We start from the raw sequence: 144,179 nt of genomic DNA, 5'->3' as shown, positions 1-144,179 counted from the left end.
CACTCGGCCCCACTCCCCGAACACACTCAGCCCCGCTCCCCGAACACACTCCCTGAACACACTCGGCCCTGCTCCCCGAACACACTCGGCCCCGCTCCCCAAACTCTGTTATTGTTAACGAGCTCCGTTAGCCTACACTGTCTGGGCTACAGTGTCGGGGCCTAACACGGGACTTTTGGAGAGTGTGTGATGAAGGGGTTTAGTTTAGAGATACAGCGCGAAAACAGGCCCTTTGGACACTAGGGACAATTTTATACATACACCATGCCAATTAACCTACAAACCTGTACGTTTTTGGAGTGTGGGAGGAAACCAAAGATCTCAGAGAAAACCCACGCAGTCATGGGGAGAACGTACAAACTCCGTACGGACGGCACCCATGGTTGGGATCGAACCCGGGTCTCCGGTGCTACAAGTGCTGTAAGGCAGCAACTCTACTGTTGCGACACCATAGGGAGAATGACAGATGATTGTGAGAAGAGGGCCGGAGGAGTGGGAGCCGAGGGTGCCAGAGAAGTAGAGACAGGGAGGGCTGGAGGAGTGAATAAAGGTGGGACTGGAGGTATAGGGGTGAGAGGGGTGGAGTAGGGGTAGGGAGTGCTGGAGCAGTGGATGCTGAGAGGCATGCAAGGTGTGGGTAGAGGAGGTGGTAGAAGAGTGGAGGAGGAGACTAGGGCCCGGGAAGTGAGGAGAGAAGGCCAGGGGATTGGTGAGAAAGAGGGCCCGAGCTTTTGGGATGGGTGAGAGGGAGTCGCAGGATTTTGGGAGGTTGGGCCAGAAGAGTAGAGAAAGAGGTACGACGGATGTGTAGGAGCTGAGAAAGGCCGAAAGTGTGAGGGAAAGTGCCTATAGAAATGGAAAGAAAAGGCTGGAGGAGAGAGGGGGCATGGAGGGAGGTGTGGGGGAAAGAGGTTCGGAGGAAATGGGGAGAGCGTAATGGAGATACGCAGAGGGAGAGTGGGATGGAGAAGAGGAGGGAGAGTGAGACAGAAGACTGGGAATAAAGGGGGGAGGTAGATTGGCGGATGAGAGGACTGGAACTGTAGCTATTTGGAGTGACAAAAGTCTGGGAGGCGAGAGGGATTGGGGAGAGAGACGCCCAGTGGAGTGGGGAGACGGAGAGAGCCGGTGGAGTGGGGAGAGAGAGAAGATCGCAGGAGTGGAGAGAGAGAAGGCCCTAACAAGGAGAGGGAGATGTGTAAGGGTAGGGAAAGAACAGACGGGAGGTATGCGGAAGAGTGAGCAGTGGAGGATTCGGGGGGAGCAAGTGCCAGAGGAGTGGGGAAAGAGCGCTGGAGGAGTGGTAGAGATAAGGTGGGGGGGGGGGGGGGGTGAGAGGTGAGGAGGTGGTGAAAGTGGCCCGGGGACTTGAGAGAAAAGAACCGATGAGCGAGGAGTGAGCGGGCCGGGATGTGTGGGGAGACAAGGCCAATATTCGAGCAGAGGGGTCCGGGGGAGTGAGGTGTTTGGGTGAGGCCGGAGGTGTGTGGAGTAAGAGGGCCGGAGGTGTGTGGAGTAAGAGGGCCGGAGGTGTGTGGAGTAAGAGGGCCGGAGGTGTGTGGAGTAAGAGGGCCGGAGGTGTGTGGAGTAAGAGGGCCGGAGACTGGGCGGTTGGGCAGTGACGCGCCGGCTGCCCATTGGTCCGCGCAGCCCCGCCAACACATTCAAACAGTGGCGGTTGGGGAGCGGCGCGCGCAACACAGCGCCCCCCCAGTGGGATTCCAATTTCAAGCATTTAGTTTGCAAGCATTTAGTGCGGGGCCCGTAGCAAATGCTACTTTTGCTACTGTGTTAATCCGGCACTGGAGGGAGTCGCTGGCTGAAGTTGATTGGAAAGGGACCCAAGCAGGAATGATAGGGGGTTCAGCAATGGCAGGAGTTTCTGGGAACAATTCGGAAGACGCAGGATCTTTTAATCGCAAAGAGGTAGAAAGATTAAGATGAGAATGAGGTGACCGTGGCTGACAAGGGAAGTCAAAGACAGCATAAAGGTAAAAGGGAAGGCATATAACATTGCAAAGATTAGTGGAAAGCTAGAGGATTGGGATGCAATACAAACTATTGTACCCGGGTATAGTATGATTTTCATTGAATAGCATGCAGACATGCAGACAAGACTTTCCCGGTATCTCTGTACACATGACAATATAGAAACCATTCAACTATTCAACAATACAGGGTCTGTTCTTTAGGATCTAAATGAGGACAAACATTTTCTCTAAAAGGTTTGTGAGTCTTTGGAATTCTGTAACCTGGTTGCAGATGCCCAGTTTTTACACAGATTGAAGATAGAAATGGATACTCTTTGGATAGTAAGTGAATTAAAGAATCTGTGGATTGCGTGAAAACATAAATTTAAGGAAGTCAGTTTGGATCTTATTGCATCTTGCTCGGAGCTAAATAGTCTCCTATTGCTCCTCCTCCTGTGCTCTTATCATCTCATGGAAGGTCAAGAAGCAAAATTTAAAAGAAAAATCTTTGCTTCCTCGCCTATGTTTTATTCATTAATGCAGTGATCCAAATGGGCCTATTTAACCATTTTAAACAAAGAATCAATCTTGCGCTTCCAAGCATCTATGAGTCCATAAAGTCCTATGTTAATGTTATGTGACTAAAACAAAATTGCATGACCAGTTATTAACAGTGATCTAAGACTGACCTCGATCATGGTCTCGCTGTACACTTTATATCACGATCTAAGGATGAATAAATAAGATATTTGTATTCAGCTGCCATACGTATATCTTATATGGATGGCAGATGAGAACAAGTACCATAAAACGGGTTTTCAAAGCAGTCTTGTATCCAGCTCCTCGTGTCAAATCAGTCTCATGTGAAAAAAAGCAGGTCAGAGTGACATTGAAGATATGGTATTTTACTGAAATGTTAAGATTAACATTAAATTGAACACTAGCAACCGTTGAAAGCCAAAGGAGAAATCACCAATGTGTGAAAGATGCAGAGCTGCCTTGTATCGAGTACAGGCATATATTTAAAAGTTAACTGCAACTGCAAACTGCTACAAATGCATTGCAGGAAAAATACATTTCTGTGGCATTGAAACATCACATTGCAACATTTCAATGTTTTAATGTAGGCAATGACGATGGCTTCTGTAATCAAGCGATACTGCAATATTTCCCTCATCATTTGATTAGGAAAGCGGCGAACCACCACAAGAATTCACAAGGGAAAATAGACGGATCGAGAACATCAACCTTGCCTTTGATGTCCTTATCTGACAAACAAATAAAGAGGATTCTCAAGCAGTACAGTTATCCACTTATTTTTAGAGATGCAGCACAGAAACGGGCCCTTCAGCCCACCAACTCCACACTGACCGTCAATCACCCATGTTCTGTGTTATCCCACTTTCACAGGGAGAACGTGCAAGGCAGCATCTCCGGAGAACATGGGTAGGTGACTTTTTCAGGTCGGGACAGAGGAAGGAAGTAGAGATTGCGGGAGCCTTGACAAAGATCCTTATATCTTCCTTAGCCACAGGTGTGGTCCTGGAGGACGGAAGAGTCGTTAATGTGGTTCCTTTACTTAAGGGAAGTAGAGAGAATGCAGGAAATTATAGGCAGATGAGCCTCACATCTGTGGTAGGGAAACTATTGGAGAGGATTAAATTAACCTTTTGGGAATTCTGCACCATTTGCACCTCATATTTCTGAATTTGCTCCCCATTTAGAAAATAGTCTCTGCCTTTATTCCTACTATCAAAATACATGACTCCACACCTTTCTACACTGTATTCCATCTGCCACTTCTCAGCCCTCTCTCCCAACCTGTCCTTCTGCAGAGACCCTGCTTTCTCAACACTACCCGCTCCTCCACCTAACATCATATCATCTATTGTACAAATCAGGCAAGATCTCCCTATCACAAAACCATTTATGTACAGTCGCTCCATTATAGGAAGGATGTGGAGGTTTACCAGAATGATGCCTAGATTATAGGGTATTAGCTACAGAGCGTGGTTGGACAGACTTGAATTGTTTTCGCTGGATTGACAGAAATTGCGGGGAGACCTGATAGATGGATATATAATTGTAAGAGGAATAGGTAGATAGCCAGTCAGAATCTTTTTCCCATGATGGAAAAATGAAATACTTGAGGGCACAGGGTTAAGGTGAGAGGGGAAAATTTTAAAGGAGATATGTGGGACACGTTTTTTATACAGACCAGAGTGAGTGCCTGGAACGCCTGCAGATATGTTAGTGGCATTTAATAGGCTTTTGGATTGGCAAATGCCTGTGCAGGGAATGGAGGGGTATGGGTTATGTGTAGGTAGATAAGTGATGGTCTTGGCATCATGTTCGGCACAGACATTGTGGGCTGAAGGTCCTGTTCATGTGCGGTACTGTTCTATGTTCTATGTTCTATGTATGAAAAGGGTCCCGATCTGAAACATGGCCTATCCATGTTCTCCAGAGATGCTGTCTGACCTGTTGAGTTACTCCAGCACTGTGTATTTTTCTGCATCAAATATACAGAGAAAGAAGTTTTCTATTAATAACTGAATCTCGTCAATCTTAGTCAAACAAAACATTATACGTTATTCTTGCTTCCAATGGGCAAGTAAAATGAAATAATGAGAATGTAAATTCTTTATTTATGTCTGTTGCTTGCTGTGGTAATGATTTGTGTGGTTGTTTAACTGCGCCATCAGCAAGGTCTCTGCCAAAGCAATGAGCTGTGAGTGGCTGTGTGTTATCTTTTGCAGCATTCAAAACCAATCCTTCTACAAAATAAGTAATCACCCATGTTTATTTAATGTAAGATGTGTCAAAAGCTAATGAACTTTCTGATTAAGAAAGATAATGGGAGTCTTGGAATCATGTTTTAGTTGATTTCCATCACTGGACTATCTTGACTGCATCTGTTTCTGCAAACTTGACTGGAGAATTAATAATCAAGGTAAATGTTCCGTGATGTCTGTTGGAGACGTGTCCTCCCATACCAAACTCGTCGATCTGAAGCCTCCAGACTTTTTGCCATTAAAATGAGAATGTTGCTGACCAGGATGCTACTGTGTTTTGAGTCTGAATAAAGGTCCCAAGCCGAAATGTCACCTGTCCATTCATCAGCAAAGATGCTGCCTGACCTGCTAAGTTACTCCAGCACTTTATGTTTTGAGTATGAAAAGGGTCCCGACCTGAAACGTTACCTGTCCACCCCCCCCCCCTCCCCCCACAGATACTGCCTCACTCACTGTAACGTCGGGACTTTTGTTTTTTATTCAAACTAATGTGCCAATAGTACAAAAAGATGAATGTACTCTTACCTCTGTTTTTTCTAACCTGATTACAAAATTATGCCGAATAAATCCCTTCATACCAAAATAATGTAAGTTAAGCCTATTTTAATCACCTATCAATTGCAGCAAATGTGTTCAAATCAGAATTGCACTGCTCCAAACCTGTAAGCACAAAATAACGCAATACATTATTTTCTCCAATTTAGACAATTTAGTCAGTCTAAAGAAGGGTCTCGACCCGAAACATCACCCATTCCTTCTCCAGAAATGGTTACTCCAGCATTTTGTGTCTATCTTTGGTTTACACCAGCATCTGCAGTTCCTTCCTACACATTTTCTTCAATTCCTTATGGATAGAGGTCCAGTCTTCTAATGCCTGACTTAAGTGTTGGAGAACTTAACGGGTCAGACAGCGCCTATAGAGGGAATGGACAGGCGACATTTTGGGTTGGGACCATTCTGCAGACTGATTGTAGTAGGACGGAGAATGTTGGAAGAGAGAGGTGGAGGTGAGTCAAAGCCAAGCAAGTGATAGGTGGATACAGGTGAGGGGTCTTTGATTAACAGATGAGTAGAGTATGTGGCAAAGGCTAGAGGTGAAAAAGAGACAAAAGGGTTTCAGATGGAGAGGAGAGGAAGAGTGAAATGTAAAGTTGGAGTGAGAGATGCAGGTGGAAGGGAATAAGGGAGGGGTAGCGGGAAAGGGAAATGGGATGATGTAGGTTTAAGGTGACTCAGGGGGTTGGAGATTGTTGGAGAAATGGGAGTGCACTAGTGTACATGTGTGGAGCAGGAGAAAGAACGCAGGGAAAGTGGGGAAATTCTACTTGAAGAATTCAATGTTCATAACATTAGGTTTTGAGCCATTAGGTGCTGCTCCTCCAGTCTGCACATGGCCTCACTCTGGCATCCGAGGAGGCCAAGGACAGAAAGGTCGGAATGGGAATGGGAAGGGATGGCAACTGGGAGATTCATCAGCCTTAACGGAATGGGCATCTGTTTCCATGATATGTTTTTAGTATGGTAATAGGAAGAAGGGCGGCACGGTAGCGCAGCGGTAGAGTTGCTGCTTTACAGCGAATGCAGCGCCGGAGACTCAGGTTCGATCCTGACTACGGGTGCTGCACTGTAAGGAGTTTGTACGTTCTCCCCGTGACCTGCGTGGGTTTTCTCCGAGATCTTCGGTTTCCTCCCACACTCCAAAGACGTACAGGTATGTAGGTTAATTGGCTGGGTAAATGTAAAAATTGTCCCTAGTGGGTGTAGGATAGTGTTAATGTACGGGGATCACTGGGCGGCACGGACTTGGAGGGCCGAAAAGGCCTGTTTCCGGCTGTATATATATGATATGATATGATAAGGGGAGTGCCAACATTTTTAAAGAACAAACCCTTTTATTCCTGGCAAAGTATTCTCTACTGGTAGGTCCAATCCATTACTCAGGTAATGCTAATTTATTATCATATCCCAGTAAAAATCATCAAGAGTGATTCCCCTGGCATTTTTTTTCCCAACAATCTGGCCAGTGTGTTACGAATGACAAGAAGATCCCTATTATTTTCATAGCTGAGATTAGGCAGCTCAGCATAACAATGGTTCACACCTGCCCCTGCCAAACCTACGACCATACAAATGTTAGCTAGATATCAGATGCAGCCTGCAGTTGATCACAGGTACAATTATTGTGATAAATGTAAGTTTTGTTTCAACCCTAACCTATCACGAAATAAAGAACTGAATCTGAGGAGATTCAGTATGTCGGTAAATATTCTCTTGAACTTCTACAGATGCACAGTAGAGAGCCTATTGACCGGTAGTACCACGGCCTGGATCAGCAAATCAAATGTCCTTTGCAACAGAGCACCCAAGATTTCAAAATGTGGTGAATACTGCCCAGTCCGACATGGGCAATAACCTGCCCACCGTCAAAGGCATCCACAGGACTTGCTGCCTCAAAAAGGCAGCCGTCATCATCTGAGGCCCACACCACCCAACCCACACTCTCATTTCACTCCTGCCATCGGGATGAAGGTACAGGAGCCTGAAAAATGTAACGTCCAGGTTCAGGGACAGCTTCTTCCCTACAGCCATCAGGCTATTAAACACCACAAACTCCAATGCATCCATAGAATATGGCACATTTAAAACTGAATGTGAAATTGTTAAGAGTTTAAATTTTGCATTCTAGCCAAAATGTCCTTAATAGAAATCAATTTTGTCTTTTATCCAAAGCCACTTATAAGTGTATGCTTTTTAATTTATTTTTAAACTAAACTAAGCTTTGGGTGGCACGATGGCTCAGCGGTAGAGTCACTGCCTTACAGCGCCAGGGAACTGGGTTTGATCCTGACCATGGTAAGGTTACGTGGGGCATGGGGTGGTGACATCACCTTGTCCCATATTTAGGAGTGCTATAGTTGGCATCCCTACCGGAGGTAGACACAAAATGCTGGAGTAACTCAGTGGGTCAGGCAGCATCTCGGGAGAGAAGGAATGGGTGACGTTTCGGGTCGAGACCCTTCCGGTCTCGACCCAAAACGTCACCCATCTTCTGCTGGACCCACCAAGAGGTGGGCGGCGAGGACTTCGCCATGGATGACAAGGGCGACGAAAGTACCCACACACTGAAGGAGAAGGCGAAAAAGAGGAAAGGGTGAGGATTTGGCTCCGAGGAAGGCGCTCGATGCAGGCTGCGAGAAGACTACGACTCCGTGGAGCAAGATGGCGTCGAGCCAGGCTCTCAACGCACGGTGGAGGAGTGGATCCTGTTTGTGACCGGGGTCCACGAGGAAGCCACTGAGGAGGACATCCATGACAAGTTTGCTGAGTACGGTGAGATCAAGAACCTGCACCTCAACCTGGCCCGGCGCACCGGCTACCTCAAGGGCTGCGCTCTGGTGGAGTACGAGACCTACAAGGAGGCGCAGGCGGCCATGGAGGGTTTGAACCGGTCGGAGCTGGCCGGGCAGCCCATCAGCGTGGACTGGGGCTCGTCAGGGGGCCCCCGAGGAGCAAGAGGCGGAGTGGCCGCAGGAGAAGCCGGAGCTGGCCGGACCGGAAGCGTCACTGAGCCGGGACGGAGTGCGGAGCAACTGGTGGGACGGAGCGGCCCGCACAGCGGCGGGGAACGAGACGCGCCCACAGATCGCCCTGCCCAAACTGAGCCGTGCGTTACAGGGGCCGTTTAATCTCAGTCGGGACTGTCGTGGGGCTGGGGAGAGGGTGGGAGGGAAGGGTAAGGTTGGCTTGTGCAAAACAATACTCAGAAATAAAGTATTTTAGTTTTTTTTAAATCTTCAGTCTGAAGGAGCATTTAGTGCGGGGCCCTCGAAAGTGCGGGGCCCGTAGCAAATGCTACTTTTGCTACTAGGTTAATCCAAGCACTGGTTCTCCCCGTGACCATGTGGGTTTTCCCTGGGTGCTCTGGTTTCCTCCCACACTCCAAAGACATACAGGTTTGTAGGATAATTTGACTTTGATAAAAATTGGAAATTGTCCCTAGTGTGTAGGGTAATGCTAGTGTATGGGGTGATTGCAGGTTGGCACGGACTCGTTGGGTCGAAGGGCCTGTTTCAGCTCTGTATCTCTAAACTAAACTAAACTAAACTAAAGATTCAGCTTGAAAACAGGCTCTTTGGCCCACTGAGTCCACACCGACCATCAATCAGCTATTCAAAGAGTGGGGATAAATGGGTCCCTTTCAGAATGGCAGGCAGTGACTAGTGGGGTACTGCAAGGCTCAGTGCTGGGACCGCAGCTATTTATAATATTTGGATGAAGGGATTAAAAGTACCATTAGCAAATTTGCAGATGATACAAAGCTGGGTGGCAGTGTGAACTGTGAGGAAGATGCTATGAGGTTGCAGGGTGACTTGGACAGGTTGTTTGAGTGGGCGGATGCATGGCATATGCAGTTTAATGTGGATAAGTGTGAGTTTATCCACTTTGGTGGTAAGAGTAGGAAGGCAGATTATTATCTGAATGGTGTCGTTAGGAAAAGGGGACGTACAACGAGATCTTGGTGTCCTAGTGCATCAGTCACTGAAAGTATGCATGCAGGTACATCAGGCAGTGAAGAAAGCTAATGGAATGTTGGCCTTCATAACAAGAGGAGTTGAGTATAGGAGCAAAGAGGTCCTTCTGCAGTTGTACAGGGCCCTAGTGAGACCGCACCTGGAGTACTGTGTGCAGGTTTGGTCTACAAATTTGAGGAAGGATATTCTTGCTATTGAGGGTGTGCAGCGTAGGTTTACTAGGTTAATTCCCGGAATGGCGGGACTGTCATATGTTGAAAGACTGGAGCGACTAGGCTTGTATACACTGGAATTTAGAAGGATGAGAGGGGATCTTATCGAAACGTATGATTATTAAGGGGTTGGACACGTTAGAGGCAGGAAACATGTTCCCAATGTTGGGGAAGTCCAGAACCAGGAGCCACAGTTTAAGAATAAGGGGTAGGCCATTTAGATCGGAGATGAGGAAAATCATTTTTAAGTCAGAGAGTTGTGAATCTGTGGAATTCTCTGCCTCCGAAGGCAGTGGAGGCCAATTCTCTGAATGCATTCAAGAGAGAGTTAGATAGAGCTCTTAAGGACAGCGGAGTCAGGGGGTACGGGGAGAAGGCAGGAACGGGGTACTGATTGAGAATGATCAGCCATGATTACATTGAATGGTGGTGCTGGCTCGAAGGGCTGAATGGCCTTCTCCTGCACCTATTGTCTATTGTCTATTGTCTATTTTCTATTCACATGAGTTCCCTGTTATCCCTCTTTCTCATCCACTTCCTACGCACACTAGAGTCATTTAACAGAGGCAAATTAACGTACCAACCTGCAAATCATTGGGATGTGGGGGAAAACCGGAACACCTGGATGAAACCCACACAGTCACAGGGAGAACACGCAAATTCTACACAGTCTCCACCCTAGGTCAGGTTCGTACCTGGGTCTCTGGCGCTGTGAGGCAGCAACTCTACCAGATGCGCCATTGTGCATATGGACGGTACTTCATGTTTAAAAAAGTGCATTGTAAAACATGTTCATATATAATAAACTATGTTAAAATGGCCTCATTATTTTGCAGGATGCTACAGCAACCATTTAGCGAAAAGAAAAAATAAACCTACAATGCATCAATGAATTTTATGATTAGTACATTTGTTTTATTGTAATAAGGAAGAAACATGCCTCCGTGATCAATTTAATATAATTTTTATATGAGAAATGTGTGCATATTTAACCAAATACTGAATAACACACAAAGTGGAGAACACTGAATTATTTGAATGAGGTCCCTGCTGCCTTTGTAAGTTTATTGAGCTCACAGCAGTTATATATTTTGGTGGTGATTAAAAAGGAAAGCAAAGTAGTATTAAGAATAAAAACGATATAGTGCGAGAAAATAAATGGAATAATTATAAAGCGTTAAGCAATTGCTTTTTTGTTTAGCTTAGTTTAGCTTAGTTCAGTTTAGTTTAGAGATACAGCATGGAATCAGATCCTTCAGTCCACCAATTCCACACAGACAGACCCTCGATCTCTCATTCGCACAAGTACTATCATCATCATCATATCATATATATACAGCCGGAAACAGGCCTTTTCGGCCCACCAAGTCCGTGCCGCCCAGCGATCCCCGTACATTAACACTATCCTACACCCACTAGGGACAATTTTTACATTTACCCAGCCAATTAACCTACATATCTGTACGTCTTTGGAGTGTGGGAGGAAACCGAAGATCTCGGAGAAAACCCACGCAGGTCACGGGGAGAACGTACAAACTCCTTACAGTGCAGCACCCGTAGTCAGGATCGAACCTGAGTCTCCGGCGCTGCATTCGCTGTAAAGCAGCAACTCTACCGCTGCGCTACCGTGCCGCCCCTATGTTAACTACTTTCGCAACCACTACCTACAAATTAGGGGCAACTTTACAGAGGCCAATTAACCCACAAACCTGCATGCCCCCTTTGGGTTGTAGGAGGAAACTGGAGCACATGGAGGAAACCCATGTGATCACAAGGAGGATGTGCAAACTTCACACAGACAGCACCCGATGTCAGGATCGCACCCAAGTTTCTGGGGCTGTGAGGCAGCAGGTCTACCACTGTGCCAGCCATTATACCTCCAATGCATCAAGACGCCAGTTCAAATATCACTAATCAAGACAAGTTTAACAACATTTCTGCATCTTAAATCTCAGTAATATTTTTAAAAATTATGCAAATTTTTGTACATATTATTTATTACTGGTAATAAAGTGATCTTGTTTTGAAAATACTACATAAACTTAATTGACTATCACTACTCTGATATTCTCCCTAATTCCCTCTGCAATGAAGTTTTATGCAACAAAAAGACTGTTTATCATCAGACTAAAGATACATTCAACAGCGCTGTGACAGAATTAGCACCAGACCTTCATGATAGTCCCTCTGTTCACAGCCCTTGGGAAATGCTGACGAGCTGACAAAAGTCCAATATGACATGTTCCCCTTTCTGAATTTTCAAAGATACTTTCTTCTTTCTTCTGCTCTTATTACATTGCCTGCCTCTAATTCATATAATAGTGGTATAAAGATTAAAAAGTACCCAACCATACCTTCGTGGTGATTGTTGAACCATTACAGCTTTGAAATGAAATGTATTTCATTTGCAAATATCAGAGCCCACTGTGTCAAAACCAAACATCTCTGTACTGCTTTCTCATCATGACACAATCCAAAATTGTCCTTACCTGGTGGAAATTATGCTGGTGATCAATTCCAATGCAATCGCCCTAACTAGAAAACTAGACCAGGTACGTCTGATTGTGATCCATGTTTACATGTCTTGATAATTCCCCTGCATCAGACAGGCATTCAGCTATACTATAACCCATATTTCAACGGTGGCGCAGCGGTAGAGTTGCTGCCTTACAGCGAATGCAGTGCCGGAGACCTGGGTTCGATCCTGACTACAGGTGCTGTCTGTATGGAGTTTGTACGTTCTCCCCGTGATCTGTGTGGGTTTTCTCCAAGATCTTCGGTTTCCTCCCATCTCCAAAGACCTACAGGGTTTATTGGCTTGGTAAATGTTAAAAAAATGTCCCTAGTGGGTGTAGGATAATGTTAATGTGTGGGGATCGCTGGTCGGCGCGGACCCGGTGGGCCAAAGGGCCTGTTTCCGTGCTGCACCTCTAAAAAAAAAACATGGATCAATTGGATTTTCCAGCTTCTGGAAACCACTGTTATTGAACAGTCATAATAAACAAGGAGTCACAATAAACAAGGAGTGTATCGGGAGATTTCAAAGCAGCTCGCTGGAGTTCACCCATCTATCTATTAGGGGTCGATGAGAATGCGTAGAGAATTATAAAAGGGAATCAAGTAGGATTAGTGTAAATGGGTGTTTAATGATAAAGAGAACTGCAGATGCTGAATCTTGAGCACAAAGTGCTGAGTTAACTCAGTAGGTAGGCAGCATCAGTGGAGGGAATGGTCTATATGAGACGAGGCCTGGCAAGTCTTTGTAAATTGGCAAACGAGGCCCCTCCTCTCTTTTCCAGCTTCTCCCCCTCACTACAATCAGTCAGAAGAAGGGGCCTGACTCACAACATTGCTCATCCATGATGCTGCCTGACCCGCTGAATTCTTCCAGCACTTTGTATTTTAGTTAAATGTCAGTGTGGACTTGGTGAGCCAAATAATCTGTTTCCATGCTATGCTGTATCTTTCTGTGACTCTATGATTCATATTGCTCAGTTGATGAGCTGTTGCTCAGTTGATGACTAGCAACAAGGGTTTTATAGAGAACTAGACGATCCATGGCCACCATTGGTGGAGCGGGAGCACACGGCCGCTGACTGGTAAGGTCACGTGGGGCACGGGGTGGTGACATCACCTTGTCCCATATTTAGGAGTGCTATACACTATAGTTGGCATCCCTACCGGAGGTAGACACAAAATGCTGGAGTGATGGCCTACTCCTGCACCTATTGTCTATAGCCTCTCTCTTCCCTGTGCCACCCTTTGTTTATGGTGCATAGCTGCCTTTGGCATTATGTTTGTTTGAACTGATGATTTTTTTCCTGATGGTTCTGTTACAGATTGGTGTACAGCATATTGTTGTGTTACTGCTAAACTAATTTCAAGTGCCTGCACATAATCCATATCACTGCATTCCCTGCATATCTATGTGCCCATATAAAAATCTCCTAAATGCCACCACGCTCCCGGTGGATAATATTTCAGTGCAATCATTAGGCAGAAATCATTACATCCCTGTTGCGTACTTGGTTTTACTCAATTTTATCAAGGAGAAATGTCAATGGCTTTGGGGTGTGAGGAGCTAAGTTCAAAGGAGATGTGCAAGGCAGGTTTTTTTATACAAAGAGTCGGGAGTGCCTGGAACCCATTGCCAAGGTGAAGACAAATATGAGTGTGACATTTAAGAGACGTTTATACAGGCACATAGATATGCAAGGAATGGGGGGATATGGATCATGTATCACAAAATGCTGGAGTAACTCAGCGGGTCAGGCAGCATCTCTGGAGAGAAGGAATGGGTGACGTTTCGGGTCGAGACCCTTCTTCAGACAAAGAAAGGATGTAGTTGGAGACAGGAAGACAGTGGGAGAACTAGGAAGGGGGAGGGAAAGAGAGGGACAGAGGAGCTATCTAAAGTTAGAGAAGTCAATGTTCATACTGCTGGGGTGTAAGCTGTCCAAGCGAAATATAAGGTGCTGTTCCATCATGTGCGGACAGATCAGATTAGTTTATCTTGGCATCATGTTCAGCACAGACATTGTGGATTGAAAGGCCTGTTCCTGTTTTCTACTTTTCTATGTTCTATCCTCTATATTATTTTTCCTTGGCCCTGGTGCAATGTTAATCCAGCGCAAAGGTCCATTCAATTTTATTTCGGAGTCACGTGAGTGACTACGTGAAGACCCCGTCCAGCACGCATGCGCGACATTAGCGTTCATGCAGTGCACCCGCGACGAACGGGAGTTCAAGGTGCTCCCGCTACAAACTAAAAAGTCGGGCCGACAGGTAAGTCTACCGTGGCCGTGAGTATTTTCTCTGGTCTGCTTTAGGTACACAAGATGAGCAAGACCAGAGGAAAGAAATTTCAGCTTGCCCCCGTTCGTCTTCCGTTGAGGAACGTTCTTTGGAGGGGGGGCAAGAGGCGGCAGCAACTACCGAGCCGAGCCCAGCACCGCTAGTGCAGCCTGAGCAGCGAGCTGGAGGTACCTGCAGCCAGAACCGGGCGGTAGTGTCCGACGTTTCGGATGAAGATGCCACACCGCTACACAGCGGCACTGGCAGCCGCCTAAAGCCAAACGGCTTATGGAGCAAATGCTCCAGCGAGATCTGCTGAGAGAGCAGCAGCAGACTCGCCAAGGGAGGGCCCAGAGCGCCCAGGCACTCCCGCAGTGCCCTTTGTGGCACTGGCCATTGCCTCACCTTCTATTGAAGGCAGCATTGGCGACCAGGTCTGGGCTGGTCAACAAGATGGGTTCTTGGCTGAAGATCTCCGGAGTACGCAGGGTGTACAGGATCAGGAAGAGCTGCTGGGTGTGGTCAACCGCTACGTGGTCATTCCACGAGGGGGTCGGCTTTTAGAGCCAAAAACTTGCAGCCAGCATTGACCACCTGTCCTCAAAACCCCTACAAGAACGGGTGGTCAATGAGGCCCTTTGAGCTATATACAGCCCCAGAAAATTCTACATCATTGCATGTACCAGCTGTAAACAGCCAAATTTGGGGACATCTGGGGCAGAACATCAGGAACCTGGAGTTGAAGCTCCAGAAAATCATATGCTCGGTCCATTGATGGTGTGGACATCTCCACAAATCAGCAAGATACATTAGCTCTGCTGTGCACCACTCAATATGAGATCATCAAGCCTGCCCTCAACCCTAAGTTTGCAGGCTTGCAAAACACCGGGTTCAGAACCTCCAATTCTGCTTTTTGTAAAGGACCTTCCAAAAAAGGTGAAAGACCTAGAGGAAGAGTCCAAGACCTTTGGTCTCGTGAGGGCAGGTTTAGGACCGAGCAGACCCAACAAACCCAGGCGGCAGTACCCCACGGCGTCCACCAGTCGTCGACCACCATATGGGACTGGTGAAAGCTCGGGGCCCGCAACCATTCCCCGTAAGCCTTTTTTAGGCCAGGGCCCAGAGCGGACCCCATGGAAAATGTGCCACCCCCAACAACATTAACGCCAACAGCAGGCCTCTACAGCCCAGCAGACACCTCATCGTCCAGCGAAGAGGCAGAAGTAGCACCAGTAACCATGGAGGTAGGTGGGTCTGGTCCCTCTCAGCATATGACCAGTACGGGCTCTATACTATCAGGGGGGAGATTGCACTGGTTTTTGGATGCATGGGAAACCATCATTAATGACAAGTACATACTAAGCTGCATTCATGGCTATAAAATTGACTTTGTTCATAAAAATATTCCGCCAGTTCAGCTTATACCCCAAAGGGTATTCACCCTCTCACTCAAAGAGAAACAAGAGGGTCAAGCTGAACTTATGAGGCTACTAGCAAAAGGTGCCATTGAAAGAACAAAACATGAACCTTTGGAATTTGTGTCTAATATTTTCACTAAAACTAAAAAAGATGGTGGATGTCGCATCATCATTGACTTAACTACGTTTAACAAGTCAGTTAACTATACACATTTCAAGATGGAAACTTTTGAAACCGCCAGACTTTTGATTTCTAGAGGGTACTTTCTAGCAGGCATTGATTTAAAAGATGCTTACTACTCAGTACCCATACACAAGGAGCATCGTAAATACTTAAAGTTTATCTGGATGAAACAGCTATGGCAATTTAAAGCCTTACCAAACGTTTGTTTGAAACTTTGGGGTTTGTCATACATCCAGATAAATCCAATTTTACACCGTCCACTACCATGGACTATCTTGGATTTACGATTGATACTGTTCGCATGTTTGTAACTCTGCCGAAGGGGAAAGCATCAGAATTGGCACTATCATGCCACGAACTAATGGATAAACGTCAGCCAACCATACGGCAGGCAGCTAGAGTTTGGTAAAATGGTAGCAGCTTTTCCAGCTGTACAATTTGGACCTTTGCACTACCAAAAATTTACAAAGAGCAAAAGTGCACGCACTAAAGCAAAACTCAGGTCACTTTGACCGAGCCATGTATTTAACTGCTGAATCCATTCCAGAGTTACAATGGTGGACAAGGAACATTAGGCTCAGTTCCAGTCCCATAATAATAACCAACCCAGTATTAACCATGCAAACGGATGCCAGTGCTTTGGGCTGGGGAGCAACTAACATGCAATCCAGCACAGGGGGCAGATGGACTAATTCTAAATCATCTTGCCTACAGACACGGGGTATCAACTATTTAGAAATGTTGGGTGCGTTTTATGGTTTAAAAGCATATTCATCTAATACGCATCATGCACATGTCCGGTTGCAATTAGATAATACCACGGTGGTGGCTTATATCAAACACATGGGTGGTGTAAAGTCGATATCGTGTGACAAATTGGTCAACCTAATCTGGCAATGGTGTGTCGAAAGACATACTTGGTTATCAGCAACTTACCTACCAGGTAAGCAAAATACAGTGGCAGACACCAGGTCACGCAAATTTAACGATAACATCGAATGGATGTTAAATCCCAAAGTATTTGCCGAAATTACAAAGCAATATGGCACACCAGATATCGACCTATTTTGCATCCAGGCTGAATCACCAGGTACCAACATATGTCGCTTGGGAACCAGACCCTGAGGCAGCAGCAGTTGATGCATTCACGCTGCATTGGGGGAAAATGTTCTTTTATGCTTTTCCTCCCTTCTGCCTCATCAGTCGGCTGTCACGCAAGATTCAATTGGATTCCGCTTCAGGAATCTTGACAACACCCGACTGGCCTACACAGCCATGGTTCCCAGTGGCCCTCGACATGGCTGTCGAAACACCGTTGGAATTCCCCAGCAGTCCGGAATTATTAATCCACCCAGTGTCAGGCATTAGTCACCCGTGCCATGACAGAGTCAATCTCCTGGCTTGCAGATTCTAAAAAGACCTCTACTGGGCCTGGGACTGTCTGAGGACGCCATCAACATGATGACCGCATCCCACCGGGAGTCCACCAGGAGACAATACCTGACCAACATAAGGAAATGGGAACGGTATTGCTCCAAAACAGGAACTACCTACACTACAGCGACAGCCACCAGTGTTGTGGAGTTCCTGGTTGGATTACATCGGGAAGGACTCAGCTACAGCGCCATAAATACAGCCAGGAGTGCGTTGTCAGCTTATTTGGTTCCAGCAGCAGGACAACTGACTTTGGGGTCCCATCCATTAGTGGTAAAAATCATGAGGTGCATTTTTTAACACCAATTCCCCCAGACCAAGGTACACTCAGATCTGGGATGTCAGCATTGTGCTGACGTACCTTAGGGGATGGCCACCGCCCAGGGCACTCACGCTGGAACAACTTACACTGAAATCAGTCATGCTCATGGCACCAGTGTCAGCTCAAAGGGTACAGTCCCTCCACCTTCTGAGGCTGGACAGCATGACAGAGTCATTGGACTGTTTCACATTCCATATTCAGGGACTGGTCAAACAAACTAGACCAGGTACCACGCCTCCAGTCATGGAGTTCTGGGCATATTCATCTGACCCACGGCTGTGTGCCAAGACCCATCTCGCCAATTACATAGACACAACATACAACTTAAGAGGGAGAGAAAAAGCCTTATGGATAAGCCACAAGAAGCCTCATGGTCAGGTGACGAGCCAAACCATTTCAAGGTGGCTCAAGCAGGTGCTTAAGTCCGCAGGAGTGAATACTAATGTTTACAAATCTCACTCCACCAGGGCTGCATCTACGTCGGCGGCTAGTCGAATGGACGTGCCTATCGACCATATTCTGGCCAGAGCAGGATGGTCCTCGGAAAGAACTTTCCAAAGGTTTTATAATAAACCGCTGGCGCAACCTGCTACATTTGCAGACAGAATTTTAGAGTCTGCAGATAATATTTAATTTGAGCCCTGGGGAGCTCTCTGTTCTTTGTTGTCATTAATAAACCTTTTTTGTTCACAAACAGGGTTCTTGATTGCGATAACATACTTCCTCCCTCTAAGGTCTTCAGACAGTGAGTGAAGCATGAGCTGGTACACGGTTCGGAATCACAGAGCTTTGAAGTCTTCACGTAGTCACTCACGTGACTCCGAAATAAAATAGTAAGATTAAATGAGAACTTACCAGTTCGAAGTTTGATCTGTATTTTATGAGGAGTTACGATGAGGGACTACGTGCCCTCCGCTCCCACCCTCTTTTATACAGATCAACTGGTAATTAAGTTCTTATCCTTTCTTTACTATGTTTATTTCAATCGTTGTGTTTTTTCTGTGAATCCACACCGCTGCTTTGAAGAATGTCGCGCATGCGTGCTGGACGGGGTCTTCACGTAGTCCCTCATCGTAACTCCTCATAAAATACAGATCAAACTTCGAACTGGTAAGTTCTCATTTAATCTTACTATTTCTAGCTATAATTTTATCCTCACAACACCATCTAATGCACAGGTCCCCAAACCATTTTACTATACCCCATATCTGAGATTTGTTTTTCTCCTACTTTCCTTTCCCCATTCCAGACCCATAGTAATCAAATCTGAATAAAAAACTATTCAATTTTATAATTGTATTTCACCTAATTTACCAAACAGTCACAGGGCAGTACTTGGTGTGTTGGGGATTATTTAGGAGTCATAGAATTGTGTGGCAGGTATTAATGGACCAAAAACTAGCATTCGGAAAACATATTCTACCATACATTAAAGGCCATAATCAGTTTGTATTTAGAGTCATAGAGTCACATTTGTCCATGCCAACCAAGATGCCCCATCTAAGTTAATCCCCTTTGTCCATGTTTGGACCATATCCCTCTAAACCTTTCATATACCTATAAAGTGTCTTTTAAATGCTGTTAAGGTCCCACATAGGAGATTAGTGGGCAAAATTAGGGCACATGGTATTGGGGGTAGGGTACTGACATGGATAGAAAATTGGTTGACAGACAGAAAGCAAAGAGTGGGGATAAATGGGTCCCTTTCGGAATGGCAGTGGGGTACCGCAAGGTTCGGTGCTGGGACCCCAGCTATTTACGATATACATTAATGACTTAGACGAAGGGATTAAAAGTACCATTAGCAAATTTGCAGATGATACTAAGTTGGGGGGTAGTGTGAATTGTGAGGAAGATGCAATAAGGCTGCAGGGTGACTTGGACAGGTTGTGTGAGTGGGCGGATACATGGCAGATGCAGTTTAATGTAGATAAGTGTGAGGTTATTCACTTTGGAAGCAAGAATAGAAAGGCAGATTATTATCTGAATGGTGTCAAGTTAGGAGGAGGAGGAGTTCAACGAGATCTGGGTGTCCTAGTGCATCAGTCATTGAAAGGAAGCATGCAGGTACAGCAGGCAGTGAAGAAAGCCAATGGAATGTTGGCCTTCGTAACAAGAGGAGTTGAGTATAGGAGCAAAGAGGTCCTTCTACAGTTGTACCGGGCCCTGGTGAGACCGCACCTGGAGTACTGTGTGCAGTTTTGGACTCCAAATTTGAGGAAGGATGTTCTTGCTATGGAGGGCGTGCAGCGTAGGTTCACTAGGTTAATTCCCGGAATGGCGGGACTGTCGTATGTTGAAAGGCTGGAGCGATTGGGCTTGTATACACTGGAATTTAGAAGGATGAGGGGGGATCTTATTGAAACATACAAGATAATTAGGGGATTGGACACATTAGAGGCAGATAACATGTTCCCAATGTTGGGAGAGTCCAGAACAAGGGGCCACAGTTTAAGAATAAGGGGTAGGCCATTTAGAACGGAGATGAGGAAGAACCTTTTCAGTCAGAGGGTGGTGAAGGTGTGGAATTCTCTGCCTCAGAAGGCAGTGGAGGCCAGTTCGTTGGATGCTTTCAAGAGAGAGCTGGATAGAGCTCTTAAGGATAGCGGAGTTAGGGGGTATGGGGAGAAGGGCGGCACGGTAGCGCAGCGGTAGAGTTGCTGCTTTACAGCGAATGCAGCGCCGGAGACTCAGGTTCGATCCTGACTACGGGTGCTGCACTGTAAGGAGTTTGTACGTTCTCCCCGTGACCTGCGTGGGTTTTCTCCGAGATCTTCGGTTTCCTCCCACACTCCAAAGACGTACAGGTATGTAGGTTAATTGGCTGGGTAAATGTAAAAATTGTCCCTAGTGGGTGTAGGATAGTGTTAATGTACGGGGATCGCTGGGCGGCACGGACTTGGAGGGCCGAAAAGGCCTGTTTCCGGCTGTATATATATGATATGATATGATATGATAAGGCAGGAACGGGGTACTGATTGAGAGTGATCAGCCATGATCGCATTGAATGGCGGTGCTGGCTCGAAGGGCTGAATGGCCTACTCCTGCACCTATTGTCTATTGTCTATTGTCTATTGTCAACTGCCTCCATTGCCAGCTTGTTCCATATACCCACCATCCTTTTTTGTGAAAAGGTTGCCCCTCAGGTTCCAATTAAACAATTCACCTCTCATTTTAATTATATGCCATCGGGTTCTTGATTCCCCTCTTAAAAGGACTGCTTTGAAAACAACGTGCTGTCTACAAACATAACCACGAGACATTCTCTTGTGCATTAAGTGAATGTAAGGCAATGGGGTACATTACTTGGCCTACATCAAACTAGGCACCTTCATGCTAAGTTATTTTGGACCATTGTGTTAAAGATGAAGGATGCTTCCAAATAAGACTTGGTTTGTCACTTGACACATCAAACATGGTCAAAGGCATACTTGCTCTGTCCATCAATACCCGGGGTTTTATGTACCAAGAGTCAGCCTTCACGACACTCATTTTAGGTCCCACCCATGTGAGTAACTATCTCCCACCAAACATGTTTGAACATTCAATGGTGTCTTCTCAGTTACAGTGTGTTCCTGTTGTAATTCAATTTGTCAGGTTCAGTAATCAATGCCATTAGTTTAGTTTAGAGATACAGCATGGAAACAGGCCCTTCTGCCTACTGAGCCCATGCTGGCCATTGATCATCCATTCACACTAGTTCTACGTTAACCCTTCTTTCTTATCCACTCCATGGGAGGGCGGGGGGGGGGGGGGGGGGGGGATTTAAAGGCCAATTATCCTACAAACCAGCATTTATTTCGGATGTGAGAGGACACGCAAACTCCACACAGACAACACCCGAGGTCAGGATCGAACCTGGGTCTCTGGTGTTAGTTAGGCATCAATACCACTGTACCGCTGGGTCAATGTAGCTATTGAAATTGTAATGAATCACCTTCAGTTCTCATTGATCTCAAGAATTAAAAACGATGTACTTTGTGTTTGGGAGACTCTACTCAGTGGTCACTTAGAGATTGTTTGATCTCCTGATGAATAAAGACTTCCACATCTACAACTTCAATAACATCAAGTGTCTCAGTTCACAGCAAGTTGGATACCCCCCAGCTTGTAAACCTCAATAAGAGGTGACACTATATCATAATTCAAGACAAAATCTATTTGTACAATGATATTGTTAATTCTATTCTTTTTTTCCTATAATTACTTTAAAATTTCCTTTCATGATTCAACAATCTTCCTAAACCAATTACGATGGCAATCCCAGGGTACAGACATGACAAAATTCATGCATGCATAACCAAGTGACGGTATTGTAACTTAAATATTTTGATTCAACTCAGTTGGATTTGGTTTATTTCTGGATTTATGCCCAGTATTCTTTGAGACTCATGAGACTGCAGATGCTGGAATCTTGAGCAAAACACAGAGTGCTGGAGGAACTCGATGGGTCAGGTAGGATCTGTGAAGGGAAATGGACAGATGACATTTTGGGCCAGGACTCTTCGTGAGACTAACGGAGTGGGGGGGGGGGGGGGGGGGGGAGAAAGTTGTAAAAGTGGTGGGGGTTAATTAGCAGATGGGCAGAGTAAGTGACAAAGGCTCAAGGTGGAAAGGAGATGAAACGATATCAGATTAGGAGAGAAGAGGAGGAGTAAAATGTAAAGCTGGAGGGAAGGATATGAATGGAGAAGGGCAGTGAAGTGAAAGAGAGGAGGGATATAATGGAGAACAAAGGGACTGCAGGTGCTGGTTTATAAAAAAAGACACAAAGTGCTGGTTAAAATGGAAGTTGTGGACTTTGAGTCGGGAGGGATGGGAGATGAGCGTATGGAGAGGGGAAAGGAACCAGTTGATGGGGGTGGTGAGAGAAATTTGTGTTCATTAGGATGGAGGGAAAGGAAGGGGAGTACATTTCTGTCATTGCCGTCTTTCAAGCCAGAGTGAGGCTACATGCAGAATGGAAGAACAGCACTCATATTCTTCTTGGAACCCAAGCTTACAACCCAACGGCATGAACAGAGAATTCTCCAATAGAAAACAATAACTCCCCTACCCCCCCCCTCCTGCCCTCTCCCCAACAGCCCCCCTCCAACCTGGTGCGAATTATGACATGCACAATTACCATGTTTCTAACTTTGCTACATTCAGTTCAATTCAAAAGGTACCTCAATGGCTCCACTGAGCACTGAGGTATCCCGAGCTCATGAAAGGCACCCCATAATGCATATTCAATAATTTCATGCTTCTTGGGGTCTTCATCAGCCAATTAACAATGCACATAATTTCTTGACACTACATGTTGCTGGTGAAAAATTTATGAAGTTACTATTCTCAGAAATGAAGGAGGAATGGGTACTTCAACAGCTTATTCGGAAATAGGAAGCAATCTGTAAAACCTAATTATTTATTGGAAACAACTGCAGCATATGAAGTGTTTCATAGCTTTTGGAAATGAAACCATAATGGATTTTCTGCGCTATAACAAAAATTCCATTTACCTTGAGTTTTACTGATGTGTATCATAACCTGCACTCTAAGAAATCAAGATGGATTTTATAATGTAATTTTCTTTGTAAAATCTGTGGGGAAATTCACAGCTTTATACTAAAAAACAAATGTGTATTAAAAGTGACATTAATCGCGAGCATTTAAATAATTCACTTAATTACTTCCATCAGATGCAAAGGAAAGAGTGCAACCAACAAATACACAAAGTGCAGTCTGTAATTTAATTGTTTAAATTGCTCAAGTTAAAGTGGATAGGTAACACTTGAAGCTGTAAAATAGAGGAATGGGTGATTCACACAGAATGAAAGGTGGAAATTGCATTTCATTGCAACCATAATTTGGGTGTAAATGGGTGGAACGAGGAACCAATGTTCCAATATGCCAATTTAGGCACCAATGTTCTGTGCCCCATGGATGCTTGATTTTACAGTGAGTCAGGACATTAGTAAAGCCTTCACTTGAAGAGAACTTTCACTTGCTGAAAATAGCACTTGTTGGAGCTTGTCCGCACGTCAGAGCCAATATGGATGGAAACACCAATTCAAAAGCATGTGGCTGGTAGAACAGCAGGTTCACATTTCCTGTTGATAGACAAAAAATGTTGGAGTAACTCAATAGAACTGGCAGTATCTCTGGAGAGATCTCTGGATACATTTCCAGCAGTTCCAGATGAATTTAAAAGAGATTCAGGTAGAGCTCTAGGACCTAGTGGAATCAAGGGACATGGGGAGAAGGCAGGCACAGGTTACTGATTGTGGATGATCAGCCATGATCACAATGAATGGCGGTGCTGGGTCGAAGGGCCAAATGGCCTCCTCCTGCACCTATTTTCTATGTTTCTATGTTTCTATGTTTCCCCCCCAACAATCGGGGGGCTGCTCCAATAAGTGAATTGACCCGAAGTTCAGCAAAAGGTCTAAAATCTGAAAAAGGATCCCAACTGGAAATGTCACCTTGCCATGTTCTCCACAGATGCTGCCTGATCCCGCTGAGTTACTCCAACACTTCATGTTTTTTGTCCAACCACCTATTAGTCCGGTACACCTTTTCTGAACTGCTTCCAATGTATTGACATCTTTTCTGAAGTGAAGAGAACACACTGGTAGAGCTGCTGCCTCACGGCATGAGTGGCTGGGATTCGATCCTAATCAATAACAAAACTAAACAAACCTTCTAAACCTTCTTCAGGCTGAATGTAGGATGGACAGAAAAAGGTTTCGAAAACAAAGGTGGAGGCATGACAAATCCTAACAAGTGATAGGTGAATACAAGTGAGGAAGGTTTGACAATAGATAAACAGACAACAGACAATAGACAATAGGTGCAGGAGTAGGCCATCCAGCCCCACCTTTCACTGTGATCATAACTGATCATCCACCCTTGACTCTGCTATCTTTAAGAGCTCATCTAACTCTCTCTTGAAAGCATCCAGAGAATCTGCCTCCACTGCCATCTGAGGCAGAGAATTCTACAGATTCACAACTCTCTGGGTGAAAAAGTTTTTCCTCATCTCTGTTCTAAATGGCCTACCCCTTATTCTTAAACAGTGGCCCCTTGTTCTGGACTCCCCCAACATCGGGAACATGTTCCCTGCACCATGCATGTCCAACCCCTTATTAATCTTATATGTTTCAATAAGATCCCCTCTCATCCTTCTAAATTCCAGTGTATACAAGCCCAGTCATTCCATTCTTTCAACATATTACAGTCCCGCCATCCCAGGAATTCATCTTATGAACCAACGCTGCACTCCCTCAGTAGCAAGAATGTCCTTCCTCAAATTTGGGGACCAAAACTGCACACAATATTCCAGGTGTGGTCTCACCAGGGCCCTGTACAACTGCGGAAGGACATCTTTGCTCCTTTACTCAAATCCTCTTGTTATGAAGGCCAACATGCCATTGGCTTTCTTCACTGCCTGCTGTATTACATGCTTACTTTCAGTGAATGATGCACTAGGACACCCAGATCTCGTTGTACGTCCCCTTTTCCTAATTTAACACCATTCAGATAATAATCTGCCTTCCTATTCTTGCCACCAAAGTGGATAACCTCACATTTATCCACATTAAACTGCATCTGCCATACATCCACCCACTCACACAACCTGTCCAAGTCACCCTGCAACCTCATAGCATCTTTCTCACAGCTCACACTGCCACTCAGTTTTGTGTCATCTGCAAATTTGCTAATGGTACTTTTAATCCCTTCATCCAAGTCATTAATGTATATTGTAAATAGCTGAGGTCCCAGCACCGAGCCTTGTTGTACCCCACTAGTCACTGCCTGCCATTCTGAAAGGGATCCGTTAATCCCTACTCTTTATTTCCTGTCGGCCAACCAATTTTCTATCCATGTCAGTACCCTACCCCCAATACCATGTGCTCTAATTTTTCCCATTAATCTCCTATGAGGGACGTTATCAAAGGCTTTCTGAAAGTCCAGGCACACTACATCCATTGGCTCTCCCTTGTTCATTTTTCTACTTACATCCTCAAAAAATTCCAGAAAATTCCCCTTTCGTAAATCCATGCTGACTCCTGTTACTGCTATCCAAATGTGCCGCTATTTCCGAGTCAATCGACCATTGATCACCCATTAGCTTCATGTTATCCCACTTTCTCATCCATGCCCCACATACTAGAGACAATTTACAGAGGCCAATTGACCTACAAACTCACTTTTCTTTGAAATGTTGGAGGGAATCAGAGCACCCGGAGGAAACCCACATGATCACAAGGAGAACTTGCAAATTCTACACAGACAGCACTTAAAGTCAGCATTATTCCCAGGTCTCTGACACTGTGAGGCAGCAGCTCTACCAGCTGCGCCAAGGTACCACCTATCCCTCTGCTCTCCTGTCAACTTAGAAGAGGCCTTTTGAGGAAAGGTTTTCGAGGCAGATGAAAACTGGACCAGCCTTGATGCATTTATCAATGGCTTACAACTTTGTCAGGCAGGATGGCCTCGTACTGATAATCTTGAAGAATCATTCAGTGTCACTGAATTATCATGATGATTACAGCCTGCAGAAAACCCCAAGTTCCACACGTATCTTAGCAACAGGACCAGCCGAACATGAACACTCAACAACAGCTTGCCATCGGGTCTGTCCTTGCACCAACTCATCTCATCAGCTACACAACATGTTTGCCTTACCATAAGTCATGAATGTCTGTCCACGTTGACAACATTGAACTGTTAGCTGGAGAGGAAGCAAATAAGTTCGTAAGTGACAAGCACATACTGGAATGGTTATTTCCAGAATGATTGTAAAAGGCTGAGACTGGGCAAATGTTGTTAAGTATATCCAAGAGTGTTTCCTGAAATGTGGATGTGGACACTTCAACTCAAGAATAGACCACCATGGACCTTGTACCGGGAATCAAGCCTTGCCAAGTGACTGGTGTTTCAGTGGAAGAGCATTTAGGCAACAATGATCACAACTCCATAAGTTTTAAGGTAGTTATGAATAAGCATAAATCAGGACTTTGGGGAAAGATACTATATTAGAGAAAGGCAGATTTATAATGTTATCAGGCAGTAGCTAGGGAGTGTAAATTGGGAGAAGCTGATATTTAGTAAAACCACATCTGATATGTGGGAGTCATTTAAAGGCCAGTTTATGTGTTAGGAGAGGCTTGGTCCAGTAAGGAGGATGGATAAGGGTGGCAAATTAAGGGCAATTTGGATGACCGAAAAGAGTAAATTTGGTCAAAAGGTACAAATGAAGTACTGATATGGTTCAGAAAGATGAAATCGAACAGGGCCTTTAAGGAATATAAAGAATGTTGGAAAGAACTCAAGCAGACAATTAAAAGGGCGAAGAGGGGCCATGAAATATAATTGACAAGTTGGGTTAATAGAAATTCCAAGGCTTTTTATATGTACATTAAAAACAACACAGTAACCAGGGAGAAGGTATGAGCTTTCAAGGATAAATGAGAGGATTTATGCTTGGACTCAGAAGATGTAGATGAGGTACTAAATAATTATTTTGTATCTGCATTCACCAAGGAGAAAGACATGGAAGACAGTGAGATTAGTTTGAGGAATACCAATATGCTGGGGCTGTTTGGAATATAGAGGAGGTGGTATTGGAGTTCTTGAAGAACATTAATCTGAAGATCTGAAGATCAGTCTGAAGAAGGGTCTCAACCCGAAACATCACCCATTCCTTCTCTCCTGAGATGCTGCTTGACCCACTGAGTTACTCCAGCATTTTGTGTCTACCTTTGAAGAACATTAAGGTGGATGTCACCTGGGTCAATGGGATCTATTCTCAGTTATTGGAGGGGGTGCAGAAAAGGTTTACTAGATTGCTGCTTGGATTAGAGGGTATTGACTTCAAAGAGGTTAGACAAATTTGTATTGTTTTCTCTGAAACGTCAGAGCCTAAGGGAAGTCATGCTCCAGTTTCTGCACACATCCCAAATACATGGATTTGTTAGTTATTGACCTCTGTAAATTGCCCCTAGTGTGTAGGGAGTGAATGATTGAGTGGGATAACATAGCCCTCATGTGAACAGGTGATCAATATTTGGCGTGGACTTAGAGTCGAAGGGCCTGTTTCCATTCTGTATCTTTAAACTAAAGTAAATAAAATGCCTGCATCTCATTCCCATCAACTTAAACAAACATATCCTCATCATTGAAACTTTCACTAGAATCCGATTGACCTAATACACCTTCATGAAATCTCTTCCTAAGCTTATTTGTTCCTGGGAGGACAACCCCAGCTTCTCCAGTCTAATCTTTAAATTGTAACCCATCACTACTTGGCGCCATTCTGATAAACCATTCTGTACCCTCCCCAAGACCTTCAAATCCTTTGTAATGTCAGGTGACCAAAACTGGGTGCAATTCTTCAATTGCAGTATTTTATAAAGATTCAATACTTAACCTCCCTGCTGCCTCTATTTATAAAGAGCAGAAGTCCAAATGCTTTATTTATCATGGTAACAGTTTTAACAGATGTAGCTATATCAGAAGGACACCCTGCAATCAAAGTCACATAGACTAACACAATCAATTAACGATTAATGTGAAAGTAGTTGGTGATCCCTTTAAGTGGTACCAGTGGGACATTCTTACTTTGCTGATTAGATGCTGAGTTTTGCAGGCTCAGATGTTAAAGGATGTTCAAAAACTGGTCGTGTTGGCATCAAATCAGCTGATTGAAGTTGTAGTCTTCCAGCTCAGCATGCTGCTAGCAAGTAACAGCTGGCTCTCACCAACATGGCACCCATCACCACAAATGCCACACGTCCGTGCCATGGACGTGCCAGCATACTAGATGCTGAATTGCCATGTAAACAATTCAGCATCTAGTATGCCAAAAATAATGCTTGGATATTATATCTTTAAAATTTAATATGGCACAAAGTTGGCAACAGACCAACAGCAGAATGAATAATTATGCGTTAATGCATGTGTGGACATTATAAATGTATTCATATGTGGTGGAAAAAGCTCAGGAAGATAACAATAAACTACATGGTGCAGCTGGTAGAGCCTCTGCCTCACAGGACCAGAGACTCGGGTTTGGTCCTGACCTTGAGTGCTGTCTCTGTGCAGTTTACACGCACTCCCTGGGACCGTGTGGGTTTCCTCAGGATGTTCTGGTTTCATCCCACATCCCAAAAATGTGCAGGTTTGTAGATTAATTCAAGATTTGTAGGTAGACTAATTGATTAGAACATATGTCAGGGGTTTCGGGGAGAAGGCAGGAGTGAATGGGGTTGAGAGGGAGGGATAGATCAGCCATGATTGAATGGCAGAGTAGACTTGGTGGGCTGAATGGCCTAATTCTGCTCCTATCACTTATGAAGGTATAATTAATTGGCCTCTGTACATTGTCCTGAGTGTGGGTGATTGATGGTCAGCATGGACTCAGTTGGCCAAAGGATCTGTTGCCATGCTTTATTTCTAAATGAAAACAGCACAAAATACTGGCCCAATCATTTCATTCATGCTCTGGCAATATCTGTTCAAGCTGGCATCAAAGATTATTCAAACAGGTCCTCGCTTATTTTCACATCTTTGCCAAAAGACCTCTCATACATAATTCCTATTTTCCAGGTGGAATTTTGTACTTACGTGAATATACATATAAATTACATTATTTGACTAACAATTCACCATATACAACATTGTTTTTGAACAAAACACAAAGTACTGGAAGGACTCAATGTATCTGCAGCAACTCTGGGGGGAATGGTCGGACAATATTTTGGGTTAGGAAGTCTGAAGAAGGGTCCCAACTGAAAATGTTGCCGGTCCATTTGCTCCACAGATGCTGCTTGACCCGCTGAGTTCCTCCAGCATTTGTATTTTGATCAAGATTCCAGCAGCTGAGATTCCTTGTGTCTCCGTTATATTTTAGCAGCCTGTTCATCCCTGGCATTCCGTATAATCGAAATATTCTCTTTGCGAAGAGAGCCAAAAACAGCGTCACCTCTTATCTGTTGGCCCCTTATCCCTTTTGAAAATTACATTTAGAAAGTAAGTTTGTGAAAATCACCAAACTAATGCTACACTGCAGGATGTAGAAGCAAAGAACTGTAGATGCTGGTTAATACACCAAAAGACAGAAAGTGCTGGTGTAACTCAGCAGGTCAGGCAGCATCTATGGAGACCATGGTGCTATCAGGCAACTGGATCGTCATACCACAACCAGAAAGTAGTGCTGAACTACTATCTACCTCTTTGGTGACCCTCAGACTCTCCTTGATCGGACTTTGCTGGCTTTACCTTGCACTAAATGTTATTCCCTTATCATGTATATATACACTGTAAATGGATCGATTGTAATCATGTATTGTCTTTCTGCTGACAGGTTAGCATGCAACAAATGCTTTTCACTGTACCTCGCTCGGTACACGTGAAAATAAACTAAACTGAACTAAACTGAACTGAATTGAGCTGGATATTAGATGTTTTGGGTCTGAAGAAGGGCCCTGACCTAAAACATCACCTAGCCATGTCCTCCAGAGATTGTGCCTGCCCCATAGTTACTCCAGCATCTTGGGTCCTATAATCTGACAATTCCAGATTCTGCTGTAACATTTCCTACTCCATCTCATACACTTCCCAGCTGAAGGCTTCTTTTATACAACACCCTGAATGATTTGATCATGGGTGAAGGTTCATCTTTAATACATCTCACATCTATTAAAATGGTAGTGTGGATTTTATTAAGTGCAAAACCTGCCCAGACATACATCAATATTTATTTCTGAAGAATTTCTCACAAAATCAAGAATTTATGATATTTTAATCTTTCATTGGCTTTTAAATAGCAGCACAGTGGCACAGCTGGTAGAGCTGCTGCCTCACATCGCCAGAGACCTGGGTTGGATCCCGATCTCAGGTGCTGCCTGTGCAAAATTTGCACATTCTCCTGTGTCCATGTGGGTTTCTGATTTCTTCCCACAGCCCAAAGGCATGCGGGTTTGTAGGTTAATTGACCACTGTAAATTGTCACTAACAGTATAACAGTATAACAGAGCTTTATTTGCTTAATGTTCTTCAAAGGTAGACACAAAATGCTGGAGTAACTCAGTGGGTCAGGCAGCATCTCAGGAGAGAAGGAATGGGTGATGTTTCGGGTTGAGACCCTTCTTCAGACTGATCTTCAGATCTTCAGATTAATGTTCTTCAAGGAGTTGAGTATAGGAGCAAAGAGGTCCTTCTGCAGTTGGACAGGGCCCTAGTGAGACCACACCTGGAGTATTGTGTGCAGTTTTGGTCTCCAAATTTGAGGAAGGACATTCTTACTATTGAGGGAGTGCAGCGTAGGTTAATGAGGTTAATTCCCGGAATGGCGGGACTGTTGTATGTTGAAAGGCTGGAGCGACTGGGCTTTTTTACTCTGGAATTTAGAAGGATTGAAACATATAAGATTATTAAGGGATTGGACACGCTAGAGGCAGGAAACATGTTCCTGATGTTGGGTGAGTCTCGAACCAGGGGCACAGTTTAAGAATAAGGGGTAGGCCATTTAGAACGGAGATGAGGAAAAACTTTTTCACTCAGAGAGTTGTGAAGCTGTGGAACTCTATGTCTCAGAAGGCAGTGGAAGCCAATTCCCTGGATGCTTTCAAGATAGAGCTCTTAATGATAGCGGAGTCAAGGAATATGGGGTGAAGGCAGGAACGGGGTACTGATTGTGGATGATCAGCCATGATCACGGTGAATGGCGGTGCTGGCACAAAGGGCAGAATGGTCTACTCCTGCACGTATTGTCTATTGTCTATTGTAAGTGGGATATCATAGAACTAGTGTGAATGGGTGATAGATGGTCGGTCGGGACTCGGTAGGCCAAAGGGCCTATTTCCATGCTTGTATCTTTAAACTGATCCCCTGTGACAAACGAGGTTCCAGTGGAAAAATTAAGGAGCTCAAGATGGCGCGGCCGAGCCCAGTCGCCATCGTGGTAGCTCCGCGGAGACTGTGCGTCTTTTTAACTTGTCTGTTCATTTTAAATATATTTTTAAGTACTAACACACTAGCACTAATAACGTACGACCGGAAAACTCTCGTAAAACTAAACGTTAGCGTAACTGAAGACTTATTAGACACTGTACTCACCGATCCAGCGTGGCCGACGGAGATCAAAAGAGCGCGCCGCGGCAACAGCAATGGGAGCGCGGCTCCGAGAAAAAGTCGGAGAAAACATCGAGGAAAGCGGGGAGGGATTGGGAATAGGCTGAGAGCCCAAGCCTTACATCCACCTCTGCCCAGCATCCTGCTGCCGAACGTCCAGTCCCTGGAAAACAAGCTGGATGACCTCAGGGCGAGGATCGGATTCCAGCGGGACATAAAAGACTGCAACATCTTCTGTCTGACCGAGACATGGCTGACCCCGCTGGTGCCGAATCAGGTGATCTGCCCAACCGAGTCCTTCACTGTTTTCCGTGCGGACAGAACGGAAGAATCCGGGAAATCCAAGGGTGGAGGAGTCTGCTTCATGACCAACAATAACTGGTGCAGCCCTGGGAATATTAACACGCTTTCTCGTTCCTGCTCGCCAGACCTGGAGTATCTGATTATCTCATGCCGTCCATTTTACCTTCCCCGGGAGTTCAGCTCGGTGATCATCACAGCCGTCTATATCCCACCGCATGCGGACACCGACGTGGCACTGTCCACCCTACACGATGTGTTGTGTCGACACCAAAACAAGAACCCTGATGCGGCTGTGCTGGTGGCTGGAGATTTTAATAGGGCAAATCTCAAAAGTCATGCCTAACTTCTGCCAACACATCACGTGTGTCACCAGGGGGGAAAGAACTTTGGACCACTGCTACACGCCGTTCAGGAAGGGCTATAAGGCCGTTTTTCTCCCTCCTCTTGGAAAATCTGACCACGCTGCAATTTTCCTGCTGCCGGAGTATAAACAACAGATAGTATGGGAAACGGCAGTGATGAGGGACGTAAAGCGGTGATCTGACCATTCAGATGCCATGCTGCAAGATGCACTGAGCGGTGTCGACTGGAATATGTTCCAAGAATGTTCCAGTGAGTTCGCGGAAGTGGTTACGGACTTCATTGCCACAATAGCCGATAACATTGTCCCCACGGTAAGGGTTAGTATCTTTCCTAATCAAAAACCCTGGGTGGACAGGTCGATTCACGTTGCTTTCAATGCTCGCACCGCTGCTTACAACTCCGGCCTGGCATCCGGCAATATGGACGACTACAAGGCAGAGTCCTACCGACTGTGAAGGGTGGTGAAGGACGCAAAAAGGAGGTACAGGGACAGGATGGAGTCACAGATGGAGCAGCAGGACACCAGGCGCCTTTGGCAGGGGCTACGGACTATAACTAGCTACAGGTCCAGCACCCCCTCAACCGGAAGTGCCGGCTCCTCCTTAGCTGATGACTTGAACTCCTTCTATGCACGATTTGAGACGGCCAACATTACCCCTAGCTCGCCGTCTAAAAACAACACCGCCAGCATGCTGGCTAGCGAGGCTGGAGGGGGATCCACCGCCGGGGATGTGCACACATTCTCGGTGTCCGAGCATGACGTGAGGTGGGCTCTGACGCGTGTGAACACGAGGAAAGCTGGAGGCCCAGATGGTATATCTGGGCGAGTACTAAAGTCTTGTGCTACTCAGCTTGCTCCAGTGCTCACCACAATATTCAACCTCTCCTTGGCAAAGTCCGTGGTCCCTGCATGCTTCAAAAGATCCATTATTGTACCGGTGCCAAAGAATGCCTCTCCAGCTTGTTTGAATGACTACCGACCGGTGGCCCTCACCTCGGTTGTCATGAAATGCTTCGAGAGTCTGATCAAGAACCACATCTGTGCCTTCCTCCCTCGAAATATGGACCCGCTGCACTTCGCATACCGTCCGAACAGATCCACGGATGATGCGGTCTCCCAGGTTCTGTACACCGCTCTCGCTCATCTTGACAGCCAGAAGAGGGGCTATGTGCGGATGCTGTTCATTGATTTTAGTTCAGCTTTCAACACAATAGTCCCCACCAGACTTGCTGAGAAGCTGCTGAAACTGGGGCTTAACACTCCACTATGTGCCTGGGTTCTGGACTTTCTCACCGCCAGGCCCCAAGTGGTCAAGATGGGGAGACATACATCTAGCCCCCTCACCCTGAACACAGGATCCCCCCCCCCCCCCCCAGGGTAGCGTCCTTAGCCCCCTACTGTACTCCCTATACACACATGACTGTGTGGTCAGGTTCAGCTCCAACTCCATCATCAAGTTTGCTGATGACACTGTGGTGGTGGGCCGGATCTCCTGCAGGACCTATACATCAGGAGGTGCAGATCCAGAGCCAGCAACATTATGGGAGACCCCTACCACCCCAGCAACTGACTGTTCCAGCTGCTACGGTCAGGCAAACGCCTCCGCTGTCACGCTGTGAAAACAGAGAGGATGAGACGGAGTTACTTCCCACAGGCCATCAGGACTTTTAACTCTTATATCACCAGGGACTAATTTACTGTATTAATTTATTTTTTGTGTTGTGTCTTTTTTTAAATTTCTATTCTGTTTGTAGTTTTAGCACAATCCACAGGCATTGCCACTTTCATTTCACTGCACATCTTGTATGTGTATGTGACAAATAAAGTAGACTTGACGATTATCACCAACATAGTGTTGATTGGAATAACGTCTAAATCTAACTTGTACTTCAATGTTGACTTGCATGGTTATCCAGTTTGTATGTTGAATATTTATACCAACCCTGAAGGGCATTCTCAGCTGGATTATACTTAGGCTTTGCATCTAAAATTGCTACAGTATATCCTCAAGGCAAAAGAGAGAATCATTGTTAAATGTCACTGCATATATTGAAAAGTTAATAGAGTTTTACACTTGTATTAGGAATTCACAGTAATAGTGTAATGTTCGTGAGTTTATATATATTTTTTAAAATCTGAAGTAGATGCATTGCTGGTAAGGCCAGAATTTATTGACGATCACTAATAGCTGTTGAGAGGGTTTCATGCATCGTTGAAATCTGTATGATAAAGATCCTCAAACAGCACCATCAGGGTGGAAATTTCAGGATTTAACCCAGTAATAATGGATAAACCATTTGCATTTCAACAGTGCCTTCAATATATTAGTACAAGGACCAGCGGCCAGAAGGCAGGACCAGTGAGCCATGGCCTGTCGAGGGAAGCCACCCAGGACCAGAGGACCATAGAGGAGGATGGAGGAAGCCGGTGATGGTGGACGCAAGAATGTGGACCGATAAGAGAGTGAACTTGGGTCTTGTCCGCAAGGTCAGCTGCGGAAGATGCCCCCAGGGCACAAAGGCTGAAGGTTGCTGGGCAAGGAGAGGGAACGGCCGTTCACTGGACGATCCAGTTGGAGGTGATGGCCAGGGGCCCTGCTGCAGCCTGGGACTCGCCTGGATCGAGCCCCCCTCCAGGAAACCTAGCTCGTCAACCGGACTAGACTTTGAAAGTAGTGCCAAGACCTGGCGACTCTTGCATGTGGTCTCAGTGGACTATTTCAACACACTTTGGATTAATCGGGGTTCTTCCCCCTAGGTATAGCAATACTTTACTGAACTGTATGCAAAAAAGAATTTCACCTTATGTGATAATAAAGAACCATTGAACCTCATGAGAGCATTATCAAGCATAGTTTTGATGCCAAATCACTCATGGAGATATGAAGCTGAATTGTATTTATGTATCTAGCTAGAGGTTACATGGAGAACCAGTAGCAATGTCGTCCTAGTGGGGCAGCACCACTGACATTTGTGCATTACTTTGAAACATGGAATTTAGACAAGAGATGGAAATTTGCAGGAGATTTGCACTCTGCCATTGTGCTCACCTTTGGTGTAAGGAGAGGAGTTGTATGCACCTTGCATCGTAAGCAAAACACAGAGTGCTGGAGGAGCTCAATGGGCCAGGCAGCATCTATGGTGGGAAGCTACCCAAGTGGAATGTGAGGTGGTCTTCCTCCATTTTGCAAGTGGCATCTCTCTGGCAATGCAGGAGGCTCTGGACAGAGAGGTCAGCATGGGAATGGGAACAGGAGTTAAAATGTTTGGCAACCGGAAGATCCAGCAGGTCTCAGCAATTTGAGCGCAAATGTTCGGCAAAATGGTCGCTGATTCTACGCTTGGTCTCGCTGATGTACAGGAGGTCACATCAGGAACACTGGATGCAGTGGATGAGGTTAGAAGAGGTGTATGTGAACCCCTGTCACACCAGGAAGGACCGCTGGGGGGGTCCTTGGATGGATGTGAGGGCGGAGGTATAGGGCCAGGTTTTGCATCTCCTGCGGTGGCAGGGGAAAATTCCTGAGGAAGGGGTGGTTTGGGTGGGAAGGGATGAGTGACCAAGGATTGCTGAGGGAGCGGTCTCTGTGGAAGGTGGAAAGGTGTGAGGATGGGAAGATGTGAATGGTGGTGAGATTATGTTGAAGGTTACGGGAAATGTCAGAGGTTGATTTGTTGGATACTGTGGCTGGTGGGGTGAAAGGTAGCAGCAGCATCTTGAGCCGAAATGTCACCTATCCATGTTCTCTAGGAAAGCTGCCTGACCCGCTGATTTTCTCCAGCTTTGTGTGCCTTTCCTCGGGGAACTACACTTGTTCCATCTGGGGGAAAGGGGAGCTAGAGCAGAACTACGGGACATGGAGGACATGCAGGTGAGGGATCCATCTATGACAGCAGGGTGCATTAGCTGCTGCTCCAGTGCAGAAAGCTGGAAAAGAAAGGGAGGGGGCAGGATAAAGTCTGGCAAGTGATAGGTGGGTACAGTTGAGTGGGGGAGGGGGTTAATTGTCAGATGAGTGGACGAAGGTTAGAGTTGAAAAGGAAAGTCAAATAAGGAGAGAAGAGTGAAATGTAAAGCCAGAGGGAGGGATATGTGGAAGGGGACAGGGGAGGAGGGGAATGGGGGTGTTGTATAAAGAGGGGTGGGATAGGGGAGAAATGAGAGTGTGTACTAGGGCAAGGGGCACAGGAAAGAGAGAGGGGGTCAGGATGGTGGAGAATTCAATGCCTATTCCAACAGTAACATTATAAAGATATTTGGATAAACATGAAAAGGACAATGAAAAATGAGGAGCAAAGTAATTGAACAGATATATCAAAGACCCTAAATGGTTGAATAGCTTCCTTATGTTCTGTCTTATTCCAGGATCCTTCATCAAGCAAGTTGGAATGAGTTACGATTGCCCTTCACTGCAGTACTGGTGTGCAATAAACACAACACCAGATGAAATAGAGATAATAAACGGAATAGAGTGACACCCTATTACCAGTGATATTACCACTTTGGTTGAAACTTATTACAAAACCTTCAGCAATAAACTTCCATTCTTTTACTTATAAAAGGGACCCACTGGATGGGCTTCACAGACCTGTAGAAATCTTGCAGTCACAAGGTACTCAATCTCTAACTGCACAATGACAGATTCACTTGTCATTGCAGTTACATGACTGTCAACATTGTCAGGGTTGCCATCTCTTTCCCCAAAGTATTTCAGGCCAAGCTCACAACAGACTTTGAAGAATGTCAATGATGCAGTATTTGCAAGTTTTGCTGCCAGTTTGCGATAACTGAACAGATGCTTTTCCCATTATGTTGATGCTAGTGTCGAGTTCGCGTTCCCGGTCAGTTGGTTGATAATAATCAATTGCGTAGCCTCAAGCCTCGTAGCCTCAATTACGTAGGGGAGAGGGGGAGAGAGAGAGGGGGAGAGAGAGAGGGGGAGAGAGAGAGGGGGAGAGAGAGAGGGGGAGAGAGAGAGGGGGAGAGAGAGAGGGGGAGAGAGAGGGGGGGAGAGAGAGGGGGGGAGAGAGAGGGGGGGAGAGAGAGGGGGAGAGAGAGAGGGGGAGAGAGAGAGGGGGAGAGAGAGAGGGGGAGAGAGAGAGGGGGAGAGAGAGAGGGGGAGAGAGAGGGGGAGAGAGAGAGGGGGAGAGAGAGAGGGGGAGAGAGAGAGGGAGAGAGGGAGAGAGAGAGAGGGAGAGAGGGAGAGAGGGAGAGAGAGAGGGAGAGAGAGAGAGAGAGAGAGAGAGAGAGAGAGAGAGAGAGAGAGAGAGAGAGAGAGAGAGAGAGAGAGAGAGAGGGAGAGAGAGAGAGAGAGAGAGAGAGAGAGGAGAGAGAGAGAGAGAGAGAGAGAGAGAGAGAGAGAGAGAGAGAGAGAGAGAGAGAGCCTCAAGCATGTGCTTTAACCTAGCACACAAGGTTGCAAAGCCCATGCAAAGTCCAGTGGCCCAAGCAAACAAATAAGATAGATCTGGCTCTGCGTTCCTCATCTCCACACTAGTAACAACTTTCAGAAATTCTTAACAAATGACCATCAAGTAAAGCTACCTGTTCCCGAGCCACAGATGTGTTAGATTTTACAAAACAACGAAAAACATGAAAAATCCTTCCATACAATTTCATCACCTGTCAAAAGTAATCCCATCTAACACCATATTATAATACGAAAGATTGTAAATGACCATTATATCTTTTATTAAAAATATACATCAACAAAAATCAATCATTTTAATAATAATAATAATAATGCATTACATTTATATAGCGCTTTTCAAACACTCAAAGACACTTTACAGGGATTACTAGAACATAGAGAAGTGAATAAATAGATAAATAAGTAAACGAACAGAAAAAGGAGACAGAAGGTGAGGTGACGGTCAGTGGTTGAAGGCAGTGCTGAACAGGTGAGACTTCAGTGATGTTTTGAATGTGGTGAGTGAGGAGGAGTCTCTGACGGTTTGGGGGTAGTGAGTTCCATAGGGTGGGAGCAGCGATGGAGAAAGCCCTGTCCCCCCCAGGATCTTTAATTTAGATAATGACTTTAATGTAGCAATAACAATCCCAGACCCAATTCTCTAACAAAAACCTGATGACAAGCCACTTTAGATCAAATAACAAAAAGCTTCATCAAAGAGGTTTAAGAAAGAGTCTCACAGATGGGAGGAAAGAGACTGAAAGGTTTAGGGGGGGATTCTCAGAGCTTAGCTGATGCTTCAGCAGATGAAGGCACAGCTGGCATCAGAGGAACATTTAATGAGCAAAAGGCCCTAAAAAAGGTATAGATAACAGAAGCGGTTGTGGGACTTGAGCCAATAGCTAAGATAGGTGCAGCAAAACAATGAAGCTAGCAGGCATCAAGTTTGAAACATCGTTCAATGAGGTGCAGGTCACCACATACAGAGGCACATGGGCAACTCCACAGTATAAGTCACTTACAAAGTTCAGTTTCACTGGAGTCAATGGAACCAAATCTCACAGCCATTACTAAATGAATTTCCTTTAATACTTATGAAAGATTTTTAAAATGGCATTGATGTGTCCAGCTTACCACAACTTGTTAATTAACCTCATTTGAGGACAAAATTCGCTGCATCTGGGAATACTTCCCATCTATTCTTTCCCATTTTGCCTTTAATGAACAATTAGAATGAATAATTCATGATTGAGATCAGATTGCTGCCAAGAACTCTTTTAACAGGCAACCTGAAGAACAAAGGCTTCGAGATGTATGTGACATTTTAATATGACCGTGGCACCATTACTAGTGCGATCTTTTAGTAAAACAGACCCTCTGCTTTACTAATTCTCTGATTTGTTTGTCACTATTCATTTTCATTTAGAATGTTTTAAATGCTCTTGAAAAATATTTTTTGTTTGCAATTTAAGACCCTTACATTCTGCTACTAATGGAAACAATTCAATAGCATTCCAAATGTGATATTAACTGGGACATCAAATGAATGTTCCTTTCATGAATGTATCATATTTCATTACTTTAATTGAAACTGAACATTTGACTTCTGTGGGGAGATAAACAGTTAACATATCAGACAATCATCCTTCGACAAAATTTAATTTCTTTACCTTATTATTTAACTGTTACGAAATAATTCTGATTTATTTTTGGCCCATACCAGTCTCTGCAGGGCAGTGAAACAGCCTCTTAATGATTAACAGCAGATGATTAAGGGAATCCTTCACATCCAAACACCTTGTAAAAGTGCTGCCGGGAAGAATTTCTTAGCTCCTACTGTTTAAGAGCCGGATATGAAACAATAAGAGACACTCACTTAAATTGCAGTTTCTTCATATTTAATGGTCAATAATATTAAACTTTTAAAGTCTTACAGTTGCAATGTTGGTCTTTCTTTTGGTATTTGTTTGAGCCATGTGGGCAATACCACCTGGCCACACTTTGTACTCATTCTAGTTCTCCCGCCAAGTTTGTTTGACATTAAATGGGTTATCAGCCATGTACACCTCAATCGTGCAGGCCTCAGCCGCGTACACCGCAGCTGAACACACCGTGGCCATATACACCTTAGCCATGCACATCACAGCCAGGCATACCACAGCCGCGTACACCACAGCTGAACACACCGTGGCCATGTACACCTTAGCCATGCACACCACAGCCAGGCATACCACAGCCGTGCACACCACACCCATGCACACTGCTGTAATGTACGCCACAGTCATGCACACCACAGCCATGCATGCACTTCAGTTGTGCACACAATCGGGCATGATCACACTCAGCCCTGCAATGACCCCAGCCTTGCACAACCTGCACATCACAGATGTGCACACCATATCTGTGCATACCACAGCCGTGCACACCCCAGCCATGCACACCCTAGCCATGCACACCCCAGCCATGAACACCCTAGCCATGCACACCCCAGCCATGCACACCCAGCTGTGCAGACCATAGCCGTGCATATCACAGCCATGGACACCCCCAGCTGTGCACACCTCAGCTGTGCAGACAACATCTGTGCACATCCCATCTGTGCACACGCCTGCCATGCACACCACATCGGTGTACACCACAGTGGTGCATGCCACAGACAGGTGCATGCCAGAGTCTTGTACATTAGAGCCATGCACACCAGAACCGTGCACACCACAGTTGTGCATACCACAGCTGTGCACACCACTGCCAGGCACACCACAGCTAGGTACGCCTCAGTTGTGCACACCAACATCATGCATGCAATTCAGTTGCGCACACAATCGGGCATGAACATGCACGGCCCTGCAGTAACCCCAGCCGTGCACACCCCAGCCATGCACAGCTCAGCCCTGTACACCACAGGCATGCACACCACTTCCTTGCACAACATACTTGTGCATATCACAGTCGTGCACACCCCAGCTGTGCAGACTGCACCTGTGCACACCCCAGCCATGCACACATTAGCCTGTGGAAGGAGGGTGGAGAGAGGATGTGGGGTGGTGGGGTCAGCCAGTCCAGCCATCTGTATCTAGAAAAGGTATGTGCAGGCAGGCAGAAATTGCAGGTGGTGATTTTAGGCGATGGGCCAGATCCCAGATGATGAGGCCCAGCATATTCCTGAGAAAAACATTGATTTGGACATGATTGTGTTCCCCTCTCATATAATGCCGACCAGTCAGTACCTTACCCATGTTCCTTTCCTTGGCAAGGACCTAGTTAGCACATGGTTTAAAATTGATTGGTTAGATTAGGATGATTTTCCTGCATGAAATCTCTCTTCCTGCTTGTGGGAGTAGGGAATGAATATTAATTTTCACCTGCACTTGAATCAATTACACATGGTCTAATCATTTTCATTTGCAGATTCTCCAATTTCTTGGACAAATCAAATATTTTACTCAGTGCTTTTTGTTGTAGACAAAAAAAGTGCTGTTACACACTTTTAATAAACATACGTGATGTGTCTGGAAAAAAATAATGACTTCATGGAAAACAAATAATGGAAAACAAAAAAATTGAACTTTCTTGATATCAATGGAAATTAAAATTGAGAGGCAAACAAATAGACTTACAGTATATTGCGTCAGTAGCCATTTTGCACTAGTGCACTGTCAAATTCCACCCTCTGGTGCTTCTCTTGCAGGAATCTCTTGCAGGAATCGCAGATTGGATTTAACCACATAAAGCCTTTGAGCATGTCTAGCTATGTGGGTTTGAATCTGGAGTGGTTTCTCACTGAATTACTATTACAATATGATAACCCTCATCCCTTTCACTGAAGAAAACATTGCACATTATGCATGCAGATTCATATATTGAATAACCCGTTGTCTAGTAAAATACAAATAATCACAGTCCTTGCTTAAAAGCTGTGGTACTGCATTGACATTCCCTGATGTACATTATGTATTCCATTTTTCTTTCAAAAGCCTGAATCCCCAGTTACGTGCCGACAGGCTACATTTATTTATTTCAAAAGCTGCATTTCTCAGCCTAACATTATCAGATCAGATTTTTTTTAAATTCTTTCAACAACTTCCCTCCTAGATATGTATGTACAAACCACTTCAACCACTGATTTTTCACTATCAATTTCAAAAGCTTACTGGGAGCTGTTGACTGGAAACAAGCAGCCGTACTTCACATTTTCTCCAGCAACTTTCCTACTCCCAGCTTATTTGCTGATTGATAGATAAGAGTTTAAAGATAAGGCCCTTCGACCCACTGAGTCCGTGCCAGCCTTTGATCACCTCTTCACACTAATTCTATTAGTGTGAAGTCCGAAGAAGGGTCTCAACCCAAAATGTCACCCATTCCTTCCAGCCAGAGATGCTGCCTGTTCCGATTACTCCATCATTTCGTGTCTATCTTTGGTGTAAACCAGCATTGCAGTTGCTTCCTATACTTATTCTATATCCCACTTCACGTCCACTTCCTTTACAGTAGGGGCAATTTACAGAGGCCAATTAACCAGTAAACCCTCACTTCTTTCGGATGTGGGAGGAAATGAAAGTTTCAGTTTCAGTTTAATGTCAAATGTACCGAGGGACAGTAAAAAACATTTGCCTCTTGTTAACCAGCCAGCAGAAAGACAGTACATGATTACAATCGAACCATTTCCAGTGCATAAAGAAATAACATTTAGTGCAAGATAAACCCAGTAAAATAAAGGTTGGAAGCCAATGCGGTCACTGTGAGAACGTGCAAACTCCACACAGATGGCACCCAAGGTTAATATCAAACTTGGGTCTCTGGCGTTGTGTAGCACTCTGCCCCCCATAAGCTTCCTCTGAACTTTCCTTGTCACTGGCAGGCATGCTTTCACCCACCATCAGTCAGGCCAATGTTTTGCAAACCAGCTATGGTGTTATAAAATACACATTTACAACCTTATCCTGTTAAAATTTTTTGCATGTCTTCGCTAATCTGTTACAATGCAACCAAACCATTAGCATTTTTGTTTGCTCAAAGATTTTTAAATAGACACACACTTAAAATAAAACTCAATTCTGCCCATTCTAAAATCCCTTTAACAAACCTTGTAAAATGGATCAGGTGATGCTAATATCAGGTGATGCTAATAACTAGGCAATCACATTCCATTATCTGAAGTTGTCACTGCTTGTCGTAGTTTTAATAATCACAATTCTCTGCCATTTGTATGTTTGATTTATATCTTGTTTCTAATTGATGCTAAATACAAACCGAATAAAGAGAATATGTGAAATGACACAAAGTGCTGGAATAGCTCAGCAGGTCAGACAGCATCCGTGGAGAACATGGATAGGTGATGTTTCAGGTTGAGAACCTTCTTCAGGATGATTGTGGGGGCGACAGAAGAAAGCTGGAAAAGAGGAGAGGCAAGAACTATGCGTGTGGCAGGTAATAGGTCGACGCTGGCGAGGGAGGGGGGGAGGGGGGGGAAGTGTGGGGAGGGGAAAGTGGGGGGAGGGGGAGGGGGAGGGGGGGGAAGAAGTGGGGGGGGGAGAAGTGGGGGGAGGGGGGGGAAGTGGGGGGGGGGAGTGGGGGGGGGGCTTGGGGGAGAACTGCAGTTATTTGTTTCTACAGAAGAGAATAGGTAGAATTCTCATTAAAACAGCCATGTAAAACTTTTGCTGCAAGCGTAAAACATCCAATTAATGCAAAAGGAAATTCTGGTAAGATAGAAACACAGAAACATAGAAAATAGGTGCAGGAGAAGGCCAATTAGCCCTTTGAGCCAGCACGACCATCCAATATGATCGTGGCTGATCATCCAAAATCAGTACCCCATTCCGGCTTTTTCCCCATACCCTTTGATTCCCTTAGCCCTAAGAGCTAAATCTAACTGAAAACATCCAGTGAATTGGCCTCCACTGCCTTCTGTGGCAGAGAATCCCATAGATTCACAACTCTCTGGGTGAGAAAGTTTTTCCTCATCTCCATCCTAGATGGCCTATCCCTTATTCTTAAACTGTGACCCCTGGTTCTGGATTCCCACAACATCGGGAACATTTTTCCTGCATCTACCCTGTCCAATCCTCTAAGAATTTGAATTTTGTATGTTTCTTTTAGATTTTAATCTTTTAGATCTTTTAATATTTCAGAAAGTAATAACGCAGCTTTATAGGACTTTGGACAGGTCACATTTAAAGTATTGCGTGCAGTTCTGGCAGCCCCAATAATATAATAATAATTATATATTCCTTTATTCGTCCCACACCGGGGAAATTTAGTGTTACAGCAGCAAAGTGGATAGCAAAAGAGCAAGAGATCATTCATTATAAATAAAAGATACATAAATTGTCAAGAGTTTTCTGTGTGTTCTTATCTGTTATTGTTGACTCATCTGCTGGGAGCAGTGCTGGTTGTGCAGTCTCACAGCAGCGGGAAGGAAGGACCTCCTATATCTGGGTGAAGGAGTCTGTCACTGAAGGAGCTACTCAGTGCAGTGACAGTGTCCTGCATGGGGTGGGAGTCGTTGTCCAGCAGCGATGTTAGCTTTGCCATCATCCTCCTCTCTCCCACCACCTGCACTGAGTCGAGGGGGCAACCGAGGACAGAGCTGGCCTTCCTGACCAGCTTGTCGAGTCTCTTCCCTTCCGCCGCTGAGATGCTGCTGCTCCAGCAGACCACTCCATAGAAAATGGCCAATGCAACCACCGTGTTGTAGAAGGTCCTTAGGAGTGCCCCCTGCACTCCAAAGGACCTGAGTCTCCTTAGCAGATAAAGTCTGCTCTGGCCCTTTCTATATAGCGCATCGGTGTTTTCAGTCCAGTCCAGTTTATTGTTGAGGTAGACACCCAGGTACTTATAAGAATCCACCCTCTCGATGTCCATTCCCTGGATGATCACCAATGGGAAGGATGCAAAGGCTTTGGAGAGGGTGCAGTAGAGATTTACCAGAAGTATGCCTGGATTAAAGGGTGTTAGCTACAAGGAGTGGTTGGACAAACTTGGATTGCTTTCTCTGGAATGCTGCAGGTTTAAGGGAGACTTAAAGAGAAGTATATAAAATGATGAGAGGCATGGATAAGGTAGACAGTCAGAACCTTTTTCTCAGGATGGAAATATCAAATACTAACTAGATGGACAAAATTTAAAGGGGATGTGCGGGCCAGGTTTTTTACATGGAGGTGGTTGTTGCCTAAAATGCACTGCCAGGGGTGGTGGTGGAGGTAGATACAATAGTGGCATTTAAGAGGCTGTTGGATGGGCACATGGATATGCTTGTAATGGAGGAATATGGATTATGCACAGGTGGGTAAGAGTTGGTCTTGGCATCATGTTCACACAGACGTTGTGGGCTGAAGGTCCTGTTTCTGTACTGCACTGTGTTCTATGTTATTTCTGAATATCAGAAAAATTTAAAAACAGATAAAACCCCTGCAAAGGTGTTTTTAGCTGGCAGAACTGGGAGAACACAGGGTAAGGCTTTGGTGAGAATCTTGGCTGTGGAGAAACTTGGGGACAGCAGGGGTTAGGTAGAATGGGCTTCCTCAATGCCTCGCCAGGGACTGTACCTTTGTTCAGACCTCACTGCTGGAATAGGCGAGAAATGGTCTTTTGTATTCAGGTATGTCTCATCAAATGTATTTTAGAACAAAATAAGGTGAATTAATCCAACAGAAGCAATTTAACAACTTTTTAAAACAATGTATCCGATTCTCATTCAAGTTTTGATCTTCAGCTCTAGCATTCAGTTAGAAAGAACCTCACCTTGCACTCACAATTCACAAGCACTTTTAAGCTCCTAAACAAGACAGTGACCTCTTTCCCTGATGGAAACCTGTGCCAGGTTCCCTTGCAGTTTCCCTTGCACTGTAACCTACTTGATATGCATTGTTTGATGCAGAGGCACGTCTTAAGTAGAAAGGATTTAGTGACAGCACCAGCGTCAGTCAGTGCACTGTAAGCAGTGAACCTTATTTGCCCTTGGCCCTGTATCAGGCTGCACACAGCAGACCGCTCAGCACAAGGACTGATTAGATCCTTGGGAGATTTGCGAGGTTGATGAAGTGTCAGAATAGAAAGACAGAGGTGAAAGAAATTGAGCCTTCTCTGCAATAGGCTGCTGGCTCTGTAATGAACCTTGTACACATTATCATGCAACAGCTGTCAGCCAGTGATTAAAGTGATGGGATGTTTCAAGAAAAGGCCATGTTACTGCTGCTTCTAAAGTAATGCAGGACTCTCCGATGTAATGTAAAGAATAAAGATGTGTAAAAATACTTGGGAGGCTAACAGATGAAATTCTGGAAATTATAAGAAAATTGGGTTTGTTTGTAATTTGATTAACCCCAAGAGTGTACGTACTGGAAGAGAATGATGGGAAAAGAAGCCAAAGCTGTGAAGGTAACTTAAAGGTCATGTCAGGAGAGGCAATAAATAAACGTAGGAAGTGTTTAGATTATAATGCAGAGCTAGCTGGAGTAAAGATAAACACCAGGCTGAGGGAAATAAAAGAGAAATATGTGATATCTTTTATTGCACCCATTTATCAGACAATGGGAAAATGATTTTCTAAATAGCAGGAAACCGAAGGTTAAGATAACTCTAGGGAAAAAAAACAAGAATGAGAAACTACAAAGAAACGTGGTCACTGATAAATCATTTCAAAAATGTGAAATCTGCATGTTACCACCGTGTCACGAGAATATAAAAAGACTGCAGGTGCAGTGAATCATTGAAGCACTTTGGGTTCTCTGAAACAGTTTCCCAGTGTGTACTGTTAAGGCCTTGCATAAACCTCTGGCCTTGAATTAAGCTCCGCCAGCTGCACCACTGCATCTGAACTGCATCTACAACTGCAACTGTGCTACATCTATATCTCTCTCCGAATTTTTGCGGCCTTGATCAGAGTCGTCAACAGAGCCTAAACCAAGTAGGGATGCAATCCAACAGTATACAGTACTTTCTATGGTGTAGAGTCATAGAATCATAGAGTGATACAGTGTGGAAACAGGCCCTCCAGACCAACCTGCCCACAACAGCCAACAATGTCCCAGCTACGCTAGTCCCACTTGCCTGCTCTTGGTCCATATCCCTCCAAACCTGTCCTATCCATGTACCTGTTTAACTGTTTCTTATACAATGGGATAGTCCCAGCCTCAACTACCTCCTCTGGCAGCTTGTTCCATACACCCATCACCCTTTGTGTGAAAAGGTTACCCCTCGGATTCCTATTAAATCTTTTCCCCCTCACCTTGAACCTATGTCCTCTGGTCTTTGATTCCCCTACTCTGGGCAAGAGACTCTGCATATACCTGATCTATTTCTCTCATGATTTTATACACCTCTATAAGATCACCCCTCACCCTTCTGCGCTCCATGGAATAGAGACCCAGCCTACTCAACCTCTCCCTATAGCTCACACCCTCTAGTCCTGGCACCATCCTCGTAAATCTTTTCTGAATCTTTTCAAGCTTGACAATATCATTCCTTTAACATGGTGCCCAGAACTGAACACAATATTTTAGATGTGGTCTCATCAACGTCTTATACAACTGCAACATGACCTCCCAACTTCTGCAGTTTCTTGTGCCTCTTAAGAGAGGCATAAGTTGGAGCGGTGAGCTCCAAAATAGTGGTAGCGGTGTCAATTCAGTATTGCACTCTGATTAATGGTATGGTTTGCCTGTTGGGCACAGTTCCAGTGAGCAATCGCTATTTTCTACAATAACATGGTCACTCAACTGGAATCATGGCTGACTATTGCCACAATTGAGCACACTTGGACTCGCCTCCACTTGGGAATCAAAATAGGATATAAAGGTGCACAAACACATGTCCTTAATAGAGCAAAACTCCGAACTGGTTACGTGAGTCAATTTATTGGTTGATTAGGTTTCTGTGAGAAGGTTGCTTTCACAAAATCCTATTCCTTTCAAACCAGTAGAAGCATCTTCACTGCTAGATCTCTGTACTAACCTTTCATCCATGCACTGACATTGTATCATAGCAATACAGGACTACTTCACGGAGCTAGAACTGCTTGCGTGATAAACATGCTCCTTTCCTTAATAACTCATAAATACAATGAAATTTAGTTATTTTCCAAGTGTAATAAATAAAGCACAGGTTCAAACTTCTTACTTGCTTTGTCCAAATGAATCGATTGAAAGATACAGCATGAAAACAAGGCCCCTCAACCCACTGAGCCCACGTCGACCATTGATCACCCGTTCACACTGGTTCAATATTATCTCACTTTCTCATCTGCTCACTGCACACTAGCGGTAATTTACAGAGGCCAATTAGCCTGCAAACCCACATGTCTTTGGGATGTGGGAGGAAACTGGAGCACCCAGAGGAAATCCTCACGGTCACTGGGAGAATGTGCAAACTACACACGGGCAGCACCTGAGGTCAGGATCGAACCCGGGTCTCTGATGCTGTGTGGCAGTGGCTCTGCAGATGCTTTATTTAGTCCAGCCAGTCAATGGCCAATTACTAGCGTAAAGCTCAATTATTTTGCCAAATGTAATAAAGATTATTAAAATATACTCTTATCTATTATCTCACTTGAATCATTACCAAAACAGTCAGTTTTATCCGAGCGCAGATGTGAATCCATTATAACCACTTTCCCACAATCAGTTTAACAGCAATGATGACATAATGTGCATTTGCCTTGAAATAAAGAATTATAAATTTCAACTAGATCTTTATTAGTCATAAACAAATGCCAATATATTGATCTTCACACCATCCACAAACATATACATTAATTTATTAATTTCACAGTGAAACTGCATCAAAGAACTGAGACCATACGACAAATGAGAAAGCATCTTTAGAAAAGATGTGTGGGAAAATAACTGCAGATGCTGGCACAAATCGAAGGTATCACAAAAAGCTGGAGTAACTCAGTGGGTCAGGCAGCATCTCAGGAGAGAAGGAATGGGTGACGTTTCGGGTCGCGACCCTTCTTCAGACTGATGTCAGGGGAGGGGGCGGGACAAAGAAAGGAGAAAGAAGGTTCTCGACCCGAAACGTCACCCATTCCTTCTCTCCTGAGATGCTGTCTGACCTGCTGAGTTACTCCAGTTTTTTGTTATACCTTCTTTAGAAATGATGGTTGGTTAACATTATAATAATAGAAATAATTTGTTTAAAATACAGCCCTGTACAGAATATCAATTAGTTTCAAAAATACCCCTTAACCTGCAGGGTGGTATCAACACCTGTGGTTTGGCTTAGCTTCAATTGGAAGTACCCTCCATTTATTACTGGAGACAACTTTGTGTTTTGTTTTTCAGCGCGTCGACAAATATTATCACCATAATAACATATCCACTACTTTTTTCCTAAAAAAATGCGCCCGAGATACTACCCATTATGTGAATTTTATCCGTTTAATATGTAGACTTTTGCAGGCTATCATTATCAAAACTTCACCAACAGAACTTTGTCCATGATTTCTCTTCACTAAACTGTCATTTGTGATATCCCTGCTCAACGTTCCCGCTCCAGCACATTGGCACTAATTGTCTCCCCATTTTGAGGTCGAGCATATCTTAGGTTTAGGTTTATTGTCATGCGTACCAATGTATAGCAAAAAGTTTAGTTTAGATTGGGTATTTAATTAATTTAATTTAAAATCGTTGAAAACATTAGCGACGCAGTGGTGCTGGTTTCCGACGGGCACGGTGACGGACGCCCCACACATCTCTGTCCTCCACACAGCTGCCAAGCTCCTCCTTTGTCTCTACATACGCATCTTCCATCAACGTCTTCAACATCGTCTTGTTTGGTATGCAGCATGGAAACAGGCCATTTTGAATTGCTTCACAACCCACAGATTGAATTGAAATGAAATGAATTGAATTGAAAGATACACTATGGAAACAAGCCCTTTGGCCCACAGAGTCCATGTCGACCATCAATCACATGTTCACACTGGTTCAATGTTAGACCACTTTCGCATCCACTCCCTACATACTAGGGGCAAGATACGGAGGCCAATTATTGGTATGAACATTGAATTCTCACCCCCCTGCAATCCCCCTTTCTCCCCCACACACCCCACTTTTTCTCCCCATACCCCCTCTCCTCCCTTGTGCCCCACCAAGACTCCCATCTATTTCTCACCTCCCCTGCAGCCACTTTCTTCTAGTTTCGCAATTTGCAACTCTTCAACGCTTCCTTCTGCTTTTATCTCTGGCCTTTGTTCTGACCATCTGCCAATCAAAAACCCCCTCTCGGCTGTGTCCACCTACTACCCTCCACGCTTTGACCTGCCTCTCCCCTCTTCTTCTCCCCCCTTACAGTCCGAAGACGGGTCTGGACCCAAAAGGTCACCTGTCCATCTTCTCCGGAGATACTGCCCGACTGCTGATTTACTCCAGCACTTCGTGTCATTTTGTGTATTAACCAGCATCGGCAGTTCCTTGATTCTACAAAATATTGTAGATACTCCGATACTGCAGATATTGTTATCAGTCTTCCGAACAATCCTTCCATAAACTAGGATACTGTCTGATTTACCTCTACCCTATTGCAGTCATAGGGCTCATCTGTCCAAAGATAAAGAGGCTTTTAGATAGGCACATGGGATGCTGGGAATGGAAGGAAATGGATAATGTGTAGGCAGAGATTAGTTTTCTCAGTATCATGTTCATCACAGAGATGGTTAGCTGAAGGGCCTATTCCAGTGCTGTACTGTACAATGTTCCATGTGCTCAGAGTCATACAGTCATACAGCATGTAAACAGGCCCTTCGGCCCAACTTGCCCACGCCAATCAACAAGTCCCATCCACACTAGTACCCCCTGCCTGCGTTAGGCCCATATCCCTCTAAGCCTGTCTAAATATTTCTTAAACACTGCGATAGTACCTGCCTCAACTACCTCCTATGGCCATTCGTTCCATACTTTCACCAATCTTTGTGTGAAAAGGTTACCCCTCGGGTTCTTATTGAATCTTTCCCCCCTCACCTTAAACTTGTTGCAGTAGTTTGCCAAGGTTACCCAGTTCTTCATTCCACAACATTATTCAATCTTTTCCACAATGCCACAATGCCACAATGCCAAAATCTTCCTTCGTGTTAAAAAGGGGAAGGTATTGTACTGATTGAGAATGATCAGCCATGATCACATTGAATGGTGGTGCTGGCTCAAAGGGCTGAATGGCCTACTCCTGCACCTATTGTCTATTGTCTATTGTCTATTGTTTGTGTTGTCATTTGTGAGCGGAGCACCAAGGCACATTCCTTGTATATGCATACTTGGCCAATAAACTTATTCATTCATTCAAATCTTATCGCTGAGCAGCTCAGGCAACAGCAGCACATCCCTTGGCCTGCACTCAATGGGCATGGGACAATTATGCATTATAATCTGTCTCCATTGTTGGAGATTGTCCAAATTAACCTCCCCAGTACTTCCCCTGCTGCATAATCTGCTCATGTATCAAACGCCACATGAGAAGCAATTGAAAGGCATCTAAAAAGAAAATTCATATTTAAAGTAGATTGCTACTTCCATAACAATAGGGACAGGTTCCCAGTAATATGAATGTGAATTTTGAGTTTGATGCTTGGCTGTGTTTTTTTTGAGTAAGAACACTTTTCACATTGAAAATGACTCAAACCCCACTTTGCAGTTTGCTCACCCTCATGCAACTAAATGAGTCCAATTGGTTGCTTATGACATTAACAATAGTACCAGTTACACAATCTAATAATAGACGGCCAGTCAAAATAAACTAAGATTCTCTGATATATTTTTGGCTTTGAGAGAAATTGCTAAAGAATAAAATATGAGTTCTGACAGTTCCTTCAAGTGCCCAAAGGCACCAACCTTTCAGTCTATAGAATAGAGTGTGTCCTTAATTTAGTCATCTTGCCTTGAGGGATAATTGTTTTAAGATTATTTATTTAAGAAGAGAAAAAATTGGAAATGTTACCTTGGGAAGCAGAGAGAATCCTTGTGATGTTGGAACACAGTTTTATGAAGTGTAATTAAAGGTTTATAAGTTCATACATAGTTAATTAGCTGTTTAAACTGTCTCAATACCTTGATATATTTGATATGTCAAAGCAGGACCAGTTTTACAAAACAAGAATATATTTTACATCAAAGCCAGCCATGTCATTCACAAGATGCCCGAATACTTTTTAATAAAGTTTCCTCTGTTTGAAATGTGGCTTTACATTTATTGTGTGCAGATAAACTACAAACAAATTATAGGACTGAGGTATTTTTATTACGCATGTTCCATTTCAATATTGTAAATCATACATTTCAACTGACCATTATTCCTTCCAAGTTAAAAAAAAACACAAGTAGACTTATTTTCAGGGACAAAGAAAATCTTGGCACAAACTGGGACTGGTAATGTCCACTTTTGGGATGTTACACACGTTTAGTTTAAGTTAAGTTTAGTTTAGTTTAGTTTAGTTTAGTTTAGTTTAGTTTAGTTTAGTTTAGTTTAGTTTAGTTTAGTTTAGTTTAGTTTAGTTTAGTTTAGTTTAGTTTAGTTTAGTTTAGTTTAGTTTAGTTTAGTTTAGTTTAGTTTAGAGATTCAGCCTGGAAACAGGCCCTTCAGCCCACCAACTCTGCACTGACCAGCGATCCCCGCACACTGACACTATCCTACACACACTATGAACAATTTACAATTTTACTAAGCGAATTAAGCTACAAATCTGTACGTCATTGGTGTGTGGGAGAAAGCAGGAGCTCCCGGAGAAAACCCACGGAGAAAATCAACGAGTTCTGCACAGGTGCAGGAGGCAGCCCCTGTGCAGTCGTCAATGTAGCGGAGAAAACATCAGGGCCCGGTGCTAGTGTACATTTGAACAAGGACTGTTCAATGTAACCAAAACAAAGGCAGGCATATCTGTAGATTATGCGAGTGCCTGTGGCTACACATTTACCTTGAAGAAAGTGAGTGGAGTTCAATAGAGAAGTTGTTAAGGGTGAGGACAAGTTCCGTTAGGCAAAGGAGAATGTTAGTGGAGGGACATTGATTGGATCTCTGTTTGAGGTAGAACTGGAGGGCCTTTAGACCTTTCTGGTGGGGGATAGCTGCGTAAAAGGACGTCATTTATGGTAAAATGAGGCAATGGGAGCCTAGGAATTGTAAATTATTGAAGAGTTGAAGGGCGTGTGGGGTGTCTCAGATATAGATCGGTAGGAACTGGACAAGGGGGATAGGATGGATACAAGGTATTCAACGTCTCTTCTGCGTTCCATCACTGTGCTCACGCCCCCTCCTTACTTCTTGTGTCTGTTTTATTGTGTCTTGAAAGTTTCAATTCAGTTTAGTTTTTGAATTATTGATTTAGATTTTTAGTTTCAATTCAAGGATAAAGCATGGAAATGGCCTTCGACCCATCGAGTCCATGTCAAGCATGGATCACCTGTTCACACTAGCTCAATGAGCACTAGCTCAATGTTATCCCACTTTTTCATCCACTTCCGACACACTAGGGGTAATTTTACAGAGGCCAGTTTACCTACAAACCCACACGTCTTTGGGATGTGGAGGGAAACCAAAGCACTCTGAGGAAACCCACGCAATCACAGAAAGAACTTGGAAACTCCACACAAACAGCACCCGTGGTCAGGATCGGACGTGGGTGTGTGGCGCTGGCTGTGAGGATTTGATTATTTTCGAAGGATTTGTTTGGCGAGGACAAACGAAAGCAGTCAGAATTTGCTTTTTGGACTTCTGTCGGAAAGCAGAGACTCTCTTTGTTGAAAGAGTCCTCTAATTGGGGAGGATTTGTTCGTGTTTTCTGAAAGTCGTAGGAGCGGCAGTGGCTGGCGGAAGGCCAAGTTGCACTTGAACTGGTGGGAGCTGAGTCTGGAGCGGTGTTTGTGGTCTGTAGCATCGGAAAGCTCCCTCCCACACCGACTTTGCCCGGTCCAGGTGTGCCGGGTAAGTACGGCAACAGTGCATTGGATTTTCGTTGAAGCCGGGAGGGCGACCGAGACCTGGGGAAGAAGCCTCCGGAAGCTCCATTTTCTACGACGGGAGGATTGGCACGGACTTTTCCCTATCTTATCAGGAGGAGACTGCTTTCTGTTGCTTTGCCAGGAAAGCCTTCACGACTTTAAACTGCTGCAAATGCGTGGAGGTGCAGCAATAGCAGAAAGACTGCTTTGACTTATAAAAAACGGAGACGTTTTGTTTTGCTCCACGCCCTAAAGATGGCGGCCCCCAAGAATTATGCAGCTGCCGTACAGTCGGCAGTCTCCGTGACTAAGGGCCATGAGTTGTTGGGGCGTATACATGGGGTGAAAGTGACCTTGCAGGGCAACATTACCTTCAAGGCTGTGCTAACCGCGCTGGGGGAGACTGTTGGCAAGAAGGCCATAATGGCAGGCGCGGTGGTCAGTGGGAAGGCTGTTGTCATCCTAAAGACTGAGCAGTCGGTGGCTACCGCATTGGAAAGGGGGATCACGGTGGCTGGGATTTACATGGCGGTGGACCCATGGGGACGGCCCGTGCTGCCGGTCATGCTGTCCAACGTTCCCCCTTATGTTCCGGACGCGCTCCTGCTCCCACATGTAACTAAGCTGGGGGAGGTGCGGTCTGGGCCCACCAAACTGTTGCATAGGTTGGATGATCCCGAAATGCAGCATGTATTAACGTTCAATCGCCGCGTGTACATACAGCTGGCACAGGGGATTGATATGGAGGGGAGTTTTGAGGTTGAATGGGAAGGATTCTGCTATCGCGTGTTTTGGAACACGGGCCAAGCACGCTGCCATGCATGCAAAGAGGTGGGGCATTTCCGCAGGAATTGTCCCAAGCACCGGGCTGCCAGCTCCACCAAGGTGGCCCAGGAAGGCAGTGCTGGCCCATCTGGGGCTGCTGGTTCTACCACGGTGGCCCGTGATGACTTTGTTCCCTTGCTCCCATCCTCCATTCCCCCACCACCCCCATGTCCCGTACCTGTGGCAGGGGATGCCGGTGCAGGGTGGGGGGTGGATGAGGGGCACTGGGAGAGACAGAACAGTAAGAAAGCTAAAAGGAAGAAGAAGAACGTTCAAGCGGGACGCCAGGCAGAAGGTCACCTTAATGAGGGTCCCCCGGCAGTAGATATTATCGAGCTCGCCTCTGAGCCTGAGGGTCTGAGGGCTGGAGAGGATGAGCAGGTAGATGGCGGGGCGGAGGAACAGGCTTCAGCAATGGAGCTGACTGTACCACCGCACGCTAGTGGTTATAAGAGGAGGAGGCACGGGTCCTCTGACACGGAGAACGGCCCTGAAGGTCAGGGGCGACCTGAAGGGAGGTGTTTCTCCCCTGTTGAGGCAGAGTACCCAGTACACGCTTCCTGTGGGCAGGAGGATGCCTCTGTAGTGCAGGGACCACCTGAGAGTGGTGACACACTACCCGAGGGGGCTGTTCCCCCAGGGATTGCGTCCGCTGGCTTAGAGGGTGACCAGGGGAAGATTGATGGGGGGGACTTGAGTGTGGGGGTGGGTCCCCAGCCCATGCTCCCCATTGAGGCTACGAGTCCTATTGAGGGGTGTGCTGCCCCATCGGCTGAGGGAGCAGGGGAGACTCCGGGAACATCGCCCCCTGAGGGCCAGAGCGAGGTGGTTCCCCTGGTGGTGGGGGACGGGGACTCTCTGGGTGACGGTGCTGGGCCGGGTGCCCTGGGTGCGAAGGAGGACATGGTCGTTTCGGATCGTGTCCTTCGGTCGGACTCCAGACGTACCCTCTCACTGCCCGCCCCGGAGACTTCCTCCAACATCACTGCCCCCAATCCGGTTACAGAGGGCGGTGGGGGTGCGCAGGAGCCTGGCCATTTACCAGGCAGCTTGCCACAGTTAGAGGTACCGGTACCTGCCCCCGTCACTGATCCTGGGGGTGGGATGGTGACGGAGGAGGGACCGGGTGATGTGGCCGACCCGCCCACCTCACAGGGAGGGGTGAGCGAGGCGGCTGGGAGTCAGAACTATCCAGACTCGGGCTCAGACATTGAGTGGGAGGAGGAGGGGGACGTGGAGTCCAGCGACAGTGAGTTGATGGACTGTCCCACCCGCAGCCCCGTGTCTCGGCTTGTTGATATCTGGGAACTCCGGAAGTTTCTGAAGGACAGCAGAGGGAAGAGGAATAAGGCAGATCTGGCTGTTGACCGCTGGTCGGACCTGACGGTACCCTTGCAGTCCATTTATGCCATCCTTCAGGAGGAGGGGAACTTGGCAGGTGTATTGAAAAATGAGCGGCGCCAGCTCCAAGAGCTTTTTAAGTCCCTAAAGAAAGGGCAGAGGGCTCGGGGAGGCTCCATTCCGTCAAGGGGGGCTGGTAAAAGTTCTTGTGCGCTTTCAAAATGAAGCTCACTATAGCCAGCCTGAATATTAATGGGGCCAGGGAGTCTCTCCGTAGGTTTCACCATCTCTCGGTGCTGAGGGACGGGAGGTACGCGGTGAGCTTCCTGCAGGAAACACACACTGTGGCTAGTGACGAGCCCACCTGGCTCCTGGAGTGGGAAGGGGGGGTCTACATGAGCCATCTCACCTCCATTTCGAGTGGAGTGGCCTTCCTGTTGGCCCCATCTTTCCAGCCGGAGATTGTCAAGGTGCAGGACATTGTACCAGGCCGGTTGTTGTATCTGGCCGTGCGCCTGGATGGCGTGCCATTACATTTTATTAATGTGTACGCCCCCAAGAGCAGTGCTATGCAGACGCGGTTAACACAAGAAGTGACCGCGCTGTTGAACACCATCGATCGGGGGGAGTGTGTTTTCCTGGGGGGTGATTTTAATTGTACCCTTGAGGCGAGAGATCGCTCTGGCATTCAGCGCGATCCGGCAGCGGTCAAGACATTAAGGGAGTTGGTGGATTCTTTTGAGCTAGTAGATGCTTGGAGGAATTTCCATCCCAACTCCGGCGCCTTCTCATACAGGTTTAAGGGGGGTGGTTCCCGTATTGACCGTGTATATGTGTCTAAGGCTTATGTGTCCTGTGTCTCGGCAGCCTCCATGCGGTTGGAGCCGTGCTCGGACCACTGCCTGGTGCGAGTGGACTTTATCCCGACGCGCACACGGGCAGGGTCCGCGTACTGGCACTTCAACAAACGGCTGCTGGAGGAGCGCCGGTTCCGGGACTCATTCAAGCAGTTCTGGGCGGAGTGGAGGGAAAGGCAGGGGCGTTTCCCTTCCCTAAGGCAGTGGTGGGATGTAGGGAAGGCTTACGTCCATCTGTTTTGCCAGGACTACACGAGGGGGTCGACCAAGGGGCGGGACTCCGAGATCGGACGGCTTGAGAGAGAGTTGCTCGACTCGGAGTCTCGCCTGGGTCAGACGGAGGGGGACTCGTGTGAGTGGGAGGAGTACCAGGAGAAGAAAGGGGCACTGAGGGACTTGCAGCTGAGGAGGTCCCGGGGCGCGTATGTGAGGTCGCGAGTCCAGATGTTGCACGATCTGGACCGCGCCTCCCCCTTTTTCTTCTCCCTGGAAAAGTGCCGAGGTGCCCGCAAGCAGGTTGTCGAGTTGCTTGCGGACGATGGCTCCCCCGTCACGGATCCGGAGAGGATCGGTGCCTCAGTTTGGTCGTTCTATGACACTCTGTTCTCCGAGGAAACATCTAGTGGGGAGGCACAAGGGGTGCTGTGGGAGGGCTTACCCGTAGTGTGCAGGGAGGTGGCTGAGCGCCTCGATGATCCCCTAACTCTGGAGGAGTTGACTGGTGCCCTGCACCAGCTCAGTAGGGGCAAGTCTCCGGGGCTGGATGGGCTGACTGTGGAGTTTCTTCGAGCCTTCTGGGGTGTCCTGGGGGGCGACTATGTGAAGGTGTTGGGGGAGAGCCTGGCGACCGGGGAGATGCCCTTCTCATGGCGCAGGGCAGTCGTCGTCCTGCTGCCCAAGAAGGGCGATCTCCGCCTCTTGAAGAACTGGCGCCCGGTCTCTCTTCTCAGTACGGGTTACAAAGTCTTTGCACGGGCATTGGCCAATCGCCTGGGGCCCGTGCTGTCCCATGTGATCCACCCTGACCAGTCCTACACAGTCCCGGGCCGGTCCATCCAGGACAATATCCATCTGGTCCGGGACCTGATCCATCTGTGCCAGAGGGCTGGTCAGTCCGTTGCCTTTCTCTCCCTTGACCAGGAGAAGGCGTTTGACCGGGTGGGACACGACTACCTTCTCGGGACTCTGCGGGCGTTTGGATTCGGACCCCATTTTGTGGCCCGGGTCCGGCTCCTATACGCTGCTGCAGAGTGCCTGGTCAAGGTCAATGGCTCGTTGTTGGCTCCCATTCACTTTGGGAGGGGGGTTCGTCAGGGATGCCCCATGTCCGGCCAGCTTTATTCCCTCTGTGTGGAGCCATTCCTGTGCCTCCTACGGAGGCGGCTGGCAGGTTTGGATTTGCCGGGGCCGGGGGTGGAGGTGGTTCTCTCGGCCTACGCCGACGATGTGTTACTAATGTTCACCGACCCGGTTGACCTGCGGAGGATGCGTGAGTGCCAGCGGGTGTTCTCAGCCGCATCCTCCGCCAGGATCAACTGGGGGAAGTGTGCTGGGCTCTTGGTGGGTCAGTGACAGGTAGACTCCCTGCCGGAGGAGATGGCAGTTTTTGCGTGGAGCACCACGCACCTCCTCTATCTGGGGATCTACCTGAGTCCCACTGAGGGGGCTTGGCAGGCGAATTGGCAGGAGTTGGAGGCGAAGGTGGTCGCCCGTGTGGGGCGCTGGTCAGGCCTCCTTGGTGTGTTATCATATCGGGGTAGGGCTTTGGTCATAAACCAGCTGGTGGCCTCTCTGCTGTGGTACCGGCTGGCCACTCTGGTCCCGTCCTCTCGTTTCATCGCCATGATACAGAGGAGGTTAGTTAACTTCTTCTGGGGTGAGAGGAACCACTGGGTCTCTGCTGGGGTTCTGAGTCTCCCGTTGGAGGAGGGCGGTCAGGCGCTGGTCTGCGTCCGCACTCAGGTGGCAGCCCTCCGACTCAGGACCTTGCGGAGGTACGTGTACTCCGAGTGCCCTCCCAGATGGCACTCGCTGGCCACGTACTTTTTCTGCCAGGGGCGCTGCCTCCAGGAGGGATCACGGCTCCCGGTAGCGGGCATGAGTCAGCGCGCTAGGCGGGAGTTGCCTGGTTTTTACCGTGATCTCCTGAGAGCCAGGAATTTGGTCACCTTCAGCCAGGGCGCTGCTCCTCAGGGGGAGGGGGTTGCTGTGGTTGTGAGGGGGACCGGTCCTCACCCTGTCACGGTGGGTGTCGAGGAGAGGTGTGTGTGTGGAGCGATTCCGACTGGGCTTACCCCCGCTCCGTCGGAATTGCTCATTGGGCCCACGGCACGGGTCCCTTCCCGAGAGCCGGCCCCACGCAATATGAGCCGCCTTTCCCAGATGCCCAGCGTGCCGTTCCGTGACGTGGAGAGGCGCGTTTTGTACAGGCTGCTCCTGCACACTCTCCACTTCCTCGCTCTCGTCTTCCGTCCGGACACGCCCTGGCGGTCCGTGTTACCACCTGACGGCGGGAGCGGTCCCCAGTGGAGGTCTCTCTATAAGGGGGTCCTCCCGCTTTACATCGGGGACCTGGGGTGGAGAGTGTTGCATAAGGCTATAGCCTGTAACAGGTACTTGAGCCGGTTCACGGTCTCGTCTGCCGCCTGTCGCTTCTGCGGTGAGGAGGAGACCGTGTACCACTTGTATACAGAGTGCGTGAGGTTACAGCCCCTGTTCCAGTATCTGAAGGGGCTGCTCCTCAAGTTCTGGCTCCATTTTAGCCCTACGCTTTTAATTTTTGGGCACCCGGTACAGAGGGGGGAGGGTCAGGAGGGAGGAGAGGGTCTCCCTGTCGGTCTGCTCCTGGGCCTGGCCAAGATGGCCATCCGCGGGTCCAGGCAGCGGGCAGTCGACGGCCTCACAGAAGTCGGCTGCCTACCCCTGTTCCGGGCTTACGTCCGTGCCCGCGTGTCCTTGGAGAGGGAACACGCGGTGTCCACGGGGACTATGGAGGCCTTCCGGGAACGCTGGTCGCCGCGGGGGGTTGAATGTATTGTTGACAGAGATGGCGGGATTTTAATGTGATAATTGTTTAATTTGTAAACTGCCGATACAGGCGGCTTTTGTTTGATCACATTTTGCTTAGTATGTGTGTATGTTTTTCTTTGGAATAAAACTTTTATATATTAAAAAAAAAAAAAAAAAAAAAAAAAAAAGGTCAGGACTGAACCTGGGTCTCTAGCTCTGGAAGGCAGCAGCTCTACCACCTGTGCCACTGCACCTAAATAATTTATGTTTTAATAGTATGATTAATTTTTAATTATTCAACATTTGGGAACACAACATTCAAATCCTTTGATGATTTTGATGGGCAGCAAGCTCAAGGGCATCACAGCCAGCTCTCAAAGCATTTCATCGGCATTGAAGGTTTTGTGCTTAAAGGGTCTTGCTGATTACATCGGAGGCAATTCTGTTCAGGGAGTATTTGGCTGCAGATGCGTGTGTTGCTGATTTATGCATCACAGCTTGGTTTGGGAACAACTTAGCCCAAGCCTGCAAGAGAGTTGTACATGTAGCCCAGTCCATCACACAACTGAACCATCCCACCACAACTAGAGAGCAGTCCTGAACTACTATCTACCTCATTGGTGACCCTTGGACTATCTATGATTGGACTTTACTGGTTTTATCTGGCAATAAACACTATTGCTAATCATGTATCTGTACACTGTGAATGGATCGATTGTAATGTATTGTCTCTCCGTTGACTGGTTAGCACGCAACAAAAGCTTTACACGGTGCCTTGGTATACGTGACAATAAACTAAACTAAACTAAACCAGACTCCCCACCATTGAGTCAATCTACAATTCACACTGCCTTGGAAAAACAGCCAACATAATCAAAAACTTGTTCCGCCCATTTCATCGCTTCTTTTCCCTGCTCCTGTCAGGCAGAAGGTACAAGACCTTGAAAGCACGCAACACCAGACTCAGCAAACAGCTTCTTCCCCTCTGTTATCAGGCTCCTGAATGATCCTTCATAAGCTAGAATACAGTCCAATTCATTTCTAGCCCATTGCAGACATTAGACTTTGACTGTGGAATTGTTTTGCTGCAATGCTGACAACTATATTTTGTATTTTCCCCTTTGCACTACCTATTTATTGTACTAGCATTTAGCTTAATTTCATTTATATATGGTATTATCCCACCTGCATGCAAAACAAAACTTGGATAGTAATCAAATTAAAGTTTTTTACTGTATGTCAGTGCATGGGACAATAATAAACAATAATAAACCTAAACCTAATTCTATTGCAGGTATTCGGAACGTAGACAGGTTTTTCTTTATAGTCCCGCCATATGGAATTGTCAGTGATTTAAACCATTCTTTCAAAACTAACTCATGCTTATCCCATGACTGTGCAGCTGGACACAGTTCTAACTCCATCGTTAAATTCACCGACGTCACCACCATTGGTGGATAAATTACAGATGATGATGATGATGATTCATCTGATTGAATGGTGCCAGACCAACATCAGTAAAACCAAGGAGCTAATTGTTGATTTTAGGTGGACACAGTTCCAACTCCATCTTCAAATTTGCCCACAACATAATTTGTTGGACAAATTATGGATGATAGTGAGTCCGTGTATAGGAGGGACTGACCACATTGTGCCAGAACAACAACCTTGCTCTCAACATCATCGAAACCAAAGAACTGATTGCTAACTTTAGAAAGGGAAGGACTAGCTTAGATGGAGCATCATGGTCAGCATGGACGAATTGGGCCAAAGGGCCTGCTTCTATCCTATGACTATATAAACCACAATCGAATAGAATAGAATTCCTTTATTGTCATTGCAACAGGTACAACAAAATTAAAATAGCAATCCTGACAGTGCATAACACACGAGAAATAAAACATATATACAATAAATGCAAATACCAAATGTAACAAATAAGCGAGTAGTTGATAAATAAATAAATAAATAAATAAATACAGGAATGGATATGGATCACATTGTAGTGCAGTTTAAAAAGTGTAACCTAGTGCTGAAAGTCAGTGTAACAGTGAGTATCGGTGTTTGACAGTGTTTAGTTCACGTATGACTCTGGGGTAAAAACTGTTCTTGAGTTTGTTTGTGCGAGATTTGATCGACCTGAAACGTCGACCAGAGGGCAGAAGATCAAACAGATGGTGGCCAGGGTGGGATGGGTCTTTTATTATTTTGTCTGCTCTGCTGAGGCAGCGTAGGCTGAACAGGCACTCCAGGGAGGGCAGTGAGCAGCCGATGATCTTCTGGGCCTTCTTGATGACCCTCTGCAGGGCCTTCCTGTCCTTTTCTGAGCAGCTGGCATACCATGTGGTTATACAGTATGCCAGCACACTCTCGATGGAGCAGCAGTAGAAGGACATCATGAGCTTCTCCTGCAGGTTGGTTTTCCTGAGGATCCTCAGGAAGTGGAGTCTCTGCTGTGCCTTCTTCACTGTGGTAATGGTGTTGGTAGACCAGGTGAGATCCTCTGCGATGTGCATACTCAGGAACCTGAAAGCGGGTACCCTTTCCACACAGTCCCCATTGATGTAGAGTGGGTCGGGTTCTGCACTGGTTTTCCGGTAGTCTATTATAAGTTCTTTTGTTTTTGAGGAGTTCAGGACAAGATTGTTCACTGAACACCATGCTGCCAGTCTTTGGATTTCATCCCTGTAGGCTGTCTCATCTCCTCCTGAGATGAGTCCAACCACAGTCGTGTCATCCGCGAACTTGATGAAGGTGTTGGTGGGATGAGTGGGGGCGCAGTCATGAGTGTAGAGGGAGTAAAGGATGGGGCTTAACACACAGCCCTGTGGTGAGCCGGTGCTCAGTGTAAGGGTGGAGGAGAGGTGAGGGCCTATTCTGACGGTCTGGGGGCGGTTGGTCAGGAAGTCCTTGATCCATTGGCAGATGGTTTGGGAAAATCCAAGGTCAGAAAGTTTGGTGACCAGTCTGCCCGGGATGACTGTGTTAAAGGCAGAGCTGAAGTCTAGGAAAAGCATCCTCACATAGCTCCCCTGGTGTTCAAGGTGGGTCAGTGCAGTGTGAAGAGCAGTGGCGATGGCATCCTCTGTAGACCCATTTGCTCTGTAGGCAAACTGGTATGGGTCGAAGGTGGGTGGGAGGCTGGCTTTGATGTGCTGCAGGACTAGCCTCTCGAAGCACTTTGTGATGACCGGTGTGAGTGCTACCGGACGGTAGTCGTTAAGGCCGCTGATGACAGTCTTTTTCGGCAGTGGGATGATTGTGGCGGACTTCAGGCAGGGAGGGATGATGGATTTTGATAGGGACAGGTTGAAGATTTTTGTGAAAACCTCAGATAGCTGGTCTGCACATTCCTTCAGCACTCTTCCCGTCACACCATCGGGGCCTGCAGCTTTCCTGGGATTCACAGCTCTGAGCACATACTTAACATCATTCTCCTGCACAGATGTGGCTGTCAGATGCTGGTGAGGGTGTTGTGTCTGCCACTGCAGCTTTCACCTAAAAACGAGCAAAGAAACAGTTAAGTTCCTCTGCCAGCGAGGCGTCGCCGTCGACAGTCGTGCGGTTGCTGGTCTTGTAGTTGGTGATGTGCTGGATGCCTTGCCACACCCGCCGTGGGTCGTTGTTGGTAAAGTGGTCCTCAATCTTCCTCTTTTAGGTCGCTTTGGCATCCTTGATGCCTCTCTTCAGGTTGGTTCTAGCAGCACTGTATAGAGCTCTATCACTAGACCTGAAGGCGGTGTTATGGTCCTTGAGGAGAGACTTGACGTCCTTTGTCATCCAGGGCTTCTGATTGGGATACAACCGGATACGTTTGTCGACGGTGACATTGTCAACACAGTTTTGTATGTAGCAGAGTACAGTTGATGTATACTCCTCCAAGTCCTGATCCTCAAAAATATCCCAGTTGGTCCTTTCGAAGCAATCCTGCAGCTGCGAGGAAGCCCCTTCAGGCCATGTCTTAACAGTCTTTATGGTGACTGGAGCTTTCCTCCTGAGTGGGGTGTATGCTGGAGTTTTAAGTTTAAGCTAAATATTAAGTTTCAGCTATACTCTTCTGAGTAGGTTAAACTCCTTTTAATGTACAGATAACACAAAACACTTTAGTCAGGTTCGCAAATAGAAAAGCAAATCCAATCCAACCGTATGTCAGATGGACGTTGTAAAAAATTCACTTTAAATCACTGTTAGAGTTGAGTTGATGTGAGTTGTGTGTTTTTTTCTCCACGAATCAGGTACAATTATTTTGCAGTGGGATAATGATTCCAAGTTGACACATCTATTAGTCCAGGACTAAATTAATCAGTCTCTTGCATCCAACTAATTGGGCTCCTGTACATGAAAATAAGGTTTAATTACTATTTTATATCCTTGTTCATTCAATAATAAGACAAAGAGCAAGACTAACTCTTGTGAAAATTGTTTAAGCTAAGTAAAGGCAGCTTATATTATGAATAAAATGAGCAGAAACCAGAATTGCAGTGTCAAGTGGAGTATTAATTTTCTTGATTCAAGTCCTCAGTGTTACCCACCACAGCCATTTGCCCTTCCACCCATGCCCCAACCCCACTTTCTTAATAGGTAATCAGGATAGAGTTACTCTAAATAAATAGCAAAAGTTCTTTATGGATTGGCACAGAAAAATTGTGACTAAACCCCAAGGACTGCTTGGGGCAGGACTCAAGGATCACATTGTCAGTTTGCTTCCATTTGTGGATCCGAAGACAAAATTAAAAAAAACAATTTTCTTGGCATCACAGAGACACAAAGAACTGCAAGTGCTGGAATCATGAGTAAAACACGGAGTGCTGGAGGAATTCGGCAGTGGAGGGTATAGCCAGGCACTGTTTCAGGTGGAGACTCCTTCAGGCCGATTGTAATAGGCAGTAGAGAGCTGTAAAAGAGAGATGGGGGTCATGTCATAAGGGATAGGAGTAGAATTAGCCCATTCAGCCCATCTAGTCTACTCTGCCATTCAATCATGGCTGATATATCTCTCCCTCCTAACCTCATTCTCCTGCCTTCTGCCCATAACCTCTAACACCTGTACTAATCAAGAATCTATCTATCTCTGCCTTAAAAATATCCACTGACTTGGCCTCCACAGCCTTCTGTGGCAAAGAATTCCACAGATTCACCACTCTCTGACTAAAGACATTTCTCCTCATCTCCTTCCTAAAAAAACATTCCGAGGCTATGACCTCTAGTCCTAGACTCTCCCACTAGTGGAAACATCCTCTCCATATCCACATCGGGTGGAACAAAGCTGACCATGACAAACTGGACAATTCCTGCTGGATATAGGTGAGAATATCCACAGCAGGATGTATGCTGCAGAAAATATCCAGGACAGGACTCCCCTTTTCTCACAAAACTAGAGCCACGAAGCCCGGGATAAAAACTCCAATATGTTCCAAATAGGGAATAAAATCTTTATAAGAAAATTGGGGTTCTTATAGACAATAGACAATAGACAATAGGTGCAGGAGTAGGCCATTCGGTCCTTCGAGCCAGCACCGCCATTCAATGTGATCATGGCTGATCATTCTCAATCAGTACCCCGTTCCTGCTTTCTCCCCATACCCCCTGACTCCACTATCCTTAAGAGCTCTATCTAGCTCTCTCTTGAATGTATTCAGAGAATTGGCCTCCACTGCCTTCTGAGGCAGAGAATTCCACAGATTCACAACTCTCTGACTGAAAAAGTTTTTCCTCATCTCTGTTCTAAATGGCCTACCCCTTATTCTTAAACAGTGGCCCCTGGTTCTGGACTCCCCCAACATTGGGAACATGTTTCCTGCCTCTAACATGTCCAACCCCTTAATAATCTTATATGTTTCGATAAGATCCCCTCTCATCCTTCTAAATTCCAGTGTATACAAGCCTAGCCGCTCCAGTCTTTCAACATATGACAGTCCCGCAATTCCGGGAATTAACCTAGTAAACCTACGCTGCACGCCCTCAATAGCAAGAATATCCTTCCTCAAATTTGGAGACCAAAACTGCACACAGTACTCCAGGTGCGGTCTCACTATAATCTTCAGGATACAATCTCTGCACAGTTCTGAAGGATATGGAACTACATCTTCTTTGTCTCTGAGTCTTTGAGCATATGGGTCAAATTCACATCCCAGTTCTGACCAACCAAGCTTCCAGCCCATGTTTTTTTTTGGTGGGAGCGCAGGTGGTCCAGAGAACCACTTTAGGCTGGATATCTTCCTGAGTCCCACATTCACCTGTCTGACACTTGGTCCTCTAATCTTTCTTCAAGAACTGGAATGCAGTGCATCCTACAGTACTGAGAACATTCCTTTAATGCCAATTCAATACCTCTGAAATATGATCACTAGAGAAAACAAAACAATCAATTTGTATATGCCAAAGTCTTATAAACAGCTACAAGGTTAATTAATTGATCATGTGCTGGAAATTCTTCTGCTTGTGTTTTCCAAAAAGTAATCAGAATGGAATTGCTGAAGTGGAATTTTAGCACATCTGTATACTAAAACTCTCGTTTGTTTGTTTGTTTGTTCCTGAACTACGGCCAAAACGGTACACGATAGCATGACAATTTTAGGCCCACCTTACTCACCGTCGTCCCTTTGGTGCTAATGGAAGAAGTTTCATTGAAATCGGTGTTATATTTTTTAAGTTATTCACCTTTTAAAGTTTAAATCTATCTCCTAGGGAGGGAGGGGGGAGGGAGGGAGGGAGGGGGGGGGGGAGGGACGGGGGAGGGAGGAGGGGAGGAAGAAGGATAAGGGGGATTTAGGGGGATGGAGTGGGGGGAGGGGAAGGGGAGAAGGGGGTTTGGGGGGAGGGAGAGGAGGGGTTAGAGGGGTTAGGGGAAGAGGGGGAGGCGGGAGAGGGAAGGGGGAGGGGGGAGTGGGGGGAGAGGGGAGGGGGAGTGGGGAGGAGAGGGTGCTGCACCAATGCAGGAGAGGTTTGGGCCCAATGGTTCCACTTGGTCTAGTACACATTATACAGTATATAATGCATGTAGTTATTATGAGAGAGGACATCTTTTAATCCATGGTCTGCTTTTAAGTTTTGGTTGAGGGATGCATATGGCTCAAAATACCAGGGAGAATGTACCTTCTCTTTCTCAGAATCATTGTACCCAAACCTTTGGAAGAAGGAACAGAGTCAAAGATTCTTGGTCAGAGAAAAACACAAAGTCACGGAGAACACAAGAGGGCCGGCTGTATCTGTGGAGAGAATGGACTCTTGAGAATGGACCTAGGTCAGGATTGTGTTTCAGACTGAAGTAGGGTCCTGACTCGAAACTTCACCTGTCCATTTTGCTTATGAACCCGCTGAGTTCCTCCAGCAATTCACCTTTTGCACAAGGTTCCAGCATGTGCAGTCCCTTGTGTCTCGGTGTTTCTCCAGTGCTGATGATCCTGCTGAGTGCTTCTAGCATTTTCTGTTTTTATTTCAGATTTTCAGCGACATTTTCATTTGCACTCAGATTAGATTTCTCTGGCTAGGTACTTGTTGTACGATTGCAGTCACAGCCACCTCTACCAAAGGTATAGTGGAAGTTCTCAGCACCCTGGCTTCCAGTCAAATGGTTGATAAACAATCTGCAGCAATGGGTCACCACTTCAGAGAATTCTATTTCTAGAAATGAATACAAAGGAAGCTTTTTATTCACAAAATGCTGGAGTAACTCAGCAGGTCAGGCAGCATCTCGGGAGAGAAGGAATGGGTGACGTTTCGGGTCGAGACCCTTCTTCAGACTGATGTCGGGGGTGGGACAAAGGAAGGATATAGGTGGAGACAGGAAGATAGAGGGAGATCTGGGAAGGAGGAGGGGAAGGGAGGGACAGAGGAGCTATCTGAAGTTGGAGAAGTCGACGTTCATACCACCGGGCCGCAAACTGCCCAGGCGAAATATGAGGTGCTGCTCCTCCAATTTCCGGCGGGCCTCACTATGGCACTGGAGGAGGCCCATGACAGAGAGGTCAGACTGGGAATGGGAGGGGGAGTTGAAGTGCTGGGCCACCGGGAGATCAGTGGCGTTAATGCGGACTGAGCGCAGGTGTTCAGCGAAGCGATCGCCGAGCCTGCGCTTGGTTTCGCCGATATAGATGAGTTGACATCTAGAGCAGCGGATGCAATAGATGAGGTTGGAGGAGGTGCAGGTGAACCTCTGTCTCACCTGGAAAGAATGTTTGGGTCCTTTGATGGAGTTGAGGGGGGAGGTAAAGGGACAGGTGTTGCATCTCGTGCGGTTGCAAGGGAAAGTGCCCGGGGTTAGGGTGGTTTGGGTAGGAAGGGACGAGTGGACCAGGGAGTTGCGGAGGGAACGGTCTCTGCGGAATGCAGAGAGGGGAGGGGATGGGAAGATATGGCCAGTGGTGGGGTCCTGTTGTAGGTGACGGAAATGTTGGTGGATGATATGTTGGATCCGCTGGCTGGTGGGGTGGAAGGTGAGAACGAGGGGGATCCTGTCCTTGTTGCGAGTGGGGGGATGGGGAGCAAGAGCGGAGCTGCGGGATGTAGAAGAGACCCTAGTGAGAGCCTCATCTATAATGGAGGAGGGGAAGCCCCGTTTTCTGAAAAACGAGGACATCTCGGAAGCCCTAGTCTGAAACACCTCATCCCGGGCACAGATGCGGCGTAGACGGAGGAATTGGGAGTAGGGGATAGACTTTTTGCAGGGGACCGGGTGGGAAGAAGTGTAGTCCAGATAGCTGTGCGAGTCGGTGGGCTTGTAATAAATGTCCGTCACTAATTTTTCTCCTGTGATGGAGATGGTGAGGTCCAGAAACGGGAGGGAGATGTCAGAGATAGTCCAGGTATATTTAAGGGCAGGATGGAAATTGGAGGTGAAGTGTATAAAGTCAGTGAGTTCTGCATGGGTGCAAGAGGTAGCACCAATGCAGTCGTCGATGTAGCGGAGGTAGAGTTCGGGGATGGGGCCAGTGTACGTCTGGAACAGGGATTGTTCGACGTACCCGACAAAGAGGCAGGCGTAGCTAGGGCCCATGCGAGTGCCCATAGCTACGCCTCTGGTTTGGAGGAAGTGGGAGGAGTCAAAGGAGAAGTTATTGAGGGTAAGAACCAGCTCTGCTAGGCGGAGGAGAGTGTTGGTCGATGGGGATTGGCTGGTTCTACGGTCGAGGAAGAAACGGAGGGCTTCGAGACCATCCTTGTGGGGGATGGAAGTGTAGAGTGACTGGACATCCATGGTGAAAATGAGGGAGTGGGGGCCTGGGAACCGGAAGTTATCCAGGAGATGGAGAGCGTGTGAGGTGTCTTAGACGTAGGTGGGGAGGGATTTAACCAGGGGGGATAGGATGGAGTCGAGGTAGGTAGAGATAAGTTCGGTGGGGCATGAGCAGGCAGAGACAATGGGTCTGCCGGGACAATTGTGTTTGTGGATTTTGGGTAGGAGGTAGAATCGGGCCGTGCGGGGCTGGGGAACTATGAGATTGGAGGCACTGAGGGGTAGTTCGCCGGAGTTGGTGAGGTCGGTGATGGTGCTGCTGATGAAGGTCTGGTGTTCATCGGTGGGGTCATGGTCCAGGGATAGGTAGGAAGAGGTGTCTGATAGTTGTCGTCTGGCCTCGGTGCGGTAGAGGTCAGCACGCCAGACTACCACAGCCCCTCCCTTGTCAGCGGGTTTAATTATTAAGTCCGGGTTGTTGCGGAGTGAGTTGAGGGCTGCACGTTCAGGAGGGGAGAGGTTAGAGTTAGTCAGGGGGGTGGAAAATTTGAGGCGGCCGATGTCACGCCGGCAGTTTGAAATAAAAAGTTCTAGTGGGGGTAGTAGGCCATACTGGGGGGTAAAAGTGGAGGGGGTCCGTTGGAGACGGGAGAAGGGGTCATCAGTGCGGGGTCGGGACTCCTTACCATGGTAAAAGGCTCGGAGGCGGAGGCGGCGGAAGAAGAGCTCCACGTCATGGCGGACGCGGAACTCGTTGATGTGGGGGCGGAGGGGAACAAAGGTAAGGCCTCTGCTGAGGACAGACCGTTCGGTGTCTGAAAGGGGGAGGTCAGGGGGGATGGTGAACACCCGGCAATGGTGGGGGTTGGGGTCGGATGGAGGCAGGGGGGCAGGTGGAAGGGATGTATGGTGGGGGGGTGGTGGGTTAGCTGGGCAGAGGGGGGCATGAGAACCGATGTGGGGAGTACTTGGGCTGGAGGGGGAAGGGGGAGACCCAGTGGAACCCCTGCTGCAGTTACCTGTAGTAGAGGGTGGGCAGTAGGACCCAGCAGTGCTGAAGGGCTCTGCCTGGTGGGGGGGGGGGGGGCCCAGCGCGGTGTGTGTGGGCCAGGTGGAGCTGCAGCCTGTTGTTGGTCCCGGGGGCCGGGTACAGCGACGGCTGTGACCTGCTGCTGGGCGGTGGAGCGGCGCGGGTCAGCACGGTCGCTGGGGGAGGCTCGCGGGGACCTGGAGCCCGGGTAAGTGACGGTCGGCTCGGTCAGCGGATGGCCGGGGAGGGCGTGGGCGGCGGTGAAGGGGTCGGGAAGGTCGTGGGCGGCAGCGGTGAAGGGGTCGGGAAGGACGTGGGCGGCAGCGGTGAAGGGGTCGGGAAGGTCGTGGGCGGCAGCGGCGGTGCAGAGGCCTCGCTCGTCGGCGGCAACGGCCCCGGGGAGGCGGTGGAGGTCGGCGGCGGCAGCCTCAGGTGAGCCTCGGCAATCAGCGGCCCCGGGGAGGCGGTGGAGGTCGGCGTCGGCAGCAGCGGCCCCGGGGAGGCGGTGGAGGTCGGCGTCGGCGGCAGCGGCCCAGGGGATGCGGTGGTCGGCGTCGGCGGCAGCGGCCCAGGGGATGCGGTGGTCGGCGGCAGCGGCCCCGGGGAGGCGGTGGGTGGTGATGGCCTCAGGTAGGCCTCGGCAGTCGGCGGCCCCGGGGAGGCGGTGAGGAGCGGTACTGCACCTGGTGGCAGTAATGGCGCCGCGGGCCTCTGCCTCGTGGTGTGCCGGCCGGCAGTTCGGAGCAGCGGTGGAGTTGCGGGCCTGCGGGCGGTCGAGTCGCTGCCGAGGAGTGTCGGTGGAGGCATCCGTCTGGAGGCGGGATAGTTTGCGAGCCTTCGTGGAGTCCAGGTAGGTGAAGAATCGAGTGTTGAGGGCGTGGATCCGGCGTAGGATGAAGTATAGTTGGGGCCCGTTGCAGGTGTGGGTGAATGAGGCCCGGAGCTGTGGGAGAGTCAGAGAGAGGGCCTGCTGGTGCCGGCGCATCCCAGCCAGGGTACAACGCAGGGCACGGAAAGAAAACTGTTCAGAGTAGTGGCAGATGGTCTGTTGGAGACGGTAGTCCGGGTTGGGTCCGAATTGGGAGGTCTGGAAACGGAGCTGGAAACCACGAGGCAGAAGATGGAGGCGCAGGCAAGTCCCAAGGAAGCAGATGTGGCTGTGGTAGCGAGTCTGGGTCAAGATGTGGTCGTAGAGTAGGAGGGCAGGAGAAATCACAGAGGGGGAGCAGCGAGAGAGCATGTTACTGAACTCTCGTCGAAGAGAGGAGGAGAACTTCTTCAAAGTGGACATACCTCGAAGAGAAATCGCAGTGGAGCAACCAGTAGTATAAGAAAATAACTGCAGATGCTGGTACAAATCGATTTATTCACAAAATGCTGGAGTAACTCAGCAGGTCAGGCAGCATCTCGGGAGAGAAGGAATGGGTGACGTTTCGGGTCGAGACCCTTCTTCAGACTGATGTCGGGGGTGGGACAAAGGAAGGAAGGGAGGGACAGAGGAGCTATCTGAAGTTGGAGAAGTCGACGTTCATACCACCGGGCCGCAAACTGCCCAGGCGAAATATGAGGTGCTGCTCCTCCAATTTCCGGCGGGCCTCACTATGGCACTGGAGGAGGCCCATGACAGAGAGGTCAGACTGGGAATGGGAGGGGGAGTTGAAGTGCTGGGCCACCGGGAGATCAGTGGCGTTAATGCGGACCGAGCGCAGGTGTTCAGCGAAGCGATCGCCGAGCCTGCGCTTGGTTTCGCCGATATAGATGAGTTGACATCTAGAGCAGCGGATGCAATAGATGAGGTTGGAGGAAGTGCAGGTGAACCTCTGTCTCACCTGGAAAGAATGTTTGGGTCCTTTGATGGAGTTGAGGGGGGAGGTAAAGGGACAGGTGTTGCATCTCGTGCGGTTGCAAGGGAAAGTGCCCGGGGTTAGGGTGGTTTGGGTAGGAAGGGACGAGTGGACCAGGGAGTTGCGGAGGGAACGGTCTCTGCGGAATGCAGAGAGGGGAGGGGATGGGAAGATATGGCCAGTGGTGGGGTCCTGTTGTAGGTGACGGAAATGTTGGTGGATGATATGTTGGATCCGCTGGCTGGTGGGGTGGAAGGTGAGAACGAGGGGGATCCTGTCCTTGTTGCGAGTGGGGGGATGGGGAGCAAGAGCGGAGCTGCGGGATGTAGAAGAGACCCTAGTGAGAGCCTCATCTATAATGGAGGAGGGGAAGCCCCGTTTTCTGAAAAACGAGGACATCTCGGAAGCCCTAGTCTGAAACACCTCATCCCGGGCACAGATGCGGCGTAGACGGAGGAATTGGGAGTAGGGGATAGACTTTTTGCAGGGGACCGGGTGGGAAGAAGTGTAGTCCAGATAGCTGTGCGAGTCGGTGGGCTTGTAATAAATGTCCGTCTCACCGCCTCCCCGGGGCCGCCGACTGCCGAGGCCTACCTGAGGCCATCACCACCCACCGCCTCCCCGGGGCCGCTGCCGCCGACCACCGCATCCCCTGGGCCGCTGCCGCCGACGCCGACCACCGCATCCCCTGGGCCGCTGCCGCCGACGCCGACCTCCACCGACTCCCCGGGGCCGCTGCTGCCGACGCCGACCTCCACCGCCTCCCCGGGGCCGCTGATTGCCGAGGCTCACCTGAGGCTGCCGCCGCCGACCTCCACCGCCTCCCCGGGGCCGTTGCCGCCGACGAGCGAGGCCTCTGCACCGCCGCTGCCGCCCACGACCTTCCCGACCCCTTCACCGCTGCCGCCCACGTCCTTCCCGACCCCTTCACCGCTGCCGCCCACGACCTTCCCGACCCCTTCACCGCCGCCCACGCCCTCCCCGGCCATCCGCTGACCGAGCCGACCGTCACTTACCCGGGCTCCAGGTCCCCGCGGGCCTCCCCCAGCGACCGTGCTGACCCGCGCCGCTCCACCGCCCAGCAACAGGTCACAGCCGTCGCTGTACCCGGCCCCCGGGACCAACAACAGGCTGCAGCTCCACCTGGCCCACACACACCGCGCTGGGCCCACAGCCCCCACCAGGCAGAGCCCCTCAGCACTGCTGGGTCCTACTGCCCACCCTCTACTACAGGTAACAGCAGCAGGGGTTCCACTGGGTCTCCCCCTTCCCCCTCCAGCCAGGCGACCCCCAGTACTCCCCACATCGGTCCTCATGCCCCCCTCTGCCCAGCTAACCCACCACCCCCCCACCATACATCCCCTCCACCTGCCCCCCTGCCTCCATCCGACCCCAACCCCCACCATTGCCGGGTGTTCACCATCCCCCCTGACCTCCCCCTTTCAGACACCGAACGGTCTGTCCTCAGCAGAGGCCTTACCTTTGTTCCCCTCCGCCCCCACATCAACGAGTTCCGCGTCCGCCATGACGTGGAGCTCTTCTTCCGCCGCCTCCGCCTCCGAGCCTTTTACCATGGTAAGGAGTCCCGACCCCGCACTGATGACCCCTTCTCCCGTCTCCAACGGACCCCCTCCACTTTTACCCCCCAGTATGGCCTACTACCCCCACTAGAACTTTTTATTTCAAACTGCCGGCGTGACATCGGCCGCCTCAAATTTTCCACCCCCCTGACTAACTCTAACCTCTCCCCTCCTGAACGTGCAGCCCTCAACTCACTCCGCAACAACCCGGACTTAATAATTAAACCCGCTGACAAGGGAGGGGCTGTGGTAGTCTGGCGTGCTGACCTCTACCGCACCGAGGCCAGACGACAACTATCAGACACCTCTTCCTACCTATCCCTGGACCATGACCCCACCGATGAACACCAGACCTTCATCAGCAGCACCATCACCGACCTCACCAACTCCGGCGAACTACCCCTCAGTGCCTCCAATCTCATAGTTCCCCAGCCCCGCACGGCCCGATTCTACCTCCTACCCAAAATCCACAAACACAATTGTCCCGGCAGACCCATTGTCTCTGCCTGCTCATGCCCCACCGAACTTATCTCTACCTACCTCGACTCCATCCTATCCCCCCTGGTCAAATCCCTCCCCACCTACGTCCAAGACACCTCACACGCTCTCCATCTCCTGGATAACTTCCGGTTCCCAGGCCCCCACTCCCTCATTTTCACCATGGATGTCCAGTCACTCTACACTTCCATCCCCCACAAGGATGGTCTCGAAGCCCTCCGTTTCTTCCTCGACCGTAGAACCAGCCAATCCCCATCGACCAACACTCTCCTCCGCCTAGCAGAGCTGGTTCTTACCCTCAATAACTTCTCCTTTGACTCCTCCCACTTCCTCCAAACCAGAGGCGTAGCTATGGGCACTCGCATGGGCCCTAGCTACGCCTGCCTCTTTGTTGGGTACGTCGAACAATCCCTGTTCCAGACGTACACTGGCCCCATCCCCGAACTCTACCTCCGCTACATCGACGACTGCATTGGTGCTACCTCTTGCACCCATGCAGAACTCACTGACTTTATACACTTCACCTCCAATTTCCATCCTGCCCTTAAATATACCTGGACTATCTCTGACATCTCCCTCCCGTTTCTGGACCTCACCATCTCCATCACAGGAGAAAAATTAGTGACGGACATTTATTACAAGCCCACCGACTCGCACAGCTATCTGGACTACACTTCTTCCCACCCGGTCCCCTGCAAAAAGTCTATCCCCTACTCCCAATTCCTCCGTCTACGCCGCATCTGTGCCCGGGATGAGGTGTTTCAGACTAGGGCTTCCGAGATGTCCTCGTTTTTCAGAAAACGGGGCTTCCCCTCCTCCATTATAGATGAGGCTCTCACTAGGGTCTCTTCTACATCCCGCAGCTCCGCTCTTGCTCCCCATCCCCCCACTCGCAACAAGGACAGGATCCCCCTCGTTCTCACCTTCCACCCCACCAGCCAGCGGATCCAACATATCATCCACCAACATTTCCGTCACCTACAACAGGACCCCACCACTGGCCATATCTTCCCATCCCCTCCCCTCTCTGCATTCCGCAGAGACCGTTCCCTCCGCAACTCCCTGGTCCACTCGTCCCTTCCTACCCAAACCACCCTAACCCCGGGCACTTTCCCTTGCAACCGCACGAGATGCAACACCTGTCCCTTTACCTCCCCCCTCAACTCCATCAAAGGACCCAAACATTCTTTCCAGGTGAGACAGAGGTTCACCTGCACCTCCTCCAACCTCATCTATTGCATCCGCTGCTCTAGATGTCAACTCATCTATATCGGCGAAACCAAGCGCAGGCTCGGCGATCGCTTCGCTGAACACCTGCGCTCGGTCCGCATTAACGCCACTGATCTCCCGGTGGCCCAGCACTTCAACTCCCCCTCCCATTCCCAGTCTGACCTCTCTGTCATGGGCCTCCTCCAGTGCCATAGTGAGGCCCGCCGGAAATTGGAGGAGCAGCACCTCATATTTCGCCTGGGCAGTTTGCGGCCCGGTGGTATGAACGTCGACTTCTCCAACTTCAGATAGCTCCTCTGTCCCTCCCTTCCCCTCCTCCTTCCCAGATCTCCCTCTATCTTCCTGTCTCCACCTATATCCTTCCTTTGTCCCACCCCCGACATCAGTCTGAAGAAGGGTCTCGACCCGAAACGTCACCCATTCCTTCTCTCCCGAGATGCTGCCTGACCTGCTGAGTTACTCCAGCATTTTGTGAATAAATCGATTTGTACCAGCATCTGCAGTTATTTTCTTATACAAAGGAAGCTTGTCTCACTGACACGACTGAGAGAGCACACACGCCATCTAGAACTGAATGAATGTCTTTTTTCCTAGCCAATACTGGTTAGTAAGAATGAATGAATGTATTTTAATTAAGCTGCATTTTCCTGCTCTGTCTCTCCAAGGGGCCTGCTTTCTGTTCTCAGCAGCCCAGGGCAGATCATCAGTAGTAAGTGTCCTGACTGGGTGCATCGTAACCTCTTTCGGCAATTCCAATACACAGGAATCCAAGAAGCTACAGAGTGTGTTGGACTCAGACTGGTCCCGATCTGAAAAACCATCTATCCATTCCCTCCACAGATGCTGTCTGAGTTGCTGAGTTACACCAGTAATTTGTTTTTAATGGCATAAATCAAGGTGACAGTTACGTTTACAACTGAACTAGGCCAGCAGAAGGGTTCTGAAGAAGGCTTCGCACTCGAAACGTCACCTGTTCCTTTTCTCCAGAAATGCTGCCTGACCCGCTGTTGCTCCAGCACTTTCTGTCTATATTTGGTATTAATCAGCATTTGCAGTTCCTTCTTACACCGAAGAATGTTACTCACGCTTTCCGCAGTTGCAATGATCAAAGCGACCAAATCTATCTGCAAAGTTACATTGTTTAATTATTAATCCATTTGGATGTAGCTCACCTCTCTGTACACGTAGAAAATTATTTCAACTGGTGCTGTAGATTTCAAAGGAGTTCAGAACAAAGCCATGGATATAAATGTATTCACCTTTAAGGTCCGGGGCGTATTCAAAAATTCTGCAACAAATTGAAGAGGTTTTCTTTAACTAGCCTCTTTTATATGATGGGCAGAGGTCAAACACGTTTTAATCACCAAATGTTTGGAAAACGAAACCAGTTTCTGCAATTTCCAACAAAAGCAGATGAATGATATTCATGGGACAACAATGATAAAACGGTTGAACTTTAATGAAAAGGCAATAAAACTGTATTGATTATCAAATGGGTTCTTGCAATTTATTTTCCTCTTTAGATTTAAATGTAGTGCACACAGATGGGATGAGACCGTGTCAAGGACCACTGAGGGTCCATTAACAATTAGATTTAATATGTACTCCCCAAATTAACAAAGATAAACCCATGACACAGGAGTATACCACATTCAAAATCAATTGAACAATATCAATCAGTCAATGCACAGGTACATTGATAAAAAAAACTTTGGAGGGATATGAGCCAGTGCACACAAATGGGCCTACCTTAGATGCAACATCTTGGTTAGCTTGGACAAATTAGACCATAGGGTCTGCTTCTGTGCGTTAAATATGTAATCGTGACCGTTTCGTTTACTTTAGTTTAGTTTAGTTTAGTTTGGAGATACAGCTCGGAAACAGACCCTTCAGTTCACCAAGTCTGCACCGACCAGCAATTCCCGCACATTAACATTATCTTGTATGAGGGACAATTTTTACCAAGCCAATTAACCTATCAACCTGTATGTCTTTGGACTGTGGGAGGAACCGAAGATCTTGGAGAAATCCCACGCAGGTCACGGGGAGAAAGTACAAACTCCTTACAGACAAGTCAGGATCGAACCCGGGTCTTTGATGCTGTAGGCGCTGTAAGGCAGCAACTCTACTGCTGCGCCACTGTGTTTATAAAGGTAACATTATATATGCATATCTATTCATTACTCTGTGTGTAAATTTTGTTCATGACTTTGTTACACTGGTTTTGGTGGGCGGATAGAATCATATAGTTATACAGCACGAAAACAGGCCTTTTGGTCCAACTCACCCATGCCAACCAAGATGCCCATCTCAGCCAGACCCATTTATACATATCAGCCCATATTGTTCTCAATCTTTCCTAACCATACACTATCCGAATATCTTTTACATTTTGTTATTATACCTGCCTCAACTTCTTACCCTGGCATCTTCTACACACCACCAGCATCTTCCCACCACACTCTGTTGGACAAGTTACCCCTCAAGTTCCTAGTAAATCTTTCCCTTCTCATTTTAAACCTATGCCCTCTTGTTATGTTTTTTAGTTTAGTTCATGATAGTCATGAGTACCAAGGTACAGTGAAAAGCTTTTGTTTGCATGCTTCCAGTCAAAGACTATACAAGAATACAATCTACCATGGGCAAAAGACACTGCGTGTTCACCTTATTTGTTTTTCTTAATCTTCTAAAGTTAAGGAGAGAGTTGGTGAGCAACCATTTTGAGAGGAGAGAAGGCATTTGTGAAAAATCGGTTGGAGAGAGTTTAGATTTTTGTGTTTTGTGTTTTGATTGAAAAGAGGCTTTGTGTCAAGTGAAGGTAGGAGATATGAAAAGCAAGCGTTTGATTAGCTGAGTTAGAGAAACACAGCCGTGTAAAGGACAGGGAAGGTTTAGCTGGAGAGCCTAGTGGGAGTGGCTATGCTGTGAGGGAGGCTGTGTTGAGGTGAGGTGGTGTGTTGAGGTGAGGTGTTGTGTGAGGTGAAGTGATGTGTTGAGGTGAGGTGGTGTGCTGAGGTGAGGTGGTGTGTAGAGGTGAGGTGGTGTGTAGAGGTGAGGTGGTGTGTAGAGGTGAGGTGGTGTGTAGAGGTGAGGTGGTGTGTAGAGGTGAGGTGGTGTGCTGAGTTGAGGTGGAGTGTGGAGGTGAGGTGGTGTGTGGAGGTGAGGGGGTGTGTAGAGGTAAGGTGGTGTGTGGAGGTGAGGTGGTGTGTAGAGGTGAGGTGTGTAGAGGTGAGGTGATGTGTAGAGGTGAGGTGGTGTGTAGAGGTGAGGGAGTGTGTAGAGGTGAGGTGGTGTGTAGAGGTGAGGTGTGTAGAGGTGAGGTGTGTAGAGGTGAAGTGATGTGTTGAGGTGAGGTGGTGTGTTGGGGTGAGGTGGTGTGTTGTGAGGGAGGCTGTGCTGAGGTGAGGTGGTGTGTAGAGGTGAGGTGGTGTGCTGAGGTGAGGTGGTGTGTTGAGGTGAGGTGGTGTGTTGTGAGGGAGGCTGTGCTGAGGTGAAATGCAGCACTGAGGCTTGATCTCAAGAGGCTTCATCCAGAGAGCTGAGAAAAGGATAATAGCTGGTTAAGATGTGGTCTGTTTTTTCTGGGTAATTCTTCCTAGGTTTTTGGTATCATTGTGATGGCAGGAGGGATACTGGAATGCTCCTCCTGCAGGATGCAGGACTACACCTACAGGAAGCTGTATTCAGCTGCAGCTCCTTACAGTTAAGGAGCTGAAGCTGCAGCTGATTGACCTCAGGGTTATCCGGGAGTACGAGAGGGTCATAAATAAGAGTTACAGTGAAGCGGCAATGCCTAAGGTGCAGGCAGGAACTAGGCCAATCTCTGTCGGGGACAAGAACATTTGTACTTTATTTACTTTCATACCAACTAATCTCAGGAAGAGTTCAGAAGAAAAAAATTGGACCAATGATTTCTCAAAAGGACTTTGACAATGCCAAACTTATCACTGAAGGTGAAGGGGTGCAGGAGGGAGTGGGAGGCGTAGGTTTAAAGTATTAGGCAGATGAACAGTTCAACAAAATGAACACAATCGCATGGGTAGATTTTCTTAGCAAACGTGGCTAATCTCTCTGCAGGAGGCAAGGAAATTAACGGTTTCTTTCTTTTTACATCAACTCGCCGTAGGACGTGTTCTGGGAAATGAAATTCTGAAAAATAAACCCACCTGACCAGAATGAGTCTTTTGCCAGATTAAGGTCATGAGGTCATAAGGAATAGGAGTAGAATTAGGCCATTCGGCCCATCAAGACTACTCTGCCGTTCATCATGGCTGATCTATTTCTCCCTCCTAACCCCATTCTCCTGCCATCTCCCCATAATCTCACCCACCTGCACTAATCAAGAATCTATCTATCTCTGCCTTAAACTAGATTATTAATCTAGATTGCCACTGTTAATAATTAATATATTTTTTACTCCTTTTGAAAAGATATGGTGATTAACATCATCATTATTATTAGACTTGCGAGGGTGGTGGTTCTAAATTTATCAGGAAACCTCAAGTTGGTGTCGCACCAAGATTCTGTGGGAACTCCCCTCCCTCCTCTCACCAACCTCTGCTCCCCTGTCACCTTCAGTACCTGACTGATTTTATAAATTTACATCCCATTTCAGAAATGCTACTTTTGTAACAGCTTAATGCAAAAATAAGTGCAAAGGTACAGCGTTAACTACCTCATCAATTTTTAGATTTTTTGTTTTAGGATTTGTACACTTTAAAACCATCAAAACGCCCATCACTATTTATTCAGAAGTGACAGACCTGCCCATTAAGAGCAGATTACGTGGTTACGTTCCCAGGTCAGATATATTTTCCTGTGGATTTTTTTGAACGACTGACACATGAGATAATGAACCCGACAGAATTGCGTGTGATAACAACAAATCAATCGTAATTGCACGATACCATGGACCCCACTCAGTGATTTACAAAAGATATCTTGAATAAATTATTCAAGCTAACCATTCAATGTGACCTTGATTGAAATCTTGTCTTGTTTTCTGATAAATTGTTATCATAACACTATCCTACATAGAAAGTGTCAAGAACATTTAATTGTCATATGCACTGGGACCAGAAAAATGAAATTCCTGCATTAAGAATTTATGGCTTAATTACATTAAGATTTATAATTAATTTGATTACCATTCCTAATTGAGTTAGGGTTTCGAGGCACTTTGAACCCAACAACACAACAAAATAAATAAATTATAATCAAGATAAATATACTATAACCAAAACAATAATACAATAAATTATCAGTTATACAAAATAACCAGCCCATAAAAGTGCAAGCTAAAGTATGTAGCACCACCGTAAACAAAGTTCACAGTAGTTCGATGCTGTGGTTTCGTTGGGGTTGTGCAGGGTGGATCAAGAGCCTGATGGTTTTTAGGAAGAAACTGTTCTTGATGCGACGTGATGTGAGTTTTCGATGATATTAACTGTCTTCTTGAGACAGCACTTCCTGTAGATTCCTTTGTTTGTGGGGAGAACCACTTGTACCAGGATGTTAATTGTCTCTTTGAAGCAGGTGGGGGCCTCAGAATGGAGTAATGGGAGGTTAAAGATATCTGCGAATTCCTCTTCCAACTGATCCACCCAGGTCCTGAGGACTCAGCCAAGGACTCCATCCAGATCAGCTTTTTTCCACGGATTCACAAGGCTGATCTTACGTCTGCCTCAGTAACCGGTGGTACAGGGGTACAGAAGACTGGCGGAGCAGATGGCATTCCAACACTGACCATCTGTTCAAAGCTGGAGTAGAATGCATTGAGTTCATCAGGGAGGGACCCATTGTTGCCATCGATACTGCCCGCCTTCACTTTGTAGCCAGTTATAGTGTGCAAACCTTGCCACAATCTCCGGGTATCCGTGTCATTGCCTCGAAACACCAGTTTGGTTTGGAATTCATGCTTGGCATTCTTCATGGCTCTGCGAAGGGCGTGGATAAATTTCATGAACTGCTCTGGAACATTTGACTTGAATGCTGCAGACTTGGATTTCACCTGGGAGTGGACTTGCGTGTTCATCCATGGTTGCTAGTCGGGGAATCTACACGCCATCTTCTTTGACGTGGTTGAAGGTGTTTGGCCTCTTAATGGGCAGGAAAAATGGTGATCATATTTTGGCAGCACAATCTTGAGGTCAGCCTGATCGAAGTCCCCAGCTGTTATGAACAAGGCCTCGGGGTACTTCGTTTCAAGGCTGTTATTGATGGCGTGTAGATCCTCGAGTGCAAGCTTAGCATCGGCCTGGTGGGGGATGTAGACTGCATTCAGGATAACCAAATTCCCATGGTAGTTAACAGGGACAACACTTCATTGTAAGATATTCCATGATGGGGAGCAAGAGCTTGACAGGACGGCCTGTCTGAGCACCAAGTGGTTAAGTAGAGGGCTGACCCCCTCCTCCCTTAATCTTGCCCGAGGACACGATACAGTCCACCCAGTGTAGCAAGAAACCCTTGTGTTGAATGATACGGTCAGGTGAGGCAGAGATGAGCCATGTCTCTGTAAACCAGAGCACACAGCAGTCCCACAGTTCTCTAAGGTAGGTGAGTCTAGCTTTCAGTTCATCCAGTTGATCTCAATAGCACCGTATGTATGCCAGCAGTATGGTGGGAGGGAGGGAACTGAAGCCTCCTTTGTTTCAGTCCCACCTGCGGTCCAGCTCATGAACCACGTTTCCTCGGAGGACTGCTGCCCCTGGTCGGGCCCAGGAGCAGCAGCGTGGAGCGGCCTCTCCATCAGGTAAGTGGTTGTGCTCAGTGCGGTCTGGGAGTTGGCCACTCTGGGACATTGGGCCTTGGCGTAATGATACAGCGTTGAGTGCTTTGGCATGTCAAGACCTGCACTCAGTCAGGCCTTGGAGTCTGGTCAGGACTACAGCTCCTTGACGTCAGGACCCACATTCAGTCGGGCCTGGTGGTCTGGTTAGGTCAGTGTTTCCTCCATGGATGGGTCTTGAACACCAAGGTTCTTCTGTTCCTAAATACTGCTGAGGGCTGTACCATTTATTGTATATGTCCCACCATTACTTGACCTCCCCAAATGCATCACGTTGCACTAGCCAAGATTAAATTCAGAACTTTGCATATCCATGTCCCCCAGAGTCGCTGCCTGAACTGCAGAGTTACTCCAGCACTTTGTGCTTATTTTTAAGCCAGCATCTGCAGTTCCTTGTGTCTCCCAGTTTAAATTCCATCTGCCATGGGCTCTGCCAAATTTATCAGCTGATCGATATCTTTCTCTAGCCTAAATCTATCCCCCACTTCTCCTTACTATCCATATTCATTGGCTATCTACCTTCATTGGACTTTTGAAGAATGAAAAATGACGTAATTGAAACGTTTAAGCTCTGACTATTTTGATGGAACAGATGCTGAAAGGATATTTAGCCTCATTTAAACCAGATACAAGGAGGAATGTATTTACTTGGAGGGCATTGAGTCCATGGAGTTCTTTTTCCTGGGGAACTGAGACCGTTGAACCATTGATTATTTCGAAGCCCATGATCGATAGCTTTTTGAGTCTATTGGGGTGTCAAGGTTCATGGAGATTTGACAGCAGAGTGGTGTTTGGGCCAGGATCAGATCAAAATAAGCAGCAGAGCAAGCTCGAGGGGCCGATTAGCCTGCTCCTCTGACAGATGAATAATGGGTAACGATGAGTCAGAGTACAGGAGGGAGATCGATAATCTGGCCGAGTGGTGCCAGAAAAACAATCTTGCTCTCAGTGTTAGCAAGACCAAGGCTCTGATTGTTAACTCTTTATTGGTGGGAAGGCAGAGAGAATTAAGGAACTGCAGATGCTGGTTTACGACAAAAGACACAAAATGTTGGAGTAACTCAACAGGTCAGGCATCATCTGTGGAGAACATGGCTAGTTGATTTTTCGGGTTTGGACCCTTCTTCAGACTAATGGGTTTGCCCCACATGGGATTACTCTACAGTACATGTACAGCCGCAATCTAGATAACTATTGTAGAGGGAATTGTTAAATGGAAAACTACCAGTCTTTTTTAGGAAAATCCAGATCAGTAATGTGGATACTTGTTTACTGACAACCCATACATTCCAATGCTTTGTATGAGCTGTCTTGGATTCATATCTCTCTCTAAACCTTGTTATTGGTATTGATTTATTAATATCACATGTGTCAAAATACAGTGGAAAGCTTTTGTTTGTGTGCTTTCCAATCAGATCAGATAATACTGTACAATCAAGCCACGGACGAGTACAAGAGGCCAAGCAAAGAGAAAAATAGCAGGGCGCAGAATATAGTTTTGCAGCATTGTAGCATAACAGTCCCAGAGAAAAGTCCAATGTCCACATTGAGATAGGTTGGAAATATCAGGTATCCTCGTTCATGGAAGGACTATGGGACAACAGAGGGGATGAAGCTGTTCCTGAGTCTAGTGGTGCGCACTTTAAAGCTTTTGTATCTTTTGCCCAGTGGGATCGGGCAGAAGGGGGGATTGACCAGGGTGGAAAAGATTCTGAAACCACTCCACATACAGCCAGGATCAGTTATGATACTGTGAGCATGAAAGAACACCTACTGTCGTTTCTAGGCAATACTTAGGCCATGTATCACCCAAATCAAAGAATGGAAATGTAATTTTGCACCATTGCCTGCAGACAAGCTTTGATCTTCTGGGTAATGATACTAACTGATCCAAGTTAGCAAGCTGCTGATGGAATTAAAGGATATGGATGTGGTAAGGATGGATGATCACTGCTAATCAATAATCAAAGGGAATGCTTTGAACCTAAAACAATGTTTCTTCACTGATTAAAATTGCTGTTATAAAGTAGAGGATACTGCACACTCAAAGCCAAACACAAAGTGCTGGAGGAACTCAATGAATCAGACGGCATCTGTGGAGGAAGTGGACAGACAACGTTTCAGGTTCAAATAATTCCACTGCCTCTTGCAAATATGCAACTAAATCAAAGTTGTCTGAAAATGTATGGTAGGAGTAGCGGCTTCCAAATAAAAACTGTATACTCTGATCTAAATCAACAGGTACAATAATGGAAATGTGCTGTAATATGTATAATTATGTAAATCAATGTCATTTTGTTTATCACTGATTTAACTTATTTAGAAACTTATATTCAAGAACATTGTGTTAATGGGTTAAAATTAGAAACTTCCTCCAGTCTACAATTCTAATTCTTGCTATAGCAAAACTTGAAGTTAGTGAGGTGCACTTGAAGTATGTTGTTACATTCAGTGTTTAGGTCATCTGCTCTAGGAAAGATTAAGGTTGAAAGTGTGCAGAGAAGATTTACGAGGGTGTTGCCAGGAGTCGAGGGCCTGAGCTTTTGGAAGAGGTTAGGCAGGCTAGGAATTTATTCCTTACACTCCAAGCTGAGGTGACCATATAGACCTGTATAAAATCATATACAGATAGATGCATAAGCATTTTACCAGGGTAAGCAAATCAAGAACTAGAGGGCATAGGTTCAAGGTGAGAGGGGAAAGATTTAATGGGAACATTTTCATTCAGAGGGTGGTAGGTATATGGAACAAGCTGTCATAGGAAATAGTTAAAGTAGGTACAATAACAACACAAAATAAATTTGGATAAGATACATGATAGGAAACGCTTAGAGGGAGATGGGCAAAACCCAGGCAAATGGGAATACCTTAGGGATTGCTGAGGTTTATTTTTGTGCTGTGTGACTCTATGACTTACTTTATGTATAGTCACAAGGCGGGCTGATAGATTATAATGTCCTACAGCCAATTATTGAGACATGCCATCAGGTCCTTGCATCATGTAATGGAGTTAAGCAGACTGGCCTATGGCTGCCATCGCCGGCTGCGGGAGCTTCGATCGCCCCGACGGATGGTTCTCCTGCCCCGACTGAGGGAGAAAAATGAGGGAAGAAGATGAGACTTTATTGCCTTCCATCACTGTGAGGAATGTGGAATCTGCTGTGGTGGATGTTTAAGTTAACTTTTATTTAGTTGTGTGTCTTGTTGCTTATTTTAGTATGGCTGTATGTGATACGAGTATCGCTGTACCTTAATTGGTACACGTGACAATAAAAGACCTCTGAAACCTTTCAAACCTTTGAAATGCTACAAAAACATTTGGAGACACAAAGCGAGGTCGCTGATTCATGTTAAAGTTGTCAATACTTCTAATAGTCCCTGCCATTCAGTACACAGAAGCTATTCATATTGAAATAAGTAAAACAAAAACAAGATTAACATTTTAAATAGGAAATTCAATTTAATACACCGTGAACCAATGAAGCCAGATACAAACACCAATAAAACCATATTTTGTTATAACATTGAAGGAAGTAATTTTGACCCAGGGGATCCATGCCAGCTCAGAGAGACATTCTATATCACCAATAATCTTCTTTATCTTGTAGTCTACACCCAGATTCTCCCATCCACTTACACTAGGGGACCATTTGCAGTGACCAATTAAGCTAGTAACCTGCTAATTCTGGAAATGTGGGAGGAAATTGGAGCACCCAGTGGGAACGCACATAATCATAGTGGGAATGAACAAACTCCACATAGACAACACCGAGGATCAGATTCGAATTGAGTCAGAGGAACAACATTCAGAACAGCACCACCATGGCACAACAAATTACAAAAATGTGTAAATTTACCTTAAGGACACAAAGTGCTGGAGTAACTCAGCGGGTCAGGCAGCATTTCTGGAGAACATGGATAGATGATGTTTTGGATCAAGGCCCTTCTTCCGATGGGTGCTTGGGAAGAGTCTCGAACCAAAATGTCACCTATCCATGTTCTCCAGAGATGTGGCCTGACCTGCTGAGTTACACCAGCTCTTACTGTCCTGCTGTGTATTAATCAGCATCTGCAGCTCTTTGTTTCTATTAATTACTTTACTCTTACTGGCAATGGCTGTGGTTTTATTTGGCACTACTGCAGGCCCTGTCAAGCAGACCAAACAGAACAACCTTTATTCCAAGGTATTTATTCACAAAATGCTGGAGTAACTCAGCAGGTCAGGCAGCATCTCGGGAGAGAAGGAATGGGTGACGTTTCGGGTCAAGACCCTTTTTCAGACTGATGTCAGGGGGGCGGGACAAAGGAAGGATATAGGTGGAGACAGGAAGATAGAGGGAGATCTGGGAAGGAGGAGGGGAAGAGAGGGACAGAGGAACTATCTAAAGTTGGAGAAGTCGATGTTCATACCACTGGGCTGCAAGCTGCCCAGCTGAAATATGAGGTGCTGTTCCTCCAATTTCCGGTGGGCCTCACTATGGCACTGGAGGAGGCCAACGCGGACTGAGTGCAGGTGTTGAGCGAAGCGATCGCCGAGCCTGCGCTTGGATTCGCCGTAAATAAGTTGACATCTGGAGCAGCGGATGCAATAGATGAGGTTGGAGGAGGTGCAGGTGAACCTCTGTCCACAACCTTTATTCCAAACTAAGTAAGTGTCCACAAAATGCTGGAGCAACACAGCAGGACAGGCAGCATCTCTGGATAGAAGGAATGGGTGACATTTCGGGTCGACACCATTCTTCAGACTGCAAAGTCACCTATTCCTTCTATCCAGAGATGCTGCCTGTCCCGCTGAGTTACTCCAGTATTCTGTGTCTATCTTCGTTTTAAACCAGCATCTGCAGTTCCTTCCTACAATAAGTAAATGTCCAGTTGGGCAATGTACCTTGATTATACAATATGCTATAATCAGTTCTAAAAAGTACTCATGCTCATATAAACTACACAACAAATCCCCTCTACACTCCCAACTCCCTACTACACTCCCCTCCAAAATGAAAGAATAAACCAAGAAAAGCACTGATTATCTATTGCAAAATATATAGTGGGTCAGACAGCATCTGTGAAAGCAATTGTCAGGTAACACTTTGGGTTGGGACATTTCTCCTTTGCTCTCACCCCTGTCCCTTCCACTCATAAACCGCCCTCTGGGTTTACATTTTACCCCTCCACTTCTTTCCTTATCCATGCTTTTGTCTCCGTTTCACTTCTTGCCTTTGTCACTTACCCCACCCATCTTTTCCAGCTTTCTCCCCACCTACTCTTATCAGCCTGAGAAGGGCCCTGTCGCAAAATGGTGCCTGTCGATTCTCTCCACAGATGCTGCCTGACCCATTGAGTTCCTCCAGCAGTTTGTGATTTGCTCTATATTCCAGCATCTGCAGTTTAGACAATAGACAATAGGTGCAGGAGTAGGCCATTCGGCCCTTCGAGCCAGCACCACCATTCAATGTGATCATGGCTGATCATTCTCAATCAGTACCCTGTTCCTGCCTTCTCCCCATATCCCCTGACTCCGCTATCCTTAAGAGCTCTATCTAGTTCTCTCTTGAATGCATTCAGAGAATTGGCCTCCACTGCCTTCTGAGGCAGCGGATTCCACAGATTTACAACTCTCTGACTGAAAAAGTTTTTCCTCATCTCCGTTCTAAATGGCCTACCCCTTATTGGCCCCTGGTTCTGGCCTCCCCCAACATTGGGAACATGTTTCCTGCCTCTAACGTGTCCAACCCCTTAATAATCTTATATGTTTCGATAAGATCCCCTCTCATCCTTCTAAATTCCAGTATACAAGCCTAGCCGCTCCAGTCTTTCAACATACGACAGTCCCGCCATTCCGGGAATTAACCTAGTAAACCTACGCTGCATGCCCTCAATAGCAAGAATATCCTTCCTCAAATTTGGAGACCAAAACTGCACACAGTACTCCAGGTGCTTCTTGTGTTTCCATTGACTATCTATAGACAGATAACTATTTAAATATATCAAAATTATACAAATAACTAATAATTTACAGAGAAATTTTATAAATTTAACAAGAAGACAGTCTTCTTGTTTAATTAACTCTTCATCCCCTTTGAGATCCTCCAGCACTTTGAGTTTTACTCTTCATTACAAGCTGTACTTAACATCCTTGAAGCATCTACTTCAAGCACCAGTGATTCCAATAATCCACCTCCCTGTGTAGCTCTCATGCACATTCGGTCCTACATCCTTATTTCTAAGAGTGGTGTTAACACAATTATCTCCATAGCATTGAGGCCAATTTACCAATACAAATTTTACATCAATATTAACACAAGCATCTCAGAACTTTAATTAATGAATACCACAGATACAATAATTTAATACATTTGACACACTACAAAATATAATGAATTGATTATTAACCGTCTCCACGTGCCTTTAAACATCTTCTCAACACAAGGGACTGCAGATGCTGATTTACAAAAATATACACTAAGTGCTGGAGTAACTCAGCAGATCAGGTAACATCTCTGGAGAACATGGATAAGCAATGTTTCGGTTTGAGGCCCTTCTTCAGACTGATTGTTGTCGTAGGGGAAAGTGAGGTGGCGGCAGGTGGATAGACACAAAATGTTGGAATAACTCAGCAGGACAGGCAGCATCTGTGGAGAGAAGGGTCTCGACCCGAAACGTCACACATTCCTTCTCTACATACTGCAGATGCTGCCTGTCCTGCTGAGTTACTCTAGCTTTTTGTGTCTATCTTCAGTTTAAACCAACATCTGCAGTTCCTTCCTACACAAGTGATAGGTCGATACAGGTTAGGGAGAGTGATTGGCAGATGGTTGGACAAAGGCCAGAGATGTAAAGCCTGTACGATAAGAGAGAAGTGCTTTGGAATGTGAAGCCAGAGGAAGGCATACAGGTGGAAGGGGACCTGGGGAAGAAGAAAGGGGGTGGGATTAAGTGAGAAGTGTGTGCCCTTCCAGGTGGGGGACAACAATGAGAGGAACTAAAAGGGAGGGGGTGTAATTTGGGAAGTTACCTAAAATTGGGGAAATCAATGTTCGTACCATTGGGGTCTAAGCTCCCAAGTAGAATATGAGGTGCTCTTCCTCCAGTTTGCGTGTGGCCTCACTCTGGCAACGAAGGAGACCTAGGAGAGACGGGTTGGTATGGGAATTGGGAGGGGAATTAAAATGGTTAGCAATTTTGTTGTCTTTGTTTTTGTGCTAGCTTTATTTCTTCTCTTCCAATTCTTTGTCCCCTCTTCAGCTCATTTAACTATAAACAGCAACTCACTTTTTCCAATGGCCCGCCCAATCGAGCTGAAACTTGTGACCTTATTGGCAAGTGCCTGATAGCTGGAGGCTCTTTGCTGCAAACCTTGGCCCATCTGACCAATAGTGCGTTTGCACAAGGCTAATGGATCCCGGAAAATGAGTGGTTTCTGCATCTCCTCACAGGTCAAAAACAGACTCCCTTAATTCTAATGGCACAATCCAGTCTGTGGTCATATCTATGGTAGATAACGGAACCCAATCATCCCTCCAGAAACCAAGCACTCCACCTCACCTCCGTCCCACTGTGTAACATCCAAGTAGCATGTAGAACACTGTCTTAGTCTGCCTCAATAGTTCAATGGTACTTTATTGTCAAGTGTATCTGTTTTTGCATACAGTTCAGTAAAAATCTTACTCTACAAAGGCACCACACTCAGGTACAACAGTGTAAGAATAGTAGATTCCATTAAATGGGCTTCAGCGGAAAGTGTGGAAATATTTCCAATACATTCACCACGATAACTGTATGCATGCTAATGGACATCAACACAAGAAACTGCAGATACTAAAAACTTGAGCAAAACACAAAGTACTGGAGGAAGTTAATGGGTTAGGCAGCATCTGTGGAGGGAATGGACTGATGGCATTTTGTGTCAGGTCTCTTCTTCAGACCAATCCTCAAGCTTCTTGTAATTCAATCAACACAATGGCCTTCGATGTGCAATCATGCTCTTCTTCTGATGTCCAACAAATATCTTTACTTGGACAATCTCCGACACCTCCCTCCCCTTTCTTGATCTCACAGTCTCCATCACAAGAAATAGACTATTGACTGATGTCTATTACAAACCCACTGACCCCCACAACTGTCTCGACTACACTTCTCCCCACCCTGCTTCCTGCAAAGACTCTATCCCCTACTCACAATTCCTCCTTCTACGCCGCATTTGCATCCAAGATGAAGTGTTCCATACCAGGACATCCGAGATGTTCTCATTCTTTAGGGAACAGGGGTTCCCGTCTCGCATCATAGACGAGGCCCTCACTCGTGTGTCCTTGGTACCCCGCGGCTCCGCCCTTGCTCCCCCTCCCCCTAGTTGTCACTGAGACAGGGGTTTTGATTGGCAGATGGCAGGACAAAGTCTAGAGATGGAACGACAGAAGGTGTGAGGCAAAATGCTGGAGTAACTCAACAGGACCAGCAACATCTCAGGAGAGAAGGAATGGGTGACATTTCGGGTCGAGACGCTTCTTCAGACATGATTGAAGAGTTACAAATTGTGAAGCTAGAGGAAGCAATGTAGGTGGAAGGGGAGGGGGAGGGCAGAAATGGGTTTGAGTTCAGAATGGACCCCTGGCAGGGAGTGGGGAAGCAAGGTGATTCAGGGAAGAGGTGGGAGGAAGGAGGTGTTTTGAAGATACCAAAAAATGGAATAATTTAATGTTCATTCTGATGGGTTGGAAAATGAAGTGTTGTTCCTCGAGTTCACTCTGGCAATGGAAGAGGCCCAGGGTTAGAAAGGTTAGTATGGGAGTGGGAGGAAGAGATAAATGGTTAGCAACCAGGAGATCAGTAGGCCTTTGCAAACCAAGCGCGTATTTAACAAAACGGTCGCAAAGTTTATGCTTGATCTCACCGTTGTATAGGTGGCCATATCAGGACCACCAGATGCAGTAGATTAAGTCAGAAGAGGTGTTTGTGAACCTCTATCGCACCTGGAAGGACCACTAGGCTCCCTGGATGGAGGTGAGCGGAGTATAGGGATAGTTGTTACATCTCCTGCGATTGCAGGGGAAAGTACCTGGGTGGTTTGGGTGGGAAAGGATGAGTGAAGCAATGAGTTGCAGTGGGCGTGATGTCTACGAAGGCAGAAAGGGGTAGGGTTGGGATGGGTTTGGTGGGATCACGTTGGAGGTGACAGAAATGTCAGAGAATGATGTGTTGGAAGAGGAGGCTCGTGGGTGAAAGGTAACTCTGACTATTTATGGTTCCTTGTTTCTACACTTTCTACCATCGCTTGCCCAGTTTTGTTCCACTCCTATCCTCCTTTATCCTCCTAGCACAATCAGTCCCAAAAAGGGTGCCGACCAGAAATATTGCCTAACCATGTTGTCCACAGATGCTCCCAGACTTCAGCATTCTATGGTTTTTGTAGCAAGATTCCACTATCGGTAGTTTTGTGTCTCTTATGAACATATTAAAGGTTAATTAGTAGTACATTTAAATATCTCTACATAGATGAGGAAAGATGACATTGTCTTTCAGACATATACTAGAGTCTATATTCCAACTGAATTTAATTCCATCTTCACAGTTCTGAGTATTTTCACTTTGACAAGCACTTATTTTTGGATTTCAAAATTGTACCTACCTCTGATCTGTAATTATCAACTCCCTCGACAATTATGTCAAAGAGTACCAGACAACTTATTTTGTGCAGGAAATATTATAATGAGCTAATTAGTGTGCGTGACCTTAAGGTGTTTTAGAACCTTGAAACCAAACCAAAAATGCACAGAAAATAAATGGTGCAAATGAATATTACAATTTTTTTTTTTTTAATGAACTCAACAAGCAATATCACCTTGCTGTATAATTTTAACTACAACATTTGCAAATAGACTGTTTTTTGTGCAATTATCTTTTAGGAATATTTAAGAATAGGATCTGCAACTTCTAATTGCAGCTATCACATTTTAGAAAGACAAATCAGGGCAGGACCTTCATAATGAACTAGACCAAGTGGACCCGTTAGGCCCAAACCTCTCGTGCATTGGTGCACCACCCACTCCTCCCCCCTCCCCCTTCCCCTCACCACCTCCCCCTCCCCCTCCCCCCTCCCCTCCCCCTCTCCCTCCCTCTCCCACCTCCCTCCCCCTCCCCACTCCCTCCCTCCCTCCTCCCCTCCCCCTCACCATCCCCCTCAACCCCCCTTATCCTCCCTCCTCCCCCACCCCCCACTCCCTCCACCCCCTCCCTCCCTAGGAGATAGATTTAAACTTTAAAATGTGAATAACTAAAAATATTACACCGATTTCATTGAAACTTCTTCCATTAGCACCAAAGGGACGACGGTGAGTAAGGTGGGCCTAAAATTGTTGGGCTATCGTGTACTGTTTTGGCTGTAGTTCAGGGACAAACAAACAAACAAACAAGATTTTTAGTATATAGATAGAAGGTCGGAGAGTGTGTAGAGTATGAGACATTGGTGAGGCCACATTTGGAGTACTGTGTCAGTTTTAGCCACCCTGCTGTTGGAAGCTGGATAGAGGACAGAGAAGATTTACGAGGATGTTGCCAGGACTTGAGGGGCTGAGCTACAGGGAGAGTTTAGGCAGAGTCGAACTTTATTCTTTGGACTGCAAGATGCTGAGCGGTGATCTTATAAAATCATGAGGGAAATAGATAATGTGAATATCCAGCTGAGGGGAATCAAAACCTAGAAAATTGGTTGGCAGACAGGAAACAAAGAGTAGGGATTAACGGGTACATTTCAAAATGGCAGACAGAGACTAGTGAGGTGCCGCAAGGCTCGGTGCTGGGACCGCAGCTATTTACAATAGACATTAATGACTTAGATGAAGGAATTAAAAGTAACATTAGCAAATTTGCAGATGACACAAAGCTGCGTGGCAGTGTGAGCTGTGAAGAGGATGCTGTGCGGATGCAGAGTGACTTGGACAGATTGGGTGAGTGGGCAGATGTATGGCAGACCCAGTATAACGTGGATGAATGGGAGGTTATCCACTTTGGAGGCAAGAACAGGAAGGCAGATTATTATCTGAATGGTGTCAGGTTGGGAAAAGGGGAAGTACAACGAGACCTGGGTGTCCTAGTACATCAGTCACTGAAAGTAAGCATTCAGTGCATATTCAAATACATATTATTTTATTTTTAGAGCTCTCTGTGCTTCCATGTCGTCCTTTTGTTCCTGTCTTATTTTGCCCTCTGTTGGATGCAAGAATTGAAGAGAAGTGGGACCATCGAGAACAATAAAAACATGTTTGAAATGGAAATTATTATAAACCATTCTTGCTGCCAGCTACAAATAAAGAACACAAGCCATAAAGTGTAATTTTCATCAGACTTTATTGAACTGCATGAAAGTCCATCAATCTCTGTAACAATCGACCACAGACAATTTTATGGTAACGTTAGCTCCGCTGCATGTAGAAGGTGATTAACTTTAAGTGCACATCGCACTAACATGTTTACACCACCCTTAGAGTATATTACTGAAAGGATATAGAAGCACAGGGGAAAGTGCAAGCAAAATTCATGACAGTGATTTGGGGATTCTAAGATGTTATGCTTATCTGGGAAGATTGAAATGACTGGGAATATTGACTCCAAAATTAAACTGTATGAGGGATCACTAATAATATGAACGAGCATTCAGATGATGGATGCTCCAGTTTCCTCCCACACTCCAAAGACGTACAGGTTTGTACGTTAATTGGCTTGGTAAAAATTGTAAATTGTCCCAAGTGTGTAGATTGGTGTTAGTGTGCGGGGATTGCTGGTCGGCGCGGACTCGGTGGGCCGTAGGGCCTGTTTCTGTGCTGTATCTCTAAACCATATAACCATATAACCATATAACAATTACAGCACGGAAACAGGCCTGTTCGGCCCTACCAGTCCACGCCGACCACTTTCTCTGACCTAGTCTCATCTACCTGCTCTCAGACCATAACCCTCCAATCCCCTCCTATCCATATACCTATCCAATTTACTCTTAAATAATAAAATCGAGCCTGCCTCCACCACTTCCACCGGAAGCTCATTCCACACAGCCACCACCCTCTGAGTAAAGAAGTTACCCCTCATGTTACCCCTAAACTTTTGTCCCTTAATTCTGAAGTTATGTCCCCTTGTTGGAATCTTCCCCACTCTCAAAGGGAAAAGCCTTCCCACGTCAACTCTGTCCGTCCCTCTTAAAATTTAAAAAACCTCTATCAAGTCCCCCCTCAACCTTCTACGCTCCAAAGAATAAAGACCCAACCTGTTCAACCTCTCTCTGTAGCTTAAGTGCTGAAACCCAGGCAACATTCTAGTAAATCTCCTCTGTACCCTCTCCATTTTGTCGACATCCTTCCTATAATTTGGTGACCAGAACTGCACACCATACTCCAGATTCGGCCTCACCAATGCCCTGTACAATTTCAACATTACATCCCAACTTCTATATTCGTTGCTCTGATTTATAAAGGCAAGCATACCAAACGCCTTCTTCACCACCCTATCCACATGAGATTCCACCTTCAGCCTAAACTAAGCTGATTAACGAAAGTCTGTGGAAGTAGAATAGGGAGAAGAAGACAGATATTTTTGTAAGATAACAAGCACTGCATGTGTAAGAAGGGACCAGTATAAACCTGTAACTGCAAATAAATGCTAATGTGTTGTAATTGATGATCTTGGAATGAATTGATAGGAAGTTACAACATGGAAACAGGCCCTCCAGCCACCCAGTCCACACTAACCATCCAATACCCATTCACACTTGCTCTATCTTACTTGACTTTCACATCCACTCCCAATTAACCTACAAACTCAAATGTCTTCGGTATGTGGGAGGAACCCGCAGCACCTGGAGGAAACCCACAGGATCACAGAGAGAACGTGCAAACTCCACACAAACAATCCCTGAGGTCAAGAGCAAACCCATGTCTCTAGTGCTATGAGGCAGCAGGTTTAACAGCTGCATCATTAGACTGCCTCTTAAATGAAAATTCTGTTTATAAAAAACTATCCTACGGAGAGAAAATTGGGCTATTTCATGGAAACATTGTTAACTTTAGGAGTCATCTTTTATTTAATTTAGCCACCAGCTTTCAATCTGCACTATGTCTCGAAATAAGCTGTGATAATAATGCAAAGCTGTTAGTGATTTTTCTTCATTTCTCTTTGAAATTGCTCAACTACAGAAAAACACAGGAGTACTGAATTGGAGTCAGTGATTCCCTGCTCCCCCACAATGTGCAGCATTGTAGTCCTTGCAAAAGCACAGAGTATTGATTTGAGATGACTTTCACTTTTAATATACTGTTCCCATTATAACAATCATGCAGCTTTCTGAATGGGGAAAATAAAATATAGTCAAGTCAAGTCAAGTCAATTTATTTGTATAGCACATTTAAAAACAACCCACGTTGACCAAAGTGCTGCACATCTGACTAGGAAAAAAAAGAAACATACAGTGGCAGGCAGCCAAACACAACGGCGCGGCCATCTTGAACAAAATGTTAATTCAATCACCCACAGTCCAACAATATAGGCAGGCTGTGCTCTTTCCTCGTCTGAAGAAATAAGTTGAGGAATGTGCAACAGATGAGGAAGGTCTGAACCAGAGTCGGAGAATTTGTATGCAATATGGAAATTGGTGGTGAGATTGATGAAGTCTATGAGTTCTGCATGGGTGCAGGAGGTAGCACCGATGTGGTCGTCAATGCAACGGATAGAGTTTGGGGATAGGGCCAGGTTACGCCTAGAACAGGGATTGTTCAATGTACCCTACGAAGAGGCAGGCATAGATGGGGCCCATGCGCATTCCACCGGGTGGCGCCATCAGCGATGGCTGCCTGTCCAACGGTCAGTCTGTCTTTTTGTCTTTTTTGTTACTTTTAGTGTTTTAAAAGTTTGTGTTAATGTTCTCTGGTTTGTTTTATGTGGGGGGTGAGGGAGGGGGTCGGGGGAAACTTTTTTTTCAATCTCTTACATTGCTGGAGATGCGATTGTTTTCCAGATCATATCTCCGGTCGCTCTGCGACCTAACATCGTGGAGCTGGCAGCCTTGCTCAAGACTGACTTTGAGCCCCACAGCAGGGCCGTGGACTCACCATCGGAGCCTGCGATCCCTTGCCTGGGATCGACGCTCCAACCACAGCCTGCGGATTTTAACATCAAAGAGCTCGCAGTCTCGGGTAGAGACTGATGTCGGGAAGATCCAAAGAAGCAGAAGGTTCGACCAGCCCCGACCTGGGGTCCGATCACCCAGCGCGGGGAGCTGAGATCCCCCCTATGCATGAGCTTGATCGCCCCAATGTGGAGGGCCTGACCGCCAGCTACGGGAGCAAAGATCGTCCCGTCGACGGAAGGCTCGAGGCCCCCGACTGCGGGAGAACAAAGAAGGGAAAACATTGAACTTTTTTTTTGCCTTCCATCACAGTGAGGAATGTGGAGGAGTCACTGTGATGGATGTTTATGGTAAAATGTATTTTTTGTATCTTGTTGCTTTTTATTGGTATGGCTGTATGGCAAATCAAATTCCTCACATTTTGCAAAACATACTTGGCTAATAAAGTATGATTATGATTATGTTTATGATTATGATAGCTGCGCCTTAGACTTGGAGGAAGTGGGAGACGCCGAAGGAGTTGTTATGGGTGAGGACCAGCTCCGCTAGGCGAAGTAGAGTGTTGGTAGAGGGAAATTGGATGGTTTAGTTTAGTTTAGAGATACAGCGCAGAAACAGGTCCTTCGGCCCACTGCGTCCGCACCGACCAGCGATCCCCGCACTTTAACACTATCCTGCACACACTAGGGACAATTTACACATACACCAAACCAATTAACCTACATACCTGTACGTCTTTGGTTGTGGGAGCAAACCGAAGATCTCGGAGAAAACCCACTCGGTCAGGGGGAGAACGTATAAACTCCGTACAGACAGCACCCGTAGTCGGGATTGAACCCATCTCTGGTGCTGTATGCACTGTAAGACAGCAACTCTACTGCTGCGCCACTGCGGCGGTTCTGCGGTTGAGGAAGAAACGGAGAGCTTTAAGGCCTTCCTGATGGGGGATGGAGGTGCAGAGTGACTGAACGTCTATAGTAAAGATGAGGGAGTGGGGGCTCGGAAAGCAGAAGTCATTAAAGAGACAAAGGGCATGTGAGGTATCTTCCCTTCTGAAGGAGGATCTCGATCCGAAACATCACCCATTCCTTCTCTCCAGAGATGGTGCCTGTCTCGCTGAGTTACTCCAGCTTTTTGTGTCTATCTTCTATAATAAGGTACAAGACAGGAACAGGCCCTTTTTGCCCACAATGTCTGTGCCAAACATGATGCTGGGATAAACTAATTTCCTTTGCTTGCATATGATCCAAACCCCACTGCCTTCTACATAACCAAAAGCCTATTAAATGTCACTATCGTATCTGACTTCACCAGCACTCTTGGCAATGTGTTGCAGGCACCCACCACCCTTCTGTCTAAAAACGTTTGCCCCACACATCTCCTTTAAACTGTGCCTCTTTCACCTTAAAGATACCCAACAGGATAGGCAGCATCTCTGGAGAGAAGGAATGGATGATGTTTCGGGTCGAGACCCTTCAGTCTTGACCCAAAATGTCACCCATTCCTTCACTCCAGAAATGCTGCCCGTCCCGCTGAGTTACTCCAGCCTTTTGTGTCTCGCTTCAGTTTAAACTAGCATCTGCAGTTCCTTCCTACACATTATACCTTATTATGTTCTGTGTTCTATGTTCAATACATTTTAGTCCAATCTACATAGGGATATGTATGAAAAAAGGATCTTTATACATAAAATTACATTTTAATTTCATGTCTTGTTATTGCTTGAATAGCTAATACTCATGATGACAAATCAGTAAGGAACACGAGAGTGCAATGTTGAAACTCGCAGGGAAATCCTGTCATTCTTGACAATCAATTTATCAAAGGAATCAGTCAAATCCGTTTGGAAAACGTTTTCATGGTCTATTTTTTCAAAGGTGCAGAGCGTGATTATTAGTTAATAAAAAGTATTCATATATTTTCTCAGTAATTCCATATCAAATAATAGCTGAAACTTTCTGAAACAGCTAAAACATCTATCTGTGTTTCAGTCACGTTGAGACAGCTCCAGTACACAGAAGTGATGTTCATCCAACCGAAAGCTGTTTCCTTACTGCGAAATAGCATGATGATATCCTGGCAAATTTCAAATTATTTCAAGGGAAGGTAAAGCATGAATGGTCATCACTTTTATGCAATTTTTAGGATATGACCATCAACATATTTATTGCCCATTCCAACGTGCCCTTCAGAAGATGATGGGAGCCTGATTGATGTTGAGAGTTCTCCCAGTCTAACCTGGTGGTAACTTTGACCTATTCATGTAGTTTATAAAATGGACATTGCATGTAGTTTGTCATTTGGTTTTAGTTTTAGAGATACAGCATGAAAACAGGCCCTCTGTCCCACTGATTCCACGCTGACAAATTAAATTAGCTCTACGATCAAATTAGCTCTATGTTATCCTACTTTCCCATCCACTCACCTGTAAACAGGTCAGGATCAAACCTGGGTCCCTGGTGCTGTGTGGCAGCAGCTCTACCAGTTGCACCACTCTGCCGCTCCCCGTTTCGGGAATGACTGGAGGTTGTTTTGTGTGAAGGTATTCCCACAGTGCTGTTGGAGGGAATGAGGAAGGTTCCGGATTTAGGCCCAACCAGAAGGAAGGAATTTGAGATTGCACTTTGCAGATTGCAGAGGCACAGCCTCACAGAGCCAGAGACCCAGGTTTGATCCCAACCAGGGTGCTGTCTGTGTGGAGTTTGCGCGTTCTCCATGTGGGTTTCCTCCCGGCGTTCGGGATTCCTCCCACATCCCAAAGACATGCCAGTATGTAGGTTAATTGGCCTCTGTAAATTGCCCTTAGTGTGTGGGGTGTGAATAAGAAAGTGTCCAAATGTATTTTAAATCTTTTTATTGTACCTGTCTCATCTGTTTCCTCTGACGGCTCTTTTCCATGGACCCACCACCCTCTGTATGAAAACAAAATATCAATTAAACACATGGAGGATTAGGTGCCACCTGATATCACCATTGATATTGTTTCCAGTGTACTCTGTTTATTTATTCTGTTGTGCTGCTGCGATTAAGAATTTCATTGTTCTATCTGGACATTTGATAATAAAACACTCTTGAATCTTGACTCTTGATAACAGCTTTCAAGTTCTTGGCTGATGATTGAAAGCAGACACCTTGGGTGGTAAATGGGCAGGTTATAGTTAGAACAGAGAACATAAAACAGTACAGCACAGCAACAAACCCTTTGGCTCACGATGTGTGTGCCAAACACAATGCCAAGTTAAAATAATCTCCAATGCCTGCAGGTGCTCCATTATCTCTCCATTCTCTGAATATCCATGTGCCTACTTAAAGCACCTTAAATGCTGCTATTGTATCTGCCTCCAGCACCACTCCCAGCAGCAAATTCCAGGCACTCACCGCACCATGAAAAAGACGTGCCCCACACATCTTCTTTAAATTTACCCCTATAGACAATAGACAATAGACAATAGGTGCAGGAGGAGGCCATTCGGCCCTTCGAGCCAGCACCGCCATTCAATGTGATCATGGCTGATCATTCTCAATCAGTACCCCGTTCCTGCCTTCTCCCCATACCCCCTATCACAGGCACCAGCCTGCACCACACATGTCATCAAGAAACAGCTGGAAACAGCAACGGCCGGACACATGGATAGATAATGTGCCGATCTGGACACTATAAAGGCGTTCTGCTTTTTGAGGGCAGGACATGCTTCGGCAATTTTCCACATTATTGGATAGAAGAGAATGCTGCAATGCACAGTTTGGGCAAAGAGGCAAACTTGTTCTGAAATGCGGTTCTTCAGTCCTGCAGTGCTGGGTTATGTCTGGACCCACAGCCTTTCATGTGTCCAGCACTCTCAACCAGTTCTTGATATCATGTGGAGTGAATCAATTGCTTGAAGACTGGTGAAATAGAGACACAAGGAACCTCAGATGCAAGCTTACAAACATAGACACAAAGTGTTGGAGTAACTCAATGGATCAGGCAGCATCACTGGAGGGTATGGATGGGTGATGTTTCACTTTGGGACCCTTATCCAGACTGACTGTGGCATGGAGGGGAGAAAGCTGGAAGAAGAGGAGGTGTAGTGATGGCGAGCGATGGGAGATACAGGTGAGGGGGGTTATGGTAAGTTGATGATTGGACAGAGGCCAAAGATCAAACAGTGTGAGATAAGGATTGAAGAAATGTGAGTTGCGAAGCCAGAGGAAGGAATACAGGCACAAAGGGGAGGTAGAGGAGGGAAATAGGTGCACATCCAGGTGGGGCATAGGGAGTGGGGGAGTGGGGAGAGAAAAGGGCAGTTGAGATGTGTAAGCATGATTGTCCACTCTATACTTCTGGCTTGACGTGGCCTCACTGCATCATGCACACAGCTCAGTGGCACTGATGGTAAAGCTGCTGCCTCACAGCGCTAGAAACACAGTTTAGATCCTGACCTCGGGTACTGTCTATGTGGCGTTTGCATGTTTTCACTGTGACCGCACGGATTTCCTCCAGGTACTCCAGTTTCCTCCCACACATCCCAACAACTTGCAGGTTTGCAATTTGCAACTTCCTCCCAACAGCTTGCAGGTTTGTAGGGTTAATTGGCCTCTTTAAATTGCCCCAAGTGTGCCTGAAGTGGGTGAATAAGTGGGATAAGTCAAAACTAGTGTGAAAGGGTGACGATTGGTCAGCGTGGACTAGATGCGTCAAAGGACCATTTCCCATGCTGCATCTTTCAATCATTGAGGATGGGAATGTAGGTATAGAACATAGAACAAGATTTATGCACTTTGGCCCACAATGTCCTTACCAAATAGGATGCCATGTTAAACTAATCTCGTCTATCTGCACATGATCCATACCCCTCCATTCCTTGCATATCTTTGTGTCTTTCAAAAGCCTCTTAAAATACACCATTGTATCTCTCTCCACCAACAACCCTGGTAACATGTTCCAGGCACCCACCAGCCTCTGTTTAGTTTTATTTTAATTTAAAGATACAGCACAGAAAAAGGCCCTTTGGCCCACCAAGTCTGCACCGACCAGCAATCCACATACATTAACACTATTCTTTTTTAAAGTTTTTTTTTAGATTTAGAGATACAGCGCGGAAACAGGCCCTTCGGCCCATCGAGTCCGCGCCGCCCAGCGATCCCCGCACATTAACACTATCCTACACACACTAGGGTCAATTATTACTTTTTTTACCCAGTCAATTAACCTACATACCTATACGTCTTTGGAGTGTGGGAGGAAACCGGAGATCCCGGAGAAAACCCATGCAGGTCATGGGGAGAATGTACAAACTCCTTACAGACAGTACCCATAGTCAGGATCGAACACAGGACTCTGGTGCTATAAGGCAGCAACTCTACCGCTGCGCCACCGTGCTGCCTACTGCAAAATTCTACCTGGCACATCTCCTTTAAACTTTGCACCTCTCATCTTAATCCTATACCCTCCAGTCTTTGACATTTCCACCATGGGAAAAAAGTTCTGACTCCAGTCTATCTATTCCTCTCATAATTTTATATTCTATCAGGTCTTCCCTCAGCCTCAGACGCTCCAAAGAAAACAATCCAAGTTTGCTGTTGGGGATGGGGATGTACCTGGTGCCTCCTCCTCCTCCCAGTAGTTGTTTATTTTCTGATTATTGCATAATATTACCGAATGTTTGCCTCATAGTCACCTTCCCCTCAGCTAACAAAGTACCATTCTGCAGTCACAAAATGCTGGAGTAACACAGTGGGACAGGCAGCATCTCTGGAGAGAAGGAATGGGTGACATTTCGGGTCGAGACCCTTCAGTCTGAAGAAGGGTCTCGACCCGAAACGTCACCCATTTCTTCTCTCCAGAGATGCTGCATGTTCCGTTGAGTTACTCCAGCATTTTGTGTCTATCTTCGGTTTAAAACCAGCATCTGCAGTTCCTTCCTCCACAAAGTACCATCCTACATTTCCTTTGAGCATTGTCCCCTTTGATCTGTGTTTTCACACCTTACCTTTCCATATCTCTATGTCTCCCTTTCAGTCTGAAGAAGGATCTCGACCCGAAACATCACCCATTCCTTCTCTCCAGAGATGCTACCAGAGTTGCTAAGTTACTCCAGCATTTTGTGTCTAATTTTCCACTACCATTGATAAATTGATGTGGCAATACAATGGAGATTTAACCTGATCCTTTGAGAGTGAGATCCCTTGGCTTTGTATACGGCAGAACCAATTCAGTTGCTTCGTCTGCTGCTTGGATTCTTTTGAATACTGTCAGCCATTGCTGAATCTGTGGCTCTGTCTCATTTCTGGGTTAGAGATTTTGAGTAACTTCCAAAGACATGAGTAAAAACAAAAAAAAATCAATGCCGCCTTTGAAGTCCAGTTCTGAGGGAATAGTCTACAGGGAGGAGAGATTGACTTCAAGATGTAACGATAAACCAAAGTCTGTTTTCTCATGCGTCAAAGATCAGTTGGTGGTGTTCTGAGTCAGAGCTGAGTGGCATTCCTAGTGACCAACATTCCCTCAGTCACAAAGCAAATTGTATGACTATTATCATTATATTTTATAGCTATATATTAAATTGTTATATACCATACAAGCCATGATGCAACCAGTCAGAATAATTTCTACAGTGCATCTGTAAGTTTGTTAGACTATTCAGTGACATGCTGAATCTAGTTTAGAGTCATAGAGAAACATAGCACAGAAACAGACCCTTCACCTGACTTTCCATGCCGACCAAGATGCCTCTTTTATGCTAGTCCCACCTGCCTGCATTTGACCCAAATCCCTCTAAACTCTTCCTATCCATGTGCCTGGCCACATGTCTTTAAAATGTTGTAATAGTACCTGCCTCAGCTACCTCCTCTGGCAGCTCATTCCATCTCTCCACCACCCTCGGTGTGATAAAGTTGTCCCTGAGGTTCCCTTTAAATCTTTCCCCTCTCACCTCCCTTTTGACTTCTAAGAAAGTAAAAGTGCCGGCAAACCTTCCTCATGATCCCATCCATGTGCTGAGTTTAGGGCAGGTCACCTGAGATATTAGGGATGCCCAGGGATTTGAATCTGCTGACTATATCCACTGCCGATCCATCAGTGAAAACTGGTACACAGTCCGTGACTTCCCCTTTCTGAAGTCAACGGTTTGATCCCTGGAGGTACAAGGAACAAGAGATCTGAAATCCTGAGCAAATAATAAAATGTGAAGGAACAGGCAGCATCTGTGGAGTAAATGGACGGACGATGTTTCAGATTGGATACCCTTTTGTTCCTTGGTGTTATTGACTTTGAGCTGGAACACTCGAACAGGTGTTCTATCTCTCTCCTGCATGCTGAATCATCACCACCTGTTATTCAGCCAACAAAAGTGGTGCCATTGGTGAATTTGTAGGTGCTAAGCCACACAGTCACAGGTATAAAGAGAATAGAAGAGGGAGCTAAGCATGTAGCCCTGAGGTGCACCTGTGTTGATGGTCAGTGAGGGGGAGATGTTGTTACCGATCCACCCAGATTGAGATCTGCCCATGAGGAAGTCAAGTATCAATTTAGTTTAGTTTGGTTTAGTTTAGAGATACAGAGCGGAAACAGGCCCTTCGGCCCACTGAGTCCGCAGCGATCTGCGATCCCCGCACACTAACACTATCCTACACGCACTAGGGGCAATTTACAATTTTACCAAGCCAATTAGCCTACAAACCTGTACATCTATGGAGTGTGGGAGGAAACTGGAGCACCTGGAAAAAGCCCATGCAGGTCACGGGGAGAACGTACAAACCATCAGACAGCACCCATAGTCAGGATCGAACCCAGGACTGTGGCGTTGTGAGTCAGAAACTCTAGCTCTGCGCCACCCTGCCGCCATTTGCAATGGGAGGGGCTGAAAACCTGTTCTTGGAGCTTAGTGATGAGATTGGGGGGATAATAATGTTGAACCCCAGGTTGTGGTCACTGAACAGCAGCCTGACTGACATATGTGTTCTTGTTACCCAAATGTACGGAACAGAATGGAGAGCCAGAGATAACACTGCTGTTGACCTGTTGTGGCAAATTGAAGTGATCCAGGTCATTTCTGAGGTAGCAGTTGTTTCATGACATAACCAACCTCTCAAAGCACTTCGTTACGATGGATGCACGTGCTAGCAGAGGGTGGTCATTGAGGCAAGTCGCCATGCTCTTCTTGGGTAATGGTACTAAAGATGTCCATTTGTAGCAGGCGGGAACCTCAGACCGCAGATGTGAGAAGGTGAAGATGTCCTTGAATACTCCAACCACGCGGGTCTTCAGCACCACACCAGATATGCCGTCTGGGCCAGATGCTCTGTGTAGTTTCAGGTTTTGAATCTTCTGATACACAGGAGCAGTGAGAAGAGAGAATGACCAGGGTGAAAATGGTCCTTGAGTGTGTTAGTTGCTTTCCCGAGGCAGCGTGGTGTAGATGGAGTCAATGGTGAGGAGCCTGGAACATCCTTCAATTGAGTAACAGTCTTCAATCTAGGACAAGAATAACAGTTTTTCAATAAACTCCATTGTTGGCAGAGAGAGTCAGCTCTTAATGGAATGATAAAAGAGAAGGCTGTTTAGGTGTCTGGACTCCCAACAAAGGTGTATGAATATGAAACAGTGTTCTTGTAAAATAAAGATGTGCTCCCATCGTAAACATGTAATGCTATGTAACCCAGAATGTTGAAGGAAACTCTGTGTTTGTAATTACTGAAACTGTATGCAGTCACTTACTGTTATCTTTTTTTCCTACACACTTGCTGTTATCTTTGTGCTTAAAGAGGTATAAAACCTGGATGTACTTTGAAATTCTTCCAGGTTCTTCTGACCGAGTCTCCAGGAGGCCTGTATGCCATGCTGAACAAAGAGCTTTTACATCGACAGCTCTGGGCTCTGGCACGTTCATTCCAAGTCACAGCATAATTGGCTGGCATGACTGAGAATCCATTGTGGGGGGTAATGAAACCGACAGAATTTCTCGGCTGAGAGCTAGCCTTAACCTGATAGACTGAGTGGCTTCATGCGTTATCAGTAAAAAAAAATGGAAGGTGAGAAGACAGCAAGATCTGAGGAGGAAAATCCAGACCATTAAACTTAGGTGACAAAAGATTTGATTGATTGAAAGACCCAGCATGGAAACAGGCCCTTTGGCCCACTGAGTCCACGCTGACCATCGATCACCTGTTCACACCAGGTCTATGCAACTCCATTTTTTGCACCCACTCCCTACACATTTATAAAGGCCAATTAACCGATAAACTGGCACGTTGCTAGGACGTGGGAGGAACCTGGAGCTCCCGGAGGAAACCCACACGATCCCAGGGCAAACTCCACATTGCTAGCACCTGAGGTCAGGATTGAATCTAGGTCTCGGGCACTGAAAAACAGCAGCTCTAGTGACTGCATCACTGTGCTGCCCAAGATGGAATGAGGATTTACGTGGCATGCATGTCTAGAAATGTATGCTTGGTTATCCTTGGGTTATTGCTGCTCAACACATAGCTTAACACTAGTCACATCAGCATACTGTATTCTGAGGCCATATTTGGTACAAGCTACTGAGAATTGCAAGTTTAACTAAAACAATAGCTTCCAAGTCTTGCTCTCTTGTAGTCAAAATGTAAAAATAAATATGTGTGAGTAAATGTTCGGCCTGAAACTAAATGTTCACCTTATTTACTGAAGATTGTAATATTCTTTGGGGAATTTTAGGAAGTTCTTAATCAACATAACTAGGTTTTGCAGTGCACACAGTGAAGCCTACAAGAAATCAACATTTGCAAAAATGATCGTCGCCACTGTAATCATCTTCACAACAAAGAGAACTGTCACCAAAACTGTTGAAGGCAGGAACGGGGTACTGATTGAGAATGATCAGCCATGATCACATTGAATGGCGGTGCTGGCTCGAAGGGCTGAATGGCCTCCTCCTGCACCTATTGTCTATTGTCTATAAAATGATTTTAGTAATTGAATATTTAAAAAGATATGAACACGACAAAACTGACAGATTTTCTGACACCTCATGTCAATAAATGTGAGACTGTACATAAGCATTCAATTAACTAGTGTAATGTCTGGATCTGGCTCCATTGTGACTTGCACACTCAAGAGACATCCGACACCCATGAGATCTGCGAGTGGTCTCCTTTATTTAATGAAAAGCCTGCCCTCTAGAGGGCACTCGTATTTACATCTTGATGACGAATTATTCAAACGTGGCATACATTACATCTCCCCCTTCAACTTTGGAGTTTCTTTCATGATAATTGCACATGTTTTGGCTAATACAATCGCGGTGCTTACTGCTCGCTACTGAAAACACTTAAACATCAACAGCCGACCAAGTCGTATTCGAGGCCACGATAGCAATAAAGATCAATTGTTGCACTTGGATAACACGCATCATTTTTTAAAAACATAAGCGGAGGATACATTAACTTGCTCTGATCGCGTTTTCCACCCTTTACAATTATTTCAGCATATATTGTCAGAATAAAGACCGAAAAATAATGTTAAAGTACAAGAATATAGACACTGAAAAATCATGTTATAATATAAGAATATAGACACAACTGCTGGAGCAACTCAGCAGGCTGGGTCTCCCTCATTGATGGGTCGGGCGCTCCCTCATTGACGGCTTTATCTTGTCACGTTCCTCCGGGGCGAACAGAAAGGCCTCATGTATCTGCTGAGTGGCCGGCCCCACCATTTGGCGTAACTTTGCACACCGAATCCTTTGTGGCCTACTCGTCAGCTCCGTCACCACCTCGCACAGCTGGAACGCCCTTATGCAGTCCTTGTTACTCTTGGCTAAGTTCCCTTGCATGGCTTGAGTCCCACCATTTCTTTACTTCTGACACCATGTAATGTCTGGGTATGGCTCCATTGTGACTTGCACAATAAGGAGGAGTCTGACACTCATGAGATCTGCCAGTCATCTCCTTTATTTAATAAAAAGCCAGCCCTCTAGAGGGTGCTCGTATTTACATATTGATGACAAATTCAAACGTTGCATACATTACAACTAGGATCCGATTACTTCACAATTCTAAAACTTCAATAAGAAGAACTAGAACAAAGGAAAATAAATCACTGTTGCATGCAAGGCGCACTCTGCTATAGATAAGCTGCAGTATTCCGGCTGAATCTTTTTACATGTGATTGGCAAGTCTAATTTGACACTTCTTCCTGTTAGAAACCAGACGTTGGCTGACATGCATAAAATCTACTTTATCCTTTCAGCATTCATCCTACACTTTCCCATTTACATTTAAATCACATTGTGGACAAAGGATGGCACTTAAAGAATAACTAAACAAGTTATAGGTTAAACCCAACTCATGAATGAATTCTGCCAACCGGCTTTTTTATTCGTAATTTTGCTTATTTATTTAGGGGAGCTAACCATGTTATTGGGAGCAAAGGTTTGATTACTATTACAAGGGAATAAGAAGTAATAGGGCCATAGGTTGACAAGCCACCTGCCTTGTTTACTGGCATATTTGAGCCTTAAATGATTTTACAGATTGTGCTTTGGATCTTCTGGAGTTCCCGAGAGTCGGGAAAGATTCAAACTTAATGGAGGAACACAAATGTAAGGACCCTATTCAGAAAAGGAGGGGGACGGAAAAGAGGAAGCTATGGGCCAGTTAGCCCGACATCTTAGTCTAGTTTTAGTTTCAGAAATACAGCATGGAATCAGGCCCATTGGCTCACCAAATACAGCATGGAATCAGGCCCATCGGCTCACCAAATACAGCATGGAATCAGGCCCATCGGCTCACCAAATACAGCATGGAATCAGGCCCATCGGCTCACCAAATACAGCATGGAATCAGGCCCATCGGCTCACCAAATACAGCATGGAATCAGGCCCATCGGCTCACCAAATACATGCTGACCATTGATCTCCTGTTCATACTATTTTTATCTTATCCCAATTTCACATCCACTCCCAACACACTAGGGGGAATTTACAGGGGCAAATACAAACCCACATGTCTTTGGGTTGCAGGAGGAAAGCAGACTACCTGGAGGAAACCCACATGGTCACAGGGAGAACATGCAAACTGCACACAGACAACACCCGGTCAGGATCGAACCCATGTCTCCCAGTTGCATCACTGTGTAACCTATCTGTCATTAGGAAACCAATGGAAACCATTAATAAGGAATTAATGGCAGGGCATTTAGAAAATTGTAATATACGCACTGCATTTAGCATTTTTCTATGATGGGAAATAGACTTTGACAAATTTAGTACAGATTTTCTAGATCTACTTAGCATCTGCTGGTTCCCCTTCATTCACTTAGCAGAGTAAATAAAGGGGAATGGGAAGATGTGGTAACATTGGATTTCCACAACACATTCAGTAAGGTGTCTCATAGAAAGTTATTACACAAGACAAAAGCTTGTGGCATATGGGTACAATATTTGCAGAATTAGTGGATGGGCTATCTAACAGTGTTAAAATAGGTGGTTTATTGTCAGCTTGGCAAATTAAAGGTACCACAGAAATCTCTGTTTTGATCTCAGCCACTTACAATCTAAATTATCAATTTAGTTGAAAGGAGTACTGAGTGCAGCCAAATTTACAAATACATCGCAATAGGCGAGGTAGACACAAAAAGTCTATGAAGAAATGTATTGATATGGGCGTTAGTTTAGTATTGTCACTTGTATTGAGATAGAGCGAAAAAAAAATTGTTTGCATGCTGTCCAATTAAATTAAATAATTCTATACATGAATACTTCTTTGCTTCTTCCCCTCTGTAATCGGGCTTCTGAATGGTCCTTCCATAAGCTAGCATACTGTCCGATTCACCTCTACCCCATTGTGGACATTGGACTTTGTCTATGAAACTGATGTGCCATAATGCTGAGAGATATATTCTCATCTTTGTCTTTCCCTTTGCTCTATGTATTGTACTTGAGTTTGATTGGATTCTTCATTTTGGTTGTATATCTGATCTATTTGGACAGCTTGCAAAACAAGGCTTTTCTCTGTACCTCAGTACTCGTGACAATAATAAACCTAAACCTGCAATCAGGCCATACACAAGCTGGAATCTCGAGCAAAAAAACCAAACTGCTGGATAAATTCAGTAGGTCAGGCAGTAACACAGGAAGCAAAGAGATGGTTGACATTTCGGTTTAAGATTCTACATTTCTGAAACTGAAACATCATAATGCTGCAACACTATATTTTGCAATCTGGTATATTTCTATTTGCATCAACTGTTATAGACAATAGACAATAGACAATAGACAATAGGTGCAGGAGTAGGCCATTCAGCCCTTCGAGCCAGCACCGCCATTCAATGCGATCATGGCTGATCACTCTCAATCAGTACCCCGTTCCTGCCTTCTCCCCATACCCCCTCACTCCGCTATCCTTAAGAGCTCTATCCAGCTCTCTCTTGAAAGCATCCAACGAACTGGCCTCCACTGCCTTCTGAGGCAGAGAATTCCACACCTTCACCACTCTCTGACTGAAAAAGTTCTTCCTCATCTCCGTTCTAAATGGCCTACCCCTTATTCTTAAACTGTGTCCCCTTGTTCTGGACTCCCCCAACATTGGGAACATGTTTCCTGTGTTCCTTGTGTACCTCTTGATGGTACTCATAAAAAAAATATTAGAATGACTGGATAGTGTGAGTGCAGAATGTCGAGGGAAAAGAGCCAGTATAAAGAAATGAGAGGGAGGGTGAGACATGGGATGTAGCTGATATGCGTTGTGATCGTAATTTATATATTTTTAAATGGCTGTTAGATCCACTTTGCTCTTGGCTGTGGGCTATTAGCGGCTATCACACATTTCTGGCAGAAATTATCAGCTTGCCCATCAGTCTTTCAGAAATGTCCAATTTCTTGTGTTCTTATGTTCTTATCTGTTTTAAAAATCCAACTGGATTCGCCAGAGATAACATAATAGATTGAGTGAAAGATTGAATAATGGGGTGCAAACAGACCCACCACCTATTTCTATGTTCTATGTTGCCCCACTTTCATATTCAATCCCTCCACACTGGGGGCAATTTACAGTGGCCAATTACCCGCAAACCTGTATATCTTTGGGACTTGGGAGGAAACCAAATCATCCACGTGGTCACAGGGAGAAGGTGCAAACTCCACACTGACAGCATCCAATGTCTCTCCCGCTGTGAGGCAAATTGGCCTTTTTCCAATTGTAGGCTGTGTACATCAATATGGCAGCTGTGGAAAGTGAAAGGGAAGGTTGGTGGCTGTGAACAGTCCATGTGCTCACCTGCACTCTCAGAAAATGGCCTATCCCTATCACCTAATTTGCAAATCTTCCCAAGCCGAATTTCACTCTCATTTTGTCAATACAATCCAAAGATTCATAAATTCTTGGCCAGTAACTGATTGCTTTTCAGGTGACTTTACCATGGGAGTTTAGAACGATTCAGGTAGGTCGAGACACTAATGCTGCAATTACAGACTTTCCAAGAAAATGCATGCAAGGATTCTTTAGAAAGTGAATCTGTTGTAGGCATACAGTACATGGCAAGGAACATGTAGCAAACTGTGCCGTTTGTGATTAACATTGCTTGTTGAATGCTGGTCAGGCTTGCACACAGTCACTCACAGAAATATACCATGCAATCATGTATGGAAGGTGCCATCTATAATATTTTGATAACTGTCATCTTTTGATTGAGATCCACAACTCTCTCCAGTGCAGAACACTGCAAATAAAACCTTTAGGTTATGCGATAAACTAAATGACAAATATAGAAACAGAAAGCCACAGAGATCAGAAAGAATCTTTACATATGTGTAAATATACATACATAGACAAAGAAAAAAGTTCTTCTGATCATTTTTCATTCTCCAGGCATTAATTTCCAGTGATTTCTGTGAAATTTGCCTTCAGTTGGAGTGATGACAAAATTTTGCACGATCCCAGTGTAGCGTAGAAAATAATAATGTGTACAGCAACAAATCAGACACAGGTAACGGAGGAATCCAACAGAAATAGTCTAACCTAATCTACTAATTCACTAAAGAACTAATAAGAATTCAAGAACATGAGGATGGAAAAAAGGGCTCATAATAATGAGCAAGAACAACAGCATCAGGTGTGAAGTGGCATGCATGAACACTCCTGGAAGAGGATGGTCTGGAAATGAAGCAAATGAAGATGTGTGGGATGAATGGGTGAAATGGTAAACAAAGATGGCCACAACTTAACATGTGACTGGAAATACAAACAAAGCATGGGGTAAAACCGCTAACATTTAAAATAAATTGAAGTCAAAATATCAACCTTACACCAGTATGGCGTCAGTATTGCATTGTCCACTCACTGTTATTTCAGCATTTGAGAAGAACTCCTGAAACAATTCACAAAATAAACATCAAACAATTCACAAAATGGAAATCTCCAAGAAGGTGAAAAGATATCAACATTGTTCGAATTCACAGTGACATATCGCGGTATTGGTCGGGGTGAGCCAAGCTTCAGTATCCAGGATTGTCAAGCAAAGATCTCAAACCAGATTACTATCACCCAAGTGGACGGGCAGGTGCAGCCGCAAAAGGAAGATGGCTCCAAGAGATGAGCTTCTGCTGATTTGAGGAAGTAGGAAAGCCAAGCAATGTCCCGAAGAAAGATCTGGAGGCAGCAGGAGTCTCAATAGGATCAAGCACTGTGCACCGATGCCTCATTGAAGCTGGTTGTGTAGCCAGAAGATCCGTGAAAAAACAACTAACCTCTGCTGCAATGAAGATAAAACAATAGAAGTAGGCCCTAAGATATAAAGATTAGACACGTGAGGACTAGAGAAAGGTGTTATTCACTGTTATTCAGGGTCAATGTAGCCAACATGGTCAGAGATCATTCAAAAAGACGGTGAGTAAATGTCACATCGACCAGTTCATTAAACGTCCTGAAAAGATGATGTTCTGGGGTTGTTTCAGCTATTACGATGTTGGTCTGCTGCATCCAGCTGATGGAATGATGATATCGGCGCAATATATCGGCGTATTGCATATATCGATGCATGTATCCATGAAGACTTTTCCAGAAGGATCTGGGATATTCCTGCAAGAACTTACAGCGTGCCACAAATCAAAGATGGTGAACCAATTTTTCCAACAGAAAGGGATACGTGCCTTGGATGGGTCTGGTAACTCACCTAACCTAAATCTGATTAAGAAATTGTGGTCAATTATCAAGGAGAGATACAAAGGAAAGGAGCTTATCACAATACAGAAGCTCAATGAGGCCATAATTCATGTGGTATCGAAGTGAAAAAATCTTCATAAACTGGTTGATTCCATGCCAATACTAAGACTCGATAAAGAACTGTGGTGGACAGATAATGTACTAAAGACATAATGGTGCCATGATAATGAACGAAAGGTAGCCCTGCGACGTGTATATTGATTTGTTATATCTGGATGTTTGATTCAATTAATTTGCACAAGGATGTAACTGTATTTGATCAAAATACTGAACAATCATTAATAAAGCAACAAATCTCATGCATTTCTGCTCATCAGAGACTCCTGTCTGCAATGGCTGATCTGAAGAAACCAGAAGTCTTGGCACCAACCGTATCACATTCCAAGGTGAAGTCTCTCTCTCTCTCTGCCTGAAGGTGAAGAACACATGTGCTTGTTCGAAGCATGCACTCAAATATTCATTAAGCCTGCGCTTCCACCCTAATCTACAAACATAGATGTTAACAGTGTCCATACTCGATATGTTGTCCATCCATGTTCTCCAAAGATGCTGCTTGCCCTGCTCAGTTACTCCAGCACTGTGTGTCTTTTTAAGTTTTTTTCAAAACCAGCTGTTCTTCGTCATAATACAACAGGCATTTATTAGATCAAGCACCGAGCCAGTCTTGAAAGAAAAGTCTACCTTATCTGTACCACTAGTGACCTTGCAGGTGGCTCCATGATTTACGGTTCTTCTAAATGATCTAATTATTTTTTTCTTGGCCATCCTGTTTTGTTTGACATGCGGCACTGTTAGCAAACTCCATCTTAGCTGAAAGCCCTGCTTAATTACAACGTTACAATAATACTGAAGCTGTGCTTTCAATTTAATGCAGCAAGTTAAATCATTAGTACCCTGCTAGAAAATAAGTTCCCCACTGATAGTCCAGATAAATATTAACCCAGGATTTGAAGCAGTGGAAAGATGAGGAGGCAGGAGACAAGTGCAGCAGCATGCATCATGTTGAGAGAGGTGACAGCTCATTCATCCCTGGAGTCTTGAAAATGTTCTCAAAACATGTTGGTCCGATGAGCATACAGCTGATTATGTTACTGTCCTCAGTGTCTGGGATCTGTTCAAAATTGCTTGCTCAAAATGCAGATTGGCATTGGCAGTAATCTGGACGTTGCTTTTCCATGCCAGGAATGCAAGGGAGGGATCTCAAATGAAGGGAGTGAGGTTTAAGTTTCCTTTTAGGTTTATTATTGTCACATACAGTGCATTCGGAAAGTATTTAGACCCCTTCACTTTTTCCACATTTTGCTACGTTACAGCCTTATTTTAAAATGGATTAAGTTCTTTTTTTTAATCATCAATCTACACGCAATACCCCATAATAAAAAAGTGAAAACAGGTGTTTAGAAATTTTTGCAAAGTAATTAAAACGAAATAACTGAAATATCACGTTTACATAAGTATTCAGACCCCCTTTGCTATGACACTCAAAATTGAGTTTATGTTCATCCTGTTTCCATTGATTATCATTGAGATGCTTCTACAACTTGACTGGAGTCCACCAGTGGAAAAGTAAATTGATTGGACATGATTTGGAAAGGCATTCTGTGAATGTCCTTGAGTGGCCCAGCCAGAGCCCGGACTTGAACCCGGTCGAACATCTCTGGAGGGACCTGAAAATAGCTGTGCATCAACGCTCCCCATCCAACCTGACAGAGCTTGAGAGAATCTGCAGAGAAGAATGGGAGAAATTACCCAAATACAGATGTGCCAAACTTGTAGTGCCATACCCAAGAAGACTTGAGTCTGTAATCACTGCCAAAGGTGCCTTAACAAAGTACTGAGTAAAGGGTCTGAATACTTATGTAAATGTGATATTTATGTGTCTATATAAGGTCCCACAGTTGACAGTGCATGTCAGGACAAAAACCAAGCCATGAAGATGAAGGAATTGTCCGTAGACCTCCGAGACAGGATTGTGTCGAGACACAGATCCGGGGAAGGGTATAAAACAATTTCTGCAGCATTGCAGGTCCCGAAGAGCACAGTGACCTCCGTCATTCTTAAATGGAAGAACTTTGGAACCACCAGGACTCTTCATAGAGCTGGCCGCCCGGCCAAACTGAGCAAGCGGGGGAGAAGGGCCTTGGTCAGGGAGGTGACCAAGAACCCAATGGTCACTCTGACAGAGCTCCAGAGTTCCTCTTTGAAGATGGGAGAATTTTCCAGAAGGACAACTATATCTGCAGCACTCCACCAATCAGGCCTTTATGGTAGAGTGGTCAGATGGAAGCCACTCCTCAGTAAAAGGCACATGACAGCTCACTTGGAGTTTACCAAAAGGCACCTAAAGGACTCTCAGACCATGAGAAACAAGATTCTCTGGTCTGATGAAACCAAGATTGAAATCTCTGGCCTGAATGCCAAGCGGCACCACTTATCACCTGTCCAATAACATACGGTGAACCATTATGGTGAAGCATGGTGGTGGCAGCATCATGCTGTGGGGATGTTTTTCAGTGGCAGGAACTGGGAGACTAGTCAGGATCGAGGGAAAGATGAACGGAGTAAAGTACAGAGAGATCCTTGATGAAAACCTGCTCCAGAGCGTTGTGGACCTCAGACTGGGGCAGAGATTCACCTTCCAACAGGACAACGACCCTAAGCACACAGCCAAGACAATGCAGGAGTGGCTTTGTGACAAGTCTGTGAATGTCCTTGAGTGGCCCAGCCAGAGCCCGGACTTGAACCCGGTCGAACATCTCTGGAGGGACCTGAAAATAGCTGTGCATCGACGATCCCCATCCAACCTGACAGAGCTTGAGAGGATCTGCAGAGAAGAATGGGAGAAATTACCCAAATACAGATGTGCCAAACTTGTAGTGCCATACCCAAGAAGACTTGAGTCTGTATTCACTGCCAAAGGTGCCTTAACAAAGTACTGAGTAAAGGGTCTGAATACTTATGTAAATGTGATATTTCAGTTATTTATTTTTAATTACTTTCCAAAAATTTCTAAACACCTGTTTTCACTTTTTTATCATAGGGTATTGTGTGTAGATTGATGATTTAAAAAAATGAATTTAATCCATTTTAAAATAAGGCTGTAACGTAGCAAAATGTGGAAAAAGTGAAGGGGTCTGAATACTTTCTGAATGCTCTGTATACCAAGGTACAGCGAAAAACTTTTGATTTACATACTACCCAATCCGATCAGATTATACAATACCTAAATACAATCAAGTCAACCTCAAGTACAACAGATAGAGCAAAGGAGAACATACAGTGTGCAGAATATAGTTCTCAGCATTGGAGCGCAACTGTTCCATGGACAAAGTCCAATGTCCACAATGGGGTAACGGTGAATCAGACAGTACCCTGCTCATGGAAGGACAGTTCAGAAGCCTGATAAGAGGGAAAGAAGTTGTTCATGGATCAGTTAAGGGAAGATGTTCGGACTCCAATCATCCCATCCCCACCAAATCACTGCAGAGGTTCGTCAAGGGAGTGTCCCTGGCCCAGTCGTCTTCAACTGCTTCCTACTCTCCCCCGCTGCAACACATGGGGACATCTACTGATGATTGCACAAAGGTCAGTTCCATTTGCACCCAACAGCTCATATTCCGCTCAGGTAGCTTACAACCCAATTGCATGATCATTTGAGTAGAAGCAAGGAACTGCAGATGCTGGTTTACAAAAAAAGATACAAGGTGCCTGAGTAACTCAGTGGGTCAGGCAGCATCTCTGGTGAAGAGGGATCGGTGACGTTTCGGGTAGGGACGCTTCTTTGGACTGGGGGAGAACTTCTCCAAAGCAGGCATACCTTGAGGAGATTTAGCAGTGGAGCACAGTAAATGTGCAAACAAGGATCTGCAGTTGCTGGTTGAGGAGAATGTCTTCAAAGTAGGCATACAGTGAGGAGACCAAAGCAGGCATATGTTGAGGAGTAGGCATGCACTGAGGAGTCTGAAGAAGGAACCCAATTCAAAATGCCTGCGCCTCCATCTTCTACCTCGTTTCTCCTGTCATCTATCCATGTTCTCCAGAGATGCTGCCTGACAAGTTGAGTTACTCCAGCATTTTGTGTCTTTTATGTACGAACATTTAATGTATGAACATTATGTATGAACATTAAATTCACCAATTTTAGGTAACTAACCAGCATCACCCCTCCCCCTCCATTTTCCTCTCTCTCTTCCATGTGCCCCACTGGATGAGTACTGATTTCTCCCACAATCTTGCCACCCTTTCGCCTTTCACCTATATCCATTCCTTTCGCTTCACATTCCACACATCTTCTCTCTTAGCTACAGTGTATATCCCACAGCATTTTGTCTTTTCATCACTGCCATTTGTCCACCCATCTACCAAACAACCGCTACTCACCTAGATCACCTATCACTTGTCAGACTTTGACCCACTGCCACCTGTCATAACTTTGACTGAGCTTCCACCTACTATGTAGTGACTTTCACCAACATCTGCCACCTCAAAGCACCTGCCCTTTGTAAAAGGCCGGAGGAGATTATCAGTGCCGGCCAGCCTGAACAGATAGACTGAGTTCACCTTGGCCTACGTCGTCTCCCAGTTGCCAAATATTTTAACTGCCCTTCCCATTCCCATACTGACCTTTCTGTCCTGGGCCTCCTCCACTGTCCGTGTGAGGCACACGCAAATTGGAGGAATAGTATCTCATATTTAGCTTAGGCAGCGTACATCCCAGTGGTATGACTATTGATTTCTCTAATTTCAAGTAACTCTCTCTCTCCGTCCCGTCCCGCCCCCACCCTAATCGCTTTGCTAATTTCACTGTTCCTATCACCTGGTGATCGCCTCTTCCACAGCCATTGTGAATTTCCACATTTCCTGAATCATCGGTGCCAGCTCTGATTTGTTCTGTACCTTTTCATACATCTAATTTCCCTCTCCCTGACTCTCAGTCTGAAGAAAGGTCTCGACCCAAAATGTCACCCATTCCTTCTCTCCAGAGCTGCTCCTGTCCCACTGAGTTACTCCAGCTTTTTGGGTCTATCTTCGGTTTAAACCAGCATCTGCAGTTCCTTCCTACATTTTAATTTTCCAAATCCAACTCTGGTCAAGCCCTGTCCACAGTTGGAAGTATATTGTAATTCAAGGTTTACTGGAGATTTTGTTAAATTCATTATTATCAGATTTTATTAATCTGACCCAAAACGTCACCCATTCCTTCTCTCCCGAGATGCTGCCCGACCTGCTGAGTTACTCTAGCATTTTGTGAATAAATCGATTTGTACCAGCATCTGCAGTTATTTTCTTATACAGATTTTATTAATGTTGTGTTTATTATAAATTATCTATGTGTATTGTGTTTTCAGGCCTGTTGTACTTGACACCCAGAGGGAACCCATATGATCTCAGGAAGAACATGCAAACTCCACACAGACAGCACACAAGGTTAGAATACAATACAATACAATACAATATATCTTTATTGTCATTGTACAGGGGTACAATGAGATTGGGAATGCGCCTCCCATACGATGTAATAAATTAATTAGCTGGCATGGTGCAACAGCTGCTCCACCAGCTATGCTACTGTGTCACCTTTTACTTTTAAGTATTTTATTAAAATTTCCTTGCAGCCACATTAAAGGAAAATAAAACCAAAATGTTTCAAAGTCATCAAGGAAAGAGTGCAAACTACAAAGCTTACAAACACCATAATCATGCATTATTTTTTTATCCTAAAATGTATGCCCTCAGGGGTACCACAAGGCCAGTCAAACAAGCAACAGAATCACTGAATTAAGAGCTCAGAGGGGAGCATATTAGTTCTGTTTGAAGTGATTGCAAAGATTTATCTGAATGCAGTATCTATGCTCCACTACAAATGAATGTGGCACATTGATTTAGCAGTTCTTTATCATGTGGACAGGGCTCTGGCATTGATCAAGGCCTGATAAGCAAGGATGGCCAAAGTCAACTCAATGAAAGGTCATCAGCAAATCAACAAAAGAAGGACATTGACATAAAAATATCATGGGATTGCAAGTACTTTAATGAAAGAAATCAACTGTGCTTCCCTTATTTTTAGTCGCTTGCCGCATACTTATGGCTGAAAGCACCATTAAAAGAGACAATAGATTACACACTTATCACTGGCACTTATTTTAACTCTTCACATAATAGATTGTTCCTTATGGGTTTTCTTTTAGCTGTTAAGTAAATACATTTGAAGAGCAGACAAGGGAGACTAATGGATGTCCCAAATAACAACAATGATTTAAGAAGCCAGTGTTAAAGACTGATTTTGTCTGTTGTCACTATTCACTCTGCATGGTTTCTAATAACCATTCCATCATTGAGTCAGTTCCACTTTGTGTACTGCTTTATAAAACATCAGTTTAGTCCAATTATGGGCACTCACTTTGGCAAAGACATGAAAGGCTAAAGAGATAATATGAAAGAGATTTAGAGGTACGACATGGAAACAGGCCTTTCAGCCCACCGAATCCACACCAGCTGTCGATCACCCATTCTCCCAACTTCTATGTTATTCCACTTTTACACTCGCTCCCTGCACACGAGGGACAATTTACAGACGCCAATTAACCTCCAAACCACGCATCTTTGGAATGTGGGAGGAAACCAGAGCACCAGGAGGAAACCCATGCGGTCACAGGGAGAACGTGTAAACTCAACACAGCCAGCACTCAAGGTCGGGATCAAAACTTGGATCGCTGGTGCTGTGAGGCAGCAGCTCTGCCAACTGAGCCACTGTCTATTAAAATGATTCCAGGGATGATGGACTTTAACAACATCTCTCAACCCTGCATCTGCTTTACTTGGAATACAGATGCAAGGAGAACTCAGAGAGATATTTAAAATCACTAAGGTTATGCAAAGTTGAGAGGTGATGTTGCTAAAGACAGAGAGGACAAAAACTCACAGTGAAGGTGATTGGTAAAATGATCAACAGTGACTTGAAATAAATTGTTTTTATGAAGCATGGGGCTAGAGTCTAGATTATGCTGCTGGGAATAAAAAGGGACATGGATTCATTTGAGATACAAGAAACTGCAGATGCTGGAAACTTCAGCAAAATACAAGTGCTGGAATAACTTGACTGGAATAACTCCACCATCTGTGGAGGGGATGGACAGTTGACATTCTGGGTCAGGACCCTTCCTCAGAAGTATTCGGAAGGTCTCAACCAGGGTCCTGACCCAAAATGTAGTCTGTCCATTCCTCCAAAGATGCTGCCTGACCCACTAGGTTAGCAGGTCAAGAAGAATCTCTGGAAAATATGAATAAGTGATGTTTCATGTCAGAACCCCTTCTCGCTATGTTACTCTAGCGTTTGCATCTTTTTTGTAAACCAACATCTGCAACTCTTTGTTTCTACTCCAGCTTCTTTGTGATTTCAAGTGTAGCCTTCGAACTGAAACCTGAATAGATAGACCAATGAAAATAATTGGCATAACAATGGAGAAAGTGTGGGCGGGAGGTACAAGATGGTTTGCTCTTAAGTGGAGCCAGCATGGACTCAACAGGCTGAATGGCTTATTCCATGCTGGAACCAATCTGTGATATTTAATTTTGCTTGGTTGGGACGCATTGTTTAATCATCAGACTCCTGGGGGTGGGGTACTTCTCTTAATTAGGTGCCTGCTAAAGGCTCAAAATTGCACAGAACATCTGCAGTCAACAAGCACCAGTCTATTGCTGGTGACTACCACACATGTATTGTAAGAAAATAACTGCAGATGCTGGTACAAATCGAAGGTATTTATTCACAAAATGCTGGAGTAACTCAGCAGGTCAGGCAGCATCTCAGGAGAGAAGGAATGGGTGATGTTTCGGGTTGAGACCCTTCTTCAGACTGATCTTCAGATCTTCAGATTAATGTTCTTCAAGAACTCCAATACCACCTCCTCTATATTCCAAACAGCCCCAGCATATTGGGTGACGTTTCAGGTCGAGACCCTTCTTCAGACTGATGTATTGTAAATACATTGTATTTAAATGTATTGTAAAATACATAAAATGTATTGTAAATGCACATGTATTGTAAATCAAGTTACCACAAAATTTCCCTCCCCTCTGCGGATATGGCTAAGAAATTGAAAATGTTCAGGTTGTGAGTGCAAAGTCTTGCATAACCTGTTCATGATTGAATGAAAGATATAGCATAGGAATGGGCTCTATGTTTTCCCACTTTCGCAGCCACTCCCTGCACACTAGGGGCAATTTTGAAAAACCAATTATCCTGCAAACCTGCATGTCTTTGGGGCGTGAGAGGAAACCAGAACACCTGGAGGAAACCCACATGGTCACAGCGAGGATATGCAAACTCCACACAGACAGCACCCTAGGTCTGGATTGAACCCGGGTGTGTAGCACTGTGAGGCAGCTGCTTTACAAGCTGCGCACTGTGCCCTTCTTGATTTATAAATTTTAATTGTTACTTCTTTTCTGTGTTCTTTAGACAGCAATTGTTCTAAGCATGAATTGAAAAGAGAGACTGGTGCTAATCATACATGTGGGGAGGACAAGAAATATAAATTATTTTTTTATAACTAAATATTACTCATTGAAGGCAAGCTGCAACAAAGATAATGCATGGGTTGGATCAAAAGTTGTTTCTACAACTGAAAGGATATTACGTGAATTAAACGTGTAGGAAGGAACTGCAGATGCTGGTTTAAACCAAAGACAGACACAAAAAGCTGGAGTAACTCTGCGGGACAGGCAGCATCTCTGGAGAAAAGGAATGGGTGACTCTGAAGTCTGAAGAAGGGTCTCAACACGAATCGTCACCCATCCCTTCTCTCCCGAGATGCTGCCTGTCCCGCTGAGTTACTCCAGCTTTTTGTACCTATAAACAGTACACAAAATAAATTTGGTTAGTTATACTGTCAGAAACCAGCAGTTCTTGAAGATGTGATGGTGATGGCATCATGCTATCAGCAGGTCTATGTGCAATGATAAGGACTTCAGTGTCCTCTGTTAGGAAGTTTTCTCCCTTTCGCCAGAAGATCACTGTGAATAAAAAACAGTTGGTTTGCAAAAATATTATTCCTAATCCAACTTGACTGGGCATCTCTGTCTGAAATAGATGCCAAAATAGCTCAGTTGGGAGAGCATTCGACTGAAGATCTAAAGGTCCCTGGTTCAATCCTGGGATCCGGCAACTCCTTTTCACCTTCAGGATGTCACAATTATGCAGAGACACCAACTTATTCTTATGAGGGGTGATCTTATACAGGTGTATAAAATTATGAGAGGATAAGATCGGGTAGATGCACAGAGTCTCCTGCACAGATTAGGGGAATCGAGAACCAGAGGGCATAGGTTTAAGGTGAAGGGGGAAAAACTTTATAAGAATCTGAGGGGTAACTTTTTTGCACAAAGGATGGTGGGTGTATGGAAAGACCTGCCAGAGGACTTAGTTGAGGCAGGGACTATCACAATGTTTAAGAAGCAATTAGACAGGTACATGGATAGGACAGGTTTAGAGGGATATGGGCCAAATGCAGCCAAGTGGAACTAATGTAGATGGGACATGTTGCTCGGTGTGGGCAAGTTGGTCCAAAGGGCCTGTTTCCACACTGTTTGACTCTATGACTCTGGCACCAAAGAGGATAATTTTAGACGACACCACAATAAAATTAACTTAACTGGAATCCTGCACAGGTTTCTCACTGCAAGTAACCTAATGGAAGATTTTTTTCCCAAAATATGCAGCTTCTTTGGTGTTGTTGATGAATACTGGCTGTGTTTCGGGGACATTACACCACTATGCATAAAACTAGGTGATCCAATGGATCTCGAGACACAGGGAACTGCAGTAGATCTGGAATTATTATTGTGTCAGAAGTAAGGTCTCAACCAAAGATGTTGTCTATCCATTCCTTCCACAGATACTGCCTGACCCGCTGAGTTACTCCGGTACTTTGGTTTTTGATCCAATTGATCTTGATGGTTTAGGAACGGGCAACATAGACCAAATGGTCTGCAGATCTTGAAGAGCACTATCTCAAAATAAACTTCAGTACATTAAATTCAGTACATTAAGCTATTTGTGTAACTAAATCCCAGACTCATAGGTGAAGAATAAAATATTCCAGCTACCTCCAGAGGAACATCACAAAACATTAAATCTACTGTATCCTATTACACTTTTGTCAGTGAAGAATAATAATCCAGAAACAATTTAATTCAGCTTCTTTTTTTATAGAGAAAGGCAATGCCATCTAAAATAATTCCTATTTTTCATAATAGCCAAGTACAGACAGGTGTAAGTAGATTTACATGTCAAATCTGTTTGCACCATTCCAAACTGTAACTGTAAGAATCTTAGATCACATAATACATTGACGAAAAGTCTATGAACTTTAGTTAGGGCAAAGATTTTTGCCGATTTTTCCTGGCTTGTCTAGTTTAGAAGAGTTTGGAAATACAGCATTCAAACTGGTCCTTCAGCCCACCAAGTCCACGCCGACCAGCAACCACTCGGTCACACAATTTGTTATCCCATTTTCTCATCCACTTCCAACTCACTAGGGCAATTTTGCAGAGGCCAATTCATCTAGAAATATGCAGGCCTTTTGGGATGTAGGAGGAAGCTGGAGTCTCCTGAGGTTTGATCCTGTCTGTGTGGAGTTTGCACGTTTGCCCTGTGACTGCATGGGTTTCCTTGGATTAATCCCACACAGTCACAGGGCAAACATGCAAACTCCATACAGACAGCACCTGAGGACAGACTCAAACCCAGGGTCTCCGATGTTGCACGGCGGCAGCTCAACCAGCTGCACCACTGTGCCGCACGCACAGTGTTGTGTTGTGCAATATGTCACCTAAAATTATATATTTCATAACCAACTGATAAATTCATCGATTGAAAAGCAGAAAATGGCAGACACTGGAAATCTGTAACAGGAACAGAAATTCTCGAACTGTTCAGCATGTCTCAGAACTAACAGAATGTCATCCAAGTGAAGAGTTAACTCTGTTCCTCTCTCCTAAGATGTGGCCTGACCTGCTGAGCATTTCCAATATTCTCTAATGTTTAGACACTAGGAACTGCAGATGCTTATTTACAAAGAAGGACAGCAAAGTGCTGGAGTAACTCAGCAGGTCAGGCAGCATCGGGAGGACACGAACAGGCGATGTTTCGAGTTGGAACCCTGAGTAATGCCGGACTCGTGAAATGGATTAGTTTATCATTTGTAAGCAAGCTACAACAGAAGTATCCAGCAAAGCATCCCAGTGAAGATCTAATATAGAAAAATTTGTAGATGTCAAATGCACAACACAAAAATTAGCCGAACATTCATTCCACCAACTGACTACTCCACAGTAAATTTTCCCAAGGTACCTCCCGGAAACATAAACAGACAAAAGCCATTGGCACCAAGCCAAAGTCAATGAGCAAAGTATATTTTCAAATGCCTCTTACACGAGATGAAAGAGCACTCAAAGGTGTTTCTTCTAATCCTTAAACAACCCCCCTGTGCAGGTTAGGCTCCATGCTATAGAAATCCAACCAACGCAGATCAATATTGATTCCAACCCCAGAAAGAGCAAAAATACTACAGTGAAATTTTATGAAGCAATCCATTAAACTCTCCTCTAGAGAAAGTTTATTTAAGTGCAAATGAGAAATAGTAAAGAAATCCATAATAATGGGTGCTTCAAAGCCTTCAAAACAAAAATGAAAACTGAAACCCCCCCAAAGAAAACTGTGAATACATTGCTCGCCCAGCGGAAATTGTGCAGCAAAGACACGGGTGGATAGAATTTAAATTTTGTAGCAGGGAAAATTGTTACTGATATAGTCATATTGCAAACATAGCACCAGTGAGGACAATTTTAGATAGTTTCTACAAACCTCCCACCTGGTCCCCACCGCTCCCCTCCCCTACTGTCCCCTCCCATCCCCTCCTTCCCTCTCCCCTCTCCCCTCTCCCCTCTCCCCTCTCCCCTCTCCCCTCTCCCCTCTCCCCTCTCCCCTCTCCCCTCGCTCCTCCTCTCTCCCCCCCTTCCTCCTCCCTTCTTTCCTCTACTAAAAGTCTTCACAGTTCACCATTATGTACCCATCTTGTGCTCACACCTGTCTCTATCCTAAAGTTACCTATCAGGGCACCTCCTTGCCTGAGGTAATCCTTGCCGGCCCGGATATGTTTTTTTCCTGAAGGGGTTTTTTCCCTTCCAGTTTTATCCCCAACTCTCCCTACTGCAATCAGTCTGAATAAGAGTCCTCACCCAAAATGTTACCTATCCATTGTTTCCAGAGATGCTGCCTGACCTGCCGAGTTACTCCCACACTTTCTGTCTATCTTCGGTATAAACCAGCATCTTCAGCTCCTTTTAGTTATATTTTATAGCATCAACCATTTTCTTACTGGTGCACTATGTAGGTATGCAACCCTTTAACCTGGCCCTGAACAGAGAGCAAATTCATAATTAACCAACCTATGAAATTCAGATTAGAAGAATAATCAATATAAATTACAGTTAATACTCAGAACATTTTAATTGGATTAACAAAGTGGAAGTACATATTTGCACTAATAATTAGTAACAATGAGAAGAATCCAATCAATCAGTAGTTGTGTATAAAAACTGTTTCAATATAATCACAAATCGTGGCTATTTCTGAAATCTGGTGTTTTTAACGAGATATTGGCATGGTCAGGCGTTAGCACAAGTACACATTTAAGATGGACACAAAGTGCCAGCAGGCAGGCAGCATCTCTGGAGTAAAAGGATAGGTGACGTTTTGGGTCGGGACCCTCCTTCAGACTGAAACTAGGTGGGAGAGAAATGGAGGTAGGAAAAGGCCAAAACAAAGCAGGGCTGTCAACAATGTAGGAGGGAACTACAGATGCTGGTTCCCACCGAAGATAGACACAATATGCTGGAGTAACTAGGAAGGGCGGAGCCTATAATGGCCCAGTGTTGGCTGGGGAAGAGGTGATAACAAAGGGATACAAGGATGTGAACAGTGGAACTAGTAGGCGGGAGGGGAGAGAAGAAATGCAAGGATTACTTGAAATGAGAGAATTAACCATGGTTATTAGCTGCCCATGCGAAATATGAGGATCTGTTTCTCCAATTTGTTTATGGCCTCACTCTGACAGTGGAGGAGGCCCAGGACAGAAAGGTCAGTGTGGGAATGGGAAGGGGAGTTAAAATGTTTGGAAACCAGGAGATCATGTAGGCCAAGGTGAACTAAGTGTATTGTTCAGCAAAACAATCGCCTGGCATTTAATATGCTTAGTAGTTATTTTGTAGGTTTTATCAATCATTATATGTTGTTTCCGAGCATGGTTTGTTGTTCATGTCCAAAAGAAAGAAGACTTAATGGAATGGATTTTAATGGATCATTCATTTTGAGTTGCAATGGTATGAATGTTGACATAACTGTAGGGGCAGGTTTTGAATCTGGATCTATCCTGAGTTGTCATGAAAATGGATTGAATGCCCAACAAGACAAGAACTCAAATGGACAATGTAGTTGTAATATAATCAAAGAACTTAAAACAAACATAGAACAGTACAGCGGAGGAAAAGGCCCTTAGGCACACAATGTCTGTGGCAAACATGATGATAAATTAAACTAATCTCCTCTGCCTCACGTAATCCATATCGTTCCACTCCCTGCATATACATGTGCCTATCTAATATCTGCATTGTATGTGTCTGCGCTGCCCAAGCAGCTGCGGCTTGCCTGCAGTCCGTTTGTCTTTGTGTTTTTTGTTGTTTTTTGTCTTAATTGTTTAGATATGATGTAGTGTTTTTTGTGGTTGTGTACTATGTGGGGGGTGGGGGGGGGGGAACTGTAAAATTGGCTCTTCCGAACGGAGACCCGACCTTTGTTTTCCGGGTGGTTTCTCCGTTCCCGCAGCGGCCTACCATCGGCCAAACACCTGGAGCTGGCGCCCTCCAGCTGGGACCACCTGGGGCTCTGGTTCGCATAGCCCGTGGACCGGACTTACCATCTGTGGAGCTGGCTGCCTTCGGGAGCGGCTGCGACTCGCCTTCGGAGGCTTCTTCGGCCGCGGGCCGTGGGCCGCGTGGACATCAGAAGCTCGCAGGCCCTGCCCTGGGTGGGGGCCGACCTCGGGAGCTCCGGCCGTGGCAGCATCTTCGCCCGCCCCGAATCGCGGGGCTTGGGTCGGCCCACCGCAGACCTTTCACCGTCCGGCGCGGCCTGAAATAGGCCACGGGATTTTTCTCTGCCGGCGGGGACTTCAATGTTGGGAGCCCTGACCGCCCCGACGTGGCAACTTCAACAGCTTGACCGCGGGAGAAGACGGCAGGGGAAGAGAAAATACATTTTGGCCTTCCATCACAGTGAGGTGATTGGAGGAGACTCACTGTGATGGATGTTTCTTTTTTGTTTGGTGTTGGTTTGTGACTGTGTGTGTTATTGCTTATTTTTATTGCTCTTATTGTCGGACTGTGGGTAATCTTTCATTTCACTGCACATTTATGTCTATGTGACAAATAAAATTGACTATTGACTATTGACTATAATAACCTCTTAAACACCTCTATTGCACCTCCCTCAACCAGTACTCCTGGTGTTCCAGACATCCACCTCTCTCTGTGAAAAAAAAAGTCCTGCAGCTTTATTCTCGGCAGCCCGACTGCCTGGTTGTTCTCGGGGCCCGCTGGTCGATCGGCTCCATGGCACATCTGGGGAATCTCCTGCTGCCGCGCGGTACATCCCAGGAGGCTTCTGCGCTGATGTGGTTGGTCTGGGATTGTATCTTGGTCTGGAATTTTGGATAATATATCGAGTTTTTGCCTTAAAGATAGATTACTAACCATCTAAATGTCTGTGTGATTTATCCTTTTTTTTAAAATAGAAATCAACATGAACAATATCTGAACAGAGCTGTGAGTTGGCGAGCTTTCCATTTCTGAATGCCAACTGTGTTTAGTGATACCACCATTTGTGACCTGAATGATATTTCAAATTTCAACAAACGTAAGCTATTTGGATCAAATTTCCACACATAATTTTTGTGTTATGTCAGTATCCTCCTCTCAATATGTTTTACTTTGTTTTATTGGGAGAAGTTGATGTTGTTTCAGATAATGAGTTCTGCTACCTCTGGTTTGTAGAGACTCCTTTATATTCATTCAGTTGACCTTAGAAATCAGCACATGCTTAAGTAAATGTGAATTGTTGAGTGTATAAACTAAGCCTGCTGTAAATCAAACTGCTTGCTATGCACCCTGTCATAATTACCTTCCTTACTCTAATTCATTGACTGTCATCGTGGTGCCAGTGTACGCTTGAATAAATATAGGTGCCTTTCAATTAAAAGTATGCACTGAAAGTTAAACATTAATGATTTTAATTAAATTATTTGTCCATGAATCTTCTGGGCATTTCGTACAGGTTTATAGCAGAACATGTAAAATGGCATCTGAGCTCCATTCATACACTCAAGATCACTTTAGAATAGAATCTATCCATTGCTGTCACTACAGATATAGCAGCACACTTCAGTACAAAGTATGATTTAAAATATAAATTGAAAATTAAGGAGCTTGTTTGGGTGTAATTTTTAGATGTAAATTCCCAAATTAAAGTAGTATTTGATTGGGAGGGGATTTCTAACTTTAACCTAACCTAGCTGAAAATTTATGCAATTAAATTAGTTCCGTGCTTAATCATTTAGTTTAGATTTGGGATACAGCATGGAATGAGGCCATTCAGTCCATCGAGTCCATGCTATCCATCGATCACCCGTTCACACACCAGTTTTATGTCATCCCACATTCGACGTTATCCCTAAACATTAGGCACAATTTTGCAGAGATCAATTAACCTTCACACCGGCACATCTTTGGGATGTGGGAGGAAACCAGAGCACCTGGACCAAGCCCACGCAGTAACAGGGAAAAATGTGCAGACTCCACACATAGGCACGGTGGCGTAACGGTAGAGTTGCTACCTTACAGCGCTTGCAGTGCCGGACACCCGGGTTCGATCCCGACTACAGGTGCTGTCTGTACAGAGTTTGTAGGTTCTCCCCATGACCACATGGGTTTTCTCCGAGATCTTCGGTTTCCTCCCACACTCCAAAGACGTACAGGCTTGTAGGTTAATTGGCTTGGTGTATGTGTAAATTGTCCCTAGTTTGTGTAGTAACCTGCGAATAGTTACACCTCTAATTTTTAAATTATGTGCCATCACATATAAAGTTGAATGCTCCAAGATCACTCCTGTTGACGCAACTCAATGTGTTCACTACTGTGAAGATAGTCACAGTTCAGTTCCAATGCGACTTATATGTTCATCCACAGAGGTAGGGCCTCCATCCTTGCGCTGGTAAACTAGGTGTATATCCAGACCGTACACATTCAGAGGCCTGCGCCACCTGCATGATTTGATCATGGGCTTTATAAGTTTGCTTATGTACGTTGCTGCCTGATCTCCATAACTCTTAACTCCTTCAAAGGCCAGAAAACTTTTATCCAACCCAACTCTGAATATATTCAATGACTCAACAATTATGGAGCTCTCAGCGGGAGAATTTGCAAAGAGATGTTTCTTTTCAACACAGTCTGTCCAAATGTTTTTAAATGTTATGATAGTACCTGCCTCAACTACCTCTTCTGGCAGCTCATTCCATATACCTCCCACACTTTGTGTAAAAAGGTTGCCCTTCAGGTTCTCACTAAATCTTTCCCCTCTGACTTTAAACCTATGTCCTCTGGTTCTTGATTCTCTTTGTAAGGTCACCTCTCATCCTCTTGCACTCCAAGGGATAAAGTCATAACCTGCTCAACCTCCCTGCTGCTCAGGTCCTCGAGTCTTGGCAACATCCTTGTAAATCTTCTCTGCACACTTTCCAGCTTAAACAATAGATCTTTCCAAAAACGAGGTGACCAAAACTGAACACAATACTCTAAATGTGGCCTCACCAATGTCTTGTACATCTGTAACATGATCTCCCAACTTCTATACTCAATACTCTGGCTGATGAAGGGCAATGTGCCGAAAGCCTTCTTGAACACCCGATCTACCTGTGACACCACTTTCAATGAACTATGAACCTCCACTCCTAGATCCCTCTGCTCGACAACATTCCCCAAAGCCCTGCCTTTCACTGTGTAGGTCCTACCCTGATTAGATTTCCCAAAGTGCAATACCTCGGTTTTCTGAGTATTTACTCCATCAAACATTCCTCAGCCCACCTTCCCAACCAATCAAGATCATGCAGCGATTTTTGACAACAATCTTCACTATCTACAATGCCACCCACCATAGTGTCACCTGCAAACTTATAAATCTTGCCTTGTACGTTCTCATGCAAATCATTGATAGATGATAAACACCAATGGACCCGGCACCAAACCCTGAAGCACACGACTAGTCACATGTCTCCAGTCCAAAAAATAACCTTACATCATCACTTCCTTCCATGAAGCCAATCTTCTAACCAGTCGGCTATCTCTCCTTGGTTCCCATGCGATCTAACCTTCCAGAGCAGCCTACCATGCAGAACCTTGCCAAATGCCTTGCTAATGTCCATAAAGTCCATATGAGTCTATAGTTCTGCCCTCAACAACCATTTTGGTCACATCTTCCAAAAACTCAATCAAAACTTGCACTACCTTTCCTTAAAATGTTTACTTAAGTGATTTCTTCGCTCTGCTATTGCTTGAAGAGTCAAAGGGGGAGACTGTAGTTGGAGAGAATTGCTGAAGTGAGACTATTAGAAACTGCTGACTCCTAGAACCTTGAAAAGCTCGGCTTGTGAACTCAAGATTAGAATTGGCGAAAACTAAGTCAGATCTGTGAACATAAACCATTTACACCCACCCTATCACCGATTAGAGAGCAGTCCTGACCTGCCATCTACCTCATTGGAGACCCTCGGATTATCTTTAGTCGGATTTTACTGGACATTATCTTGTACTAAACATTACTCCCTTTATCCTATATCTTTACACGGTGGACGGCTTCATTGTAATCATGTATAGTTTTTCTACTGACTGGACAGCACGCAACAAAAACAAATTTCAGATTACCACGGTACATGTGTAAATAAACTAAACTAAACTAAACTATTTGGACAAAGGTAATGAGGTAATGCTAACCGGCCCCGAAATGGTCACTAAAATGTCACCTATCTATGTTCTCGGGAGATGCTACATGACCCGTTGAATTACTCCAGCATTTTGTACTTTGTTTTCTGGAGATTTTGGACGTTATGTTCCAGTTGTCGAAGTCACTGGTGAGGCTGCATTTGAAGCATTGTGCTCAGTTTTGGTAATGCTCTGGTAATTTCCCCCAAGCTGGTGGAAAGATGCCATTAAATTGGAAAGAGTGCAGAGAAGATTTATAAAGATGCTGAGTTAGAGGGAGTGGATGGGCAGGAGGCTAAGGGGTTATCTTATAGAGGTATATAAAATCTTGAGGAGAATAAATGGTGTGAATGGTCAGAATAGTCTTTTTTCCCAGGTTAAGGGAATCAAGAACTGGAGGACATAGGTTTAAGGTGAAAGGGGAAAGGTTTAATAGGGGCTCGAGGGGCAACTTTTAACAGAAGGTGGTGGGTATATGGAACAAGTTGCCAGATGAGGCAGATACACAAACAATATTTCAAAAACATTTGGACATATACATGTGTAGGAGAGGTTTAGAGGGAGTTGGGCCAAACTTGAGCAAATGGGACTAGCTTGCATGCAGCATCTTGGTTGGCATGGACAAGTTGGCCCGAAGGGCTGTATAACTCCATGTCTGAGCAGTTAAAGAATACAGCTCACTACCACCTTCTCTAGGCAATCAAGAATGGACAATTAATGCTGGTCTTATCAATGACATTCATATACACAAAAAATAAAGACATTGACCCCGACTCTACCAAAACCCTGTGGGTCTCATTTTCTCATTCTTCCTGAATATTAATCACTCTTATGCCATTTCAAATGGCTTCTCAAGGAAGTCCCTGGTTTTTGTGTCCTGCCACATATAAAAATTTATTAAAGTGCAGTTGATGCTTTCAAATCCTGTGGTTAGGCTCCCATGGGCATTAAAAACTTAGCTCACTAGAAATATATATTGATTTTTAAAGATGTGTTATGTTACAAGGAGCAAGTTGAAATAATATTGTTAATACGCTGCAAGTAATTCATCTCATGTCCAATTCCAAAGTGAAATCACATGGAAGTGTAGGGTGTAATCTCTGAGAATATCACCCCCATTCTCTTGGTTGTGCATAGTGTGGCACAATGGCACTACCCAACAGTATCAGAGACCCATGTTCAATCCTGCCCTCAGGTTTGTGTGGAGTTTGCGCGTTGTTGCTGCGACCGTGTGTGTTTCTCCAGGTGCTCCGGTTTCCTCCCACATCCCAAAAGCATATGGGTCTGTAGGTTAATTGGACTCTGTAAATTGCACCCAGTGTGTAGGGAGTGCATGCAAAAGTGATAACATAGAACCAGTGTGGACAAGTGGTCGGTGTGGATGGTGGGCCGAAGGACTTCTTTCTATGCTGTAACTTCCAATCAATTAATTTGTTCCAGTTCTTCCATTATTCTGGCAAGAATCGGAAAGGGAATTGGCTTCATTGAAGGAAGTAGTCAGTGATGGTGGAAGGATGTTTTTTTCAGACTGGAGGCCTGTGACAAGTGGCGTGCCTCAGGGATCAGTCAGGGCCCATTGCTGTTTGTGGTTTATATCAACGATTTGAATGAGAATGTACAAGGCATGATAAATAAGTTTGCAGATGATACTAAAATGGGAGGTATCGTAGAAAGTGAAGATAGTTATCAAAAATAACAGCAGGGTCTTGATCAATGAGGCAAGTGGGCTGAGGAATAGTTAATGGAGTTTAATTCTGAAAAGAGCGATGTTTCGCAATTTGGAAAGTCAAACCAGGACAGGGACCGACACATTGAATTGCAGGTCCCTGGGGAATGTTGTAAAAAAGAGGGATGTAGGACTGCAGGTGCATAGTTCTTTGAAAGTGGCATCAGAGGTAGATAGAGTGGTCAAGAAGGCTTTGGTGCATTAACCTTTATCAGTGAGGCATAGAAGTTAGGATAAGAAAATAATTGCAGATGCTGGTACAAATCGATTTATTCACAAAATGCTGGAGTAACTCAGCAGGTCAGGCAGCATCTCGGGAGAGAAGGAATGGGTGACGTTTCGGGTCGAGACCCTTCTTCAGAAGTTAGGATGTTATGTTACAGTTGTGCAGACATTGCTGAGGCCACACTTGGAGTATTGTGTTCAGTTTTTGGTCACCCTGCGAGAGGAAAGATGTTGAGCTGAAAAGTGTGCAGAGAATAATTACAAGGATGTTGCCAGGTCTTGAGGGGCTGAGCTATAGGGAGAGGTTGAGCAGGCTGGGACTATAGTCCTTAGAGCATAAGAGAATTTGGGGTGATCGTATTGAGGTGTGTAAGATCATGAGGGGAATAGATAGGGTGAATGCACAGAGTATTTTACCCAGAGCAGGGGAATCAAGAAACGGAGTTTGTAGGTTTAAGGTGAGAGGAGAACAATTTAATAGGAACCTGAGGGGCAATTTCTTCATACAGAGGGTGGTTGGTATATGGAACAAACTGCCAGAGGAGGTAGTTGAGACAGGTACTATAACAACTTAGAAGACGTGTGGACAGATACATGTATAGGAAAGGTTTAGAGGGATAAGGGCCAAACACAGGCACGTGGGACTAGTATAGATGGGGCACCTTGGCACGTGGGACTAGTATAGATGGGGCACCTTGGTCGGCATGGACAAGTTGTACCAAAGGGACTGTTTCTGTGTATGACTCCATAACTGCCTCTTCTCAGCAAGCGAGAACACTGAATACAACAGCCGCATATACAGTCCCACGAGTCAGCAGCAATCGTGCTGTTCTGAGAGTACGGATGCAGAACGTTTAAATCTATGTCATTTTTGCAGCAAGGCTATTGCTGGCCCTGCCAGTAACAAGCAACATAGCTCTGACTGTAGCTGAGAAAATGCTGCAAATACTGATAATAAACCTGCTCTTCTTTTTTTTGTTGCTATAACAGTAATTCCAGTTTACGCAGACAGAAATGAGGGGGCATAAAATATTTAAGAACTTTCATCATTTATTTAAATGCAGCACCTAAAAATGAAAGCTTTATTTTCTCACAGAGTGAATGCAGTGAGCTCTCTGAAGATCATAAAAAGAGCCTCGATCTATACAATTCAAACAATGTCCCACGCGGTTATTGCTGATCAATCAGAACGATTGCAGTTCTGCAACACTCTTAGTTGTGTGACCGTAACCTTGAGAAGAGAGGCGTTAATCAGAGATAGTTTTGCTGTCATCTTCACCAGCATGCATTGTCCCTGAGGGGTACTGTCGTACATTAATTCAATAACTTCTGGACTTATTGGACTATTGGTAGCAAAATTCATCTCAATGATTAAAAAATAAATGAACTTCGTTAAAGGGGCTGTTTGCAGTTTCTGGGACATAATCAAGAATGTTTTCAGAATCCATTGATCCAGTTACATGACTCAGTAAATGTAAGCTGCCCAAAACAAAAATATTCCTTCATACCACTGTTAACAAAACATCCGCCCACAGATGGATTTGGCAGTACGGCATGTACATGTTCCAAAAGGTGATTTTGCATTATTTATTCAGTGATACTGTGATACCATTATCAAAGCTGTGACTCACATTACTGTACACTACGTTAGTTTAATTGGGCTGGAATTTAACTTCAACATTTGTTTATTTGATGAAATTCAGCCACAATTAGTAACCAGTGCATAAAAAGGAAAGGTTATACTGTGACTTTTTTTCACAATCTAAAGGCGCTAATTTAAAAAAACCCCATCTTATTAAAGATAGGGTGGAACAGGAACACAGCTGGTCGAGCTGCTGCCTCACAGCGCTAGAGATCCGGAATCGATCCTGACCTCGGATGCTGTCCATGTGGAGTTTGCATGTTTTAACTATGACTGTGTGAGTTTCCTCCAGCTACTCTGGTGTCCCCCCCACATCCAAGAGCTCTGGTTTTCTCCCACATCCCAAAGACGTGTGGGTGAATTAGCCTCTGTAAAGTTGTCCCTGGTGCGTAGTGGGTGGAAGGGAAAGTAGGATAACATAGAACCAGAGCGAATCGTCCGTGCCACATGATGGTTGGAGTAGACTTGATGGGTCAAAGGTCCTATTTCCAGGCTGAATCTTTAATAATAATAATAAGTAAAACCAAATCTCTGCCTATAAAATTGGCCAGGTGGCCCATCTCTCTCAGGTGAATCGATTACCTATGATTGTTTCCGCAGATTGCACTTGTTCACAGACCTTCCAGGAGACATTAAAGATCAACCATGTGATCTATCGGCCGCAGTGCAGTTGCTAGACGCATTTCAAATGCTTCCACCTGACCGATATACATAAAACATAGAACATAGAACATAAAACCGAACAGGGCAGCACATGGCCAGGCACTTCAGTCCACATTGTTTGTGCCAAACATAATGTCAAGACCATCTTTTATCTACCCGCACACAATCCATATCTCTCCATTCCATGCGTATCCATGTGCCTATCCAAAAGCCTCTTAAATGCACTATCGTATTTGTCTCACTCGCTAACTCTGCCAGCACTCATTAACCTCTATATAAACAATTTTCCTGGCACATCTCCTTTAACCTTTGCCCGTCTCACCTTAAAGCTATTATTCAATAGTATTTGTGTTTTACATCCTAGGAAAAAGGTCCTGACTGTCTACCTTTTCTGCGTCGCTCATAATTCTCTATACTACTATCAGGTCCAAGTGTGTCCAACCTTTCCCTGATACCCCTGCCCCAGGCAGCATTCTGGTAAACGTCTTCTGCATCTTTTCCAAAGGTTCCACATCCTTCCTATAATGAGGCGACCAGAACTGCATGCAATATTCCAAATGTGGCCAAACCAAAATCCTATAAGGCTGCAACATAACTTCTTGACTCTTATACTCAACGCCCTGACCTTTGAAGGCAAGCATACCATATGCCTTCTCTACCACTGTCGACTGTGTTGCCACTTTCAGGGTGCAAAGAACTTGGACCCCAAGATCCCTCTGTACACCAATGCTGTTGAGGGTCATGCCATCAATTGTATAATTTCCCTTTACATTTGATCTTCCAAAGTGTACACCTCACACTTACTCGGATTCAGCTCTATCTGCTGTTCCACCACTCATTACTGTAGCTGATCTATAGCCCACTGTATACTTTGACAGCCTTTGTCAGAGTTCATGACTCCAGCAATCTCGCCGTCTGCAACCCACTAACTAAACGGTCAATGTTTACATTCGAGTAATTTATATATATCACAAACAGCAGAGGTCCCACCTCAGATGCCTGAGGAGCTCCACTGGTCACAGACCAGCTTGAATATTGTCCCTCCACCACAACTCTCTGTCTTCTATCAATAAGCCAGATCTGAATCCATTTGACCAAGTCCCTGTTAATATGTGCATCTTCATCATCTGGATCAGCCTACCATGGGAGACTTTAATCAAAGGCCTTACTAAAATCCTTGTAGTAAAACATCCGCCGCCCTACCCTCTTTAATTATGTTCATTGTCTCCTCAAAAACTCAATCAAGTTAGTAAGACACAACCTGACGTGTACAAAGACACGCTGGTTGTACCTAATTAACGCATTCTCCTCCAAATGGAAGTAAATCCTATCCTGAAGTATCCTCTCCAATAGCTTCCCCAGCATTGGCGTGAGGCTCACCGGCTTATAATTCCCTGGATTCTCTCTACTTCCCTTCTTCAATAGAGGATCAACATTAGCTGCACTACATTCCCTCAGGACCTCACATGTGGCTACAAAAACATACAAAAGCGGAGTCAGGGGGTGCAGGGAGAAGGCAGGAACGGGGTACTAATTGAGAATGATCAGCCATGATCACATTGAATGGTGGTGCTGGCTCGAAGGGCTGAATGGCCTACTCCTGCACCTATTGTCTATTGTTTATTGTCACATGGAATAATGCAGCACAGAAACAGGCTCTTTGGCCCACAATATCTGGTCCAACATTGTGCCAAGATAAACTAATCTCATCTGCCTGTGCATGATCCATAACTGTCCATATCCTGCATAACCATGTGTGCATCTGAAAACCTCTTAAACCCCACTATAATTTCCACCCCCACCACCATCCTTTGCCACACATTCCAGGCAGCCACTATTCTGCATGAAAAACTGGCCGCACACATCTCCTTTAAACTTTCCCCTGTCACCTCAACACTATTCCCTCAATTCTTTGATTATTCCACCCTGGGAAAAAGGTTCTGGCTGTCTACCCTATTTATGCCTCTCTTAATTTTATCGACTTTTATCAGGTCCCCCCTCTGCCTCGGCATTCCTGAGAAAACAATCCTAGTTTGTCCAACCTCCACATCTAGCAAATACACCCTAATCAAAGCAGTGTTCTGGTAAACCTCCTCAACACCCACTCCAAAGCCTTCACATCCTTCCTATAATGAAGCATGCAGAACATGCATTTAACTGCATCTCTGTACACATGACAATAACTAAACTAAACTAAACTAACTAAACTAAACTAACATGGGTTTATACGTCAGTACCTAAGCATTCTGAAATCAACAGAAATGAACCGCAGATGCTGGTTTAAACCGAAGATAGACACAAAAAGCTGGAGTAACTCAGCGGGACAGGCAGCATCTCTGGAGAGAAGGACAGGTGACTTTTCGGGTTGAGACCCTTCTTCAGACATTCTGAAATCTCTCTTCATTTAAACAATTACCCATTTGCCTGCCAGATGATGTATCTCACGTTTCCTCACATTATTCTCCATCTGCCAAACTGCTGCATGCTGCCAAACCTATCTCTATCCCTTTGCAAACTATGTGCATTCTTCTTTCTTACCCAGCCACCTTTTAATCATCAGCAAACAAGGCACAATAAAGATGAAGAATTTGAGAAAGCCTTTAATATAGACTTTAAATAGTCAAGGCACTGATTTCAATGACCCATTTATCCCGACTCTATTTCCTATTGATGAGTCAGTCATCAATCCACGTTAATATTATTCATATCTTGCAAGGACAGGATTGTGATAGAACATAGAATAATACAGCACAGGAACAGGCTCTTACACTCATATTGTCTGTGCCGACCATGATGCCAATTTATGTTGCACATCTGCCTGCACTAGTCTATATATCCCTCAGTTCCCTGCCTGTTCATGTCCCAGTCTATCTATATCTTCAAAGGTGTTATTGCTTCTGCTTCCACCATTTCCCTTGGCAGCATATTCCAAGCACCCACCACTCTCTGTGTAAAACAAAACATGCCTTATAAATCTCCTTTAATCTTTTCCCTTCTGATCTTAAACCTATGCTCTTTAGTATTTGACAGTTCCACGCTGGGAAAAAGACTCCGACTGCCTAACCAATCGATGCCTCTTTTAATTTTAATACTTCTGTCAGGTTGCCTTTCAGCCTCCAGAGCTCCAGTAAAAACAATCCAAGTTAAACCAAACTCACCTTATAGTTAATATCTGTAATCCAGCCAATATCCTGGTGACCCTCTTCTGCACCCTCTCCACAGCCTCCACGTCCTTCCTGTAATGCGGTGGCCAAATCTGCACAGGGTACTCCAAATGTGATCCAACCAAGGTTTTATGCAACCGCAACAGAAAGATAGAAAATTCAGGGAATAAAATTCCCAGTAAATTGGAAGAATGTTGGGAATGTTGGCGCAGAAAGCAGGAGCTCTGACAAAGTGCTCGACAGATGTTTTCTTCCAGAGCTGTCAATAGAAATGATTGATTGGCTTAAGATTGAGTTTGGTTTGATTTTTCCATTCACACATTGTTAGTTCCTGACACTGAAACATTTGCGCACCGTTAAGGTGCAATGCTCAGCTATTTGAGGCAGACCTATATTTTATTATTTGAATTAATTGAAAGATACAGCATGGAAACAGGCCCTTCAGCTCACTGCGTCCATGGCGACTATCGATCACTCGTTCACACCAGTTCTATGTTATCTCACTTTTGCATCCATTCCGTACACACTAGGGTTGTAAGAGACCAATTAACCTACAAACCTACACATCTTTGGGAAGTGAGAGAAAACCTGGTAGGATTTGACTGGACAGCATGCAGAGCAAGCATTTCACTATTTCTCTGTCAGTTTTAGCTCTGTCCAGTCAGTAGAAACATGGCAGAAATATCAGTGTGCCTTGAGACATTCCTATCCAGTGGCAAATGCTGCTTTTGTTGGTGAAGAGTTTTCCACCCCAGGGAAACAGAATACGTATTCATATTTAAGTGCTGGGCGCACAGATTGACATTCAGAATATCATAAGAGATTTAGTTTAGTTTAGAGATACACCACGGAAATAGGCCCTTCGGCCCAACGAGTCCACACTGACCCCCGCACATTAACACTAACCTACACACACTAGGGACAATTTACACTTATACTAAGCCAATTAACCTACAAACCTGCATGTCTTTGGAGTGTGGGAGAAAACCGAAGATCCCGAAGAAAACTCACGCAGTCATGGGAAGGACATACAAACTCCATACAAACGGAACTTATAGTCGGGATCAAACCTGGGTCTCCGGCGATGCAAGAGCTATAAGGCAGCAACTCCACCACTGCACCACCGTGCCACATATGTTAGTTGCAGTTCCTTGCGGTGCTAATTGGGTGGAAGAGCACAACAAAGAAATTATGGTGCTGATGTCGTAGAGCAGGCTGAAGAAGGGTCTCGACCCGAAACGTCACACATTCCTTCTCTCCAGAGCTGCTGCCTGTCCCGCTGAGTTACTCCAGCATTTTGGGTCTAACAAAGAAATGATGATTGCTGTGGGACTCCATACCTCTTCCTCGGTCATCAAAACCCATAATGTAAGAGGAACACAAGCAGTTTGTAAAGGGAGAGAGAAAGGTTGAGTGAGCATACAAAGGTTTGGCAGATGGCAAAAATGTAAGGTATTCCACCCTGGTGGAAGTTGGGCCATTGTTTAAATGAGGAGAGATTTCAAGCGCTAATCTTCTGGCCATGATTTACATAAAGGATATAGATATAAGAAGTAATTAGCAATGGAAACACAAGGAACCACAGGTGCTGGAATCTTGAACAAAACACAAAGTACTGGGGGAACTCAATGAATCAGGCAGCATCTACAGCGGGAATGGACAGGCAACATTTTGGATCGGGTCGCTTCTTCAGACTGACTGTAGAAGGGGAGGAGAGAGGAAGGTGGAAAAGAGATGTGGGGATGGGACAAAGTCTGGCAAGTGATAGGTGAATGCAAGTGATACAGGTGAGTGGGATTGGATTGTCAGATGGCAAAAGGAGACAAAGGGGTGTCAGATAAGGAGAGGAGTGAAATGACAAATGGACATTGACTTGCATTGAGCATTAAGTAACTTCAGTACTTACTGTAATGTCAGGAGCCATTCTCCAGGGTCTCCATTGGTGAGCTCTAACTGAAATATATTCCTGCCTGCTGATCATCTAATGATTCCCACTAGGTTATGGCTCAAGTATGTTCAGAGACATGGCTCATGCATCATACTCATATTATCATGAGTGCTTCCTATTCACCCATGATTGCACGTGCCCTCAGGTTAAAGTGAGCCTTCCACCTTTAGAAAGACACACAAAACTGCAGATGTGCGAATATGGACCAAAAGTCAAACTGCTGGAGGAACTCAGGGAGGTGATCAGCATCTGTGGTGAGAAAGGAAATGTCAGCTTTTCAGGTTGGGTCTCTGCATCAAGTCTGGTCTTTTATAAGCATGGATAATTTATAATAAGTTGGGTCCAACCAAAAACATTACCTGTCCATTCCCTTGTGAAATCCAGAATGATGTTGAATCACTGAATCGATGAAAGATACAGCATGAAAACAAGCCCTTCGGCCCACCGTCCATTCTGACCAACCTGTTCACACTAGTTCTATGTTATCCCACTCTCTCATCCATTCCTTACACACAAATCTGCAAGTATTTGGGATATGGGAGCAATTCAGAGCACCCAAAGTAAACCTACTTGGTGTAAACAGTGAGATGGCGTAAACTCCACACAGATTAAGGTTAATGATCAAACCCGGGTCTGTGGTGCCGTGTGACAGCAGCTTTACTATCTGTATCACTCTGCTATCTGGAGGATTCCTGCAGCTCTCTTACACACTGCAGTACAAAAGCAATTTTCAAGACAGCAAACTTCAATATGAAAACGAATTTTGTTGCTATTAAATGATTCTGCCAAATGCTGTTTACTGTTTCCGTGATTCCCTTGAGCTTCATTATTTACAGCGTGCTGGGCGGTCTGGAACTAGAATTCTTTGATTTTCTGTGACTAGAATTGAAGTACATCAAATGTTAGCTCAATTGGTCAGATTTCATTTCAAAGTGCCACGTAGATACTACTGCAGGCAGTGTCAGCCATGCAGCTGGCTGTTCCCATAAACCTGCCCGATTCCCTGGGCTTCAGTGGCAGCCAAGAACTGATAGCTCAGTAAAATCCTCCATCATTCATTCCACCTGGCCATCGCATCTGCTAGGTGCATCCTCTTTGGAGGATTTAAATGGAGAATGTGAAAAGAACACAGCAGATAAATCAGTAAACATGGATGGCCAGAAGTAGTTGACCTCAGAGTCCCCTTACGAAACAATGGCAACATCTGAACCAAATCTGAGGCTCGGTGTGACATAAATTCTGAAGGAGCTTACAAACTATCTCTGTTCAGTCATGATATGGAGACTTAGTATCATGGTCCTGGACAGATTATATAGCAACGCCACTCACATCTCTAATAGCTAGGTCGACCATTCATCTCTGAGATTGCTCCACCTGCTGTTCTGATGGATTTTATCTCTGGTGTTCACAGTGGTTATTTGGCTTGTTTCACTGGACTGAGCATCAGTTGAAGAGAAGCACAGGTAGATTTTCACCACAATTATAAAGTCATAGAGCCATAGAGCTAGACAGCACAGAAACAGGTCCTCAGGCCCAGCTTTTCCATACCAACCAAGTTGGCATAATGGGCAAGTCCCATTTGCTTGCATTTGGCACATAATCCACTAAACCCTTCCTTTCAATATATCTATCCAAATGTCATAATTATAAACTTCCTTAGCTTTCTCTGGCAGGTCATTCCAGATAGGGACCACCCTCTGAGTGAAGATCCTGCCCCTTCTTCTGCTTCTTCTTGCATTTGAGGCAGCAGACATTATGTAACGCCCTCCAGTGCTGTAGCCAGTGCAATGTGCTGTTGTCCACCCCTCCACCAGGGGGACGGAGGACAGTGCAGTCAAAAATGACGTGCTGCGCTGTTTGCTGGTCTGCTCCACACATACAGGCTGCTGATGAACGCAACCCCCAACGATGCATGTTGGTGTTGAACTGGCCGACCCTTTCTTTGCGGGGCATGTCCGAGCCGGGTGGGGCTGTGGTGTTCGGTGCGACAGTGAATTGAGGAGGTCCAGCCCCAGCATGGTGCCGCAGCGCTCATACCAGCAAGCTAGACGCCACCCTCAACAACACCATGAGGAGGTTGCGATGTCTGTTCCCAGCTGGTTCTCCATGTTGTTTTGAAACCGGAGCCACAGAGGGTCGCTGCATGACGGGAGAAAGGGCGACGAGATGACAGGCGTTAAGTTCCCAGTTGCTGTGAATCCTGGGCAAGGTGGTGCAAAGGATGTTTGGCATCCGATGGGGCCTTGCACACCAGCCTATGTGAGGAACTCTCTGCGAAGCCTGCGAGCACCGGCAGGAGATCCGTCGGAGTAGGGCATAGACAGCCGGTGATGATCCGCATGGTGTTGTTGAGGGTGGCGTCTAGATTGCTGGTATGAGCACTGCGGCACCATGCTGGGGCAGCGTACTCAGCGGCGCTGTACACGAGTGCAAGAGCACTGGTTCGAGGAGTAGATGTCCTGGCGCCCCATGACGATCCGGCCAAGCAACGCAGGAGGTTGTTCTATGCCGAGACTTTAGCACGGAGAGTTTCAAGGTGTTGCTTGTAGGTCAGCTGCCGATCTAGTTTCACCCCGAGGAATGTAGGAAATGGGTGTAGGGTAGGGGTGACCCATTGAGGGTGATGGTTATCTGGCGTTGAGCTTCCTTGTGGTTCAGGTGAAAGGCCGTTGTTGTGGTTTTTGCCATACTCAGTTTTAGTCTCCAGGTGTTAAGGTAGCCTGCGACAAGTTCCATATTCGCCGAGAGCACATCCTCAACATTTGACCAACTCCTGTCCGAGTGCAGTAGGGCCAAGTCATCTGCGTATCCATACTGGCGCGAGGTCGTGCGTGACAAATGGCTGATATAGAGATTGAAGAGCATGGGGGCCAGTACCGAGCCTTGGGGGACTCCGTTTCCTAGGCGTCGCAGTCGGCTAGATTGTCCGTCGCTGGTCTTGAGTACAAAATTGCGGTTGGCAAGGATGTTGGCAAGGAGCCGCACTAAATGATGGTCAGGGATGGTGCGGAGGAGCTTCAAGATCAGGCCTTGGTGCCACACAGTATCATAGGCGGCGGTGAGGTCCACCAGCGTGATGCCTGCTTTGTGACCCTTTTTGAAACTGCCCCTGAGGTTCCTCTTTAAGCTCTCCCCTTTCACCTTGCCTATGCCCTCTAGTTTTAGAATTCTCTTCCACTTGGGAAAAAAAGTGGTGAGCGTTCACTTTATCCATGCCCCTCATGATCTTATAATAATAATAATAATAATAATAAGCATTTATTTTATATAGCGCCTTTCCAGAAGCTCAAAGCGCTTACATAAACAATCAAACATAAAAAAAAACAGACAAACTATCCTAACGGAGAAGCGGCGAATAAACAGCGCCAGCGTCCTCTCACGTCAGGGTCCGGCAGTAGACAACAAAAAGCACAGGACACAGATACAATTTTTACACAATTTTTACACAAACAGCCATCACAGTGATTGCTCTAGGCACACCCTCACTGTGATGGAAGGCAAAGTCTTATCTCCTCCTCATTCTTCTCTCGTGGTGCCACGAGGTGATCGAGGCTCCCAACTTTTTGAAGCCCCCACCGGGCGATGGAAAGTCCGAGGGCCGAGCCGAGCCGAGCAGGCCGATGAAAGTCCTGAGCCCCCACCGGGCGATGGAAAGTGCCGCGGCCAGGCCACGCAGGGCGATGAAGGGCCTGCGAGCGGGTCGATCATACCTTGCGCTCCGGGGCGGTCGAAGCTGCTACGGCTGGAGCTCCCAAAAACCGGTCGCCAGCCAGGGACCTGCGAACTCCCGATGCAGGGCCCACGGCCGAAGCCTCCGAGATGGTAAGTCCAGGCCCTGCGACCGGAGTCTTCAAGGTCGATCCCAGCTGGAGGCCGCCGACTCCACGATGTTAGGCCGTAGCACGAACGGAGATACGACACGGTAAAGGTCGCATCTCCGTTGAGGAGGAGATTTGAAAAAAGGTTTCCCCCAACCCCCCCCACCACCCCCCCACATACACAGAGTTAAAAATAAAACAAAACGTACATTAAACGATGACAATAGACAAAAAAAAAAAAAAAGACAGAGAGACTGCCGGTGAGCCGCAGCTGCAGAACACAGCCACGCCCACTACACCTCTATAAGGTCACCCCTCAATCTTCTATGCTCCAAAGAAAAATGTCCCAGCATATCTAGCGTCCCCTATAACGCAAGCTCGTAAACCCACCTGAGGAATCTCTTCAGCATCTTTTCCAACTTCATGACATCCTTCCTGTAGCTGGGCGATCAATGTCATTAATGGCCTCAGGTTTGCACCTACATAATTCAAAAATTTGGGCAATCTCTCCCACTGGTTGAATGCTTGGAGTCTAGGTAGATATTACTAAATCTATTCTGCACCATGATCCATCCAAAACCAATACGTTTATCTGAAATGATGGTCCCCAGAACTGCTCACTATAGCTGAATTTAGGGTAACCAGATGCAGAA

This window comes from Rhinoraja longicauda, chromosome 10, assembly GCF_053455715.1.
Source record: "Rhinoraja longicauda isolate Sanriku21f chromosome 10, sRhiLon1.1, whole genome shotgun sequence".
In the NCBI taxonomy this organism is placed as follows: Eukaryota; Metazoa; Chordata; class Chondrichthyes; order Rajiformes; family Arhynchobatidae; genus Rhinoraja; species Rhinoraja longicauda.
The sequence above is the reverse complement of the archived record's forward strand: the minus strand, read 5'-3'. Positions refer to the sequence as shown.